The sequence below is a fragment of the Amblyomma americanum genome, chromosome 4 (genome assembly GCF_052857255.1).
Source record: "Amblyomma americanum isolate KBUSLIRL-KWMA chromosome 4, ASM5285725v1, whole genome shotgun sequence".
Classification (NCBI taxonomy): domain Eukaryota; kingdom Metazoa; phylum Arthropoda; class Arachnida; order Ixodida; family Ixodidae; genus Amblyomma; species Amblyomma americanum.
In genome coordinates this window covers 193,103,891-193,232,484 of record NC_135500.1, presented here as the reverse complement: position 1 = coordinate 193,232,484, position 128,594 = coordinate 193,103,891, and the positions used below count along the sequence as shown (strand labels likewise).

General features: G+C 48.3%; 3 protein-coding genes across 5 annotated transcripts in view; 1 reads left to right on the top strand and 2 right to left on the bottom strand.

Moving 5' to 3' along the window:
• Positions 1-19,879: 19,879 nt before the first annotated feature.
• On the bottom strand, positions 19,880-101,662 carry LOC144128923 (scavenger receptor class B member 1-like). Of its 3 annotated transcripts, none has more exons than XM_077662727.1 (15): positions 101,588-101,662; positions 47,291-47,408; positions 46,632-46,726; positions 43,455-43,621; positions 42,033-42,174; positions 38,942-39,232; positions 33,464-33,555; positions 33,043-33,092; positions 32,682-32,748; positions 31,669-31,838; positions 29,512-29,630; positions 27,150-27,223; positions 26,202-26,250; positions 23,583-23,719; positions 19,880-21,549 (listed from the first exon to the last, which is right to left on the bottom strand). In XM_077662727.1, exons 2-15 carry the CDS (start codon positions 47,307-47,309, stop codon positions 21,330-21,332), a joined length of 1,692 nt encoding a protein of 563 aa, XP_077518853.1. In that variant the 5' UTR covers positions 47,310-47,408; positions 101,588-101,662; the 3' UTR covers positions 19,880-21,329. The 3 variants fall into 3 exon arrangements, with proteins under 3 accessions (XP_077518853.1, XP_077518852.1, XP_077518851.1); XM_077662726.1 differs by lacking the exon at positions 101,588-101,662 and adding an exon at positions 68,044-68,153; XM_077662725.1 differs by lacking the exon at positions 101,588-101,662 and adding an exon at positions 58,875-59,264.
• Positions 47,669-88,796, top strand: LOC144129941 (uncharacterized). Its single transcript, XM_077663997.1, has 3 exons — positions 47,669-47,768; positions 86,814-87,008; positions 88,195-88,796. The coding sequence occupies exons 1-3, from the start codon at positions 47,669-47,671 to the stop codon at positions 88,668-88,670; spliced, it is 771 nt and encodes a 256-aa protein (XP_077520123.1). The 3' UTR covers positions 88,671-88,796.
• A 17,423-nt stretch (positions 101,663-119,085) lies between the features above and the next one.
• Positions 119,086-128,594, bottom strand: part of Naa15-16 (N-alpha-acetyltransferase 15/16) — a 112,636-nt gene continuing 103,127 nt past the window's right edge. Inside the window, exons 17-21 of the mRNA XM_077662721.1 lie at positions 128,500-128,594; positions 124,740-124,947; positions 121,628-121,771; positions 121,411-121,508; positions 119,086-120,983 (exon numbers count right to left, since the gene is read on the bottom strand). The exon at positions 128,500-128,594 is cut by the window's right edge and continues 117 nt beyond it. Of these exons, the coding sequence (XP_077518847.1) occupies positions 120,825-120,983; positions 121,411-121,508; positions 121,628-121,771; positions 124,740-124,947; positions 128,500-128,594 (704 nt within the window). The 3' untranslated portion in view covers positions 119,086-120,824. The remainder of the gene's footprint in view (positions 120,984-121,410; positions 121,509-121,627; positions 121,772-124,739; positions 124,948-128,499) is intronic.

The window sequence follows — 128,594 nt, the reverse complement described above, 5'->3', positions numbered from 1 at the left end:
GGGGAATCTGCCGTTTTGTTCTTGAGTTGTATCCAACTATAGGAGGTATTTCCTTGGATGAAAAATGTGGATTTATCTAGAGCTACACCCCCCTTCAACTTGCTGGAAGAAAGGCAACGCTCTTTCTTTCTTACCGTCAGTCTGCAAATTCTGGAAAGGTAACTCGCTGTGAAAAACAAGCTGGCACGTAAGCACTGGAAACTGAGCTGAGTACTTAGGCATGTTACAAGCTAAAGTAAATGCAGCTTAGCACCTCACTCTGCCGCAGTATATCTCTTTCCTTCACTGGCATGCGTACGAATTGCATTAGAGGCGTGATATGCAGCACGCTCTTACCAGTCACGTGACACTTGGTGAACTGGCCGCAAGCCTCGTGTTGAGGCAGACTGTGAAGCCTTATTCTAGCAGACTTGGCAGTACGAGCTCTATTTAATTTTCATCGGGGCTGACGGCATCACATTCGCCTACATCTTGATGGCGTGGAGCAAGTCTGAAGTAGCGGGGCTGACATAATTAGACACAACGATGGCGAATGATTGCATTGGTGTCGAGCTTCACACATGTTAGCGTGGCAATGCCCGGCGTGTTACTCATGATCATGCAGCACTTAAAATTATTAATTATTAAATAATTGCAGATGGGGTCTTTTTTAACATATTTATCAAAGCAAACAAAGTCAAAGCATCTAGTGCCAGAGGTGCAACTAGGAGGCTGAAAGATAAACTCGCACATAAGTTTACCCTAACGGCTAAACAGCCTAAATTATCCATGAGCATTTTTTTTAATCTTGCTCCTAATTAACTGTGTGCGCCTTCGTATTTGCGCGAAGTTCTACAGTGATTAGATAATCAAAAATCATAAAAATTGTTCGAATTTTAATTGGTCTGCAGACAGATTTTCTTTTAACAAAATCACCATTTATTTTTTTTTACATTTCTACAGTGAAGGGACGATAAATGATGCAATCCCGGAAGCTCATAAATTTTATCTTCCGTTTCTAGTGCCTGTGCATTACAGGGTTCAATGGCGGTACATTTGAGAAATCACATTCTAGGCAAACATACAGTCCTCAACAAAAGTAACCAGGCTGCATGGTTCGCTTATCAGCCGTGTAGTAGAGCCCTTAGGGCACCCCTCGAGCGCTAAATCACTTTTGTGATAAGGACAACCCTCGAGTTTCGTCTGAAGCCAACACCAAGAGTAGCAATTCGGGAATTTGACTCGAGTTCACTTTAAACGATGCAACTACTCTATCAGTACCGTAGTTAATCAGTCTACATATGCCGCGATAATTTGCTACATACCGTCAGAAAAATTGATTCTTGTTCATGTCTGACTGGGTTTCTCAAAGCTGCTCCGCGAATATGGTAACGTTAGTATTTGTGCACCTAACAAACTAGATTTCTGTTGCATTTACTCTTACTTGGCGAACGCCACGTCAACATATAGCCCTGAAATGAAATCTGATCGTACTATTTCGTGCAGCTAAGACATGATGAACAATATGCATGAAAAAGTGATGCATACAACTGCGTACATTGCGAACTCGCAGCATTTTCTCAGAGTGTGTTTTAGCTAGCATTGATTTCTTCGTTTTAGGCGAGTTTAGCATATTTCACTTCGCAAATATGACGCTTTTTTACGCCAGCTAGCGAATTCAGCAAAAAATGTTTCACTAAACAGTGCTCTGGTAGCATGTCTTCCGCCATTTTCTTGCCGACAGATTTCTGAAACACGCACTACCGTCTCTTTTTTTTTATTTAATGAATATCTTACTTTATGCGCATCTTCGAAAGACGCAATGATTCCACGACCCCTAGGGTGTTGTTTCATAAACCCGGTGTTTTAATACTACAACTTCCAATTATTTCGACAGTTTCTAAGAAATTTCGTTTTGCGCGTGTAAAATATTAACCACTGGTGTTCGTGCGGAAAACTAACAAACTGGTTTTCTTCATGCTAGGATATGCCGTTTATGGCTAAAAATATTTGCTTTGAATCGAAATCATAAATGGCACCTTAAAGGTTAGATACACAAAAGTACCATTTAATCAGCCAATATAACGAATGGAAGCTGAGGTTCAGATCCCGTAGCAGCATTTCAAATCAGTTTTTGCACACTTGGCGTCACCAACAAATCAAGTGCTGAAAAAAAAATAACTAAAAACAATCCGGGACTGTGGGTTTTATAAGGCAGAATAAAGAACGGTGGCGGTATTATGAAGCGAAGAGCTGTCGGAGAAAACTTCCAGGTGTGCCAGAGCTGTGTTTCAAAGGCCTCCCTCGCATTGTTCGCGTCCTTTCTGAACCACTGCGCCAGTCCTTGAGTGCACTACTCGCTGATTTCCAAACAGCTGTCATCAAGGAAGGGAATAGGTTTGTTATTTTGTCACTGATGTCACTTTATTCGAATCCGTTTGACAACCCGGACCACATAACCTGTATTTCTGTAAAGGCGCGTGCCTGAAACTTATTTTACAGGAAAGGAGGACACATTTTTCGATTCATCGCGCAGCTGAAGCACTTGCCTCATCTGCAGTCGCGCCTGGTTTCACCGGCGAAGGTACCGTTCAGAGTAACGAACCGTGCAGGCGGCTGTTAATCGGCATGACTCGGCAGCTTTTGCGCGTGTTTCACGCAGCAGAATGTGGGCTCTGCACTTCGCTACTTACCGCGCTTAAACTGGCAACGCGCGTTTATTGCGACTGTCACCGCACTGCTAATTACCCTTGTAACGAGCTCAAAGCGTTCAATGACCGCCAGAAAACACCGGCCAATCCAACAAACCACCAACCTTGTCAATCAGATGCTCAGCGGGTACGCGTCTCCCGAAGCCGGCTGGTAGTCACTCCCCAATTCGCGACGACCAGCGGGAGGGCGCACTGACAGTCTCGGGCGATGCGCCAACGTGTCGTTCACTTTCGAAGTTTGCTTGCTGGGCAAGGCCTGTCGGTCCTTTCATACGCGACGACTAGTTCCTACCTCACAGGCAGCTCGTCGTTTCGGGCAAGACTGAGGAATCGCCTGCAAGAGTCGGCGGTCGTCTGCCACCGGCACCCAAAACGGTACGGCACAAAGCAGCAGGTCCCCCGGCGTGGGCCAGGAGGCACGGGCTCCCTTCTCCGCGTCCGGACAGGCTTGTCTCCCGTTCGTGGGATTCGAACAGCTCCAGTCGAGCGGCGAGCGCGGACAAAAGAGACGCCGCAGGGGTGGGTTCCAAAGCGCGCCCGGCTCACAAGCACACACACACAAAAACACACAGGCAGCAGAACCCCCCCGGCTGCTCACTCACCCTCCCATCTGTTAAAGGCTGATCCCTTTCCCTCCTTTCCCAACAGCAGCGCGTGCCTTTCGCGCGATGCCGAGGCGTCCCCCGGCCGCTGTGGCGTGATCCGGCAGTTGCGCGAACCAATGGCGGCGGTCATGATTTGCAGCACCCCGTTTTTTAATAACTTGGAACTTCTTTCCACGTCGTCCGCAAATGTCCGATGAGCGGCAGCTCGGAACTTGTTCCACGACGGACTGCGCGGCGTTTAAGCCGCCGGTATTAGGAAATATCATGCTGCGATTTTTTTTCCTGACTGCTTCTTGCATCGTTTGCTGCCCGAAATTGTTTTAAACAACAAAAAGGTGGCGAGGAAAATGTGATTAACTAAGAGGATAGGTATCTCGAGCTCCGAGATTTCAACACCAACCAAGCTTCGCAGCCTCTGTGTTTTCTTGCACGGGGTTTCAAGGGCTCACTGTATTCACTTTCATGTGACGTCACTTGAAGAGGAGTAATATAAACTGTATACTAATTGTAATCAACACGGAGCCGCACCATTTCCTGTTTTCAACGAACACCAAACTGCTTGCTGACGAAGAAGGTGAGGACTTTGGCAAGCGAAATTCGCTGTGTAACGAGGGGCAATTATGTAATATCTTAATCATGGTTAGCGGGAGCGCGTAGTCTCGAGAACTACCAGCCCATTCTAACGTAAAGGGGCCGCGTGGAAGCAGCATACATGACCACTGCGTGCGCATCCCCGTTCCCAACAACCACGATTAAGATAGTATACGCATTCCCTGTTAACAAGCTTGATACGCAAACGAATCAAGATTCAACAGTTCGTTTGTCCCTGTTTTCTTCCCTCGTGCATGCCTTCCGTTTACGCTGTTGCTTGTACAATACAATCTAACCAGCACTACGCTTTTGGGCGATTCTGGTACAGAGCGTACAGAAGTCTAAATTAACATGCATGAGCGCAGGCACCGATAGATGGATGGATACGGCTGAACCCTTTAAATCGGGCGGTGGCTCAAGCCACCTAGCCATGACAGGAAATTTTACTCTTTTCTTGATTTCAGCCACCATTCAGATAACCTTCGCTTGGTCACTTCTACCCGCTTAAAAGCTACTTTCCCTTCACTGTCCTTAAACCCCAATGCCTTAGGTAAATCAGCCCCGCTGCTTTCCACTGTAGGGTGAAGCTCTTTACAGAAAAGTATCAAGTGTTCAGCCGTTTCCTCCTCCTCTCCGCACGCAACGCACAACGTGTATATCTCGTGGTACCCCACTCTACATTTCTTAGTCCGCAAAACTCCCGCCCTGGCCTCAAACAACAAAGAGCTTCCCCTACACTTATCATAGATGTTTTCTTTGGCAATTGCCTGCTTAAAAATCCTGTATGTTCCCAGTGCTGATTTCGTCAGCATCCCTGTTTTCCACAGAGCTCTCTCTGCTTCTTTAACCTTTTTCTTAACCGATAATTGCTGATTTGCCCCCTTACTGCTGTCCAGATATTTGCTTGTAAATTTTCTAGTTCGCTTTCTCCATTTCGTATCAACATTCCTTATATACAGGTATCTGAAACCGTCAGAGTCGCTAGAGCGCGCCAATGGTTCGCAAAGAAAGTAAAATGCGAAGGCTAGGAAACGCATGCGCAAGGCTGCAGACGGTTGACATGCGAGGCACAGAGACACGAGCACAATACTGCAAACGCAACATCTGCAGTTTTCGTTTCCCGTGTTCAGCACCGTAACGGCCGAGCGACAAGTGCATATGTTTCAGCGCACCTGTGGTGCGAAATTTATTATAACATGGCTACGGGTGACGTCACTGCCCAGATGGGGAAATGTTGCGTAACAAGAATGTCGACACTCAATTTTAAAATGCGGTAAATGCAGAGAAACATTAGAGACCTGGCGCCGTCTGCTGCGGCACTGGCGGCTGGCGGCCGTGGTAACCGTTGGCTGTAGACGGTATGCGCTGTGCTAAATGTCTCTATTAACAATTTTCTGCCGTGCTTGAGACGATCTTCGAGAAACGAACGCACTGCTTTTTCATTTTTAATATGTGACAAGAGGTATATCGTGCGTCTGAGTTAACCCTGAACACCCAGTGTTGCGAATTCCCGACCCACCGCTTCCACACCGCGCAGTCATTGCTGACTTCAAGGAGCTTGCATGCATACACTCTGGTGTATACATATTCTCAGTGTTGTGCGAGAGCTGCGTTGCTTGGATTTACACAGAGACTGTTAATGATTAGCGTCACTATGAGCAATATAAGTGGGGAATAATGGGGGTGAGAATGTGCGACTTCAAGCCAGCGTTCAAAAACTTATCGTCTGTCATTTTTTGACAACTATTACTGAAAAAAACAGGAAGACATACTCTCTCTGGGCCTCCCAGCTGGTTCTAGGCCATCGAATTGAATGCTCTTCCTCACAGCACGGACTAGCTGCACCGAATTAACCAAACGCCTATTGTCGCGAATTCTCGACATACGGATTTCCTCCAATTTTAGCGGCGCTAGCAAACTTTATGATATTCGCTTTTGAATGTGGGTACATTTCCAACACAACGAGGAGACAGCGATTGTTTCCTTTGACTACTTCATAATTTGCACATCAAGCGGTTGAATACGAACTTCAGTTTTGATATCTGCCCCTGCGCACTCAGAACGGCAGTCCCAGCTGCTTCGACATTTTGAAATCTGGCGACGCCGGTCTCTAGCATGGCGGAATGAACCTGACGGCCAGTCGCTCAACTCGTGCAGGAGGAGGATAAACTTTATTTTCATCGACCAAGGTAGCAGTTGGTGTGGGGTTATAGCCTCATCAAGTGGCCATGAGCCCGTGGCGTCCGGCGACTTCTAGGGCCCTTGTCACAACCCGGATCTGTGTGTCCGAGTCGGAACTGAGCAATGCGGCCTCCCACTGGTCTGAATTCGAGAGCTGCAAACCTCGCGGAGGGGAGTCCCGAGGGCAAGCCCAGAGTATGTGGGATAGAGTGCCACATAGTTTACAGGAAGGAGAGTAGACCCAAGGGTATAAGCGGGCATATATCGCGGGGTTGGGGAAGGTGTTCGTTCGGAGTTGCCTCCACGCAACCTCTTGCGGTTTGGTGAGAGGAATATGTGCGGGGGGATATAGAAGTCTTGTAACTTCCCTCGCCTAAAGCGGGATCCCACATAATAACAGCCGCATACTGGAGCATATGTGACCTAAAAAATCGCGATAAGCCTTGAGCTTGACCGTTTATCGAAAAAAAAAAAGTATTTATCTGTTTTGTTTTTGTCCTTTTTTGTTGATGGCCAAGGGAAAGATGCCCAGATCTTGCTTACCATCCTGACCGAGCATTCGGTGATTTAAGAACAGGACGATCGAGTCAGTTACCTGTAGTGTAAAGCACGAGACAGTGCGAGGTTTTCAACAGGTAACAAAAGAACAAATATTGAAGAAGGAGACAACGAAATAAATCTGCCGCTTTCAGTTATTCAGTGCAGGCAACATTTTCAGACGCCTTGCATAGCTATCATGACGCTATTATTATCGCTTATTCAGTTTCAACATGGCGTTAATGTGTGTATGGCTACAGTTCGAAGTGTACTGATCTATTGGGGCTGGTCCGATGATTTTCACGATCGATGAGTGGTGATGGCACGATGGCCGGTAATCGTACACGATAGTTAGCGATACGAAGAGCACCTTGTGTCTTAGTCCACTCGACCGGCGACACATTGCCGGTCAGGGCAGTCAACCTCTCACTTGATAACACACACACACACACACACACACACACACACACACACACACACACACACACACACACACACACACACACACACACACACACACACACACACACACACACACACACACACACACACACACACACACACACACACACACACACACACACACACACACACACACACACACACACACACACACACACACACACACACACACACACACACACACACGCGCGCGCACGCACAAAATAGTTTATTAAGGACGGGGGAAGACACAAAGCAGTTTAAGAAAAGGCGGTTTAAAAGCAGCCGAGATCGAGATCGGTGCGGTCTTTCTTCTTCTTTGTTCGCGGTTCCTTTTAAAACCTTCGTTAATTGTGTGGAACTGTGCTGCTCGTGCTCTTGGCCAATTTCATCCCATAACGGCAGATACACGCGGGTGGGTGGAGCCTAAGGCTTGCTAGAGCAAGACCCAGTGGACACCGGGCCTGCGTGGTAATGCGCATTGCGCGATTTCGCGTACACAGCTCACTATGTTTAAAACCCATTCAGGCGCACCCGCGTCGGCTTTTCTTTCTCCGCTCATAGGGGGGGGGGGGGGGGGGGGGGTGAAGGGTCACTTAGTTGGACAGCTAGGTAGGGTGGTTAAGAAGCCTACTTTAATGTCGAGCCTACTTGAGCCATCGTCCGTTTTTTTTTTTTTCGGCAAAAGGTCTTCGGTCCTTTGGGACAGATAACAGCCTTCCTGACGTCGCCTGCTATATCGCGCGAGGGTACTGCTCAAGAAATCACTACAACCATCACTAGTTAGGCCCCATAGCCTCGGGCAGCGTCCGGGTTTAGGTCGGAACGGAGAAACGAGCCAGCGGCGCCGTAGGCTCCTAACCTACAGCTACCGTTAGTGGCACCGTGATTGTTCACTCTTCTGAGCGGACGCGATAACGTTAGCAGCAATGCGGTAGAGCTAAGTTTAAACGTTCTGTGCTTGTTCGTAGTCATCTTGCGTGGCGCTACTGGTATAGTAGCGCGTGTACAGTAGCGGTTCTCTAAAACACTTTTCACTTGAGAGTTATATCATTGCAGCTATAGCACAGCTCGATCCGCTATACGCTATCGTGATCTGGATCCACGGTGACCCATCTTAACCTGCGCAGTGGCGGGTTTGAGATCGTGGCCATTTGCGCATGCGCATCTTGCCCCTCGAGAAACCGTTCGCGCTAGCGGATCATGGATCGCGCTTTGCAATAACCACTATAACTCTCACTACCATGCGCATGTGAAAAAAAAAATGTTGAATGAAGTGGCATATCGCTTTCCTCAGGAAACCCACGTGAGAGCAATGACTATGAAATGATCAGAAGCACGCCAAGTGAACCCCTCCCGAATTCCAGGTGCAGGTCGCATTAATTGTTGACGGTTGGAAGAGGACAAGAGGTCTCGAAGTGGGAAACAAAACCATGTAAGGGACAGAACGACCCGGAGTAGCCGCAGTCGAGTATCTCTCCAGGCGCGAACGCTCAAGCTTATTTCTACCAGTTGTGTTGCAGTCGCTTCCATCGAGTGCTCCCTTCGTAAGAAGCAACTGCAGTAAGGACAGCAGGGACAGGTCCCGGCGTTTAAACTATACAGCAGGTTGGGTAGGGGGGGGGGGGGGGGGGGTGAGGAGAAAGAACTTGTGCGCCCCCTTTTCCTGTTCATTGCGGTTGGTTAGCTCAACTTCGCACCTGCGCTTGTTCCCGCGCTGGCACCGTTAATAATTGGTTTTTTTGGGAAAGGAAATGGCGCAGTATCTGTCTCATACATCGTTGGACACCTGAACCGCGCCGTAAGGGAAGGGATAAAGGAGGGAGTGAAAGAAGAAAGGAATGAAGGTGCCGTAGTGGAGGGCTCCGGAATAATTTCGACCACCTGGGGATCTTTAACGTGCACTGACATCGCACAGTACACGGGCGCCTTGGCGTTTTTCCTCCATAAAAACAGCCGCCGCGGTCGGGCACCGTTGCCGTAACGCTCCCTGCCACACAACTACCTGCCGCGCTTGAAATCCCGCCAGGTGGTGGTGGTTAAAAACATTTATTTACCATTAACTGTTCGCAGAGAGGTGATTTGGCTGGTGCCTTGTTGGCCCCCTCCCCTCACAATACTAGGTGGAGCCCCTATTCCGGGGCCCCATTAGCAAGCAACGCCGCCCGCGCCCGTTGAACCAAGGCTGCCAAGGCCTTTTGGATCCCGCCAGCAGTACGCATACGTGCGATGCATCGCGGAACTAGAGGAAACAAACTTCTGCGCGGACTTGTGTGGCCACCTGCCGGCGAGTGGATGAAACACAGGACATCTATTACTCCCGGCAGCTCCCGGCGCTTGTGGCACAGCTAGGCACAGCTGCAGGAAAAAGCGGAGGGAATTAGTCATCCCATAGCTCGAGCCTCTTCCGTTCACGGCTTGAAGCGCTTCGGTCTGCTTTGGTGCCTCAGTCGCCGCCTCTGGTGCTGTGACGCGTCCCGACATATTAAAGCGAGTGCAACTGGGACCGTCCTCACCCCGGCTTGTGAGAAATGTATAAATGAAGACTTGCCGAATTTGAGCACCTCTCATACCTGCACTCAGCTAATGGTCAGCGCTGAAGGTCACACAGAGGAAAAAGTGATGCTTAAATTTGCGTTAATGCGGCATATTTCCGCACTCTTCTCCGTATTCCCTCGCAAGTTGAATCTCGGAGAAGAAATTCAAGAGTTCTCCCGCTCAGTGCTCGCCATGCTTGCGTAATAGAGAGACGCTTGGTTAGAAAAAAAATTTATTTACACATGTACACATGCCAAGGTTACAGGACACATTGACATTCACAAGAAAATAACGTTTGGTATTTGTTGCCATGCAAGGCACTGTGTACGACCATTACAAGTTAGCTGTTTTGCTTAGCGTAAGCTTTACTTAGTAGCAAGGTACTGAACACCACTGGCGACGTCCGATATACAACGGGCATATTGCTCTTCCTATCACGCTTATGTACATATGCATGGTTTTCTGCTAGCATGCGGATGCGGTTTTATTGTCTCAAGGCGAAAAATATTACCGCATTGCACTCAAGTCTGCTTGACCTCCATTTTTCTCTTTTTTATTTTTATTATTTGGAATTATTGTTTATGACCTATTAACTTTTTTATTCGTATTTTTATTTCTGTACTCTTTATGTATTTTGTTTTATTCCGTATTTTATTTCTGTTTCATTTCATTTTTTATACTGAGTAAACCTTCTCACGCATTTACATCGTTTTCATCGAATCACTCACACAAAACGCGCTTCACACGCAGCGATTATTTATATAAATCAATTTAATTAATTAAAATTCGTCAACCAAATTTCTCCCATTTCAAGATGTACTCACACACTACCTAAAGCAATTGAAAATTTTCACATCTATCTGTACAGGATGACAGGATCGTGAGGGCGAAATTTTCGGTCACTTTTTGCTGACACGACATAACCATATGATTTCGCATTAATAATGAATTCAAGCAAGAAAATAAGACGGAATACAGAAGCCTTGACCCTCACTGCGTGGGAACTCTGCTGCAGGTCGTACGTTATATTCTCGTCTGGCTTTCGCCATACCGCGTACAATGTCCAGCATTATGCATGAACAATGAGCCTGTCAGCGTCTGGAGGTTTCCGCTGGGTTTCTGCGCCTCCTAGCCTTTGACCTATTGAATTTGTTGTCATGCATGCTCCGCTGCCTTATTAATAGGCTTCGGTATTATAACGTATAACCTCAGGATTCGGTGTGCGGCCGGCAGTGAGGACCAGAAAGACGATGACCAGACGCCTTTCCTTTGGCTTACTGCATCTTCGAGGTTGGGAGGCAACTCTGTGCTCACGGCGAGAAGCGACCGCCGTTTTATCGCCTTCCTCCCACCCAACCACACTACTCGGAAAAAAAAAGAAGTAATAATCGATAACTTCGGCTTTTTTTCCAGGTGCTTGTGCGTGGGTGATTGTTTTCCTGCCCCTCAGACATTCCGAGGGGATTTCCACAGTCCCTGCTTTGGCGAAGGTCGCCTCCCCCACCGGGAAAGTAAATAGTAGGGAACGCATCGGTCGTAGCTGTCAGCCCATTGGTCCTTGAATGAGGGTCAGCGCTCTTGTATGCACGTGCGGTGCCTCTGGGGGAGAGGTCAATGCCCTTGCGGGGGCGACATCACCGGTTGTCTCAGGGACTTCTCCTGCGGCGCCTTCTTGAGTTACGATGGAGATGCCTATTTCAGTTTAGTCGAAAGAAACACTATAGTCGGATACAACTCAAGAACAAAGCGGCCTTCCTCCGTCAAAGGATCTCCTTCCAGCCAATGGCGTTGGCTGATTATCATGGCCCTGCTAGCGTGACAGTGCAGGGAGGCGACTATTCCCGACCACTGCCTGTATTGTAACGCTAGTAGGGTCGTGAGAATTGGCCGACTCAATTGGTTGGAATGGTGACCTTTGACGGGAAAAGCCGCTTCGTTCTTGAGTGGTAGTTATTATACTATAGTATAATATGTATAGCAGTTATTATACTATAGTATAATATGTATAGTAGTTATTACAGCGATATCTGTTGAGAATCTTCAAATTCCGGATTCGCTATTCTACGATAATAATCAAATTACGCCACACTTTTTTTAAATGGGAAAACAACAACAATGGAGCTCAGTACAAAGAAGGTTAGAGAACGGTCTTACAACTGCGTCTGCTTTTGACTTCCGCTATCGCCAATAGGCGGCCTTCGTGGAAGAGGAGGAAAAAGGAGTCATCTGTCTTTGGACCCCTCCACTTGTCTCGGGTTGCTAGGCATTTTAGACCGAAGACTAGATTAGACTCGAAATAAGACTGGACTTGCTTCGTGCAAGCGGCCGCTGGTCACGGCGACCACGTTTCAATGGAGGCGAAACGCAAAAGGTGCCCGTGTTATGTGCGATGCCAGAGCACGTTCAAGATTCCCAAGTGGCAGTAATTACTACGGAGCACCCCACTACATTGGGGGACTCTAATGCGCAGCTCAGGCTCTGAGACTCAGAATCATCCGACTGGCCGAACACGCCGCCCGAGTCTATGGAGATCAGGCCGTCGTCTAGGTGGTTGAGCTCAAGCCCATCCTCTATCCATCGGAAAATAAAGTTATGTATTACTACTGTACTGCACCTCTTTCTCTCTGCCGTCCTTTCACTCCCTCCTTGCTCCTTCCCTCACGGCGCAGTTGAGGTGTCCACCGAGAAGTGAGATTAATTACTATGCCATTTCCTTTCTTCAAACCAAAATTTTAATTTTATTTTTAGCGTCGGTATCAGCCACTTACGGTGCGGTTCAGGTGTCCGCCGAAATGTGAGCCAGATACTGTGCCATTTCCTTTCTCCAAAAACCAATTTTCCAATTTTTGGTCGGAACCCTCCGCGATGGCTCAGTGGTTAGTTAGGGCGCTCGGCTACTGATCCGGAGTTCTCGGGTTCGAACCCGACCGCGGCTGCTGCGTTTTTATGGAGGAAAAACGCTAACGCGCCCGTGTGCTGTGCGATGTCAGTGCACGTTAAAGATACCCAGGTGGTCGAAATTATTCAGGAGCCCTCAACTACGGAACGTCTTACTTCCTTTCTTCTTTCAGTCCCTCCTTTATCCCTTCCCTTACGGCGCGGTTCAGGTGCCCAACAATATATGAGACCGATACTGCGTCATTTCCTTTCCCCCAGAAAGCAATTATTATTATCTTTACTATTTTGGGTCGGCTACTGATCCCGTGTTCCCGGGTTCGAACCCGACCGCGGCGGGTGCGTTTTTATGGAGGCAGAACGCTAATGCGCCCGTGTGCTGTGCGATGTCAGTGCACGTTAAAGATCCCCAGGTGGTCGAAGTTATTCCGGAGTCCTCCACCACGGCACCTCTTTCTTCCTTTCTTCTTTCACTCCCTTCTTTACCCCTTCCCTTACAGCGCGGTTCAGGTGTCCAACGATATATGAGACAGATACTGCGCCATTTCCTTTCCCCCAAAACCAATTATTATTATTATTATTATTATTATTATTATTATTATTATTATTATTATTATTAATATTAATATTATTATTATTACCACTGCAAGAAGCTTCCCAGACTTTTAGCTCTTGAGAACTATAGGCATATATCATAGACATCACTCTGCGCTACGATACTGAAGAGGCAGTCAAATGTCGGGGACACATGCAAATATTGGCGCATTCTTGCAGACCTTTAGAAATGTAACGATAACGAGGGTATAGCGCATGGTATTGGCAGGAATTTATACTTTGAATTGGCAAAGAATGTCAGACCAGAGCAGACTGTGGTGTCATGTTGGCTGAACCAACTTTATTGTAGTCTGATACAACTGAAGAACGAAGCGGCTGACGCGCTTCTAAAGAGGCCCTCCAGCCACTGGCGTCGACCGATTTTCATGACGCTGCGGTTAATCCGATTCAGCCGTCTGGCCCGTGGTACATAGTGCCAATGGCCGAAAGTCCGCGGATGCCGCCGTTACGGCCTCCACCGAACATCACGTTGAACAGCAGCAAATCAGACCTGGTTACTGGCCGTGCTTATAGATGGCGCCACGGGACCTGTGTTTTAAAGATCGCGTGTATTATGTAATTACGGCAACTCGCGCGGCACTGTCGCCTAGCTGCATGGAGGAAGGAAAGAACTCTGCCTAGCTGTCCCGCCGCGGTGGCTCAGTGGTTAGAGCGCTCGGCTACTGGTCCGGAGTTCCCGGGTTCGAACCCGACTGCGGCGGCTGCGTTTTTATGGAGGCAAAACGCTAAGGCGCCTGTGTACTGTGCGATGTCAGTGCACGTTAAAGATCCCCAGGTGGTCGAAATTATTCCGGAGCCCTCCACTATGGCACCCCTTCCTTCCTTTCTTCTTTCACTCCCTCCTTTATCCCTTCCCTTACGGCGCGGTTCAGGTGTCCGCCGATATATGAGACAGATACTGCGTCATTTCATTTCCACAAAAAACAATTATTATTATTATTATTATTATTATTATTATTATTATTATTATTGTTATTATTATTATTATTAGCTGTCAAGTGCCACCAGGACTGCGCTTTCGCCTCTCGGACTGTAAAGCCCCAACTCGATGGACACATCCTACGCGTACCGGCGGAGCGCCTACGCGCACGGGCGTACGCTGGATCCTGTCTGCGCATGCGCAAAGCGCGACGCGCGCGCAGGCGCGAGCAGGGGCAGATATCTGTCCATGTCAGATATCCGCGCCTGAGCGCGCGCGCTTGTGCGCGCGTCGGAAGCGGGGTCCGGTTTACAACAATAGGAGGACGGCGGGGGCTCTCGGGGACTCTTTTCTTTATGGCTTGAACCTATCCCAGGTTCCTGGAACTTTTCTTCGCGGTTTAAGTTGTCCTTTCAGCGCCCCCCAAATCCCCTTACTTCACGCTTGAAATTCCTTCGGTCGGCTCGAGAGGGAGAACGCTCCAGCACAGGGAGCATGGAGGTGTATGACTTTTTTCGACGCTTGGCACGGCGCGGCGCTGGGCGCGTAGGCGCTCCGCCGTACGCCTAGGATGTGTGCATCGAGTTGGGGCTTAAGGGTAACTGAACTTACCCATTTTGGTCCGCCCGGGCGGATGCGACCATCCGCCCCACTGTTCGGCCCATGCGCGCGGTCGCAAGGACGCGTCCGCATGCGGCTCAAAAACAATCGTACAGAGGCCTTAAAACAGGCCCCTTCGCTCACCACAGGATCACGAAACGGTATAGTTGACGCATGCGCAGCTCCGGCGGCAACGCACCACGTAGCGTTAGGCGGACTGAAAGCTTCGCCTAAGTTCGTTTAGGTTCGCCTCCGTGTTCTCATCCGTTCTGGCTCCAAGGTCGTCCGCATCGCTCCGACAACGGCAGCTAAAAGCATTTCACGCTTAAAAAATTCCCTACTCTTGTTAACCGCAGATAGCTAGTTTTCTTTCCAAACGCTCACAATCGATACATTTCAATTCGATTATATCATCGACCACTGACGCCTCATCGGGTGTCCCACAGGGTTTCGTTACGGGGCCAATTATTTTCTTGTTGTTCATCAGTGATCTGCTCCGGTACGTACATTGGCATACATATGCCTGTACGCGGACGACTGAGTTCTTTATAATGCAATTAAATTGTCCCTGGATATTGACCTTCTCAACTATAGTCTTTCTCTAATTACTGTAAGTGGTGCGCAACATGTCAAATGATTCTAAATGAACATTAGTTTCTCCAAAAATGTTTTCACGCCGTCCCCCAGGAACACATCTAATTCTTTCTTTATGTATTTTTTTCGAAGACAATGATTGAGAGTTCTGGAATACAGAAACTTCGGCGTTGCATTCGGGCAGGTTATGTCATGGCGTGAACGTACTGGTCTGATTTCCAACAATGCTCTCTAGAGGCTCGGATACTTGCTCCTCACTTTGCATATTGCTTCACTATTGATACCAAGCTACATACAAAACCCTTATCAACCTCACCCTATAGAAAACGAGTGAGTCGTTTGGAGCATTCATAAGCTAGTGGACTTACGCAAACAAGTCGGAATCGGTTCAAAAGGCCGTTCGTGTTGTACTCTACAGGCATGGCATATTTTTCGCCTTCTTCTCATCTGTCTGACCCCTGACTTATTACACTTTGCTACCATCGTCGCACTGAAGATTTCATGTTCTTGCATACATTAATTAACTTTCCACGAGTCACTTGGAAACTACTTAAAATTTTCTAGCCATATATCATCAGTAAGAAGTACGCGTCACTAAACTAAACACTTCAGCCTTTAATCCTCGCACTGGTTCATACAGTTTCTTTTCCGCGCACTGTAGAAATTTTGAACTCTATTCTTGGCCCCGCTCGTGTTCAAGTTTTGAAAAAATATTTGGATTCTGGCGATATGTAACTGAAGCGTCCTGTGTTCCATTGTGCTTTCATAGCATACCACATGTTTTTTTACGATTTGGTCGCGAGTTTTTTTGTTATCTCCACCTACTTTAGCCTTAGGCGAAGTTGCAATAAGTAAAAAAAAATCTCAGACGACCCTCGGTGAATCGTCTGGGCGCGTTTTCTGCCAAACGTTCGTTATATCCGAGTTTGTGCACTTCAGTTCGTTATATATTATTCGTTATAAAGCTCGTTTTATATAAGGTCCGTTCTATCTGAGGTAGTATATATACTACGTTCGTATAGACAACGCGTTACTGTTTGCGCAAATGGCTTTCGATTGCTGCAAAGAAAATATGCTCAATAAAAACCATGGGACCGTCCCCTTAAACAATAATTTTGGTGAGCTCAGAGGACAGCTTGTATTGTGCATAAAAAGAAAAAAAAATGTATGTTGTTTTTTCACATTAGGGACCCGCCGCAGTGGCTTTGGCGTTCAGCTGCTGATATCAAGGTTGCGTGTGAGTGCAAAGGGGATGATGTATTCCTTAAAGCGGGATTGGAATTCGGGAGTGCGTGGGAGTGCAGAGAGGATGACGTAATCCTTAAAGCGGGATTGGAATTCGGGAGTGCGCGTCAGTGCAAAGAGGATGATGTAATCCTTAAAGCGGGATTGGAATTCGGGAGTGCGTGTGAGTGCAGAGAGGATGACGTAATCCTTAAAGTGGCATTGGAATTCGGGAGTGCGTGTGAGTGCAGATAGGACGATGTAATCCTTAGAGCGGGATTGGAATTCTGGAGTGCGTGTGAGTGCAGAGAGGATGATGTAACCCTTAAAGAAGGATTGGAATTCGGGAGTGCGCGTTAGTGCAGAGAGGATGACCTAATCCTTAAAGCGGGATTGGAATTCAGGAGTGCGTGTGAGTGCAGAGAGAATGATGTAATCCTTAAATCGGGATTGGAATTCGGGAATGCGTGTGAGTGCAGAGAGGATGACGTAATCCATAAAGCGGGCTTGGAATTCGGGAATGCGTGTGAGTGCAGAGAGCGTAATGAATCCTTAAAGGGGTATTGGAATTCGGGAGTGCGTGTGAGTGCAGAGCGAGGATGTAATTCTTAAAGCGGGATTGAAATTCGGGAGTGCATGTGAGTGCCGAGAGGATGATGTAATCCTTAAAGCGGGGTGGAATTCGGGAATGCGTGAGAGTGCAGAGAGGGTGATGAATCCTTAAAGGGGTATTGGAATTCGGGAGTGCGTGTGAGTGCAGAGAGGGTAACGTAATCCTTAAAGCGGGATTGGAATTCGTGAGTGCGTGTCAGTGCAGAGAGTGTAACGTAATCCTTAAATCGGGATTGGAATTCGTGAGTGCGTGTGAGTGCAGAGAGGGTGACGTAATTCATAAAGCGGGATTGAAATTCGGGAGTGCGTGTGAGTGCAGAGAGTGTAACGTAATCCTTAAATCGGGATTGGAATTCGGGAGTGCATGTGAGTGCAGAGAGGGTGACGTAATTCTTAAAGCGGGATTGAAATTCGAGAGTGCGTGTGAGTGCAGAGAGGGTAACGTAATCCTTAAAGCGGGATTGGAATTCGGGAGTGCGTGCGAGTGCAGAGAGGGTGACGTAATTCTTAAAGCGGGATTGAAATTCGAGAGTGCGTGTGAGTGCAGAGAGGGTAACGTAATCCTTAAAGCGGGATTGGAATTCATGAGTGCGTGTGAGTGCAGAGAGGGTGACGTAATTCATAAAGCGGGATTGAAATTCGGGAGTGCGTGTGAGTGCAGAGAGGATGATGTAATCCTTAAAGCGGGGTGGAATTCGGGAATGCGTGAGAGTGCAGAGAGGGTGATGAATCCTTAAAGGGGTATTGGAATTCGGGAGTGCGTGTGAGTGCAGAGAGTGTAACGTAATCCTTAAATCGGGATTGGAATTCGTGAGTGCGTGTGAGTGCAGAGAGGGTGACGTAATTCATAAAGCGGGATTGAAATTCGGGAGTGCGTGTGAGTGCAGAGAGTGTAACGTAATCCTTAAATCGGGATTGGAATTCGGGAGTGCGTGTGAGTGCAGAGAGGGTGACGTAATTCTTAAAGCGGGAGTGCGTGTGAGTGCAGAGAGTGTAACGTAATCCTTAAATCGGGATTGGAATTCGGGAGTGCGTGTGAGTGCAGAGAGGGTGACGTAATTCTTAAAGCGGGATTGAAATTCGAGAGTGCGTGTGAGTGCAGAGAGTGTAACGTAATCCTTAAAGCGGGATTGGAATTCGGGAGTGCGTGTGAGTGCAGAGAGTGTAACGTAATCCTTAAATCGGGATTGGAATTCGTGAGTGCGTGTGAGTGCAGAGAGTGTAACGTAATCCTTAAATCGGGATTGGAATTCGGGAGTGCGTGTGAGTGCAGAGAGGGTGACGTAATTCTTAAAGCGGGATTGAAATTCGAGAGTGCGTGTGAGTGCAGAGAGGGTAACGTAATCCTTAAAGCGGGATTGGAATTCGTGAGTGCGTGTCAGTGCAGAGAGGGTAACGTAATCCTTAAAGCGGGATTGGAATTCGTGAGTGCGTGTGAGTGCAGAGAGGGTGACGTAATTCTTAAAGCGGGATTGAAATTCGGGAGTGCGTGTGAGTGCAGAGAGTGTAACGTAATCCTTAAATCGGGATTGGAATTCGGGAGTGCGTGTGAGTGCAGAGAGGATGACGTAATTCTTAAAGCGGGATTGAAATTCGAGAGTGCGTGTGAGTGCAGAGAGGGTAACGTAATCCTTAAAGCGGGATTGGAATTCGTGAGTGCGTGTCAGTGCAGAGAGGGTAACGTAATCCTTAAAGCGGGATTGGAATTCGTGAGTGCGTGTCAGGGCAGACAGGGTAGCGTAATCCTTAAATCGGGATTGGAATTCGTGAGTGCGTGTGAGTGAAGAGAGGGTGACGTAATTCTTAAAGTGGGATTGAAATTCGGGAGTGCGTGTGAGTGCAGAGAGGGTAACGTAATCCTTGAATCGGGATTGAAATTCGAGAGTGCGTGTGAGTGCAGAGAGGGTAACGTAATCCTTAAATCGGGATTGGAATTCGTGAGTGCGTGTCAGTGCAGAGAGGGTAACGTAATCCTTAAAGCGGGATTGGAATTCGTGAGTGTGTCAGTGCAGAGAGGGTAACATAATCCTTAAATCGGGATTGGAATTCGGGAGTGCGTGTGAGTGCAGAGAGGATGATGTAATCCTAAAAGCGGGATTGGAATTCGGGACTGCGTGTGAGTGCAGAGAGGATGACGTAATCCTTAAAGCGGGATTAAAATTCGGGAGTGCGTGAGAGTGCAAAGAGGATGATGTAAACCTTAAAGCGGGATTGGAATTCGGGAGTGTGCGTGAGTGCAAAGAGGATGATGTAATCCTTAAAGCAGGATGGAATTCGGGAATGCGTGTGAGTGCAGTGAGGATGACGTAATCCTTAAAGCGGGATTGGAATTCGGGAGTGCGTGTGAGTGCAGTGAGGATGACGTAATCCTTAAAGCGGGATTAAAATTCGGGAGTGGGTGAGAGTGCAGAGACGATGCTGTAAACCTTAAAGCGGGATTGGAAATCGGGAGTGCATGTGAGTGCAGGGAGGGTGAGGTAATCCTTAAAGCGGGATTGGAATTCGGGAGTGCGTGTGAGTACAGAGAGGATGAGGTAATCCTTAAAGCGGGATTGGAAATCGGGAGTGCATGTGAGTGCCGAGAGGGTGACGCAATCCTTAAAGCGGGATTGGAATTCAGGAGTGCGTGTGAGTGCAGAGAGGGTGACGTAATCCTTAAAGAGGAATTGGAATTCGGGAGTGCGTGCGAGTGCAGAGAGGATGATGTAATACTTAAAGCGGGATTGGAATTCGGGAGTGCGTGTGAGTGCAGAGAGGGAGATGTACATCGTACAACTATCGCCCTCAAGTTTTGGAAGACTTTTTTTTCCTTCTGGGAGTAAGAAATCAAAAGCCAATGAATACAAAAAGAAGTTTATTTACAATGCCCATAATTTATCACTCCAGGAATTGCAGCAAGTGCACGAAGTGGCTGTGCCGTACGACGACGAAGCAGTGTAAAGCTGCTCCGTCTATTGCGAGGTTCAGAACGCGGCGTTTACCGCACGTCGCTCTCAGGCACGAACGCGAAGGCACCAAAGTTTCAGTGTTGCTTCGTCTTCCGCGCAACTCAGCACAAGGTTAAGGTCCGCGTCAGAAATGGAGGTTCAACTTTCCGCGTGGTTGTCAGTAGCTGTGAACGCAACGAAACGCAAGGAAGCAGAAGAAAAAAACCGCGCATATTTACACTGAACAAGCTGAATGCGTATTTGAATACACAAGCACAAAAGGACAGCGTCAGCTTAACGATTTGTCTTCGACTTTTTCTTTTCGTTTTCTCGATACTGCGAACTGAGTTCACAAGTCCCTGCATTAGATTACGAAACAGCAAGTAGAAAAGCATTTAAGGATATGGCGCGATATGACACTCTCCATTATTTTAATTTGGTGTAAAATGTCAGGCAGTATTGGCTGGATGACCTCGTATAAACAGCGCGAGGAATGAGTAATGGGAATGATCGGTGGCGTTGCTCGTTGCGTTGCATGATTTGCAAGAGCGAGCATTCGCCCAAAAGCCTTGCATATTTAGAATGAAGTATTGGCAGGTGATGTAAAGGTCAAGGCACATCATGGTAACTACCGAGACATTGTACACCATTCGATAGTTTTGGCTTAAATTTTCGCCATGCAGCGGTTGCATTCTGATTATTCGCTGCTACGTGGCGTCTGCCATCACCAAACAAGCCATGCAGCTATAGTGTAATGCCCAAGTTTAACTCCCACGTATGTCCGCACTCACTTCATAGCCCCCAGTTGAAGCCACAGGCTCGTGATCGCTCATGAACGTACACACATCAGTTACTATAGAAAACCCGAAAATACTCAGAGGTGCACGTTCCACAGCTTCCAATCTCCGTATATGCTCGCCGCATGGGTAGCACTGGTGAGATGTTAGAAACGAAAACTAGATCGAATGGGCCGTATCAAAAATCACCCGCGACTACACAAACACACAAAAACGCGAGAACACGGACAAAGGGGTCGAACCAGCGACCCTAAGGCACGACCCTGCGCAAACGCTGGCGTCAGTGCACAACGCATCTGCATATACAGAGGTATTTATCGATTATGACCCTGTATGAACCGTTGAGTTGAAGGAGCGGTGCAAAACCAGTAACTGAAGCAATTGGTTATTTTGTCCACCTAAAAAGAGACTGTCCAAGGCACAAGTGTGTCTTCGGCAGGATCCATCACTCACGGCAGCGAGATTCACGCGGTTTGAGCTGCCCGACGCAACAAACTTCGTGGCGCAGTTGCATGGAAAGAGTGTAAACCGACGAGTGATCTGCTTGTGGTTTGCGCCGCTCTCTAGACGGCGGTGGACTTCAAGAGGGCATCGGCCTCGGGTACTTCAGGTGCCACCAGCGCTGCCGCCAGCGTTGCTGGTGCCGCCAGAGAGGAACCGTCCTTCACGAGGTCGTTGTTATCCCGGGTGCCGAGAAAGCTTCCACCGTTGAGGTAGATGGCCAGCTTGTCCCTGAGCATCCTGGAGGGATCAGAGACATCGCGCCGCCTTCGCCGGCGGGACCTGCACCGATGAGCAAGATAATAATAATTGGCTTTTGGGGAAAGGAAATGGCGCAGTATCTGTCTCATATATCGTTGGACACCTGAACCGCGCCGTAAGGGAAGGGATAAAGGAGGGAGTGAAATGAGAATGGAAGAAAGAGGTGCCGCAGTGGAGGACTCTGAAATAATTTCGACCACCTGGGGATCTTTAACGTGCACTGACATCGCACAGAACATGGGCGCCTTAGCGTTTTGCCTCCATAAAAAAAGACACGATTTGTTTAAACGACTCAGCCCCGATTCAACTTTCGGAGTTGAACGCAAAAGTGTTTTGTGAATTTCGAATAGCACTGAGCGTTTTGTGCTGGAGAAGGCATACGCGCCGCAAGGCAAGTGTCAGCATGGACGATTGGATGGTATGGGATCTCTCTCTAACAAGAGCTTGTCGTAAGTTTTTTCTAATCGTTATTCTCACAACTGGAGGTTCAAAGAATCTACCCAGGTTGCAGTTGTCAGTGTGCGATTCAAAGGCACCTTAAAGCAACGCCTCTGCCACTGTGCTTGATAAGTTCTCGGTGAAGAAATTGAAAACGGTGAGACCAAGGGTAGATTTATGGGCAGCTCTTGGACGGGGGCGGCGGGTCCTATTTCCGCAAATCATTTATAGAGCTTTGTCTACAAAAAATTAGATTTTTCACAATTTTTCCGAAGAAAATTTCTTGCTTTAGAGGGAAAGCCGCCCCGCCCGTTTCCCTCCCCTTAAATCCGCTACTGGGCGCAGCACTTTTTGATGCGTTAGCATTAGAACGTTTCGGAAAAAACCTGCCCGTCCGTGTAGGCCTCGGTTTGCCGGTGGCAGAGTGGAGAGAGGGGGGAAAGTGAGACAGGGAAGACGAAGAGAGGGTGGGAGGAGAAGGGGCGGCAGGCGGGGGGAAGTGGAGAGGGGCATGGCGCGTCACACGATGATTGACGGACTTGATCAAGCCACCCGTTCGTACGGTCTGAACCAGTCAGCGGCATAACCTGCTCCGTCCGGGGGGGGGGGGGGGGGGGGGGGAGGGGCACTGTGCGAACCGCGGCCTGAATTGGATTCATCGTCTATAGTTTTCAATATTGACGGAATGCGATAACCACCTGCGCGCGACGCAAGCGGACATACCCCCCCCCCCCTCACATCCCCTCTCCCCATCCCCGCTCCAAGCTGTGCCCCCGCGATATGGGTGGCAGAAAACGAGCACATTCCTCCCACGTAGCCACAAGAAGAGAAGAAGCGATAGAAAGAGAACCCGGGAGCGTACAACTGCAACGTTCTCCATCAAAGGAATGCAAAATCTCACGCTCGTTTTCATTCTGTTGAAGCAGCGATGCATGATCACCAGCTACAATCATCGACAGCGGTAACGTGCTCAGCGCCAAACGAAAGCCGCTGCCGGTTCTTTCTACATGCTCCTCTGTCTCGCCGGCCAAACCCTGCCGAAATAACTTTGCTTGGTCTCAAGAAGAAAGTAACCACTCGGACTGTTTCGTCTGCTGTTTCACTCCTTTTGCCTGCTCTGTTTCCTTAGTGGTGTGCCGAATTGGACACCAAGCTTGTGCAATGGGGTCAAGTCATACACATCGGGTCACTTAATTGTTTTCCTACCTCTCCTTTTCTGGCGCACGTTAAAAAAAAAGAAACAGATACTCCGGCGACAGAAATTGATCTGGAGCGCTCCACTACAGCGTAACCCCAGACATTGAAGAAGACCAGCAGGGCCACTAGGGTATTACAGGGGGGGTTCAACACTTCGTAAAACAGCTCCACAGTGTTTCAGCCAACCACATCCACTGGTAACAAGTTCCAGTCGATAATAACACGTTAAATGCAAATGCAAACACTCATCTACTTTCCACTTTTAATTACACTTCCTCTCCTGGAGGCAAAAGGTTAAGACAAGCCTTTGGAAACTATAGGACTGGCATACGGCTTTTGACGTAATGTCAAGTGACGCGAAGTGATGTGTCCTTTGATGTGACGGGGATAAACCCGACGCTTCCTTAGACAGCACTCGCCTGAAGAGGGAGACGACCGCGACTATGGCGAGGATGGCGGAGGCCACCAGGAGGAATATGGCGGTGCAGCGGACCAGGATGGGAGCGAGCACAGCCAACCGGATCCTGGCCAGGGTGTGCGCCTGGGCGTCGGCCACCTGCAATAAAGGATGTTGCTGCTCCATCGATCGGCTCCCGGACGCTCGCGTTTGAATCTTTGCCTCGCATTTAGCAGAATATGCTTTAAAAAGTCTTCTTCCCGGATACAAAAATACGTACCGAAGAAGAGGGACGCGAAAACGTCGGAAATAAATAAATGTAAGCTGGTTAACTAATTTATGATAACGAACTTTCTAACTATCATTTGCAATTAGAGATTTTCAGCCGGTAGTTAGTACTAGCCACATCAGCTTTTAGAATTTCGAAAACGGGTTTACTGTCGCCGCTGTGGCTCGACAAAATTTGCCTGCATCGTGGGAAAATACATGCGCTTTCGAAAGCATGCAGGCAAAGGAACACCTCCAGTGAACGTAAGTAGTCGAAAACAAAACAGTCCCATGAAACAGTCCGATGAAATATTCGAGAAAGAAAACAGTCCCATGAAACAAATAAAACATTAAGAACATATTTTATGAGCCTTATTTGACCTCTGTGGAAGCCGTTTTCGGTTTGTATTTCTTGTACAGTGTTGTTCTTGATAGATCTTTACTCATTCTGCTGTAAAATGCACATTATTTTGTTTTCTTCTCATTGTATGCGATATTTCGGTCTTTCGCAGTTGATTTTGTGCTTTTCATTTTACACTAGTGCTGTGTCATTGCCATTATGTATTTTGTTTCTGAACCCCACACTAGTCTCTGGCTATGGGTTCAGTCAGTGTTTTGATAATTTGTACGGCAAGATTATTAATAAATGAAATGAAATGAAAAAAAAAGCTAAACTATGCCGAACCACAGCACCAAGGGTAACTGCATTTTCGAAATTTTAAAAACTGATACGGCTATTACTAACGACCGGCTACAAATCTAATTGCAACTAGCCGCGTGACTCTGCTAGTTAAAAAGTTTATTATTAAAAACTAGTTAACCAGCTGACTACTTAAGACAATTAACCGGTTCTCTGGTGTCCGCCAACAGTAGTAATACGCTGCCGCAAAAGCTCTATTTTTACCGCAAAACCCCTATTTTTTTTAATTTTTGAAAGTGTTCACTAAAACACACACGCGCACACGCACGCACGCACGCACGCGCGCGCGCGTGAGAGAGGGGGGGGGGAGGGGGAGAGAGGGGGAGAGAGAGTTCTTAAGTCTGTCGCTATTGTGCACGTACCTTGCTCATCCTTTCCGTTTTTTTTTTTATGCCTTTGGCATCAGTAATGAGCTTTGAGTTTTCCGAAATTGCAGCACAGTGTTATCTCCATTTAATTTCTAATCGCTCACAAAACCGAATAGCATTCCAGTGTGTAATGGTAAAGCTCATATTATCGTAAACAAAAAAAAGGAGTCTTAACAGTGGCGTAGCCAGAATTTTTTTTTTTGGAGGGGGGGGGGGGGGGCTCATGTTGCAGCGCGGCCTCCTCATAAAATTTCTAGATCAAACGCAACAATAATAACTGCATTGCCATTGCCATGTATTTTTTAAAATAAAAGAATATATTCGTATGTCTACGAAACCTAAACTGAGCAGGGGACAAGACACGGGAGAGAAGAAAACAGGACGAGCTCGTCCTGTTTGCTTCTCTTCTATGTCTTGTCCCCTGCTGAGTTTTGTCTTGTAATCATGTCATACCGACCATCCCTTTATCGTTCACTCGTAGCAGACATAACTGATACCAATGCTTCAATGTTTTTGCGTATTTAATAAGCAAAGAAAATATCACACGAAGTCTCGAACTATATCGGTCCGGAACCAGCAAAGCAGGGCATGCCACTGCTATGAAACACGTAAAGGCCATGAAATTAGCATGTAGAGGAGAAATATTTGAATGGATGTTCGTCGTTGAAGAACCTTTACATTTTTGTACATATGCAGCGGCCAGGGAAAAATCTGAATTACGCTGTCCTTCGTTCCAATGTATTGTTCAGTAGAATTAGATGTTACCGGTCACGTACTGCCAGTAATTGCATCGAAATTTTAGTCGCAACAGCGAGCCATCGTTAGGCCCTTGAAAGTTTGTGCTCGGATGGGGCCCCTTGCCTTACATGACTCCAGGTGCATGGGCGTTGCCACGAAATCCAACGCGAGTTCGCAATGTTCGCGCCAAAATGTATTTTCTAGTCTGAAAAAGACACTGTATGTGACAAAATCCAAAATGACTTCCGGCGCCGGTGGTTGTTTCGGTCAGCGGTGCACGACAGTTCGAAAAAATTTCGGGGGGGGGGGGGGGGGGGGGTCTTTTCCTCTGTATACGCCCCTGACACCTTATGAAGGCTTGTTGATCTAGTTGGTGCACGCACAGTAAGAGTATGACACAAAGAGGCGCGATAATGCGCTTTTCCTACATGTCTTCCTTTCTCACGTGCATTTTCTAAAAAGAGAAAAAAAAAACTATAAACTGCGAGACGCCACCGACCCCCGAGCATGCCTCGTGCATTTTCAACGGGGACCTGAATGACCGAAAACGTCGCTCATTAGCACTCACCACTTCTTGCCAGAAAAGTGGCATGACCGTGTAGCCCAATTCGGAGGTCCTGAAGGCAGAGAGAGAAAAGGCAACATCTTATATACACAACAGGAAATATGAGGGCTGGTATCCGACAAATATAAAAGCCGTAAGTTCCGGTAATTTTATACCAATCAATCGTAACTCACGCAAATTACCATGATACGATTTTTTTTACGCAGCCCCCGATTATTTCCAGCACGCGGTGCCGACTACTACGCCGACGGCTTTTAGACAGAACGAGCTGTATACACTGTTGCATAATATGTGTGTATGTGTTCACAACATAGTAAGACAACTGCTCTTTTCATGAATCAATACTTCATCCCCGCTTCGGTCCACTGGAAACTTTCCTGCGGTAATTTCAACCTCCCTCCCATCCGTAGTGCATATGGCGAACATTTAGAACAGTTTTCTTGGGCAAAAATCTGGAACACGCTACCGATTTCTCGGAAAGAGTCACGCAATTTTGGTGGTGCACTTAGACATCTGACAGAATAAAATTGAGGTACCCTGACATTCCATTTTATTTTTGTGTTTATGCCTATTAGTATTATTCAGGTAGCACAAAAGTTTGTAATTGTACTCGATATCCAAGTGTGCTCAGTGTGTTTTTCATTGCTATATTTGTGTTGTTTCTGTGTGCTATACTAGTGCTGTTTACGGCAGTTCTGTTTTTAATGTATACTTCAGCTAATAGGATAACACATTTCTTCTAAGTTCTGCCTGCCTTTCGGAATTTGTCATTATGTATTCTTTAACGTTTGGACACGAACAAGCCGCCGGCTACAGGGACAAAAAGTGTTTGCGAATTTTGTATTTTAGAAATGCGAAATGAATTAAAATTCAATTGAAGCCCTCGCAGGCAGAGAGCAAGTTTCGGTATCTATAAGAGGCAGTGATACAAGGAAGTATACCAGCACTTACATCAAGTAACCGACGTCCTTTAACAGCACATTCAGCTGCAGTCGTACTCTGCCGGAAACGGATGCCCCCGTAGTCTGAAATTAAATATGGCGCACGAGTAAACATCGGCAGAGTAGAAAGGGCAGTTAAAAAGAACAAAATAAAATTGCCCGGCCCACAGCGCCAGGAGTAAACATCGACTAGAGACAATAAAGCAATAAAAGCTTGTGGCATGTCCACAGATTCCGTGAACGATGGCATGACTGTGGCTGAAGACATTGGCTACAGCAGGCAATAAAAAAAAATGGCAGTGGCTTAACTTGGCTAACCCTGGAAATCAGCGAAAAGCCAGGACGCTTGCTAAGCGTCTCAGGCTCGTCCATGGCAGCTCCGCTACACGCTTGCGACAGCTGTTCTATAGATACCCCCACGACCACGTGGCTATGAAGTGGTATCACATGGTCTTACGACACCCCCATTGGATGTCATCACGTGGTTTCACATCACCCTATCGGATGTTCTTAAGGTCAAAGGTTAACGAAAAGGTAACCCAATGTCAAAAGTCAACTTAAGTCATGGGTAAAGGGATCGGCACCATAACTAACACATATGGTCATACAGGGCTAACGTGATTGGGCTGAAGGTCGTTCAAGGTCATTCTCCGGCCTACGAGGCGGCTGCTTTACCTAGCGTAGTGAAGTTTCTCGCTTCAAAACTGTCCAGTGCTGCGCGATTTTTCACTGCAGTTAATTCAGCCAGTATCATAAGCCAACTCCTTAATTAAACGGCATTGCAGGGGTGCATTTTCATGGCTGGATATAGTTCAGCCCTCTTGCTCTGCGTGGAAAAATCGTCTTTCGTTGTTTAAGTGTCGCAGTCGTACCGTTGAGTCGTTTCTTCAGAAATGAAGAAGGCATGAAATGGCTCTCCTCTCCTGGCTGAAAGTGGTGCTTCAGCGTGTTTTTATTTTCCCTGCCAGTCGTGTTTCCCACGTCGAAGTGTTGCAATAGCTGATATGATGATCCATGCCGTCGCGCTACCAGACAGGTGCGTCGGGATTGTACATTGCGAATACCAAGCATGCTTGCAAGAATGGTAGTGACAGGCGTTTTAACCTAACGAGGGTTCACTAAAAAAAATTCTCGTGCAGCAAATGTATGATATTCGAGTAATATTATCGCATGTTTAGTATCCGCGCAATTTTACGATACTTCTATGGCTTCGCCTATCACCAGTAGCAATAAAACGTTATAACAGCGTCATTTTTATTTGTCGGCCGAACGTTAATATGTTGTCCTTATTTTCTTTTTCTTCTAATGCTTCTGAAACATTACAAAAAAAAAAAACGTTGCAATAATGTCTTAGTAATCTTGCATATCTGTCTTGCATATGTATCTTGCATAGATCTTGCAGTAATGCCTTGCATATATGTTGTTTGAACGTTTAAGTAACTGCACGACCAGACGTGCCAATTGTGGGAGTGCACAGCTGCAATGAAGAGTTTTCAAGGCGCAAGGAACAGCGTGGGCGATGTTTGAACAGTACAGTACAGCACAGCTGGATATTATGACATCGCCATCTGTGATAGGTGTCCCTAAGTGATAGTAGCGAATGGTTAACATGCAAAATTTTCTTATGAAACTTTTGGGGATTTGCATGCGGCATATTTCACGTAAAATGAGCTATTTAAGTGGAAAGCTTTGCTGGGTGAAAAACATAATTACTGCACAAATAGTAGGAAAAGTTACAGTGCACAAAGTATTTAATATTTCAAAGTTGCGATTTGAACGTACTAATAATAACAGAGCATTACTGCAGTTTTCAGTTTGAACGTTATACAAATGTTTACAATAATACATATTGCGTTGGTTGTTGGTTTTTAATATCAGCATCGCGTTCCGATGCGTCCCGTAACGTTACTGCAAAGTGCACAACTATAGCAACATTCTATAGTTCGCTGATACCTGGGATGTTCATATTTATTGTCAACATTGGATCTTCTTGGTTCGTATCAGTAGTCTATAGTAAACTATAGCACATCACATAGGACTGTCAGCTCAACTTAGAATGCGGGCAAGAGGTGAGAATTCGCCAGCGAAGTGGACTGAACAACTCAACAACTGGACAATAACTCGACAATAACTAGATAACTCGACAACAACTCGACAATAACTACATAACTTGACAACAACTCGACAATAACTAGATAACTTGACAACAACTCGACAACATTTACACATGTTTACGAAAGCCAGTTTTTATTTTCATTGCGCTGTAAATCCTAAGCGTTGGACATTAACATTTGTGCTTTCTAGATAATTCCGCCGACTGGTCAGTTAGTAGTTGTACCAAAACTGGAACTAGACTATCAAGAGACTTTTACCGGTTCGCTGTCGATGTAGAAGAGGTGCTGCTCCTTTTCGGGGTGCAAGCCATCGACGCCGGTGAAGAGGGCGGAGCTTCCATACAGGAAGTGAGGGAGCGACAGGACGATCGGCACACCTGCGAAAAGCGTTCAAGGAGTTCAAGGAGGATCGGCGCGCGCGAATCCACGTCGTTTCCCCCGTTGGCAATGCTTCGCCGACACACTGAGACGTCGTCACATTGTTCTTGTAAAAATATATCTTAAGAGCGCTGTTATACGGACATCTGCACGCCAACGAGATTCACTGAGAGTCATTTTGCGTGATTGTCCTGGTGCCGGCAATATGGAGAGAGCGCACGGGGAACAGGAAGTTTTCCCGACGTAGTGGAACGCTTGCAGGTTCGTGACAGTGCAGTTATTACCAGGCCCAGAGCCTAGCATGCCGCTACAGACGTGGCAGGATGCCGGCAGGGGTTTTAATTAAGACTCGGACGTCAACGGTAACCGTCGATCTGGAACAGTCGCAGCTGCAGCAGCCCAATGCACGCGATCGCGCACAGAACACGAGCTCGCTCATGCGCGGCCACAGTCTTGTTCGTCGTCTGCACGTCGAAGACAAAACTATATAAGGAGTTGATTGGCCAAGACCAGAAGGGCCTATACGGTAATGCGGGGCTTATTCTTTACGAAACATCACTGAACTCATACGATTAATGGTGCTGGGATGTAAAGGTAGCGTGGTGGGGCCGCAGAAGAGACGAGGAAGTCGCAGACGTGGTTGCGAGGAAGACATTGAAAACTTTATACAACTATGTACATTATGTACAGGTGAAGAGCAACTGAGAGATTCTCTCAGTAACAGGGAGAGTCTGAGCAGTAGGGAGTCTCGGTGAGAGGGAGATTCTCGGCCGCACTCGCCGGCCGAGTTTTATAGGCTTTTCCTTCCCTGAAATCCCTAGATGGAGGCCGGATCTGCCGAGGAAGGCGCGTCCTGAAAAGTTCTTTGGCACTCGCCACACGCTCATTATGGAACACGCCTCCGTCATGTGATGAGCTTAATAGTATAAGGAGGAGGCCATCTATATTGCATAGAGAGCGGAAGGTCAGTGAGTGGCGTTCATAGGGTCTGCAAATGGTCGCACTTGTGACCCGCACTTGTCATCAGTGTAGGGCCACAAGGCCGAGGCTAAGGCCACAGGCAGCGATTTCATTCAAATTGAATTTCATTGTGATCTTTTTTTGCGCTTGGTTATTGCCCCCATGCCGTCGCTGTGACTGGAATCAGTCAGTCAGACTGGCGGATAATGCGAGTAGAATAGAATAGAATCGAACAAGAATAATCGTACCACAGGAGCCTAGCATCGATTACACGCCTTCCATTCGCTGCTTACAAACAAACTGCGAGCACAAGGCGCTGTTAATTGGTCCGAGAAAACAGGCGCGGAAAAGACGACCTCACTGTTCTTGCTTTCCACCGCCTACACGCGCGATTAGTCATCTATATTCATAATGAGAGCAGCGCGTGGTTAACAAAATTTTCCAGCGCGAAATAACGTACAAGGGAGCATCTTTATTAGATAAAACTCTAGCGACAGTGACTGGCAAACTCTTCTAGTTTGTTTTCTGCGAATTAACGAGCCAAGCTGACATTCGCTGGACATTGCATAGCTGTAGTTCATAATGCAAAATACAGAACAACACTGAGCCCCTACTTCTGTCATTCATCCGTTGTACAAGACTGTGCAATAGCTTTCATCGTCTATCGTCATAAGTTCTCTCCAAAGGACGCGCCGATGGTCCACCGCTCCGTTTTCACAGCGGCCATTTTCAAGCGCCAAACAGCGGTCTGTTACTTGTCTCTCACATATTCCTTTACATCCTTCAGAAAAGAAAGACCTGCTCGCACAAGTGTGTCACCACTGAACGCGAGTTTAGTGTGACAGTTTGAAACAAGGGCGAGTTCGCTATAGGCTGATCGCGTAAGCGGTCCTCCATAACGCCGCCATATTGGATGGGCTGAGGCGACGTTTCTGGGGCATGAAAATCGCCAATTGTTGGCAGTTTTAGTCGCAAGGCTGGTCCCGCTATAACAACCGAAGTCTCAGAATGTCCTGAGGAGGAAAGTGGCGGCTGAAAGTGGGAGAACCACGTAGCACATCACTGGTGTGCACTCACCATCTTGGAGGGGTCCGAAGTCGGAGACTCCCGACGGCAAGTAGTTTCGGGCCGCGTTGTAGCAGGCGTTCTCGGGTGATTTTTTGTCGAAAAGGTCGCGCGTGACGGCGAATCGGCGCGTCTTCAGGCTGCCAACCTTGCTGTCAGCCACATGATGCAGGTCGAAGGTGCTGCAACGGAATAGGCGAATGAACGGAATTGTTGGCGACTGGGGAGCGGAAAGTCGGCAGCGAATGAGACAGAAGCTTAGTGACCAACCTAATGGGATTCCTTGAGCCACCAATCTATAGTAGGACAACAATCGAAAGGAGAAGAAATTAAAGGGGAGGCAAGACAACAATCGAAAGAAGAAATTAAAGGGGAGGCAAGCAGTATTGGTGGTTAGGTTTTATCTATGGAAATTCTGATGACCGGAGGGAGCGCTGGCATACGCTACTGAAAGCTAGCCTAGATGACTAACAAAATGTGGAGACACATAGGCGAGAACAGAAAAAAAACAATACGTTTCGCGCGAGCTCTGCATATATTTTAAATTTTCCGTCCAACCATTGTTAGAGCGCTCAAAAGAATGTCAAGCCCCCTCACCATAAACTTCACTTCGTTCACAGCTTCCTTTCTTTCGAAGCACAGTGCAACTTGTATCAGCTGATTTTCGAATTAGTAGTAGAAAAATTTGTCCAAATTCGTCCCTGAATTCCCTTGGCTGACGCCGCAGTTTCCGTCTCTTCAAGACTTTTCCCCTTCGGGAATCACCGTATAATAGCATGCACGGACTAGGAGGCTTATCAAGACCAAGATACGCAATCATCTGCAAATGTGACGCGTCTTGCCTTTCTTCTTCGAGATACGCTCATAAATATGCGCGCCTCTAGTGCCGCATACAAGGAAGCTGGCCTATTATGGATTCCTACGTTCAGTGAAGATCCTTAAGTCAAGACAGGTGGCTATCGACTGAAGGAAACGCATGAATGCACCAAGAAGAGTTTAAAGCTGAACGCGAGCTAGGGTCTCACCGTTTCAGGTCCGGGATGAAGACAGTTTCGGAGTTGGAGGTCGACAACGGAGGGCGCACATTGCCAACTGAAAGAAAAGCGCAGATGGTGGCTGGTTGCAGTTTCGTTCTGCGACAGGACACGTGCAAGAAAGAGTGGAAAACGTAAGGCCGCCACAGGGCAGATGAAAATATTGGAAACGAGCCACGTCTACTGATGCACAGCATGCGTCTTCCAGAAATCTGCTATCGCGGAGGACGACAGTATTCGCCCTGTCGTTGAGAGGTCGATATCATCGACCGCCCTGGGCGGCAGAAAAATTACAAGACAAGCCGTGAAGCTATGAGATGTTTTTTTTTTTTGCGGCACCAATTATACTCACAGGATCCTCGAACTTGGTCGCACAGTTCATCAGCCCAGATGTTGAGCCTCCTGTTTTGTGAGAACAGATGCTTGTGTTAATTTACGTAACTTCGATCACATGCCTAGATTTTGTATTTTTTTAGCGATGCAATTTATCTTCAGCACTGTCAAGCAAAGAACGCAACAGCGTCGCGAACAAAGTTCTAAATTGGAGCTACAGAGCAATGGACCAAGCAACATATATCGAGGACCTACAAGTCTGATTTACGCTTGTTGGTCACACGTGGCGGAGTGAAGGAAAAGTAACCGGAAAAGGGCCAACGGTGAGTGACAACCGATCGCCCATCCCGTAGGAACTGTCTCCATTTGCCCTTGCCTAAAGTCCACGGTGCCCAGCTCCGCTAACACTGGAGGGTAAGTACGATTCTGTTCAAACTTGCCTTTTTCCGTCCACAGAGTCCAGATAATTTATTCGTGAAATGTTTCCCTCTCCAGTGAACATCGTTAGGCGCTCGTGAAACGTGTCGTTGCGCTGCAAATAAAAAAATAAAAATACAGCACGGAGTTACGAACGAGCGTTCACGCACTTCTAGATGATGTCAGGACGGCGCGAAAAGAACAAGGACGAAAGAGGCACGAGAACACAACAGGACAGGCGCCAACTTACAACTGAGGTTTATTCGCCCAAACCCTTACATTTTATGAAGCACCCGAGCCGTATCATAGAAGCCAATCACACAAGAATAAGAGATTGTGAACAACAATCGGAATTCAGGAAGTAAGTGCTACTTCTAACAGACCGGAAGATACATTCATGCATTCAGCACAACACTCCTGATAAAAGCAAACTTTTTTTTGACTAGGTCCCAAGACTAACCAAGGGCAAAACCAACAGGAAAGCAATTCATCCTCACAACAAAGACGCACGCTTCGCCAACGCAAACAGATTGCAATATCAAAATTCCTGCTTTAACAAATCGTGTGATAATGAAAGAATGACTAGTTGTGTTAAGTAACGTTAATTCCAGTGACTTCTCCTCGGGTGAGGAGAGGTCAATAAAACTGATCGGTCATTAACGCTATCGCGCAAGGCGAGATATCAGAGACCGTTTTTAGATATGACCTCCGTCGATTTCGGTAAAGAACGACCGATTCAATGAATTTCATACGTTTTGCTTAGCAGCTGAATTAAAGCCTGTCGGACTGAATGTGACCCGCCGCGGTGGCTCTGCAGTCGTGGCGTTCGGCTACAGAGCACGAGGAAGCGGGATCGAATCTCGACACCTGCTGCATTTAAATAGTAGAGGCGAAACGCACCATCCACTACGGCGCCTCTTTCCTTCATGCCTTCTTTCACGGGGAGCGGTTCAGGAGTCCGCCGGGAGTGGGACAATTACAGCACTTTTTAACGGCTTTGAAGCCTTATAATACTAGTCCCATTACGAGAAAAGCCGGCGGTGTGCGTGTATGTGCGCGTGTGTGCGCGCGTGTGCGCGAGTGTGCGTGTGTGCGCGTGTGTGCGCGCGTGTGCGCGTGCGCGTGCGCGTGCGTGTACTCGCCAACTGTACAGAAAATCCCAGCGATGCCAAGCGGCCGTATAGGACGAACACAGCAAGCCGAGCACAGCCACTGAAGACAATCAATAGATGTCGTTTCGTCTATGTATACCCCATTTGCTGACCTCAATGTGGCGCCAGTTTTGCCGAATACATTCGTACCAAAATTGTGAGCAACAGTTTTTCGTACAGCGTTCGGGTGGTGTCATACGATTTCTTGTTGCATTTAGCTTACATTACAGCATACGTCCCTTAGTCAGGATGAAGGCAAGCTCACGAGAGGGATTCGAACCGACTGCGCGAGTGTTTAACTCGGACTTTTGTGGATTCACGTCTTCGTTTCATTGCTCAGTGCACAACCTGTGTCGAGGTCGAACGTAAACGATCACGCACTAATGGTTTCGCCTTCACAGCACGTAAGCACTATGAAGTGCCCTCTGAATTTTTCTTTTTTCCTAGATGGAAAAAACTCTATTGCTCTATTTACAGCTTTCAGCGGCTAACAGAGGTCTTCATGTTTTACTCAAGTCTCTGTCGTCTTGAGTGGTCGGCGCCCCTATTCCAGAGCACCGCTGAGCCTGGCCACTTTGAGAGCGTGCTGCACAATCTTTTTTGGACTGTGAGCACGCCGCTGGTGAGCAGACCCTCCCACTGTTCCGCACTGGGTTTTTCTTCTTTGTTGAAAGAGAAGTTATTTCTGCACTCCCATGTGATATGTGATATGGTGTTGGGATGGCCCCACACCATGGGCATGTGTCCCTGTATTGACTGGGAAACATTTTATGTAGAATGTGTAGATTTGAGAATGTTCCTGTCTGCAGGTTGTACATTTGTATTTCTCGCGGAAGAGTTCCATGTTCAGGTGATATCACGCGAAAGGTCACCAAGCAGTAGTGAAAATTTCTCGTTGCCGAGGGGAACGCGTTCTGCATGAAATAAGCGGTGCGCGGAGGCCGCTTCGGCAGCTATGAGGACGCCATGGTGCATGTGAGGTTTCAAATGACACCTGAAACGGACTCGCGGAATAAGCCCAAAAAACTAACGTTCGCTTACCTTCAAAGGAAGTGTGCCAAAAAGGAATTTACACAGCTGCTAGCTAAGCACATTTCTTACGAAAATCTAGAGGACGAATACACCCATATTCAAGTGGCATTGTACCTCGCATTTACGGCTAGTACATGTAAGCACTGCGTGATTACAAAACTCATAAAAAAGGTAGCCAGAAGTCATCCCGAAGACGAGCGCTAATGACAACGTCCATCTGACGTCTTACTAAACTTAAATTTTAAACTGTGGGGTTGAACGTTTCCAAGCGACGCGTGGGCTATGAGTGACGGCACAATGTAGGGCGCCGGATTAATTTAGCCAGCGTTCTTTAGCTCGCACTAACATCGGACAGCACACGGCCGTTTTTGTATTTCGCTTACATTGAAATGCGGACGGGCCGCGGCCGAGATCGAACCAGCGACCTTGTGGTCAGAGACCACTAAGCCAGCCCCGGCAAGTATTTGACGTCTTACTTATTAATGGACTGATGGTAAATGTGCGTTACCGCCAACGTGAACATGCTAACAGGCACGTTTTGTCAACACGACGCTTGTATTGATACTGAAATTGGCCACAGGTCCTCAATGGTACCGGAAACTAATTCCTGGCGGACGAGTGGAGTGTCAGACATATGGAAAGCACGAAACTTTTTCTTAACACCGATGCAGTGGAACCCTACAGGCTATATGAGGAGCGCAGCAGTGGAGCGTCCGCGATCAACCTCTACAGCGTGCACGCTTCACTGTGTATAGATGCAAGTCAGAGCTTCATTACGCGGACATCTACGCACCTCTGAGGATCGCACCCACGACCTTGCTCAAGGCCGCAGAACGTGTTGGCCGTTGCGTAGACCACTCGGCACCAGTTCACGGAAAGAAATGCACGCGTGACTCATTTCACTCTGCAGAGCGTGTTCGCGCCCTTGCCGGAAAAGAAGAGACGCGAAGAGGGCATCCGGACTCGCGCACACTTGCCGATCCTCCGCTCTATTTCGGAGAAACCAACAGCCTGCTGCCATCAAAGTCACCTTCTTCGAATTTTTTCGAAAGACGTCACCGACTCCTGTCGTTCTCAGGCAACTAGAGGTCGTTAGACGACATCGCAAGATGACTTAAAAAGCTGACAGCGCAATAAGCTCGAAACAAGAGGCTTTTCAAGGTACAATCATCTACAGCAAGATTACAAGGTGCGACGACAAGACAACTCCGACTGCATTATGGAAACATATATAAACATATACACTTGCCAAGTTTGGGACGCGCAAGCGTATGCGTCAAACGCGTGTCAACGTGCGTGAAGTCAAATAAAAAAAAAATGTGCACAGTTCAAAGGAAACAGATGGCAGCGCGCGAACTTAATGACGTCGTCGAGTGATTGTTGGCCCACGTCCAGCAAGCGCACGTGCTCCGAAATAGCGTGTTCTTGGAGCTTTAAAGCTTTTACGAGGAACCAGAAGCATGAAGTGCACAGTAAGATGCATAGCCACGCCCGTATTCACAGCTCATTTTGCGTAACGGCGTTCTCGACGTACAAGGATGTTAACGAAATCTTCGACAGTGGACGTCACCTGACCTTACAACCAAATGTCGCTAGCAAGACCCCTTAGACGTGCTTAGAAAGGGCTGTCACGCATGTACTGCCGTCACAAGCTCGTAATTTCGGGCGCATAGCGTTTATGGTGTGCGAGGTGATGCAATTACCACTACGTGCGCGGCGTTTCGAAAAAAAGACGGTACTTTTCCTATTCCTTTGTGCAAAGTACACCGCAACCAAAATCAATGCCAAAAAGATATTAAAGGTTCTCTGCACCGTGTTTTCCATCAAAGACCGTGTGTTCGGCAAGCGAGTTCGCCGACTTCAAATGGCCCCATAAACAACGCGTTGGATGTATACAGCTCATGGTAACTTCAATGCTTTTACTGCCGCCACATTTAAAAACGCACATAACGGCAAAAAAAAAACAAGTAACTGCAACCCTGCCATCCAGTGCTTTGCACATAAATAAAACGCCGTCGAGATTATTGCGTTCTTAAAAGAGACATTTTTAAGTGCGCAGAAAAATAAATAACAAGAAAGGCCACTTCGATTTCTGTCCTACAATGAGCCAAGTTTTAACGATGACGCACTGCGTTTCCATTACAGTCACAAAAATTAGAGATCACTGGGACTACCCGCATTGGAAGAATGCGAAAGCGTTGACGACTCCTCGACACTGGTCGCCTTTAAAATTTGGCAAGATGGTTGTTTTCTCGTTCACTTGATTGACTGGCTATCGATCGACTCTGATTATACCCTCGTTTCATCCCGGCAACCATTTCGAGTTTTCAATATTAATTCACTAATCTCAATAATTATCACTCATAAAACACATTTCAATTCATTTCTAACTTTATTTCCACTCCTTTGCCCATTTTTCCACTATTTTGCCGTCCACTGCTGTTTTCCCATCCACTCACTAAATCGACGTCCGTTCTATTTCGACGTTTTTGACATTTTTGGCTCTGATTAATTAATGATCCATCATCATCCTCAGCAGCAGCCTAACTACACCCACTGCAGGGCCTTTCTCACCCTATGCCTACAAACTTCCTATCTCATCCGCCCACCTAACCTTATGCCGCCCTCTGCTACGCTTTCCTTCTCTTGCCTTCTCTTGGAATCCACTCCTTTGACCTTAAGGATCAGCGGTCATCTTGCCTTCGCATTACATGCCCTGCCCAAGCCCATTTCTATTTCGACTAGGATGTCATTAACCCGCGTTTGTTCCCTCACCCTCTCTGCCCGCTTCCGGTCTCTTAACGTTACCCCTATCATTTTCCTTTGCATGGCTCGCTGCGTTGTCCTTAACTTAAGCTGAACCCTTTTGGTTAGCCTCCACGTTTCTGCCCCGTAGGTGAGTAGCGGTAAGATACAGCTGTTGTGCACTTTTCTCTTGAGGGATACTGGTAACCTGCAATTCATGATCTGAGAGAACCTGCCATATGCGCTCCACCCTATCCTTATCCTTCTAGTTATTTCCCTCTCATGATCCAATTGTCACCAAATTTTTTCGCCCTCTACTTTGACTTCACCCTTTTTCGATCACAATCACTTTTGTGACTTCATCTCTTCCTAGTTCCTCACAATCGCTGCAGACATCGCTGCAGACAGCTCCGGACACGACCCCTCCGGCATAGCCTACTAAAGCTTTCACTTTAATAAACCATAACGCTTGTATCCGCGGTGACTTCATTGCAGTCATACAGTTCGTGTCCCCCTTTTTCCACGAGTCAGATCGGAGTACTCACAACAGCGCAGACAGTGCGAACAACGTACCCCTGCCATGTAGGCGAAGCGGCCGGCCGCGCCCACCGGCTGGCTTTTCATCACGTCGACCAGGGTGCGGTGTCCCGTCCGCAGCACACTGGCGACGTCCGCCTTGCCGCCGCGGGCGTTGTGGCCCTTGCCCACGACGGCGGCCATCATCATCAGCACGTCCGGGTAGCCCTCGAAGCTGAGCTCTCGCACGCTGCGCGTCAGGAACGGCCTCTGCTCCAAGCTCGACAGCAGCCTATTGCCCAAGGCGCGAAGGAACACGTTCTGATTACTCAGGAGGTGCAGAGTAGCCTGCAATGACGGGAAATGAATGAATTAGATTTGGTTTGGTGCATGGGGGTTTAGCGTCCCAAAGCGACTCAGGCTATGAGAGACGCCGTAGTGAAGGGCTCCGGAAATTTCTGCCACCTGGGGTTCTTTAACGTGCACTGGCATATCGCACAGCACACAGGCCTCTAGAATTTCGCCTCCATCGAAATTCGACTGCCGCGGCCGGGATCGAACCCGCGCCTTTCGGGTCAGCAGCCGAGCGCCATAACCGCTGAGCCACCGCGGCGGCTTGAAATGAATGAATTTCGTGGTTTTCGTCGCTGCCAGGGCGACTGATGCCAAAGAGTGCCAAGAACATCGTTATTACATGTGTGCGCACATACAATTTTCTGCATTGATGGGCTAAATAATAGCAATGTTCAATAACAACGGTGGTTTTATGTTTACGTGTTATGGGGTTTAAAGTCCGCCGCGGTCGGGTTGCGTTTTTATGGAGGAAAAACGCCAAGGCGCCCGTGTGCTGTGCGATGTCAGTGCACGTTAAAGATCCCCAGGTGGTCGAAATTATTCCGGAGCCCTCCACTACGGACCTATTTGTTCCTCTCTTCTTTCACTCCCTCCTTTATCCCTTCCCTTACGGCGCGGTTCAGGTGTCCAACGATATACGAGACAGATACTGCGCCATTTCCTTTCCACCAAAAACCAATTATTATTATTATTATTTAAAGTCCGAGGCCGACTCAGTCTATGAGAGACTCTGTAGTGGAGGGCTCCGGATAATTTCGGCAACCTGAGGTTCTCTAACGTGCCGACTCAGTCTATGAGAGACTCTGTAGTGGAGGGCTCCGGATAATTTCGGCAACCTGAGGTTCTCTAACGTGCACTGACATCTCACAGTCAACGGGCCTCAAGCATTTCGCCTCAGTCGGAAATGAGACCGCCGCGGCCGCGATCGAACCCGCATCTTTCGGGTCAGCAGCCGAGCGCCATAACCACTCTGCCTCCGCGGCGGCGTATAGCAGCCTATGAGTATTGCGGAGCATCACGACTGCAAGCGTGGGTTACAGTGAGACACCATTCACATAAACGTCGACCCAAATGTTCTACAGATAAAGACGGATATCTCATGCGTATTATTCAACAAAGTTTATTTAACGTGTTCACGGTTAAAGATGACCACTTCAGTTCCCTCGAGACGCAGTCCCTGCCTCCACAAAAACTGTAAGGCTCGCGTGGTACTCCGGAGGGTAGCGTTCGCAGCTTGAAAACCGAATAACACATTTTATGAGCAGTGCACTAAGAAGCATATCGGTGCTTTTCAAGCGTTACGAGGCCACTTCACTTGTGGCCAGAGATGTTGCGCTACGCAGTCGATGTTATCTCAGTTGACCTGGTGTACTTGCGAGGGCGGGCAGCCGGGGACAGCCGGAACACATCGAGCTCGCGAGGCGCTAGTGAGCAATCTGAAGCTCTTTTCCATGCCGAGACTGCGCTGCGCTTTCAAATAAATTAACTACTCGTTTTTTTTTGTATAACAGCACGGGTGTTTGTCGTCTATTCTCGGCAGTCCTGGCCGAATAATAATAATAATTGGTTTTTGGTGGAAAGGAAATGGCGCAGTATCTGTCTCATATATCGTTGGACACCTGAACCGCGCCGTAAGGGAAGGGATAAAGGAGGGAGTGAAAGAAGAAAGGAAGGAAGAGGTGCCGTAGTGGAGGGCTCCGGAATAATTTCGACCACCTGGGGATCTTTAACGTGCACTGACATCGCACAGCACACGGGCGCCTTAGCGTTTTTCCTCCATAAAAACGCGGCCGCCGCGGTCGGGTTCGAACCCGGGAACTCCGGATCAGTAGTCGAGCGCCCTAACCACTGAGCCACCGCGGCGGGGCATGGCCGAACGCAGTTCACGAAACCGCGGCAAAATTATTGCCCAGAGAAACGCCCAAACTGACGACCGAGGAAGACGCCTTAACTAAAAGGGCAGAAATGTATTCGTATATATATACCGGGGGAAAAAACCCTCGCCGCGTTGGAATGGAACCAATGCAACCAGGCTGGCCTGACGCCGAACCACCACTCTGCTGCAACCGACAACGTAGTGTTTTTAGCTGCTGCAGTAGCAAGCCCAGACCGGCCGAAGAAGATTAGGTGGCCGCCCTGATAACAGATAACGTTCCTTTAGGCTGCTGGTAGCATATAAAGAAACACTAGCCGCTGGCACGGTGTTAGCTTCTTCCTAGAGCTTGTCTTAGCGTTGATACGCAGTGACAGACTGGTGGCGCGCTTACCATGTTGACAGGAAGAGGAAAGTCATAAATCATCCGGTGGCTCAGTGCTTAAGGATCTGGGCTACTGAGCCGGAGTACCTGGGTTCGAACACGACCGCGGCGGCAGCGTTTCGATGAAGGCGAAACGCAAAAGGCACCCGTGTGCTGTGCGATGTCAGTGCACGTTAAAGATCCCCAGGTGGTAGAAATTATTCCGGCGCCCTCCACTACGGCACCTCTTTCTTCCTGTCTTCTTTCAGTCCCTCCTTCATCCCTTCCCTTGCGGCGCGGTTCAGGTGTCCGCCGAGATGCGAGACAGATACTGTGCCATTTCCTATCCCAAAAAAAAAAACAATTATTATTATTATCTGGAGTCTTCCTGCATGTTCTCGTGACCTATACCGAAACTAGCCGCACATTCCGTTACTCACCGTGCCCCCGAATACGACCACGTAATCCGGATTCGCCATTACCAAAAATAGAAGCAGCAGCAGCCACACCCTACGTCAACATGCTACACGACATGCGAGAATAGCGAGACCGCTTACGACGTAGGGCACGTTGACAGTCGTCACAAGGTCGTCCTCCGAGCCCTCGGAATTCTCCGCGTCGAAATGAAATGTGATCTTCTCCAGGAAGGACACTGTTCCGTTGTCGTTGAAGGTAATGTTGTCCTTCACCCACACCATCCTGCCAAGAGACGCGGTAACAAGGTATCGTCATTAATTACGATCCTCGCGTACACGCTGCAGCTCGCGAATGTGTTTATGTATCTTTACAACACGGAAGCTCGATTTCAGTTGAGGGTGAGGCACACGCCATTCACGCAACCGCCCTTGTGTACAAGGCAAAAAGAGTGAACAAGCTTGATAAGAAGTGGGTGTCAGAAAAACATCATTTGCACTTGCCCCAATCTCAGTACGCACGGTCTGTTGGAAAAACAAGAGCGGCTAAAATAGCACAACAAAACCAATGCTCTGTTTCTGTCAGGACCTTGTCAAATGCTGAATACAATTCAACAATGTACCCCACAAAGCAGTAGCAGCAATTTCTTCGGCAAGCAGCAGTAATCATAGGCAATCTATAATTAGTGAAATACACAAGTCGCCGCGGTGGCTCAGTGGTTATGGCGCTCGGCTGCTGACCCGATAGACGCGGGTTCGATTCCGGCCGCGGCGGTCGGATGTCGATGGAGGCGAAATTCTAGAAGCCCGTGTGCTGTGCGATGTCAGTGCACGTTAAGGAACCCCAGGTGATCGAAATTTCCGGAGACCTTCACTACAGCGTCCCTCATAGCCTGAGTCGCTTGGGGACGTTACAACCCCATAAACCTAAATCAAACCTACTTAGTGAAATGAAGGATGTCGACTTAGTCCACTCTGGGTGCTCTAATCGAATGAATTCATCAAATTTGGACTGTTTTAGTTTTCGAGCTTCGAAGTAGTACACGCAAATGCTTGAGATTTGTAATCTTAGGTGTCCAACGATATATGAGACAGATACTTCGCCATTTCCTTTCCACCAAAAACCAATTATTATTATTATTACTATCCTGGACTTGTTGGCACCGTATTAAAAAAAAACAAAAGGAGTGGCTTAATTAACCTCTGCAAATGAACGCTTTGATTGTTTTTTTTAGGTTTACCGTCCCTCGTCTTTAACGACGCCGCAGTGGAGGTCTTTGGGTAATTTCGACCACTTGGGGATCTTTAAATATGCACTGACATCGCACAGTACACAGGTTTCTGTAGCATTTTTCCTCCACCGAAATGCCGCCGCCTTGGCCATACCTTGAAACATTCATTGAGATTTTGTTGTGATTTTGTTTTCCCTGCTGTGCGCGTAAGAGCTTCACAGCAGCTGGAGCTAGCGTCGTTTTAGCACGACTGGAAAGTCGTCGGACACTTCTCGTAAGCGTAAGCATTCACTCACGGGTAGGCGTATACGCACTGGCTTTGTATTGCACTCACCGGTAAGCGTAGGGTCCCATTTGCCGCACCCGCGGCTTGGCTCTTCCTCTATTGGCCTCCTCGGCGTTGGTGATGTTGAAGAAGTACATGTTGACGGACATGTCGTAGCAGGATCCCACATCCTTCCACATGTGGAACGCTGTGGAGCCCTCGGTTATGCTCACTTGCTGCGGAAGGAGCATGTGGGCATGGGCAAAAGGGGAACAGTGCGGCACAGTGAAAATATGCGCCTTGTTCTATGCCACAGCACAAAAAAGAAGGCATCGTCAGTACTAAGTTCTACTTCACAGGGAGCCTCATATAACGCAAAGCCCCAGATGAGCCCAGCGCGAAGACGAAGCACGGCTCTTGTAAGATTTGGTGCATGAAAAAAAACGGCTACTATTTTCATGACGGGAGATGCCTGCATAAGACTGCAGTCATTACGAGCGTAGAGCAGTAGCACCGGCGGATAGATTTTCTGTCACGACAGGAACAATATCTTGAAACGAGCTTAATGTTCGTAAACATAATTGGTTTTTGGGGAAAGGAAATGGCGCAGTATCTGTCTCACATATCGTTGGACACCTGAACCGCGCCGTAAGGGAAGGGATAAAGGAGGGAGTGAAAGAAGCAAGGAAGAAAGAGGTGCCGTAGTGGAGGGCTCCGGAATAATTTCGACCACATGGGGATCTTTAACGTGCACTGACATCGCACAGCACACGGGCGCCTTAGCGTTTTTCCTCCATAAAGACGCAGCCGCCGCGGTCGGGTTCGAACCCGGGAACTCCGGATCAGTAGTCGAGCGCCCTAACCACTGAGCCACCGCGGCGGGTATTCGTAAACACCAAAACATGTTTTTTTTTGTTTGTGTGATCTGTATACATATGTATATTGCATGATGTACTGTTGCCTGTGTAAATAAGGGGAGTGGGATCTTGTCAAGCTGCTGCTGAGCAGCTTTTTCGTTCACCTCCCATGTTTTGAAGCCGAAACAGTAATAAACCGTATCCGTAATGTGCAAAGCTTTCAGCAAAACTGCATAGTGCTGGAGTATATATCTCGGTTTATACTAAAGAGTGTTGCAGTTTTTTTTTTTCATATTCGTCTAAATCACTTTAGAAGAATCCACCGCATGTCTAGTTTTCTGCAAGAAGTTTAGGCTGTCCGTGGCCGCGATATTTGCGTTTAACTCGTCTTTCAGGCACCCCAGAAATCTGCACGGCATATGAACTAGGATTTTGACGTAAACAGCAAACTATTTGCTTAGCTACGCAACATGCATCTTGGAATTCGCTTGCTTGTCGTGGCATACCGGAAAGGTATCGGTATGTCACTCCATACGAAAGCGATAGCACGTTTACACTTCTCTTCTGCTTCGGATTCTGCTCGGAGTCGCAATCTGCTATTTTTGTTGCAAAAATCCAGAACATGCAACGCCCGCGCTGCAAACCTCCAGGACGTTCGGGCATGCAAATGCACACTCGCTGTGGCTGGGAGTCGACGGCCCAGTTAAAGGTTGCCAACCTTTTAACAAAGGTAGTGTGTCCTAGCTAGCCCTGTGAGACCAACAGGGAATACTGAAAGTCGCGTGGGATAGTCTGCAATATTTTTACCTTTCTCCAAAGTTAATCAGTGAATACTAATAAGCTCATATTTAGTTATTTCGTTCAGGAATAAAGTCTCAATAGAGAAGTAGTAGATAGTCATGAAAAAAGGCTGGCTGAAGCTATTTGGACAACTCAGCGAGCTATGGAAAGAAAAATGATAGGTGTAACGTTAAGAGACCGGAAGCGGTCTGAGTGGGTGAGGGAACAAACACAGATTAATGACATCCTAGTCGAAATCAAGAGAAAGAAATGGGCTTGGGCAGGGCATGTAATGCGAAGGCAAGATAACCGCTGGTCCTTAAGGGTAACGGAGTGGATTCCAAGAGAAAGTAAGCGTAGCAAAGGGCGGCAGAAGGTTAGGTGGGCGGATGAGATTAAGAAGTTTGCAGGCAAAGGGTGGATGCTGCAGCTGGCAAATGATAGGGTTAATTGGAGAGACATGGGAGAGGCCTTTGCCCTGCAGTGGGTGTAGTAAGGCTGATGATGATGATGATGATGATGATGATGATGATGATGATGATGATGATGATGACCAAAGTACACCCGGCTTACGCGCGGTTATGCGATAATTTCTGACAGCCGCAGTTTTTTTTTTTTTTTCACACAGCAACTAAGCGCGCATTTTGGATAAGTCTGACCCGCGCGTCACATCGCTTATAGCACAGGGACCTGTGAAATCAATTGAGTACAGGAAAGGTGACAACGAAAAGGTGAACAATGAAGAACAGTTACATTAAGAAACTTTGCAGCTTTCTGAGCGAAACTCCATGGCTTGCATTCCTAATTTCCTCCTATATCCCGCGTCTCTATTTCTTCACGCTTGTCCGTTTAATAAAAAAAAAATAAGCACATTGACAAAAAGCGGCGTGATGCGAAAGAGAAGAAGGAAAGGCGATTTCACGGCCGTAAATCCTTCACGTAACGCCAGGAGCGCGATATAGTTCCAGCTGTCTCGCATGCCCTCTCGAACGCCGCACTCCCGATGCTGTCCCTCGAGCACACATCGTGAGAACACGTAGAGACACTTAGCAGACGCAGTCACGCGTGCCGGTAAAACCGCACAATTGTTGGAGTTCTGTATTAGTCCTACAATACCGCATTCAGGCTGCTTGCGAGCAGGAGAGAGGCGCGGGTGGGGGAGGGGAGGAAGGCGGGAAGAAAGTGCACAATGCATTGATCGGTTGGTTTTATGGGGTTTCACGTCCAAAGCGACTCAAGGACACCGCAGTGGAGGGCTCCCGATAAGTTCGACCACCTGGGATTCTTTAAAGTGCACTGACATCGCACAGTACACATCGAAATGCAGCCGCCACGGCCGGGATCGAACACGCGTGTTTCGGGTCAGCAGCCGAGCGCCATAACCACTGAGCCGCCGCGGCGGCTCACAAAGCATTGTTCATGTGTCCTTCGAAGACCGTTATTGATCCTTAACGGTTACGCCGGCATAGTAACGTAGTAAGATGGCTTGAACGAGCATGACGCACGAGAATATCGCGCAAGTGTTAATAAGGCAGCGCGGGATGTATCATGGAAAAGCTGGACTCGTTGCTGCGCGCGTCGAAGAGACTGCGAAGGAGCTGTGCCTGACCTTGTTCAGCAGGTCCCTGTAGAAGTCGTCAAACTCGAGCAGCACGAATATCGCCAGGGCGGCCACGATGAGCGAGAACGCGCCGCAGCATGTCCCTGCGTCAGATGGGAGACTCCTAGTCCGCTTAGCAGGCCACTCGTTCCAATGACATTGTTCCGCATGTGCGCCTGGCATCAGCGTCTTTTAAGACTCCTCGTATTATCACACCTTATAATAGCAAGCTTCACTAAGAGACTGTCTTTCAAGCATGAAATAGTTTAAAAGCTTTTATTAGTTTAATCCAACATTAAAAAAAAACACAAAACGATATGGTCACGGGTGTTGCCTCACACTTCCTCAGGAACGAAATGTCATGTGTTGCGACGTGTCGTTGAGAAGCCTGCCGTACACTCGCTAAAAGCACATCAGTGCACATGACGCACTGAAAGCTATAATGTCTGCTGATATGAAACACAAAGCTGCCAGTCTGCGTGAGAAATTGTAGGATAGGTGCAAAAAAAAGGGGGGAACACACTGCAACAGCACTTCGAACTGTGAATAAAATTCGGAGCTGCGCGGATTGTGAGGACACCCACACATACGTGCACAAAAACCGGCAAGGTGGTCTGAACGTCGTGCTTTTGTAGGTCCAATTTTCGAGTATTCAGCGATAAACGTACCTGTTTTCTTGCTCCACATCGCTAGCCTCGTTTCAGGTGTTATCTATGGTCCACACTCCAGAAGACGGCTGCACGCTCCGACTTTCATTGTGTCCTGCACAGGGACGCCATCCTCATTCTGCAAACACAGAGAGAAACAAAAAATGAGGTAGCAGCGACAAGTGGCTGAAATTATATTTGCGTAAGTCCAGAAACATTTAAATGCACTGCAGTAGAAGAAACTGCAAAAAAAGTTGGAACGTCCGCACTAAACCGGTCTAACAAGATTCACACCCGAGAAGTGAACCTAATCACAAGTTTTATTTTCTCATTTTCTCGACCTGGCTACCCAGACGCGTTCTCGTGGCTTCTGATACTGATCAATGTGCGTCATGTATCATGCGTCAGGAAGTGAAGCAGGGAAAGGAAAGGAAACTTGCGCCAAAATGGGGCCGATTTGCCGAGCTCTACCGCGAGCAGCTGCGGACCATCAGAGAACGTACTACATTGCTTTTAGCTCGACTAGAGTCACAAGTGGCGCCACGTCATGCCAAATATGGAGAACCGCGTAAGATGTGAAGAAACACGGAACGCCACGTTGAAGCGCGCCCACTGCCTGCGAAACATGACGCCCTGTTATCGAACGCCCGGGGGATGAAAATCTTAATTGCGGAAACCACAGACGCTGGAACTCCGCCCATTGTGGCTTCAGAAAAAGCAGAAAAAAAAAACCGTCTCCCAAGCTAGCGCCCTCTGGCCACACATAAATTCCTTACGCGTCAGGGCATTTGAATGAATAAGAAAATTGAGTCTCGCCCGCACAACTGCCTTGTCTCGGGTATAATCCCAATTATAATATAAAAGATGAGGCTCAAGGGCAACGGTTATTTTGCCACCCGAAAGTGGAAAGAAGTCAGTTAAAGGTGACGCGAAATCACTTAAAGCATTTAATCTAAACAGCCTTTATGATGCAATCAAATCATACGCGGCCCTGAAATTCGCCGAAACTAAAGCGAATTTATGCGACGGAAGAAGGCCCCGCAAATGAAAAATGACACTGCAGCTGAGAGACTCCACCCGCCCACGCAAATTCCGTAATATCTGATATACAGTCCACGGACTATACATATGTGTAAAAGTTGAATTTAGCGCTTTTCAGACTGTGTCTACTATTCAATACTACATTCAATATTTTCTTTTAAAATCGCAGAATATGGAATGAAGTGCCCATCATTTGTTCTGTTGCGTGGTTTCGTCGTACTGTTCGACATGAACCAACCAGCCCCACTCAGCCCTCTCCAAAACTTCGTGATATACTTGTGACCTGCGAGCACATTCATTTGAATATGATCGAGGAGGAGGAGGAGGAGAGAGATTTTAATGAAACAGGAGAGGTACCGGCGTGGCCAAAATCTTACGGAGCATGCTTTAGCGTTTGAAATATTCTTACGCGTTCTGCAGAGAAGGTATATTTCGTGGGTTCATACGTAAGCGTACCACCGGCGTATGCCATAACTTATGTTGTATAATGGACTTCCTAACTATTGCTTGGCAAGGAGTGACAAGAGTTTGATCGCCGAAACAATCTTACGGCTGGGACTGTACCCGGTGCGGGCGGCTGCGTTTTTATGGAGGAAAAACGGCAAGGCGCCCGTGTGCTGTGCGATGTCAGTGCACGTTAAAGATCCCCAGGTGGTCGAAATTATTCCGGAGACCTCCACTAAGGCACTTATTCCTTTCTTCTTTCACTCCCTCCTTTATTCCTTCCCTTACGGGGCGGTTCAGGTGTCCAACGATATATGAGACAGATACTGCGCTATTTCCTTTCCCTCAAAAACCAATTATTATTATTATTATTATTATTATTATTATTATTATTATTATTATTATTATTATTATTATTATTATTATTATTATTATTATTATTATCTAGTTAAGGAAAAAGTCCTGCAAGAATTGAGCCCAGCGGACTATATACCGGGTACGTGGATTACATACCGGAAAGTACAGTATTTACGGCAGTCAGAGCGCAAAACAGGACACGACAATCTTTGCACTGTGGGCTTCTTGCATCCCTTCACCTAGGAAACGTAGTTTTGCTGACATGATACAAAGATGTTTCGTTAATAGCTCGCGCAAATAAAAAGGCTGAAATAGAAATGAAATAAAAAGGAAAGCCCCCACAGCAACATATATTCCCAATGCAACTAGCTTATCCATACCCCTTTCAGGAACTGCAAAAAGCGCAGACAAGTATAGAATTTAAGCAGTTTTGTTTCTGCAGCACACGTGCGCATGGTGTTAGGCAAGTGATTCAAATATATGTTCGCTGGCAACAACTGGTCAAATACGTGTCAAATACTCAGCTGAATTTCCCCTTGTGCAACAACAGCAGCCCCACTAGCGCTCCATAAGAATTCACTCTTTCGAACAACCAGTTATAGGCAAAACCCAGCTTCGCTCGAGAAGGCGCATTTCCCCAACGCACGATGCCACGGACTATAGAATAAGTGCACTTTCGCGTTCACTTGCAAGCGGCGATCAACGTGCCGTGAGGAAGATTTCGCCTTGAGGCAATATCGCAAACCGACCGGCTCCTCTCCTTCGCGCACGGAAGAAGTCAGACAGGTGTCTGCGACCGAAGAGAACCGCGCTTTTAAGGCGAAAGCCTTTAATGGCTCATACTCGCGGCCACGAGCCTGTCCGTCCGATGTCACGCTCGCCAGCGACTCGATAAGAAAAAAAAATCTCTTTGTGCTCGATGGGACGCGAACCACAATCCTTCCGGTCCGCAGCCCAGCGTGCTAACGACTACGCTACTTCCTGCCAACGCGTATGTAGTTCTCCTTGTCTAGGACGCTGGAGAGTGTTTGCGGAAAGGCGTCGAATCAGACGGATGCCTCCCACACGCCCTCCGGTGTCTCCAGCATTTAGGATTCACAAATAATTGTGTACTTAATCAACACCTTAACCACACACCAGTGACACAAGCAGCAACACCGCGCTAAAGGCTTTCCCTCCCCGCACTTAAGGTCAACAAAGTGCCCCCCCCCCTGAATTTTTACTTACGTCTTTCGCCGTGTGAAAATAAAAATCGCCTAACAGCGCCGATTTTACCGACACACTTTAGAAACAGCCGTTTGGCTATTATGGCACCAACAAAACACGCACGAAACTGCGACCTCGGATAAATCGCTCACTTAAAGACTGCAGCAAATCGCGTCGTTATAGCCACCCGAGTTCTGAAACACGCAATTTCCGTAAACTAGCTCACGATAGCGAAGACCAGACTTCGATGCATCGTACTCACTCGAGCTCCTTTAAAGTGCTCTGCCCTGTCCGCACGCTGTCAAGACCTTTCAAACCCAGCATTCCACTCGCAGCGCCACCTAGTTAGTCGACTGACAATCAGCCAGAAGCGTGACACGCAGTTGCGCGTACTCGAGCATGTGCACTCCATGTTGCGTCATCGCGAACGCCTTTTAGATTGCTAAAGAGCCCTGGAACTCCCGTGACGTCACGACGAGAGCCAGGTGATCGAGGCGGGAAAGAGAGGGGGAGAAGCTCCGCGGCGTGACTTCATTGGATATCCGAGCTCCAGACATGGAACAACGAGCAGAAAAATTGGACGCGTGCCGCTGCGTTCTTCCCACTCTAGATTACGCATACACTAGCAGACAACACTTTAGTACGTCGCTACCGTCATCACTCTATGCACATTTATAGCAAGGACGACAACTTTGATTGCGAATCCATGTTAATGCCGAAAGTAACTTCCTTTGGAGGAAACAGAACACGACTTTTTTCTCATTTTTAAAAACCATAAGCGGATAAAATGGAAAGAATTTCAGACACCTTCTAGGGAAGAGTTAAAAAAGACTATCAGTGATCGTAGAGATTAGAACAGTGCACAGTGTCGCTGGGTACCCACCGGCAACACAATGGGTGCAAGCTTTCCCCTGATCTGGTGCTCGGCTAGTTTAGGGTGAAATGCTTGGGAAATGGGTCTTTGATCCGACATAGAGAAGTCGAAAAATACCTTGTGCCATGGCGCTCTTTCGCCATAGATGCCCTTGCGCCATAAAGATCCATAACTGTTAATTCTAAGTGTTCGTCGTAAACGCGCTGACATCCGTATTAATTACCGTGATTGTGACTGCACCCATTCTGAGTGATTTCGACTGAGCAGGAGCGCCAAGACGTATAACCTTGAATGCAACCAAACCAATTGGTCGTTAGGCAGGCTGGTTTAATTGCGCTTATCAACCTAGCTGAGAGTTGAACTCATTTGCGCAATGCGAGCATTTGTAGCATCGTACAGACACTAGGTGGACGCGAAAAAAAGAAGTAAAAACAATCGGAATAGGGCACGCTGTCGTATATTCAATTCCTGGAAAAACATGCGGCGATTACACAACCTAGCTGTCAAGGTAACTTCAATAACACTTCTGTTGGGCCTAGTTGGTGCATGATAATACAGATGATCCAATAAATCCGATGATGTGCTGTTTTTGCAGGACAATGAAAATATTGGTTATGTTTTTTAAGTATATGTCGAATATTTGTTCTATTCAGTGCCACAGCGTGAACTTTTGAGTACGGTAAAATGATGCATTGAAGAAAACGATGTAACTGCGTTCCAGAATGCTGCCTGTCTTTCCGTGGGCAATTTTTTAAATCCTCTGGAATACTACCTTAAGGTCACTTTCATTATTTTTAATGACGAGCCATTTCTGCAGCGGAATGACATTTGTATTGGTTCGTGTGTTGCTCCTGTTCTCTGCGATATATTTTTAGCTTGTACTGACCGTTCTTTAGACCACGTTTTCAAAGCAGGGAAGATTTTAAGGAGTTTAGGTACTTTGACTTTTTAGTGGTTTTAAAGACTGACTCTTCCTACCAGGATACGATTAATGAAGTTTTACGTGATTTTAAGCAACACGGACAAGGTCTTGTTCTTACGCATGAACTACCCCACAGGATTGTTTTGCAGTTTTTGGACCTCCAGCTTGAGGTCTGTGAACGCCATGTATGCTGGGAATAATACCCACGAGCAAAGAAGAAACCCTTGCCTTTTAATACCCCTGTCACACGGGCACTCTAAAGGCACTTTGAACTAATGCTCCTTTATGCTCCCAAAGGAGCACTACTTCAAGGGAGTTCGTCCGTGCTACACGGTCGCGGAACGACCTTCGCAAGAAGTTTTTAGCGCCCTCATCGGCGAAAAGCGTTATTAAAATTGCAAACCTCACTGCACATGTAAATACAGAAATGTCACATTTTTTTAGTAAATTAGTTTTGTAACCGTATTATGTTAAAGCAACGCAATTTCAACTGCAATAATGACATGATTTTCCAAGTACAGAGCATAACATCACAGTGCTGGCCACACTGAGCCCAACTCGCTCGTATATCTGGAACGTTAGTATGGCGTGGTGAGACTGCCACAAAACAAATGATCTTATATTTTAAAACACCACTAATCTTAAGAAGTGAATTTGTGAAATTAAAATTGAACGTTTCTTTTCTCAATTTATTTATGCTGTTAACTCGCTGGGAGAGAGAGTACTCCCTTGAAGCCTCAAACGACGAATTCGAGCTGCCTTGTTCCGAAGCTCCTTTGAGCTAGGTGTCCTTTGGCGCGTCCATGTGGCAGCGCGCGTTCGTCCTTAGAGTAATGGAGCATTAGTTCAAAGTACCTTTACAGTGTCCGTGTGACAGGGGTATAAGTCTGCTCAGTCAAAGATCGTGAAAAGGAGCATATCATCTTCGTGTATGGAATCGGCCCCCCGAAAATCGTGTTTGCATAAATTGCAAGCAAGTTTTGACAATCAGGTGCGCCGGCTTTTGGCAGCAGGCTACCCTGCGTCGCTTTTGACAGTTGTGGCTGAGGCCCTCATCCGGAAGCAAAAAACCAGAGCGCCAGAAAAGAGGGAGGCCGAATATAAAACGTACAGGCCAGCGGTGATGCCTTACGTACATAAGGTCTCCCACCAACTCAAGAGAGTGGCTGCAGGCATGGAGTCCCTCTGGCGTTTTCTGCGCCCAACAAGCTCTCCAAGCTGTGCTCTCGCACGTGCGGTGATGGAAGGTTGCCAAATCAGGCATGCGACGACATTCGTCCCTTGCACCACCTGAGTAGTGCATGCTTTCCCACTCTCGTGTGGAAAGACCTACATCGGGCAAACAGGGCGCTGCATAAATGAGCGACTCAGAGAGCATGCGCTAAATGTGAGGAATAAAATTGACAAAGGTGCACATCTTGTGTCGCACATTATTGACTGCAGCCATTCTGCACCACAATTCGAAGGGACGGCGATTCTGGGCAGGCGCAGAAATGAACACGCGCGACTGGCTCTCGAAGCATTTCATATCAGGAAAAAAGCTGAAGGATGCATCAGCGATACCTTCATACCCCTTTACTCAGCCGAGTTGAAGTTTCCTGCTCGCGTCGTTGCCAGTAATCTCATGTGACTTGAGTTTTTTTTTTTGTTCGCTTGCGCAGGTGTGGCTAAAGGTATATATATGCGTTGGTTTGAGAAGAATAAAATAGTAGTTAGTGTTGCGCCAGTTCTTGTGCTTCTCTCATGCACGTGGTTTGTCTAATGGTTAGCGCACATCTATCATCTGTATTATTAGCTGTCAAGGTATACCTGCGAATAATGTTTTTCAAGCTCAGGCGACTCGCTGTGCCGTGTAGGGACCAATTAAAACGAGACCGTGGGCAATAGATTATGTCACATTCATATAAGTCGCACCTTATGACAGCAATCTGACGTTGAAATAGGCTACCCTCTGCTACCCTCTGTGTTGGTGGTGTTGTTGTCTCATTTCGTAAAAAGTTAACCGCGTTGGACCATCATGTGAACTACATATTAGGCCCAATTCTCGCCATTTTACGCTTGCCTTCTCCTGGTATCCAGTCTGTTACGCTTAAGGACCAGCGGTTATTCTGCCTCCGCATTACATGCCCTGCCCAAGCCCATTTCTTCGTCTTCATTACGATTAAGATGTCATTAACACGCGTTTGTTCCCTCACCCACATAACCAATTGTCATTGTCATCCGGACGGATTCCTAATGATTGACGCACAGCCAAGGTCATACCAATTTTTAAAGCTGGCGATCGCACATCTCCTCTTAAATACCGACCCATTTCATTAACTAGTACCGTCTGCAAACTACTGGAGCACATCATCCATTCGCAAATCGTAACATACCTAGAAAAGCATAGCAAATCTTCAAATACCAGCACGGCTTTCGCAACGGATATTCATGCGATGGGCAGTTAGCGGCATTTACTAATGACTTGCTATCCTGTATTGACGTCGGGAACCTGGTGGATGCCATATTCCCGGATTTTTCTAAAGCCTTTGACCACTTTCCTAACCACAGGCTACCAACGAAACTAAAACATCTTTTTATCTACACATTAAGTTCTTGTTCATTCATTTCATTGAAGCAGACTTCGTTCACATTGCAGGAATGCCCGCTAAATCCGGCGTGCCCTTCTCGCAAGCAGTAAGTGAGGAGAGTCCGGGGAAAAGCCGCCTTTCAAACCTGGCACCTGTCCAGCATACGTCCGCGGTGAGCTCAATTTATTCGGTTCGTGATTGCATGCCAGTTTCGACACATGCAACGCTACCCGGCAAAAAATGAGCTTAACGATCGTCGAGCGAACCGTTACTCTGGCCAACAGTTCCGCTAATTGGATCAATTTTGGCCTCCGATTTGAGCTAAATCCTGGCAGTGCTAACGTGCGGGACCGAAACGGGGAGGCTAACAGAAAAGGGTTGAAGTTTAAGGACAACGCAGTGAGATATGCAAAGGAAAATGTGTGGTGCAACGGTAAGAGAAAGGAAGTGGGTCTGGGAACAAATTCCACTGGACGTCCTCGAAATCAAGACGAGAAATGGGCACTGGCAGGGCACACCCAGCGCATGTCCAGGGCAGCCTAGCAGGGGCCGGCAGAAAGCTAGGTAGGCGGATGAGATTATAAAGTTTGCGGGGATAGGGTGGCCGCAGCTGGCAAAGGACAGGGTTAATTCGAGGCATGCATATGGGAGAAGACTGTCCCGCAGTAGGCGTATACGCTTTACTGTCTCAGTAGTCGAGCTTTACTGGCCCCAGGAGTGAGGTTATATTAAATGTTATAGGATGCCGAAATTGGCGCAGGAGACATTGTCATGGTCTGCTGCCCAGAGACTGCTAAAGTTACACCATACGCATGCCTTCGACGCACACACCTGCAGTGCTCGGACAAATGCCAAGCGCGGGTCATAGGAAACGATCGTGTTGCGCTCGACGTTTGCCGGACACACACACACACACGCGCGCGCGCGCACACACACACGCGCACATGCACGCACACGCACACGCACGCACACGCGCACACGCGCACACGCACACACACGCACGCACGCACACACGCACGCACACACACGCACGCACACACACACACACGCGCGCGCGCGCGCGCACACACACACACACACGCACGCACGCACGCACGCACGCACGCACGCGCACGCGCACGCACACACGCACGCGCACACACACACACACACACACACACACACACACACACACACACACACACACACACACACACACACACACACACACACACACACACACACACAAAGCAATGACGGTCGATCTGCGTAGTTAGGCAAAATTGGAATTAAATGCGCTATAGCACCTCCGTTTTCACTTCGGTTCCGGTGTTCGGATTCATTGTTCGTGGATGTAAGTGTTTCGAATAGGGAGAACGGGTGAATGCCCATATATACGGAATTTATCATTTTCTACTTTACATTAATAAACTCCTGGGAAGGCGCAGTGGTACAGTGGTTACGCGACACGCCACTGCGCTCCGATGGCATGTGCTGCCACCGCGGTGAGGCAATTGTGCGACCCAAGTTGCTCTTCGCGAACGACCTCTCGCGGCAAATCATTAATTGAACTGTCGCCTGCCATGGTGGGAAGTGTGTTATATGTTATGCTTGTCAGGTTGCCTGCATCCCGATGGACAGGTGAGCAGCCTGCGGTTGCGGCTACAAGGGAGGAACAACTTTCCTTTGTGGCTAACCGACAACGCTAAGAGCAGTAGCCTGCTCAGGTTTCTGGAAGATAACAACCTCCATGACCTACTTCAGCTTATCGGCAGCCCCTGTTAATGACACATGGCAAGTCTACGAACTAAAAGCAAACAAACCAACAGACAAACACACAATGGCTAAATGCGGGGAAAGTCCACTAGAAGCAATGGAGTGCCCCGCCTTTGCCTGTTACATCCACTTGAAGCGCTATCGCACTAAACGAATGGAAGAAAGCAACGAAAGAAGAGACCGAAAACGCTTGATAATTGAGTACGATGATCATAATCATAATATGTGCCGTTTCTTGTGTGCTCATTACATGAGCGTCACTTAGACAAAGACGCGTTATGCTACTTCCATTACACAGTTGTCATGGGTTCGTATACGACCTGCTCCAAGTAGTTTTATCAAAAATGGCGCAGAGAAACGAGATTATGCTGGAGGTTGCAAGAACTATGACGGCCTGAGCGCGCTCATCTATGGGAGCGATCGACGGTGTTTGATCCGAAGCATTCACTTACGCCCAGCAGCAACGGTAACGGCATGCTCACGCACGAATGCCGTGCAGATCATGAGGACGGTTCAGGAACGTTTATAATCCAATGCAGCTCAATGGTTAAGAATAGGTACGCATAGACCTTTTTTTTACGTGAAAGCCTTTACTGGCTCATACTCCCGGTCGAGGTCCTGTCCGTCCGTTACATCGCCAACCGGAAGTCATGACAACGGAAGTGACGTCATACCATCCGTCCGTCAGTTACGCTCTTCGACTCGATAAGGAAAAAATCTTTGTGCGCGGTGGGATTCGAGCCGCCATCCTTCCGGTCCGCAGCCCAGCGTGCTAACGACTACGCTACTTCCTGCCAACGCATATGTAGTTCTTGTCTAGGACGCTGGAGAGTGTTTGCGGAAAGGCGTCGAATCAGACGGATGCCTCCCAAATGCCCTCCAGTGTCCTCAGTATTTAAGATTCACAAACGATTCTGTACTTAATTAACATCATAACCACACATCAGTTTCACAAGCAGCAACGTCGCGCTAAAGGCTTTCGCCTGATCGCATTTTAGGTGAACAAAGTGCCGCCCCCTGAATTTTTTCTCTTTCTTTGTAGATCTTCAAGTAAAAGCATAATCTGCTGCTTACTGTCTTCGGGCATAGTAGTCAAGGGCCTGTCTGACGAGGGAGAAGCATGTAGTGGTTGAAAAAAAAAGCACACTCGGCAAAAAAAAAGGAAAAGGTTTTAAAACATGACGTTTCAGGGTCCTGAAATTGAACTGAATGGGCTGTTTATTATATGTGTATTTGACAGCGCAGTGAGTAAGCGTAGCTATCGGGGATATTGCCCTTCGTACTAGGCATGCGCAGTTGAATTTTAGGGCCCGATTTCCATGTAACTCCGCTCACTTCATTGCTGAAGACGTTGATTGGCGATTGCAACTCGAAGTCGCCATTCTCCTTGGCACGAGGCGGCCATTTTTGCCCGCTTTTATCTGCGCGCCGTTCGGCCTTGGGACAAGTGGAGTGTTGTCGCATTCTGCCACTCCTATACCTTGTGCCCAAACGCTACTATGTACTAAGGCACTCAGAACAATTAAGAGCGGAAGTGGGCTTGCAATGCATGTTCTCGCAGGTGCTTAGAACCAAGAGAAGATACTACAGTTGGAAAGTTTCTTTTCTTACATGTTCACATGCATCTTAAGAATAAAGAACCACTTTAAGAAAGTGATCATTGCCTTTTCATGCCATTACATTTTCTTTTTTGCGTGATTGAAAAAAACTACGAAGGCAAGTGGGTATCGTAATTTTTATGTAGTACAAGACTCGTCGAACCGAATAAAAGAAGCGGCAAGTTTTTTGCGCGCATACACAAAAAACGCGCAGTTAATTATCGTTAATTGTGCTGCATGCAGGCGCATGAAGAAGTGGAAGGCCTCTGCGACAGATAACGGTGAATTCGTTATCGCGAAATGTTAACACCAACTCAGCTGGTTTGCAGTTTGCTTCAAAACAAGAGGCGTTATCTGCAATCGCGCCCCGCCAGCATACTGAACCGCATAGCGCAGTTTGCCTGTCTCGTTTCTGCGGATAATAAATCATGAAGAGGGCTCGAGGCACCAAGCCGCATACTGTAAATAATAGTGCGCAAAGAAAGAAAATATCCGTATCCGCAGATTCGATTTACGCGTTCGCTCTTGGACAGCTTAGGTTCAATAAATTCGTTCTCGCCCGAGGAAAAACAAAAAGGAAAGGCGTTTCCGTCGACACACCCGCCGTGCTTACAAAACACCGGGCGCTATGTCTACGCAATGCCGTGCCGCAGGTACGGCACCGCGCAATACCTTCGCTATGCACGGATCTTCAGACGGCCATTGGACGAACGCCATACTCCCGAACCAACACGACAAAAACAAAAAAAAGGCCTTCCGTCCCGTTTCATCGACACCAACACAACAGCGCCTTGTCATCGCGTCGAAGTGAACGTAAGGGCCGATACAAGCAGCTCACCTTTCTGTCGCGCTTTCCGAGCGAGACTGCCAGCTACGGGCGCGTCCCAACGGTTGACGGCGTACAGAGCAGGCCCCTCCTCCCTCAGCCCGAAAAAAGAAATCCGGGGTTCTCGTGCGGGTCGTCCGGACTGCGGGCTAGCTCTCCGAAAAGGAAGGGCACCGCTTTTCTCTTGTCACAGTCTTCTTCCCTCTCTCTCGGGATACGGCCTCAAACACGCCAGGCAGGCAGGCAGGGGCTGTTCCTGTCCGAGGGACCCCGTGTCCTGGCCACTGCACCACAGGCGCCAGTGGAGAGCGCGGGTGCTCGTAGATGGTCGGCGGCCAGCGGGCGCTTCCCGAGCCTTCTGTTTTCTCCGGAGCTCGCGGGGAGACGAAACAGCGCGGTCCGCTGTCAAGACGAAGAGGGGAGGGAGGGGCCCTTGAGCTCATCTGCGGCTGCGGCTACGCCTCCTCGCCCACATGGCGTGGTGAAGCTAGCGTGGCGGAAAGCGCTGTAACGCGACACTTCCGTCGCCTGTTCGAGTCCGCCGCCGCCGCCGCTGTTGCTGTACGCGTTCGATGCCGATCAGTGGCCAGCGCTGTGACGGCACATTTGCTGCCTCTTATCCCCCTCCTCCTCACCCTTTTATTTTTCGCTCAGACGTATTTGACTTTTAACAGTCTAGGTGGGGCTGCTTTGAACCGCAGCAATGCGCGATCATTTCTCTTTCTCCTCCCTGCAGCCTTCTTGAGCGCGACGGTTTTGATGCTCGCTCTCTGCCTCGCAGTCATTCCCGCCCCCCTCTTCCATCCACAATGCTCGTGTGCGTTCCAATGCGAGCGGCCTGGTCGTGTGGGTACACTACGAAGCGGAGGAGTATCACGTGTCATCTCTCCGGAGGTTTGCTTTTCTCGAAGCATTTCTCGCGACGCGTCGAAGGACTCCATAGAGAGAGAGAGAGGGGGGGGGGGGGGGGGGGCGCGGGGTTAACAGTGTCACTGACACCACCACCACGGCGGTCCGACCGAGCGCGAGACCGCGGCTGCATCGAGTGCCACGATACAAGAAGTTTGTCTTGTCCTCTGTGCCCATCGCTCTTTGTCGTTCGCCGGAAGGGCAGTGATCTTGCAAAGCTCGGCGTCTGCCACGCCATTCGCGCCGTCTGCGAGCGTGCGAAGCAACGTCTTGCGACATAACTGCCTGCGCTTCGATGTCTCGGATGTGCGTCAGATTTTCGGTCACGGTCATGGAGCTCCACTGCTGGCTTTGGTGAATGTTGAGCGTACCAATCATTATGCGCACTTTCTGTGAACTATCCGAGCGAGACTGCAGAGGAAGAGGGTGAGCAGGGACTATAAATGACGTGCAGTACTTCTAGGGCGTTTTATTTAATAAAGCCGCCGGTCCGATAATAACAGGCACGTCTTAATGCGGATCGTAATCGAGGAGAGGCCACAAAGAAAAGCGAACTGACGGTTCGTGGCGACTGTAACACACCCTTCCTTGGCGGTGTAGTCACTGCAGCTTCTCTGTCTCAAAAACACTTCCTTTCTTCTCGGGCCTCCATCCTTGTCGGAAGGTGCTGGGCCAGCGCAGGCAGTGCACGAAGTAATCGATTGATTATCATCGACGCAGCACATATGCCGCGATGTACAAACGCAAGGAGAATGGCGCGCGATTGAAACAGATAGGAGTGGGGGCAAAAAGTCTCGTCCTGTGCATTTCTTCGAGTTTACCGAAAATAACCAATTCCTATGGACGTGTTTCGTTTGCACAGCGAACCCCCTTTCCTTCTCTCTTTCACTTCTTTTATTTTCCTCACCACGTGCAGGCTTAGCCTCTAGCCAACCGGGTATCATCATCATCACCATCATCACCATCCTGACTACGCCCACTGCAGGCCAAATGCCTCTCCCATGTCCCTCCAATTAGCCATGTCCTTTGCCTACTGCGGCCACCGTATTCCCGCAAACTTCTTAATCTCATCCGCCCACCTAACTTTCTGCCACCTCCAGCTACGCTTGCCTTCTCTTGGAATCCACTCCGTTACCCTTAAGGACCAACCGGGCATTGACTCCCGGGCTTTGCCCTTCCTATCTCTATCCGGCCTGGTCCCTCGTGTAGATCAGTGTTGCAAGTCAGGGAACCTCACCAACTCACTTATTTTATCTAAGGGAGAATGTTCATTTGATACTACAGTCATTGTCTTCAAGGGACAAAACAGAGAAAGGGGGAAAGTTGGGCGACATACAAGGAGGGATCGAAAGGGTTACTACTCCATCCCGCGGAAGCATATACAGGCACCTCTCGCGCCGCCACGCCATTCGTCCATCTAAATTTACGAGCATTTTTTTTTTTACGACCCGTCTCTCTCGGCCTCGTGCACAGCGCACGAAGACCGGCTGCATATACGTTGGCTTAGCGGCGACGGCTGCCCACAAGGCAGGTCGACCATTGCGGGCCGATAAGGCGATGAGGTCGCGGTATTCAATTTCTGGAAGCTCAGAGAAAGATAGCACCGTCGGCAGCCTCTCAGTCAACACCACCTAGATAACGGGCACCATGCGCTATGCTCTCGTGTACTCGCCGGCAGCGGCCACATCGTCGGCTGCGCTCTCTGGCCGGTTTCGGATGCCGCAGTCGTTGGACTAGCCATCCCAGCACAGCCAGTGGTGAAATGGGCAGCACAAACCTACTAGAACGTGTGACATCTTGTTTACGATTTCCCGCGCTCTGAGTCGACGTATGTGCGACGTAGTTACCTGCATTTCACGCTCAGTTGAGGGTTCGACAGAAACGCGCTTGGGTCCCGAAACGTCACCGTCTGGTTTCAGTACGTTTGCACCTTTGGCGAGGGTAAACACATTCCGTAAGAGATTTCACTCCCGGCGCGCGTGCAGTTGATGTCATCATTGCATACATGCATAGGCTACCAACTGAGCCACAGACGGGTTTAATGAGGATGCATGTAACCGGTTCCTGCGAGTCACTTCTAAAACGCGCGTTTTAATAGTGACCGTCTTAGAACAACCACCGCAGTCTAGTGCCGTATACGGTCATCCAAAGACCTCTTGTGAAGCCCGGGATAAAGAAGGTACAGCTCAAACTCTACTCCTTAAACTCGGACTCCGACATCTGCGGGCTGCCTCCTTTAAAGGAGTATTGAACCTAAATTTCGGGTGCGCGTTTTCTTGTTTGTAATGATGTTTGAGGCATTATTATACATGGATTACCACCTGGTATTCTCCTACGACGACTAAAGAATTTATAATCGCATTTCTCACTTAGCCGCCGCGGTGGCTGAGTGGTTATGGCGCTCGGCAGCTGGCCCGAAAGACGCGGGTTCGATCCCGGCCGCGGCGGTAGAATTTCGATGGAGGCGAAATTATAGAGGCCCGTGTACTGTGCGATGTCAGTGCACGTTATAGAACCCCAGGTGGTCGAAATTTCCAGAGCCCTTCACTATGGTGTCTCTCATAGCCTGAGTCGCTTTGGGACGTTAAACCCCCATAAACCAAGCCAAACCATTTCTCTTTCGTGCTGTTTCGGTTTCAACAGCCAAATTAGGACTGTGACGTCAAAGTGTACTTACAGGTCACGTGATACATGAAAAACTGCAATATAATCGCTGCTTCCTCATTCGTTGTCATTCCGGCTCTTGAGGAAGGCTGGCTTCAGCACTGCAGTAAATTAAAACGATGAAGCGGCGATTTATGGACGTTTTTTCATGCCTCACGTGACACAAAAGCACTCTCTGACGTCACAGCCATCATACGGCTGTTGAAACCGAAACCGAAAGAGCGTGACAGAAAAAAATTCGATTATAAATTATTTAGCGGTCGTAGGCGAATATCACATGGTGATTCATGCGTAGTAGTGTCTTCCGCATGATTATAAACAAGAAAACATACCGCCAAAATCAGGAGTCTATACTCCTTTAAGATCTTCGTAGTTGAATGCAACGCACAAATACAAATTGTTTCCTTAGTTTCATTGTCGTCCGTTAGATTATCACGTATCTTTACATAATGGATACACGCCAGTATTGCGAGAAGAGCATCTTTAATTTCGTTAGACTGTCAGGGACATTTTGCATCGAATAAACACAAGGGGCATCAAGCTTTTGTCAATCAACTGCTGTCAGTGCTAGAAAAGAAAAGTTTAATATGTCACTTCTTTGAGCGCGGGTAACAAAGTTGGTACCAGTGTCTCAAGGTGCTATGTGCGGAACATTCGGTATAGTGCAATTAAACTGGCACCCGGTACAATATAACAACAATAAAACTCTACACAAAGCAAATTCCTAGCGAAGCACTCTGATTCGGTACTGAACCGCCAGGCCAAGCGGGAGTCCCTCAGTGGGCAGGTATGGGCATGTTGTGCGCAGTGATGCTGAGCGTGTGGGGCCGGGGTCGCTCGATTGCTCGCGTGACTAGGTCCCATCTCTGCATGAGTCGCTCGCATCCACACTTCCTCCACTCAGTGTGTCGCGGACTCTCGACGCGCGCCGGTCCAGCGCTTCCGGCCATGGCCACCACGCTCTCGAAGCTTAGCTCAGCAGTTAACGACACACAAACAAAAATTAACTTCTGCTGGCTGGCACGTGCCCGCGGAATTAAAGACCAGGCCTCCGCACCGCAAGCCGACAAGGCTGCTGCGTGCCTGTGTTCGAAACGATCATGTGCCACGGTCGTTTCGCAGGAAATCCCGCTTCTCGAACGCGTCGATGACGATTGGGAGTCGAACACGCAACCTTTAAATCAGCGCTAGAAGCCCCTATTACGTGGCGCGTTTATATACGGTGTCACCAAAGACACCGCTTCGCGCATGGTTGCCGAATGAAAGGAACTATTCGCACACAGACGGGACAATAAACGCAGTTGAGTGGCAGTAAGACATTACGGGAGACAGAAATGAAGAGTTTGGCGGCATTTGACGTCACATTTCAATATGCGCCTTATTTGGTGACAGAAGCGACAAGTGCAGTTCTTTTCTCGAAACGGCATCGATTGTCTGAAAGTTTTCTGCTTCACACAACTATCGGCGAGCTAGTAGGAAGCGAAACCTGGCGTGATACTGACACACTCAGAATAGGTTCGTTACGAGGTCAATGGCAGACACCTTCGTGCTGCAGCGGACCTGTTTAGGCAGACGACGATGATGATAATTAACTCGTCCCTACTGAACAGTCTCAGCTAAACAGTCAAAACTAACTAGAGAGAGAAAGGGAAGTATAGAAACGCGGCGACTAGGTTCGTTACGAGGTAAATTGCAAAGATCTCCGTGCTGCAGCGGACGTGTTTCGGCAGATGGCGATGATGAAGTAGTAGTCCCTACTAAACAGTCTCAGCTAAAAAGTCAAAACTAACTACACAAATAAAGGGAACCAGAGAAACGCAGCAACAAGATTAATCAAGCATAAAGGCCGGTTGCGGTATACCCAACATGTAGGTAGGAGGGTGAAGCGAGCGAAAGAAGTTTGAGTAGGCAATCGATAAAACCAAATAAAAAAAGAAGAAACGACAAGGCCGCAAAAGAAAAATAATTTCCTCGCCACCTAAGCATGTACCAGGATCTAGTTGGCAGGTGCAGGCGACAGCTGTGTGCGCGAAAAACGCAGCACCTCTCCCAGTCATTTCTGCGCTGCCGCAAGCCTCGAGATTTTTTTTTTTCCGCGAATCGTAAATTTTTGTGGCTTACAGTTTATGACGTAATAAACGTGTCTGAACTGCAAGCGCATTTGTAGTTGCCCTTCATTCGTTAATTCCGAAAAGATTTATCCTTGTCGTTGACGATAGAGGTTTGCGGCTCCCCGAGACGGCATGTCTTCGTAATACGTGTTCCAACTGGACTTTTACAGCACCATTTTGCGCACAGGCATGTGTCGCTGACCGCTTGCTACGTACACCCACCGTCAAGAGTTAATGGAAGGCCACTCTATTGAAAAAATTTTTCTGTCAAAGCGCAGTGGCCGATAGTTATTGCAGCACTGTATAATTCGCGCAATCACAATTAGGCTGCGTATATCTATTTAAAGACGTGAAAAAAAGAGGGCGATGAAAATAATTTTTTTTTGCTAATATTGCCTTCCATTTACTTTTGACAGCAACTGCAGAAACGTTACAACTTTAGCCGCTCTTTTATGGCAGACAAGGTCGCCCCGGATGCCGTTTGCTTCGAGATGCACACTATAATTGGACACAAGTCAAGTAAAAGCGGCTTTTCACAGTCCAATAACCTCCTTCCAGCCAATGACGAGGGCAGATTCTCGTGAATTTGCTAGCGTGGGTAGTAAGACTATGCAGGAAGTTGCTTGATAATACAGAGAAATGACTGTCCCCGACCATGGAGGGAGCGAATTATTCAATTTCATCTGCTATAGTCACTGCGTTGTCACGGTAGCCGGATCACGAGAATCGGCCGTCGCCATTGGCTGGAAGAGGGTCCTTTGACGGGGAAGAGACGCTTTTTACTTGACTTGTATCCTGCTGTAGACAGCTGTGAAAACTATGGCAGCCATCGAAAATAGGCGACTGAAAACAATTTATTATTTTTGCATTGAGAAGGGCCAGTGTCAGCACTTGTGAGAGGAGGGAAGATGGAAATGGACGCGTAATGTGTCCGCTGTGGTGTTCGTCATTTCTTCGTCCCTTTCTGAAAGTTGAGCTCAGTTTTTTAGCTGTCATGAATTTCCAACCAGCCCGGTAAGCTACGCCTGCGTTAATGAACGGTTTGTTTGTTTGTTTGTTTGTTATTTGCAACACGCTCCTCGTGCGATCTGCAAGAAACCCCCAAACCAGAGGCATGCTGCAGCAAGCGGCAACGCGTTTCAATCCCAGAGAAACGCCTGTTCCTCATATAGCCTCACACCGAAACACGACCAGCGGCATGGAAGGGCACGTATAGACGACGCTTGCTGGATTTCAGGATTACAGCCACTTCGCTAAAGCGCGCAACTCGCAGTAAGTCTCGGTTTGATATATATATATATATATATATATATATATATATATATATATATATATATATATATATATATATATATATATATATATATATATATATATATATATATATATATATATATATATATATATATATATATATATTTGTTAGCTTCTGTTCATTCGGTGACAGCTCTATTCCTCCCCCCCCCTTTTTTAATTTTGGCTTCTGTGCTCTAATTATTTTGCGGCTATAAATGCATAGCGTGCACCAATTTGCTCCGACCCGAGCTCCGCGCAGAGTTTTGAATGCGCAGTTCCTAATCCACCGGCGTGCACGGGATTCGGTCAGCACCACAGGCGACGGCTGCAATATAGCTCAAGGCCTTCCTTCTTCCCCGGAACTTCAAGAGCGCGGGCGGGAAAGATCGCAAAGGCTGCCGGAAACAGAAACAGACTCGACGAACGAGTTCCGTCAGCAGAGATCGAGCCGCGGGCAAATGGGGATTTGCAGGGCTTAAATCCCCGAAGTCGAGGAGAAGGCGCGGGCTTTGAGTCGAGCGGCCCGTCGGGGACTTGTAGCGGGGCTGACACGAACCCTCCTCCTCGGCGTGTTTTTCCGACGCCGCGCCGCCAGGGCCCCGAGACCCAAGACAGACGACGCTTATACACTATATAGGGCACGCTGCATGCGGCGGGCATCTGATCCGGCGGGCCTTCGGAGACGAAATATACGCCACTCTTGCTTACTCTGACAACAGCCCCAGAGTGCGGGCGGGCTGTGATACGAACTCTGTCGGCATTTGGCGGCTTGTTTTTGTCGTGCGAAAATGCTGAGCTGGGTGTCTAAGACTGGCCGTGTTGCATCCTTGGTGGCCGGTCTGAATTCTAGCTGTAAAAAAAAGAAAAGAAAGCTAGCTATGTATAGAAGAAATACCGTGTTCCGTGTATACACACTTGAGTTAAAAGCTAGCTCACAAACAGCTTGTCTTGAAGAGTGGTTACATTCGCGATACACGTGTATCTAAACCCGCGCGAATGACTAACGATTTAGCACCGGATAACTGTGTCCTGTAGTTGAAACGATACGCGTACTCTTATCAGAGTATGTAGCCTTGTTTCTTCGAACCCGAAAAGCATACCCATAATGCCTTATTTTTGCAGCAGACCTTCGTAACAAGAACTTGACACTCGTAATGTCCCTGTGTTTGGAGCATATAGAAATTCATTTGTTATTAACCGCGCTACGTGTAGCGGCCGCACCTTCAACGGAGTACTATGTCGAAATTCACCGCCTTCGTTTCGTCAGAAGGCATGTCTACTGTCTCGCCGCTGGCTCAATGGCTACGGATATGGCCCTCTTTCGGTGGCGGCGAAATGCAAAAAAAAAAAAGCGTTCCCGTGCTGTGCGATGTCAGTGCACGTTAAAGAGCCCCAGGTGGTCGAAATTATTCCGGAGCCCTCCACTATAGGGCTTCTCTCATAGCACACGCGCAGCTTTGGGGTTTTTGAACCAAGCACCACATAACTTAGGTCTATACACACATTTCCAGAATACTTGAGTCTATTTAGTTTGCTCCTTAGCGTTATATTACCGTGGACAGCTTCGACTGAGTGCATGGGAAGCGTCGTGCTTCCATCGGCGAAAATCCCAAATGCTTGCTAGTCAAGACGCTCTTTGCTTCTCATAGCTTTTGAAGCGAAAAGCTTCACTACGCTAGTCAACATCGCGCTTCGCGCGAGCCGGCGTATGTCGGAGCACGAGTGACGTCACGCACGGCGCAGGTGGCCGCCGCCGCGCGCTATGCGTAATCGTTTGACGTTCGCCGCAAGCGCGTGTTTATCGCGGAGGCCGACTATATAACCGCTTGCCAGAGAATAGGCGTGCGCATTCAACATGGAAGGAGAAGAGAGTGATACTACCGATTCAGAAGTGCTACCACGGGAGTTGGCTGAAAACGAGCGAAGAAATGAAAGGCTGAAAGCTCAACGAGCGTCCGAGACATCCGAACAACGAGAAGAACGTCTCGCTAAACGACGCAGCAAGGCATAACCATAAGCCAAACCATAAGCATCACCGAACCTTTTCGCTTCGAGATATCCAGGCTTAACCTGAGCTAAGCCCCAGCCAATTTTTTGAAAGCTTAGGGCAAGAAGCTACACAAGGCTTAACGGGCGTAGCGTACGCAGTAAGCACGTGAGCACAGACAAAGTTAACAAAGCAAGAAAATCCTATTACTCACCCAAAATAATAACATAAACTGGAATATCCGTCCCGAAGAGTCATGGTCCGGAGTGTCGCGACGTCTCGGTCTTCCGTCCGCCTCATCAACTGCACGAGTCGTAGCTACCAACACATTACGCCGCTCCGAGAAGATATCGGCAGGAAATCCCGTGATGGGGGCAACACTTCCGCGGCAAGACGTCGGCCTCCGCACAACACCACCCTCCGGGCTTTGCCGCCAATCGTCCCATTCGTTGCACACGGACTGTTGCGCTTTTGCAAAAGAGGCCCCTTCTTTTATTCCGGCTTGTTCAAATGCCTGAGATGAAACTGAAATTCGGTGTGGCTTTTCCAAACCTTTTATGCAAAAACTGAAGTTTCTCGGGACATGTAAAACAATGGTTGCTATTAAGGAAATTGGAAAAAAAATGGTTAAACAGGCCACGTGAGTTTAACGGTGTTTGTGAATTGTCCGCACAGCACTGTCTCGCATCGGCTACGCAAGGATAAGCGGATGTTTTGTCGGGCTGTACTCGGCTTGTGACGAAGTAAAAATCGTGTCTCGACACGGTTGCAACAAAGCTCCGCCTACTTTTTACTGTCTTACGTTTGTACAACAGCGCATTTCTGTGCACAGGACAACACGAAAAGTAGAGGAAACATCTGTCGCTGCCCTTTGTCGTTGCGTTAGGACCCCCCCCCCCCTCTCTCTCTCTCTATGAACCGGACCCCCACCCGCTGTTCCAGGCTCTGTTCTTTTCATACTTCAAAACCAACCTGCGGGCACGTGCCTAAGAACACCATCGTTTTCTGTTTTTGTTGTCCTTTTTTCACTTCGTGTGGCGCGACTTAAGTGTTTTGTGCTTGCAGTTACATAACGTTATTTCGTAACGCATTATAAACTGCGTGTATGACGCTTGTGGCCTGTCATAGCCACAACTTTCATGGGCCCCCTTTTCGTTGGCACTTTGCGCAACCGCCTCCTATTCGCTTATTCTCTGCCTGTCAGACATCTGACCCGGATGGCAAATGTGCGAACTAAATGCTTCTCATCACGGCAGATATGGCCCCGGCTCTTAGACGCTGCCTTGAGTAAAATAGCCTAGGTGCATTTTAAGTGGGATCTGTCCTGGAGAACTTCAAGGAACCCTAGAGAACAGCCTATAGGCAATACAAATCCTCTAGACAGTCAATAGAGAATCTGTAGATATATGGTCATACGCTTTTAGTAGACTTTTGTCTATAGACAGCCTATGAGCAGGCAAAATGAAATATATATAGAAAGGCGATAGAGCCTATAAGGAGTCTATAGACTGTCTATAGACCATTTTTATAAGGAAGCCACGCCAGATCGTCCGTAATCTTTTCTTTTTTTTTCAATACCGAAGTGGTCGCGCTTCTTTAAAGGGACACTGAGGAGAACTCTATCATTTTTTTTTTTGTTATTAAAATCTGATAGTTCGGCATTTCATGGCTTTGTTGCCGCTTGTCCGGGCGCGAAAGATGCATTTATTTCAAAGAAATTTGGATTCGAAGTTGAGAAAGTTTTTCCCGCCGCTCGGATTCAAACTCGAGAACTCTTATGACGACACGGAGAACTCTTATGCCGTCACAGAACGGAGTGAGGTGATGCGTGACGTAAACGCAGACTCCGTGATTTCTGACGGCTAGCGGTGCGGTGCGCAACCTTCCTTTGCCAGCCTCAGAGATTCGTGGCTTCCATGAAGTAAGGAAAATTCCTCCAAGGTGGTGCCTCTTGCCCTAGGAAGTCATCACGCTTGTACTTGCGAGATTGGCCTGTGGCGGCGACACCTGTATTTTGGTTCTTGCTATTTTCTACATTACAAGAGCTTTGTTTTCAGTAAGAGGGGCGTTTTTGTGATCAGGAGCTGCTATTCTATCGATACAAGCCAACTTCAATTTCTCCTCAGTGTCTCTTTAAGCTATGGGGCAGGTCCGTGTCTGCCTCTGCAGATATGCGCCCTGACAGCGTGGCGCCGGGGGTTATGGAACGCCTCCCAGCTCAGCGACGGAAACTAAAATTAGCATCGGGGTGGCTCTAGGCTCACTCTTAGACGCGAACACAGCAATTAAGCGCGGCGACTAAGCATCGAAAACGAAACAGACAGGTACGCACCCAATAGCCGATATCGTCCTGGCTTATATCGTCCCAGGGCAGGTTTTCGGTGTGAAACCGAGCCTGTTCAGAAAACAGGCGTGGTCACTGATGTCGCAGTGACTTACGTGGTTGTGGGTCAAAGACAGCAGCAACATATTTACGAGAAGCCGTGCGTACAGAAATGAGCGATATGAAAGAGAGCACGTAGATTTAAAATAATAATAATAATAATTGGTTTTTTGGGGGAAAGGAAATGGCGCAGTATCTGTCTCGTATATCGTTGGACACCTGAACCGCGCCGTAAGGGAAGGGTAAAGGAGGGAGTGAAAGAAGAAAGGAAGAGAGAGGTGCCGTAGTGGAGGGCTCCGGAATAATTTCGACCACCTGGGGATCTTTAACGTGCACTGACATCGCACAGCACACGGGCGCCTTAGCGTTTTTCCTCCATAAAAACGCAGCCGCCGCGGTCGGGTTCGAACCCGGGAACTCCGGATCAGTAGCCGAGCGCCCTAACTACTGAGCCACCGCGGCGGGGCGGATTTAAAAGCCCCAATTTCTATTTAGTTACACGTAGAAGTTTGATAGACACAGGGGGCCCTGCGTCTACAGGAAAGCTTCTTCGAAAAGAAAAAAAAAAGGGGCCATGCTTATCACTAGTAGTTTGACAGTACTTGTTGACTGAACGCTAATAATATGAAGTTTTGGCCGACTTACCAAATTTTAATGTCTTTTCGGAAGGATCACAAGGAATCCCGATGCGGAGGAGTTCTTATTGCCACTAACCGTCGGTAGCCGAGTTCTGTCACAAACATCAATTCGGAGCTTGAAATATTGCGGGTAATCTGCCGTTCCGCACTTCAAATAATCATATGTCTGTTATTCACCCCTGACAACAACCCAGCTTTTTCTCATATCCTTAGTAATTGCTCAGTATTTACCAGAAGAACTTAACATCAACAGGCAGCGCAGAGACTTTATCTACGTGTGTCTGAGATTCAACCTCACTCAATGAGTATCAGAAACGATACGCGACATACATGAATGTCATAACATTCTGGACTTGATACTAGCTAATTACCCAGACAGACTATAACCTCTTACTTCTATCCGAGAAATTAGCGTTCATAAAGCTTTCGTGGCACGTTCACCTTTTCCTCAGAGTCATTTTAAACTTACCATAAAACGATTCGCTAGCACGACAGAGGTATAATTACGAAGCTATCAGTAACCAACTGCAGCCTTTATCCAAATTTTCGAACCGTGCCTTCAGGACTGACCTGTTCAAGATAACTGGCTAATTTTCAAAGCTAGAACGACCGAGCAATAGTTACCGAATTTATTCTACAATAACATTATGTGCCAGTCGCCATAAGCGATGCTTTTCTAGGTTTTTACAAACTCTCGAAAACCAGAAAAAAAAAAGAACGGCTATATCGCGCAGCAAATCCCAACCCTAGCGCATGCGCATTAAACAAGTATTATGCGGCTAAGGACGCGTATTTGCTATTCATTCGAAACACTAAACGCACATTTTTTTTTTTTGGAACAGACCTGCCGAAGATCTTTGCAACCCGAGAAAATTCTGGCAAGTACTAAACCCTCAACAAACGCGCGCTATCACTCTTATTAATGCACTTGGAACGGAGACTACAGCGACGTTGAATGTGCGGACATAATTAACACTACATTCTTGTCTATTTTCACTACAAAAACTGATACGGCACTGTCTGCCGCAACTACCTATCCGATATTTCTAATGCCTTCAACCGCATTTTCTGCGCATGGAATAGCTGTTTTATAGAAAATATGAAGCTGTCATCTTCAGCGGGTACTGACGAAATCACATCCAAGCTCTTAAAGGTACTCGGACCGTCTCCGCCGCATATTTAGTGTTTGCACAATCACTTCACAACACTAACATACTCATCGATTGGAACAGAGGAAAGGTCGTTCCGATCTTCAAATCAGGTAACAAAGAAACACCTCTTAACTACAGCCCCATTTATTTGGCTAGTGGACCATGCAAAATCATGGAACACGTCATTTATTTTCAGGTAATTAATTTTCTTGACTCGAACCACTTTTTCTATGCATCAGCCGCCGCGGTGGCTCAGTGGTTATGGCGCTCGGCTGCTGACCCGAAAGACGCTGGTTCGATCCCGGCCGCGGCGATCGAATTTCAGTGGAGGCGAAATTCCAGAGGCCCGTGTACTGTGCGATGTCAATGCACGTGAAAGAACCCCACGAGGTCGAAATTTCCGGAGCCCTTCACTACGGCGTCCCTCATAGCTTCAGTCACTTTGGGACGTTAAACCCCCATAAACCAAACCTTTTTCTATGCCTCTCAGCACGGATTTCTTAAGAGCTTGTCCTGCGAAACACAATTAGCCATTTTTGTTCATGATCTGCGTATCAATCTTGATTCTAGCGTCAAAACTGACGTAGTCTTTCTGGACATCGCTTAAGTTTTTGAAAAAAGTACTTCAAACACGCTTACTACTTAATAAAATTTTTACCACACTGCTCCCAGTTTATCTATGTTAATAACCAATCCTCTAATTCCCTCCCAGTAGCATCTGGCCTCCCTCAAGGGTCAGTGCTCGTTGATTTTTATTTATGTCAATGACTTACCGACGCATTCTTCCTCTAATATCCGCATGTTTGCCGGTGACTGCGTTGTCTACCGCGCAGTTACTAAGCCATTCGATCTGCTAGCTTTCCGAAACGACCTAACCAGCGTGCAAAACTGGTGTAGCCAATAGTTGATGGAGCTTAAATTGACCCCAGTAAACGCAAACAGGAGTCATTTCACAACAAGCGCAACCCGTTTTTGTTCCTAGACGCAATATTAGGCGTCGCAGTAGAATTAATCATATCTTATACATATTTGGGCGTAACCTCGTACAAAGACAACATGAAATGAGTATGTCACTAATATCCATTAAGGTAGTAAAGTTAGGTGATGTGATGAAAAACGTAATATCGGGTTTATAGAAGATCGATCGGCTCGGTGATGATTAGCATCGATCGGCTTCAGAGTAACGCTCGCTACACGAACGAAGCCATTAAACATGGGGACTGAAGCAGCAAGATCGTAACAGACACGTGCGAACCCAATAGCCGATATCGTGCGGGCGTTTTTGAACGCACGGCACGTTTTCGATTGAAGGCCAAGCCTGTGCACAAAACACGTTCGATTACTGATGTCGCATTGACGTACCTAATTGCGCATCTGAGCCAACAGCAACTGTATTACGAGCAACCGCGCGCACAGGATCTGCTGACGTACCAAAGCCAGGCAGTTTTAGCGACCCGCCTTGCGAATACAAACTCATCCCCGCCTCGGCTCCTTCATTTGGACAATTTTACCCTCCTTTCATCAAGAAAGGAACTCCTCCGGCGCCGCACACGTGCTCTCATCCCTCCGTGTGCGGTAACCCTCCCCCGCGGTCTTACCCGTGCAGAGGAGGTTGCGCTTAGGAGGATCCGGATCGGGGTTGCCCTCACACCAGCCATCACTCGGAAGTGGCCTCAGTACCGAGAATTGTTTCCTCGGCCAGGGTGTCCGATATGTAAACACGAGGACATTGAGGCCGACATTGATCACTTACTGTGGGACTGCCCAGCTCCAAAGCCTACAAGGATCCGGCACCTGATGGTAGCAGGTCTTTCACCAAGCAACCCTGCTTCATACATTGCCTGGACGCAGAGACCGCACCATCGTTCTCTGCTGGACTTCAACAAATCAGCTAAACTTTTTCCATTCATTTAATCTCTACTACATCATTCATCCCACCTTCACCCATCATTGATGCCCTGGGGCAATAACTTTCGCTTTAAAAAAAAAAAGAGGAGCACTTAGATGAAAAAGTCGAAATTTCTGTTTTGTTAAGATAGACATAAGGTTGAGATCATGCGTCTACGGGAAAGCTACCTAAAAAAAAAGAAATATGTTTATCACTTGTACCTTGAAGGTAATCAGAGACTGCATGCTGCTTCCACCGGTACGTGTCAGTACATTGCATTTGTTGATCACGAAAAAATGACAAACGAATAAAGATCCAGCCCACTGAAAATACGTTGCCACTGAGTGCAACTGAATTAAGAAATGAAATGTTGTTATGCTTGCCACGAACAAAATAAGTCAACTGTCAGGGACGTACGTTTGTTAGGACTAATTTGGAGCATTCAAAAAAAAAGAAAAAGGATCCATACGCGGATCACAAGATTCGAATTCATTACTGCAATCTTTTATTAAGCATGGTTCCTATTAAGTGAAAGGATGACACATGAACACTAACTATACGCAGAGAAACTGCACAAAGGCAGCCACCCTAATAATTACAAAATATATCGCAGCACAGGGAAAATCTCTTATGTTTCTCTCGCCGCTGGGTTTTAAACATATTGTTAATACCTCTGGCAAGCCAATTAGAAAAATCGAGCTGCTCCTATGCTCTGAGTCTTGCCTATCAGCAGAACTTAGTATGTAGACTCTATTCAAACATAAGGGATTTCAATCATATGCAGTAGCGAAGGTTTAAGCGCACAGCCCTTCGAAAGTATTCCCATCTTTACACGCGTAATGAACGCATTCCCATAATGAACGCACCCCCTATACTCAGCCTGTCAAAAAGTACAATTTACTTTTCCCTCGCCTAATAAACTCACGCCATATTTTTGCGAGGTCCGCTGCTGCTGATAGTGAATGCTAGCAGGCTCTCTTTTTTGAACGCCAAAACGACTCCGCAGTAATAGGAAGTAACACATGTCGATAGCCAAGACTACTTTGCCTCAAAAGTCAACAAGAATGTTTGCGAGGAATCTGAGAACTAGTAGAAACGACGTCTGGTGTCTACGGGTTTCTCTGTTCGGTCTGCGCGTTAAGAATCGCAGCAATTTCTTGCGGCTAGGATTAGCGCTGAATGCTGTGAACTTTGCTAGAGTGAACGCTAATTGTGCTATCTTTGAACAGCACTACGTGGGCCGCTACTGCAGTCGGATACAAGCCAAGAAAAAAGCGGCTTTTCCCCGTCTAAGGACCTCCTTCCAGCCAATGGCGTCGGGCGATTCTCACGAACATGCTAGCGTGAGTACTATGGCAATGCACGGAGTGGCGTGACCATGCATGGAGGAGACAATACCCGACAACGCAGAGTGGTAACTACGTCCTCTCATCTGACACTCCCTGCTTTGTCACACTAGCAGGCTCATGAGAATCGGCCGACGCCATTGGCTGGAAGGGGGTCCTTTGACGGGGAAAATCCCCTTCCTTCTTGAGTTGTATTTGACTATAGAGTTATATGTGCGGGTTTAAGACAAAGGTTGTTGACAATGCTCTCGAGCACACGGAAACAGTGCGTTTTGTTTTATTTTGAAGGTGACTCGTACTGGCTAAAGATTTCTTCCACTAGTCTGCTTTTTGTACAGTTTTTGCCGCTTCAAGTTTTCATTTTCTTAACATGTCACTCCATGAAATGAACGTACCTCCCGAATTTTCAGAAATGTTCAGAATTTTCAGAAGAAAGTTTGCAGGGATAAGGTGGCCGCAGCTAGTGCAGGACAGGGTTAATTGGAAATATATGGGAGAGGTCTTTGTCCACTGAGCGTAGTCAGGATGATCATGATGATGATGATATTTTCCTTATGGATGCACTTCGTAAATGTCATCTCAGACTTCCTAGGGGAACTGTTAGGGTGCTCGGGGTTTTCTCAACAGCTAATGCAATCTCATGTAGTGCGATACGGCAAATGCAAGACGGAGAAGGAGGCGAAGGACATGTGAAGAAATGAAAGGCGCGGTAACTGAGTCGCCTACGCTTGTTTACGAGTTAAGTCGGCCCGGATGCTCTCCATACTAAATTCACCGGTCTCAGACAAGTCTAACTCTTTTTGGTGCGGCTTTACTGCTGTGATTTTTGTTCGGAGTGGCTTAGTGAAGTTTACGATCGTGGACGTGTAGAACTTTCAAGTTTCTACCACAGCGAAAAAAAAAGTATGTGACGCCTTTTTATTATAAGTGCATGATGACAAGAATAACGAGCACCCTTCAGCTCCTATGATGACGTTAATGTGTTTAATGAGCGTAACTGCAACAAAAACTCCCACTATAAAAGTATTTTGTTATGGATAAATCCATCTTCCTAGGTGTGTAAGAATGTGAGTTATAAATCCCTAAAATCATCTTTAAGGGCGCAAAGAGATGTACAGTAGATGTAAATATATTTTAGTGCGTGGTTTTCGTAACTGAATTGAAAACGTGCTCGACTACTGATCCGGAGTTCCCGGGTTCGAACCCGACCGCGGCGGCTGCGTTTTTATGGAGGAAAAACGCTAAGGCGCCCGTGTGCTGTGCGATGTCAGTGCACGTTAAAGATCCCCAGGTGGTCGAAATTATTCCGGAGCCCTCCACTACGGCACCTCTTCCTTCCTTTCTTCTTTCATTCCCTCCTTTATCCCTTCCCTTACGGCGCGGTTCAGGTGTCCAACGATGTATGAGACAGATACTGCGCCATTTCCTTTCCCCAGAAACCAATTATTATTATTATTATTTAGTAGCTGCTCTTTTCAATTGGAATGCAAGAGCTGTATAACCTAGGCTGAGAGAAACGGAAAAAAAGCACACCGTATCATCTTGTGAAATGCTCGCCACTGAGATCAGAAAGAAATCCCAAAAGGAACCGAGACCTAAAATGTATGTGGCATTCGAAGCCATGTGAGAACGACTGCAGAATATTTGAGCAGAGGTACTTCGATTTCTTTAGCGTTCCAAGGTATTTCAAAATGTTTGAACTGTTCTGTAACCAGCTTTTCCGGCCGTATTCCTGCTTTTTGTTTTGGGCATAATCTAACAATTTTGTTTAGATTGAATTAGGTCAGTATGCCCCACTTCCCCACTTGAGGCATTGCCTCGAAGGATTCATGAAATTAAATGACAACTGGATTTAAATGAATCGATACAAATGTTTAACGCAGTTTCGTTTGTTTATTTTTTATGCCGCTAGTGTTTCTGCATATTGAGCAAACTTGTGTCGACAATTCTTCCCGAACTCCAGTACAAAGGCGCCTCTCTTTCCTTCTTTCCAGCATTAGGCTCAGCAGGTGCAACAGAAGGATGCAAAGTTATCTCAGCGACACGAAAATACGCTTATTGGCGTAATCAATAAATATGCCCTTTTAACTAAGGGCTACAATTTGTATACTCTAAAAGGCAAGCAACAAAGCCTGACGATATGGAGTAACATGACCCGTGTTAGAGACAGCGATCTTATCCTTGCAACTCGCAATGTTCTGGGACTGAATAATCCCATTCAGCGGGCTCCCGTAAGCGCAATAAAGACGTCTGCACAGCTGCATTCAGACGCCTGGCATGTCTGTACACGCCTCTCCTCAGGCAGTCCAGAAGCACGGCTTCTCACGTCACCTCGAGTGGCTACGTGCTACGACAGACCCCTTTTCCGCGTTAATATTGCATGCTGGTGGCGGCAGCAGCCGGAGGCGTATCGTATACCTGGCAAGATAGAGATCGGAAATCGCCGCCGCTTCTCACTCGTCGATGCTCTCAACCGGGACGGATTGCTAAGGAAAGCAGGTAAACCCTCAATTTACGTCACGGCTCATCAAATCCCCCGGTACTCGCGCGCCAGCCGGGATTAATTAAGATAACGGGCGACACATATTACGTAGTGCGGAAAAAACACTGGTACAGAAACCAACGCGGGAACAAAAAAGCTTGGGCGGGCGCGCGCGCGCACACGCAGGCACACGCACGCACATGCACGCACAAGCACGCACACGCACGCACATGCACACGCACGCACATGCACACGCACACACACGCACATGCACACGCACGCACACACGCACACACGCACACGCGCGCGAGCACATACACTCTAACACAAACGCGCGCGCGCGCGCGCATACGCACATATACACGCACACGCACGCACACATGCACACACGTGCACACACACACACACATACACACACGCTCGCGCGCGCACGCACATGTGATGACCCCCATAATGCGCAGGTCCACACGGGACGGAGAGGCAAAGAGACACCGTATGGCTCAGTTTAAACAAACAGGTATATTCAATAATTACACATGGTTAAGGTTATACATCAGAGGCTGGGGCGTCCGAGCTTACGTGCCGACGACTTCATGGGGGCGATGGAGTGGCTCCGGAGTTGGGCTCGAGCGGTTGCTGGCAGAAGCTGCACGCTGACGGGTTTCGGCGCTGAAGGCCCTCTTGGCAAACGATGTCGTCCTGAGCGTGCTTGCAGTAGAATTTCAATAGTCGTCCGTTTCTTCGAGGATGGTTCACAAACCCTTCCTCTAGTGTCGTTCGGCTTGGAAGATGAACAGGAGGCGAGCTTGTAGATGATGACAGCAGAGCATAATTTTACAACAGAACAAACTTTGCACTTCTTTACTCATCGACCGGGCAGGTTAGTGCCTAAGTAGCATCACATTACATGCTAAGCATGGAGCCCCAGCTCAGACTGAACTGCATCCGTTTACATGCGCTTTTAAGCACTTGATTAACAAAGGACTAAGGGCGGTCATTTCCAGTGGCCCGCCCAAAGCATCAATTCTCCAATCCAAAATAACATGCGAGATGGGGACCACCCCTTGGGCTGGGCTTAGCCTCGACCCCAGAGTCTGTTAACAATACAAACTAAATAAACAACAAAAACGCCACCACTCTCTCTCAAGTGAGAGTATACACAGGCTCTCTCTTCGGAGCTAATTCACTAGCGCCTGTCTTTCCACATTCTTGGCGAGTACTGCCTGTACGCCATGACAGGTGTCCGTCGCGGCCCTTCTGGGAAGCTGTGGGTGCCTTCCCGGCGATAGCCCACGACAAAGGGGGGGGGGGGGGGGGGGAGGGAAAGAATGTCGTCTTCGCGGTTTCGCATAGCGTCGGCTGTGGTACGGCGCGCTCTGGCCCGCTGACAGCTCCCTTGTCCTGGAATGTAACCGGAAATTGGGGAGGACAAAGCCCGTTTCCCCGGTGCGGCGGCGGGACCGGTTTTTCTGGTCGTCACCCAAAAAGCATGGCTGGGCAATTGATGATGCCGCTGTCACGGGTCTCCGTCTACGCCGCGCCGTCGAACGTGGACCCTCGCAGCACACACGGAATGTCACACTCGCTCACCCTCCAGAAGAATGTTCTCCGAACATTTGAGTCCACGCAGCTCCCCTTGTCTTTCTGAATCGCCTCGCACAGTGCGTCCGACAAAACACTTTTCGCTGCACTCAACACCACTGCACAACACCATATGCCTCCGCTGTCAATACTGGCGTCTCCAGGGGCAGCACTGATCTTCTTTTACAGATAAACATGAAACTCAGCACCCAAGCCTCTCCTTTCTAGTCCAAACTGGACGAAATAAATTTACCACAGTTACAAAGGAGCTCCCACTTCTAGCACGATCACGGCACAGACAAAAATATAGATAACGAAAGGAAGTAGGGCAGGTTCTGCATGCGCTCCGCATGCTCTCCTGTGCAGGTGTTACTTAATGACAGAAAGGTTTAACTACCAACTCCGATAACTTAACACATAAGCACATAGCAATGTTATGAGCTGCGGCATTACACAATTCTAACCAGTTCACAACTCCGCTCTGTTTACGCCATTAGTCCGACTTAGCTTTCCGATTTCGCAGCGGATATCGGCCTTCATGATTCATACTAAGTAAGTCTGTGCCCCTTTTTCTGCTTTGGGACTCGCGAGGGCTCGTGGCAGGAGCCTCTCCTGGCGTTATCTGCGCGGCAACCTCGCGCGCTTCTTCTTCTAGCAATGCATGAAGTAAATCCGGTGGCATTCCGGCCGTCACCTCGGGCGCCTGCCGAACAAATGCAGGAGAGGGCGTTTCTTGCGAACTATCTGCGCGCTCCGCTTCACTTCTGTCCCCATCAAAATCCGCGCTTTCCCTTTCCTCATTTCGCGAATACTGAACCGGTGCCGACTTGAGGCGATTTGCGTGTATCCTTATCAAACGCCGGTTCACGTCTCGGACTCTGAAGTTTACCGGAGAAAGCTTCTCGACAACCTCGCACGGTCCTCTCCACTTCGTCTGGAACTTACGAGCTAGCCCAATCTGCCTTTGGCAGTTTTCAATGTACACGCTGTCCCCCACATCAAACGGCGCGTCTCTAGCACTGCGATCGTGCACCTCCTTCCTGCGCTTCGCCGCTTTCTTTAAGGACTCCTTTGCGATGTCCCTCGCCACTTGCAAGCGCGATTCTAGCTCAACCTTATAGTCGTCCAGTGAAGCGTATGGGACACGACGGGGGCCCTCTGGCACTTCACTAGGCTGGTCCGGGTCTCGGCCGTAGAGAAGAAAGAATGGCGATTCGCCCGTGCTCTCGTGTGCTGCGGAATTGTAGGCAAACATTGCATACGGGAGCCACAAATCCCAGTCCCGCTGGTCGCGCGAAACAAAATGCGACAGGAACCCGGCCACGGTTTGGTTCAGTCGCTCCACCGCGCCGTTGCAAGCCGGATGGTACGGTGTTGTCTGCTTCTTAGCGATCTTAAGCAGCTCGCAAACTCTCCTCATTAGCTGCGACACGAAGTTCGTTCCCCGATCTGTCAAGAGTTGCCTCGGGGGTCCATGTCGGAGCACGATCTGTTCGACAAATGCTCTTGCAACCGTGTCTGCCTTCTGATCTGGGAGTGCTACCGCTTCCGCGTATTTTGAAAGGTGGTCGACAAATACTAAAATGTACTTGTTTCCGGAAGTGGTCGTGGGCAATGGGCCCATTATGTCCATACCTGTCCGCTCGAAGGGAGCCGAAACCTCAGGGAACGGCTGAATTGGAGCTGGTCTTCGTCCCTTGGGTGTTTTTCTTTCGAGACAGGAATGACACTTCGCACAGTAGTCTCTAACATCCCGTCGCATGCCACTCCAAAAGTACAAACGCTCCACACGCCTGCGTGTCTTCGCTACGCCAAAATGACCGGCGCATGGCGCATCGTGAAACGCGCGAAGAACCCTTTCTGTCCACGACCGAGGTATGACGACTCTCTCCCAAGCGGTTTTCTCTGGTCTCCCTTTCCTGGTTGGCCTCGTGCGCCGACACAGGGTGCCGTCTTTGCCAATGAAATAACCTAGCTGTTCGGGGTGAGACGGTGCGCCCTCTAGGCTTTCGATTATTCGCTTCAGGTCAGGATCTTTGCACTGCTCTGTGCGTAATTCGGCGGGGTCGACTACGGGGACAAACTCATCTATAGCTGCCACGGCAGCTGTGCGGCTGAGTGCATCAGCATTCAGATGTGTCTTTCCTGACTTGTGCTCAACTTCAAAGCAGTATTCCTGCAGGTGTAGATTCCATCTAGCGAGTCGCGAGCTAGGGTCCCTGACACTCATCACCCATTTCAGAGGATGGCAGTCTGTGACTAGCTTGAATTTGCGGCCGTAAAGGTAGCATCTGAAGTGCTTTACTGCCCAGACAACGGCGAGGCACTCCCTTTCCGTAGCTCCGTACTTTTGCTCTGTGGGGCTCAGCTGTCGGCTAGCAAAAGCAACGGGATGTTCTTTGCCCTCGATAACCTGAGATAGCACGGCACCAACTGCGAACTTTGACGCATCTGTGGCCATAACGAAGGGCAAATTAAAATCCGGGTGGCGCAACAGCGGTGCACTCATTAGCTTCCTTTTCAGGGCCCCAAAAGAATTCTCCGCGTTTTCGTCCCAGCGAAAGGCGACATTTTTGGCTGTTAAGGCGGTGAGCGGCTTAGCGAGCTTGGCGAACTCCTCTATGTGCCTTCGGTAGTAACCGATCAGGCCGAGAAACTGCCGGACCTGGCGGACGCTAGTCGGGGATGGAAAATCTGAGACACACCTTAGTTTCTCAGGGTCCGGTCGCACGCCGTCAGCTGAAACAACGTGCCCGAGGTATTTCACCTCGTTTTTGAGGAATTGGCACTTAGAGGGCTTCAGCTTGAGACCCGCTGCTCTTAGTCGCACCAAAACCTGCTCAATATCGCGCAAATGGTTATCAAAACTGCCACTGTATATGATAATGTCATCCATATACACGAAGCACAGCCTCCCCAGAAGACCTGCCAGGATAACATCAGCGGTTCTCTGCCAGACAGCAGGGCTGTTGGCCAGACCCATCGGCATTCTTTTCCATTCATAGTGCCCTGAGGGCGTGTTGAATGCCGTTTTCTCGGCATCTGCCGGATCCATTGCTATCTGCCAGAATCCCGCCGCCATGTCCACTACCGTGAAGTACCTGGCAGAGCCCAGCTGAGATAGCGTCTCCTGTATATTGGGGATGGGGTATGGATCGATGCGAGTTACGGCATTTAGTTTGCGGTAGTCCACTACCAATCGATACGAGCCATCTGGCTTTTCCACCAATAGTGCTGGTGCTCCCCAGGGTGACTTTGAGTGTTCGACAATGCCGCGATCAATCAGGTCCTGCACCTGCCGCTCCATCTCCTCACGTTGGGAGTAAGGAATCCTGTACGCACGCTGGTAAACGGGCGATGAAGTGCCGGTTTCTATCCTGTGCTTTATAACGCCACAGCAGCCCAAATCCAGGTTGGACGCGGCGAATACCTCCGAGTAGTCGTTCAGCAAACCAGCCGGAGCCTCCCTCTCCCTGGATTTTACGTGAGAAAGATCGAACGACACCTTTGGAGCAGCCGAAGGACTAGCATGCTCTACAGTTGCGAGTACCGTATCGGTGGGCTCACGTTGCTCTATCGCAGAGGTGAAGAAAGCCAATGTTTTGTTCTTGGGAAGGCTCAGTGGCTGCTGGCTACAGTTAACCACCCGTAGGGGCACTCTGTGGGCGTCATTAACTGTCACGAGGCACGCGGCTGCCTTCAGGCCATTGCTGAGAGAGTCGACCGGCTCAAGCACTCCCACGGCGCCGCTCTCTACATCTGAAGGCACAAACGCGTACAAAATGTGCTCCGACCAAGGAAGGACGACCGCCTCATCGACCAGCCTGACGGCAACCCGCGAATATACCTTCTCCAATGATCCCACTGTTTGACGGGTGTCAATATCGGTAATGCGAATCTCAGCCCCTCTCCTGTTCAAAAACGGAACTTTTGATCCGCCCGCATTAACCTCTTCCTCAGAGAATGAAACTACTACCTTCCCTTTTCTCAAAAAATCCTGCCCTAATATACCTGACACTCCGTTTGGCAGAGACACCGTGTCCGGGCATACGTAGCAGGGGTGCTCCAATGCAATTCCGCCGAGAGAGAAGTGTAACCGGTAGAGTCCACTTATGCCAAGAGGATCCCCCGTTATGCCTACAAATTTGGTTGCCATACCACCAGACGCTTCCAACACCTCGCGGTCCCCCTTCCTTCGAAGCGTGTTAAAACTGCTCTCCTTAAGCAATGTCACCTTTGACCCCGTATCTATCAACAATTCCATACAACAACCATTTAACTTGCAACGCACAACAGGGCATGCCTCGTCGGCCACACAAACTACCACCACCTCATCATCTACTGCTCCCTCCCCACGCTCCTCAGGCTGGGGAGGACTAACTAGTTTTTTGACTCGGTATCTGGAGCCCCGCTGTAGGCTTGCTTAGGGCGTGTCTCGCCTGCTTCTCTTTGTGGCTCCCCACGGCGCACGTTTTGGCAGAACCTGGCGATGTGTCCGCGACCCTGGCAAGCGAAGCATACGATTTCTTCAAAATCTCGCATACCGCGCCTGTAGCTTTGTGGCGGTCTCCGGTTTCCAGCGAATGGGCGCTGTTGAGCGCGCGCTTCAACCTGGCGTTCTACCTGCTGAGTTAGCAGCTGTTCCAAGCGATCTAACCGCTCTGTCAAGAGAGCAACCTCAGGGTTGAGCACCGCTCTCTCTATGACGCGTACTCTCGCTGCGGCTGTCGTTAACGCCTCATTTCGTTCCTCATCCAATGCGGCCTCCACGGCTTGGTCGAAATTGCTCGGCTTGCGCGAGAGCACGAACCGGCGCACGGGGTCTTGCAGACCAGCCACGAACAAAGCGGTCATTTCCTCTTTAAGTATATCCTCCGCGTATTTCTTCCTTAACTGGTCTCCTTCCTCCTCCCTGCTTAACGTATCGCGTGCTAGGCGCTGAAGCCGCGACGCAAATGTTCGCACGTCCTCCCCTACCATCTGTCCGGCGTCACGGAACCTCTGTACCCGCACGTGACGTGGTTCAGTGTCGAAATGCTCAAACGCGAGCTTCTTAAATTCCGCAAATGATTTTGTGGATTTTACTTTTTCGTCTCGCCAGGCAAAATCATGAGCAGCTCCTGCCATCTTACACCTCGCCATTCCCAGCATTTGAGCATCGGACCATCCCCCCATTTTCCCAATCTCTTCTAGCATGGAAAAGAAATCGCAGATTGGAACCCCTGTTTTATCTCCCGTAAACGTCGGAATGACGCTTCCTAATGCCAGCATGCTTGCTCCGAGCGACGGCTGTGGAGTGGGAGCTCCCTCAGATACAGTCATTTTTTTTTTCAAGCCCTCCAGTGCCTCAAGCCTCTCAAATGGGGGTAAAAGTCCCACAATCAGTCCCGTGATTCCCTTTTGATTACAATTTTGAAGTCATGAATGTCACAGCATTCAGAGGACATTTGCTTTTGAGACCCCACTTCTGACACCAGTGTGATGACCCCCATAATGCGCAGGTCCACACGGGACGGAGAAGCAAAGAGACACCGTATGGCTCAGTTTAAACAAACAGGTATATTCAATAATTACACATGGTTAAGGTTATACATCAGAGGCTGGGGCGTCCGAGCTTACGTGCCGACGACTTCATGGGGGCGATGGAGTGGCTCCGGAGTTGGGCTCGAGCGGTTGCTGGCAGAAGCTGCACGCTGACGGGTTTCGGCGCTGAAGGCCCTCTTGGCAAACGATGTCGTCCTGAGCGTGCTTGCAGTAGAATTTCAATAGTCGTCCGTTTCTTCGAGGATGGTTCACAAACCCTTCCTCTAGTGTCGTTCGGCTTGGAAGATGAACAGGAGGCGAGCTTGTAGATGATGACAGCAGAGCATAATTTTACAACAGAACAAACTTTGCACTTCTTTACTCATCGACCGGGCAGGTTAGTGCCTAAGTAGCATCACATTACATGCTAAGCATGGAGCCCCAGCTCAGACTGAACTGCATCCGTTTACATGCGCTTTTAAGCACTTGATTAACAAAGGACTAACCCCCGAATGCAGAAATGTAACTTGGCTCGCGCTTCGACTCAACTTCGGCAAGTCGAGTCGAAGCACCAAGTCGGCTTCAGAACGGCCAAGTTGGGTTTCGTGTTTCATAGATGCTCAACCTGACTTGCTTCGTCAAGTTAAGCGCGTGCTTGAAAGCGAGGGCGCATTGCTCGTCTGCGAACGAGAGTAACGAACAATTTATTACTTTATCGCACATCGCATGGAGAAAAAAGTATATATTTTGCTAAGCGTTCGTAAACGCATACATTTTATGCAAGCTTTTTGGAGAAAGGTGCTAATAGCGGGCGCTAAAAATCAGTGTTCTCCGTCTCTTGACAGGAATCATATTTTCGGCTGGCAACATGCATCACAGCCGCTGTCACGGTTGACGAGAGCAGGAGTCTTTTTTTCCCTGTGCATGCGTTGGGTTTACCGTTTGTAAAAATGTCGCAGACACCTTTGTCTTCCCAAGAAAGCACGCCCCAACACCCCGCTTCACCGTCGAAGAGAAGCAGCTCCTGTCATCGCTTGTGGACAAGTTCAAACACATCATCGAGAACAAGCAGACCGACGTCTCGTCGTTGGCGAAAAAAAATGCAACGTGGTTGGAAATTGCCAAAATATACAATTCCAATCATGGGATTACGCGCCGCGATCATCAACAACTGAAGAAATGTTGGCTGAACTTGAAACAAAAATGGAAAGAAGCAGTCGCTAAAGAAAAGCCGGAGCGCCACAAGACCGGTAAGCGTGCGTTGAAAGTTTTGCGTAACTGGTGCATTTGCGGCATGTTTACATTTCGCTCCCCCGCATGTTTTGTATTCTATGGATGAGTGTGTGTCAGTTCGGTGTACTGAGCGTAACTGCGGTCGTAAGCGCTACGGAGAACATTGTGAGGGGATCTGTGGGACTAGGACACGAAAATAAGCTCGAAGTGATGGTTTTCGCGACCTATATTATTACTTCCTTTATGATTACACGAACAGCGCGGCCGTAATAAAACGCGATAGCATGCGAACAAAATATTTTCCCTGTGTCCTTACTACTGAATGCAGCTAGCATAATACATACTTCTGGCTAAACAGTTTACGGAAGTGCACATTCATCATATGTTCCAAAGGCAGCCAAATAGCAGGTGCTACATATTTGTGTCTGTTTGCGTTTCATTTCCAGCTGTTGGCACGTAGTACGAGTGTACTACGTGCCAACTGTGTTATCAGCGCCAACAGTATTCAAGCAGTGGCATGCACAAAGAGGAGCCGGCCTTTAATGGCTATTGACATGATTTCGAGCAGGTACGAGTAGTAACTCAACGAAAGCGACACCAGCACGGGCTGGCGTATCTGCCGTACTTTTTTTGTTTGTACGGGACTAGTTTAATACAACTAAGAAGATATAGTGGCGGAGCGCGATTTATAGTTGGAACAGTTTGTGAAAAATTGAAAATGGTTTCATCGTCTGATAAAAACACTTCATTGCTGTTTAGGAGGAGGATCACAGCCTGCCTCCATAGACCCCGTGAGCGAGCAGGTTGGGGCCATTGCTAGCCACATCGCCACCAGAATCATCAACGAGTTCGACAGCGATGGGGCATATCAGCCCCCCGTCGAAAGTTTGCCTGTCGTGAGGCTCCTGCAGCCGATGATTGACGGGCCAGATGACATGGAGTTTGACTATGCTGGTAAGGTGTTATGTCTGTGGAATGTGCTGGAATAATAGGGAGGACATTTCCTTCCTTGTTCACATCTTGTGGTGTCGCATGCAGCATGCAATTTCACAATATAACTGCATTTCTGTTACCTGTGAACACCGTCTGCTCGAAACGCTCTGAAAAACCCCAAGCGTCTTGGCTTCCATCTCTTCCTGCCTCGCTTGGATGCACAAAGGGCATGTGTGTGTGTGCAGGGATCCTGAACTGATGCAATAACGAATGCCAATATTCAATGATTACGACTTGTTGTGTAGTGAATGAGGATGCTAAAAGCAAGCACAGTGAGATGAGCTTGAAAACAAAGTGTACAAAAAAGTCAGAAGTGCCTAACGTGGCATGTATGGATAGTGGTGCTGGAGGTGCCCAGGATTTTGCACAACCCAATTTGACGACTACTCGTACGTGTCTTGTACATCTTAGCAAAGAAGTAAACATGCAACCTTAATTTTGTGTCTGTTCTTTAACTGCACCCACTCAGGACATTTTCATGCTGGCACGTCTGCAGTGCTGAAAGTTTTTTTTCACCATGCACCCACTAATTTCTAGCACATTTGTTAACTTTATTTGCAAACGACGTAAACAGTTGGGATTTGTACTTGTACCTCATCTTGATGCTCATTTCTGGCTTTTCTCTTTGCGTTTTACTGTAGTACGCTGCTGTGTACTTTCCTTATCTAGAATGAGCTTTGAAAAATATCTGGGGGTTTAGAAAGTAGCACCATTCATGACAGCATTTTAGCAAACAGGCAGACTGAAACAACTTACATGAAGGCAGCATGAGCACGAACAATGGAACAGAAGTGCTGACAGCGAAGGGGGCATTGCCAGTGCCTTTCTCAAGTCCATTGTGTTGTGATGTAAGCACGTCACAATACTCTCTTGCCAGTTTTACATACTTTATTTCTTTTCAGTGCAAAGCTTGTCGTGAAAAGAAAGGTTCCTGTGCGGGCAGTTGCAGTGCTCATTACAGGAAATGGCATGTCTGTGGTGGTAGAGCACGAGAACACTTGGGCAGTTTTTCATTGTTTTGTAGTGCAGGATAGCAATGTGAAGTCAAACGAAATGACAAGACTGCAAAGTATGTGGAACTAATGAGTTCATTGCATACTAGCAACTTGGATTCATCTTATTTCACATCTCCCTTTGTTTACTACAGATGACTTGCGGGAAGATGCCAGCCACGCAGGCCAATCACAGCCACCAGCTGCTACTGCCAATGAAAGTGGAGCACCTGCAGCAGCTCCAGAAGGAAATGAAGAAATCACCTCGCCAATTGTGCAGCCCTTTTCCTCCACCTGCAACATAGCTCCACTTGCTTCTGGAGTTGCAACGAGGTGCATCCCTGCTGCTGCATTAGCCAGTGGTGACAGCTCCAAGGCTCCAAAGGGGCGGATGGCCCTTTTGGAAAAGACTCTAGATGATGAGAACGAGGTGCGCGCGGGGCTTCTGAGGGAGGAGCACACACTCCGTCTAAAACTCCTCCAGGAAGACCATGACAGCATATTGCATGAACGAGCCACAAAGCACAAGTTTCTTGAGCAAGTTCAAGCGCTTGAGCTCCAGAAGCTAAAAAATGAACTTTTAAAACAAGAAGCAGAGCTAGCAATCCTCCAAATCGAAAAAAAAAATTAAAGAGCAGCAGCTTTGCAAGGCGCTATGCAGCAAGACACCGCAGGGCTGAGTGTATAGCAGGCGTCCTGTATATCCTGCTTGATTCAAATAAACATTACTTATTATTGTTAAATGTGACGAGTCTGAATGTGATGCAATGACACCACTCAATTGCATGTATGCATGCATGAGTTGTTCTAGAAAAAAAAAATTGGAATTGGAAATCTTGGAAATTGAAAAACAAATAAAACTTGAACAGCTTCGTAGGCTGCGACAGGCACCAGAATAAACGGTGCCTATGACTGAATGAAACTGGAATGCTGTGTGAATGCTTGCACAAATATGTGGCAAATCCACATAACTACACTTCATTTGCACATGTAGCGTTTTAAGCACATGACTCGATGGGAACAGACCTACAGCCCCGTCACCACCTTGCATGCAAGTCTGACCAGCTATCGCATAGCAGGAGGCAGGTAGGATGGTTGCGTGGTACTTCTGCTGCTATGGCTATATGGATCTTTGGATGCAAACAGCAATTTATTCATAGAAATACGCATTGCTGTATGCTACAAATATGGCTGCTCTAGGAAGGAAAAACCTCCCCTGGCATTGCTTGCAAAACCAACCAGTAGAGAAAACTGCAGGCCACATTGTTAAAGTTTCCATGTATAAAAAGTCAACAATATTGGCTCACGCAAGTCAACACCACATAAATGCTCAAACGCCAACACCGCTCTCTACTCCTTCCATTATCTTTGCTGTCTCATCTAACCTAAACCCTTGCAGCTAGTGCCTCCTACTCAAGAACCGAAACCCTTAAAAGAATGCGATTCCTCCTATGCCGTCTACAAGGTGGGCCATAGCTTGAGTCAATACAATGCCACAGCCTCCCGCTTTGCTGAAGTAATCTATTGCTTAAAAAATATGGCCACCACATTCCTGGGACAACCCGCACTAGGCATGACAAAAAAAGACTATAAAGAAGCATGCATCAAAAAAACACTTGCTGATGGCACCCACGTTCTGCTATTTCGAACCCCGCCAAACCATGTAACAATTTCAAAACATGCCAGTTCTCGACGAGTGGAATCAGTACAGTTCTAAGAAGGCCGGCTCAAATGCAAAGCCAGATTTAAGCTGTGACAGCCAACCAGTAACTGCAGGTACAAATCAAAAGAACCGCTAGTCCAAGTGTTTGCATGTAAAAGATTTCACTACAACACTTGCGAGCTAGAAGAAGCTACCTAGTCATATCACAAACCATTCATTGAACCCACAAAACAAAACGTTGCAAACACTACTGGGGTCATAAATTATCTTTAAGTGGTCCACCATGACTGCGGCAGCAAGGCGTTCCCAAACATCAGTAGTGCCAGCACACAATGATCTCTACTAACTGTTGGTGTTGCTCATGACGACTCGCTTTATGATCTAGGGTTTGTATTCAGCCATGCAAAGCAAGGCACCTAACAAACACCAGGTGCATTTCGCTCGAGAACAAGGAATATTGAGTGCAACTGCTCGCAGACAGGTTGTGTAGCCTTAGCAACAGTTACAGGAGTTCTATGTACGACCATGACCTTTACACTTGGAAATTAAAAATGCTCACAGGTCACACACTGTAGGTTGGTATGTTTCACCATGACACAACAATGCCTGGAATCCTCTCTGCACATATGCTGCAGTGAACTTCGCTTCTTTCTCTGTGCCAGTTACTGCCCGTTATGCAACTTTGTTGTAAGAGATTGAGCTGGACGAGGCATGTGGATCATGTCAGGAAGCCCATTTCAGACCTAAAGAATCGACCTTTTGCACCATACTATGACAACAACCAACTCCCACTTTGGACAGAGACGAGAGAGAGCGACAATGCACAACAAACCACTCGAGCATCGTTCCTTGAAAAGAAGGCTCCAGTGTGACAGCTGAAGGTTCGACCGTTCAACACCATCTTGAAAGAAAACCAAATGAAAAGAATACACTCATGTTTTTTTTACCTCAATACAGCCAAAAAAAAAAGTGAGAAATTTAATAACTGATTCATAACACACCTCTGTTGGCAAGCCAGAAAACAAAACTTCGCAGTGATCTGGAATTTCATCATTGTAGGCAATCGGGAACGTCTCGTTTTGTTGTAAAAGGGATATTTGAAATTAATGATTGTGCAATGGGTTTTCCGGGCAGAAAGTACAAAGCGCAGAACAGCGTTCACAGACAGTCAACGGTTCCAGCAGCACCAACCCGAAGCACGCGCTTGCCGAGAGCAGTCCCGCTGCCACATGGGCACTTCTTTGTCATTACAATTGTGACATAAAAACAAATTTATACTCAACATATGGAAGACATGCAAGAGCCCAAGCTTGAAGTGCAAGCCGGGTGAAAGTAGGAAAGACGAAGTAGCAGAACTACTTGCTGTGAGGAACCTGAATTCCATGCCGCTACCAAAGCAGCCACACAAATGTTTGCTCTGTGGAAAGGTGCACAAGCCCTGCGACTGCTCCACCTAAGGCCTAACTGTTGTACTTTACCAAATCTGGTAATTTTTCACATGCGTGTAAGCAAAGCCGCCAAGGCAGCAGCTATTAAACAAATGAACTGAGCGCCATTAAGACCCTCAGCACCAGGGTCAACAAGAGCTTTTCTGGTATTCGCCTCCTGCAAGATCAATACAGCGTTCTTGAAAAATAGCATTTGAAATAGAACACTATAGCAAGAAATGCAGAACCTAGAAGTGGAAGAGTAGCAGCTTGTTAATGCAACAAGCTCGCAACTTAAAGCTTCCGAAGCTGAGAAAAAATTCTAGTGTAAAGGGGTGTATTCGCAGTGAAGGTCTGCGGTCGTAGATCAGAGAGCGTCATGATGAGCACACTCTCAGGAGTCACTCAGGATCCCCAGCTGCACTTCGTCGACCTTTTCGTCCCGCCGCTTGAACTGCTGCTAGTCGTTCCCATTGCTCTAACATTTCTTTAGTTCCTGCACAAAAGTTGGGATACGGGTAGCATGAGCAAGTGCGCATTATAAACATGCTTTATTCAAAATGCATGGGACAGTGTTGAGGACTCTGCATTTATTACCTATGTGAAGCTCTTCTGGATGAGCACCCGTCGTGCCTGCATTCCCGACAAGCTGTCGCTGACACCATCAACAGGTGGCAGGTGCTCTGGCCGCCTCGCTGCTATCGTGCTGGTGCGAGCCGGTGGAGCGTCCTGAATGGGAGCGCTTTCAATAGGAGGCTGCGGCTCCTTCATCAAACATGCAAAGTTCTGCACGGCTGCACACGCTGTGATGATCACTGCAGCTTGTTTCGGCTTGTGCTGGAGCCCCATATCCAGACAAGGGAAGCGGCGCTTCCAGACACCGAATGTCCTTTCGACCACATTCCGTGTCTTTATGTGGGCTTTTTGGTACCTGCACGTATAAAGGAATATTGCGTTGATTTAATGCCACAGCTCGAAAGTGTGGTCAAGCTTTGTCACCTTTTTCATGCACTGTCATTGGAAACATATTAACTAACCTTCCTTGCGGTGAATTTGCACAGTGGTTGCGTGGTAATATAGCGCCTAGAATGTAGTGCTACTCTTCAAGGATCATGGAGAACGAAGCTACACTCTTCATGGAGTACAAAGCTACATTATAAAGCAGTACTAAAACAAAATGCTGGGCCTCGATCGCATATTCCGAAGAGACACATTTCGCTATGTGGGACGCCGTAGTGAAAGGCTCCGGAAATTTCTACCACCTGGGGTGCTTCAGCGTGCAACGACGTCGCACAGTACACAGGCCTCCAGCATTTCGCCTCCATCGAAATGTGAACGCCGCGGCCGGGATCGAACCCGCGTCTTTCGGGCAAGTAATCTTGTGACTGTACGTTCGTAGCACCGCGGGGAAATAAATAAAATGACAGCACGTACACGACGCGAACGAATACGAATGAGCTGAACAGTGGTAACTGTTCAGAGAATTTCAATTTTCATTGCTCACCTGCACATTGATGGAGAAATAGCCTTTGCGGTTTCGGTAGACTTCCGCATCTGCGCCACCCCGGCTGTTGATGCGGACATGCGTGCAATCTATGCAGCCGGTCACACCAGGGAATTCACCGATCTCATAAAAGTCCCGCATCAGCTTTCCAAACTGCGAGACGGCTGGAAACTGCACCAGCATCGGGCGCAGGTGCTTGGCAATCAGCAAGGTGACCTTGCCAACTGCGCGGCACACCGTGGGCTGCGAAATCCGCACCAGATCTCCGGTGACGGTTTGGAAAGTACCGGCCCCATAAAACCTCAAAGCCAGGAGTAGCTGCAGCATCCGAGGAACAGGCTGTCCCCTGTTGTCGGGACTTTCACGCAGGGGCACGCACGGCACGCAGGGGCACGCACGGCGTTCTTGGAGAACCGGTAGCGGGCGAGGAACTGCTCGTCGTCGTAGAGCTCCATGGGGTTCCCCCAATCTCGTAACGCTGGCCGTGGGATCTTCGGCAACGAATGGGCCTCAGAAAATACTACGTCCATGGCGTGGCAAGCGAACTCGAACGCAGCTACCCTCCGCGCGACGTCCGATCGGTAGGTGGCCATGTTGGAAAATACAACGAAGTCAGCTTCAAGCAAGCTCCTCAGCCGACTTGAAGTTGGACCGAACTAGGATCGAGCCAAGCCGGTTGCAAGTCGCACTTCAAGCCGAGTTTGGTTTATGAAACACGATGGAGCTCACTTGAGACCGATGGAAGTTAAGTTCGAGCCAAGTTACATTTCTGCATTCGGGGGTAAGGGCGGTCATTTCCAGTGGCCCGCCCAAAGCATCAATTCTCCAATCCAAAATAACATGCGAGATGGGGACCACCCCTTGGGCTGGGCTTAGCCTCGACCCCAGAGTCTGTTAACAATACAAACTAAATAAACAACAAAAACGCCACCACTCTCTCTCAAGTGAGAGTATACACAGGCTCTCTCTTCGGAGCTAATTCACTAGCGCCTGTCTTTCCACATTCTTGGCGAGTACTGCCTGTACGCCATGACAGGTGTCCGTCGCGGCCCTTCTGGGAAGCTGTGGGTGCCTTCCCGGCGATAGCCCACGACAAAGGGGGGGGGGGGGGGGGGAGGGAAAGAATGTCGTCTTCGCGGTTTCGCATAGCGTCGGCTGTGGTACGGCGCGCTCTGGCCCGCTGACAGCTCCCTTGTCCTGGAATGTAACCGGAAATTGGGGAGGACAAAGCCCGTTTCCCCGGTGCGGCGGCGGGACCGGTTTTTCTGGTCGTCACCCAAAGAGCATGGCTGGGCAATTGATGATGCCGCTGTCACGGGTCTCCGTCTACGCCGCGCCGTCGAACGTGGACCCTCGCAGCACACACGGAATGTCACACACATACAAATACACATATGCACACATACAAGCACGCACATGCACATACATAGCCGCCGCGCTGGCTGAGTGGTTATGGCGCTCGGCTGCTGACCCGAAAAACGCGGGCTCGATCCCGGCCACGGTGGTAGAATTTCGATGGAGGCGAAATTGTAGAGGCCCGTGTACTGTGCGATGTCAGTGCGCGTTAAAGAACCCCAGGTGGTCTAAATTTCCGGAGCCCTCCACTACGGCGTCCCTCATAGCCTGAGTTGCTTTGGGACGTTAAACCCAATAAACCAAACCAGACATACACATCCACACACATGCACACATACACGTAAAGACACACATGCACACACATGCAAGCATGCACACGTGCATACTCACACAACGTTTGTGCGACGTTATTCTCAGCGTGTGCAGACTTGCTGTAACGCATGTAGCTGTAGGAAAAGGTTATAGAGTTTAACAAGATCACGCGTGATTCGGCCACATTGATGAAAGCTATTTGCGTCAGCTCCGCCGAATGTTACGCAGAAGGTGGGGCTGACAGTTTGCATTCGTTTGGAATAGAAATCACTTTATTCCGGAGATCGTCGAGACAGACAGGTCTCACCGTATGCCCACATTTCCAATCAGCAGGTGTGTTTTCCCCGCACAGAGGTCTACGGCAGTGCACGTATATAGCCACGCTGGAGACGCATGCGAAGGGTGCAATTACCGTCGTCGCTGACGTGTGCGGACAAATCGATAGACATCCCCGAGAAAGAAAAAGAAAGCTAACGGATTTGAACCGATCTTCAACGAAAACCAGCTGACCGGAGTAGCTCTTAGCCATCGCGGACGCATTCACGTCAGGATGGCTGGGCGGTAGGGCACTTAACACGCACACGGATCGCAAGGGTCCAAGGACGTGCACGGAACACAGTCCACACGGCCCTCGTTACGCTCTCTCCCACCGGTGCTCTTCACAGTTCGAGAAACCGCCGGGCAGATGCAAATGAAGGCCCGCTACTAGCGGTTTCAAAGTATTCCTTCGAGCAGGAGGTAATCGATAAGACATCCTCCTGTATCGAAGCTAACGTCGCTTAATACCCCGTCCCTTCAATTTTTTTTTTTTTGCGACCGGAAGGTCGCAGGTTACGCTCACCTGCCGTACTTTTAGTCTACCAGGACTGGTATATTACTTTCTTGGAGGGAAACTAAAGGGGAATACTAAGTCAGGCTAGACGGATAGGTCTGCGTCACGCGATAGCAAATGTACCATTTTTTTTTTGCCGAAAGCAAGAGTTTTATAAGTCAGAAGATTGCGTAAAAACGAAGTACACATGGCGCCACCGCTTGCGTATTTGTGCAGCTGCTGTTGGTGACGTATTTATGAGCTTCCTCGAGGAACGCTATTCTGCCGTCAATGGGGATTTGCCGTCGAAATAAGAGAAAAGCAGCGCTACGAGAGCAACCAAGAATGCGAACAGTTTAATAATTAAAAGATCGTAGAACAGACGAGGGACACAGGTTAGACACACAAAAAAAAAGAATTCGGCACAGACATATCAGACTGCTTACGTGCGGTAACGCGAAAGCATTACTTCCCGTTGGTGCGTTGTTTAAGCGTAATGTTTGTACATGCATTGAAGTTCTTTTCTACGAGTTTATGTGCATGACACCACCCGAAGCGCTCTGCGAAGAACGGTTGCATCACAATTTTCATGCGAAAGTCGGGGAAGGTGCACAATTGAAGGTGCGTATGTCGTCGCTTCAAATCCCTGTCGCAAGATAGCCTCAAACTTCACTAGGCCGTGTAAGCTATATATGCAACGAGAAATCGTATGACACCACCCGGAACGCTGTAAGACAAACGGTTGCGTGACAAATTTGGTACGAATGTCACCACATGGATGGCGTCACATGGAGGTTGGCCAGTGGCGAGTGGATTGTCACGTGGTGACTGCAGCTCGGGGAGCAGGAAAACATCGAAAAGGGCTTCCAAACGAAACTCCCGATTTGGGCCGACATGCGCCCGCAAAGAACTAAATGACTCGGCAGTGGCGTAGACACAAGCGTGCTCGGCGGTCGTCGAAAAGAAATGTCGGCCCCTCTCGGCTGCGCTCAATTTAGAGCCGACAACGAACTTTCAAGACACGGCGAGCAAAGTATCCACAACTGTCTGGAACAACGTCGAGTCGGCTCCGCCTGGGCGCGATCAATCGAGATAAATCTGGACGCGTCTTGCATCACAAGCGAAGCGATAAGGCCGCATGCCGCCAGCTTTGAAGAATGAAACAAACATCAAACAAAACAAACATCAACATTAGCTTTGCGCATACTAAGGCTTTCGGCGCACATGTACAACTTCTTGCCGTGCGCGGCGCCGCGGAGATGCTGTGACACCGTCGCGGGCTACTTCGTAGTCAAGCTCTCCAAGTCGACTCACGATTTTGTACGGGCCAAAGTATATCGCCGTAAAAGCTTTTCACTCTGTCCGCGGCGGCGAATGGGACTTGTCTCCCGAACCGGACGACTTGATTGCCTCCAGTACTGTACGAAGCCTTTTTGAGGTGCTAATCAAAGTTCGAGGCGAAGACAACGACGGCATCTAAATATACTAGACAAATGTGCCACTGCGGGCCTGCCGGCACCGTATCCATTACTCGCTGAAACGTCGCTGGTGCGGAACAGAGACGATATGGCGTCACCTTGAACTCGAAGAGGCCATCCGGAGTGACGAATACGGTATTCTCACGATGCCTTTCATCAACCTCAATTTGCCAGTAGCCGCTCTTGAGGTCCATCAATGAGAAATGCTTGGCATTGCAGAGCCGGTCCAGTGTGCCGTCGATGCGGGGGAGGAGGTAGACATCCTTCTTCATTATGTCTTTGCTCTCTCTTTAGGATAGCGCTTGATATTCAAAGTGATTTCCACGTCTGGTCACCGAAAAAAAGAAACTGGTCGCGGACTGATCAGAGTGCAGGATTTACCGCTTTACTCATTGCAGTAAGAACGCGAATTGTTTCGATATACCGCGGAGCACATATAGCGAAAATATTTTATAGTTTATGGGGGTTTAACGTCCCAAAGCGATTCATGCTATGAGGGACGCCTTAGTGAAGGGCTCCGGAAATTTCGACCACCTGGGGTTCTTTAACGTGCACTGGCATCGCACAGTACACGGGCCTCTGGAACTTCGCCTTCATCGAAATTCGACCGCCGCGTCCGGAATCGAACCCGCGTATTTCGGGCCAGCAGCCGAGCGCCATAACCACCGAGCCACCGCGGCATAACCACCCACAAAAGTTATGTGCTGGGAACACCGTTTCCACCTGCCTCATTTCGTACGATAACCCTTTTAAACGCCTGCTCTTTACACGAAATGAGCTGCCAGTCTGGAAAGTCTCGGGCAACAGCAGTGTTTCCTTGCTCGCCGACGTTATTGTCGGCACACAAAACGATCCAAGTGACTTCCACACACTGGGGCTGACGAATGAGAAAATAAGGTAATGAACATAGGGAAAAGTCGAACGGGTGTTGGGGAGAGAAGTGATATTCGACAGTACTAACCGCGTTCCTATACTGTGATCTGTTTACGCAAAGAGTCAGCTGCGCGCCCCTCAGGATCATCTTCACATTAGTGTTCCTTTATATTCTTATACTCGTCCGCTGCTCTACCAACGCGTATAAGGTACAGGAACACTAATGTGAAGATAGTCCCGAGGGGCGCGCCCCTGCCGCTGGGCAGGTGCAGGGCAGGGTTAATTGGAGAGACATGGGAGAGGCCTTTGCCCTGCAGTGGGTGTAGTCTGGCTCATAATGATGATGATGATGATGATGAAATGCTTATACAGGAACACTACTTCACATACGCAGATAACGCCCCCTGCGGACGTAGATCACAGCAGTGGATGAAGGATAGCTCTATTCCGAAACTCTCTGTTGTTGGCCGCAGCCTACGGTTTTTATCAACCACAGTCCTCCTCTACAGCCTCTCCTATTCTTTCCAGAGCTTTTGAACGCGAGAGCGTTAGTACCCCCCAGTAGGAAAAAAACTGTCCGACGTCGGCGACCGTTTGAAGCCCCGCAGCCGGAGCCGCTCCAACAACACAGGTGGACCACCTGGGTCACGTGACCTTTTGGCGTCATCAGAACCTGTTCACTTGATTGTGAACAAACTGACCACCATAGCAGGTAACAGTTAAATGAATGGTTGTTCGCTCGGGAAGAGCCATCTGGTTCTCACAAGCCCCACTGGTGGCAGCACCTGCCATCGCAGGGCAGTGGCGCGTCGCTTAACCACTGCGTCTCTGCGCTAGGAGGTATGAAGACTCCCAGGGAATATGACTGTAAAGTCGAGAATTACCGATTCCGCACATATGGGCATTAACCCATTAACGCCGTGGCGTAATACCCTTAAGGCGGAGCTTAAGTGTACCCTCCAGTTTTTTCACTGCAGTTGCTCTGCATATGGTAACGACACAAGCGGGAAATAAGTGTTCACATGAGTTCATCGATTCTGGCACTCAAAAGTTAATAACCAGGGGTCCCGGATGCGCGAAACGTTGTATTGAGAGCTTCGGCACAACTGCGGCCATCTGAGAATTCTTAAACGGGCAGCGAAATCATCACCAGTGTGCGAGTGTTCTTGCGTTCTGCCTCCACTCATACGCGGCCGCAGTGGCCAGGTATCAAACCTGTGATGATGGTGATTAAAAGTTTACTACACCCAAAGAATAGAGCCAACCAATGCGGCCTCCAATGCGTGCTGGACGATCCAGCGCTGTTGGGCTGGATCGGGGGTGCGCACGAGGGACTCCCAAGTGGCAGGTGTTTGCGAGCCGCCTGTATAACTGTGATACAACAACATCTTGTGAAGTAGTGTGGCAGTCTAGTAACAGTCTTTTCAACCGTGGGGAGAGTAAGGTCGTATATGGTTTGGTGTATAGCCAAGGATGGCGTTCTTCTGCTGAGCAGCAGAACGCCACAGCCCTCGTGATACAGGTTCGTGCGTCGCTGTGTTTGCAGGAGGTGGGGAGGGGGGGGGGGGGGTGAATCCAAGTGGCGCCTCTCGAGGTCCCCCTTAAGTTCCGGAGCCATTGAGGCGGTGTTTCCGCTGCCCTCCGCATCCAGTACCAACAATGGCGGTCGGGATGGAATCAGCTTGGACCCATCGTTACTCTGTACTGAAAGCTCTGAGCAGCTGACGCCGCTGAAAGCGACGCTTTCCGTCAATTACCAGTGCGCTACCATTGGTTAAGCACCGATAACAATGACACAACCTGGTGCCTGCCGTCGCTGTTTACGAGCAAGCGCTGTAAACTAGCGTGTTTTATAAAGATACAAAGAAAGAGAGCCAGAACAAGGCAGAAATGACAAGTTGTTCTCAAACAACTTCGCGCTTGAAGAGCTGCTTCGTATCCGAGTGTTGCTGTAGTCGGTTTGCCACAAGCTCAGCTAAAATAGAACGCGAGAGATTATTATCGTTATTTATACCTTATTTGAATTCTTAAGCTTAGCTGCTCCAAAGCATTTACTGCATCTAATATGTTATGACCGGCATGTTTATTGCCTACCTTCCGAAGAAGAACAGCTGTGAATCACTGCAGCGCTTGTGTTGTGTGGTCAACGATCTTGTTACCTGGCTCTATCTTTGGCTGACTCGCTGCTGCATGTGTACAAGTGCTGTAGGTATAGACCAGGACAATTTAGCATAAAATGTGTGTATGGCCAAAGTGACGACAGTCATCTCTTTTTCATCTTTGAGAATTCGCAGTTCAAGGCAAGACTGCCGACTCACGAGGTTGCTTATAATAGTCTAGAAATCCCCGCAGGGTTTTGGCAGGCAAAAGATGCAGCGACGACAGTTTCGCTGGCGTTCCAGGTGCTTGTTAGCACCGTGCTGGTGCCCCTTAATGCACAGACGGTTGTTCGTTTTTGTTGTGAAAAATACGTCGCTGTGGTGGAAAATAATTATACACGAAAACGGATAACAGTGCGTTGGATTACTTGATAAGTAAGCCAGATTTCATGACTATCTAGTGAACATCGAGCATCTGCCTTATCTTTGGGGTCTGCGCCAGACCTTGCGGAAGAAGACAGACTGCTGCAGATGCCACACAGATCACTTCACTCCGAAAACATTCGCATCAGTAAACCGAGATGGGTTGTTTCTTTATTTGTCTTTTTTCTACACGCTCGAAAAATCTTTCACAAGGAACGTGTACCACAGTGACAAGAGATCTAATTTTACCTGGACGTTTCCGATCATTTTAATAAGAAAGCTGTGTGCGTGCTTTGTGCGATGGCGACCTCACCCACTTTTATATCAAGAAAGCATAGACCCTAGCTCCAATGAACGTCACAGAGCTTTTGCTCGAAAAAAAAAATTCCCAACGGTTTTCAACCCACCCTTGAGCTCAGAGTGGGGCCAGGACCCTCCGAATGATGAAAACATTCTTCAAGTGGCACTATTTTGAACAAGGACTTTTGTCTGGGCTAGACGGTGCATAGCTATAATTGACGGAAACCACAGCGTGTTACTTCTTGTCATCGTTCTTTGCGCACTGTGGTTTCCGTCAGTTGACATTATTTCAACCAGTGGTCGTGTCCAAAATCAACGACACAGGCTCTAAATATGCTCATAACTGAAGATTTTTTAGCAAGACTACCAAAATGGTGCAATGAGATGGAACGCGTGCAGACAGTCTGTCGGTATCTTTCTTCAACGTAACAGTTTTTACCCTTAATTCTCATCCCTTTCCGGTCAGACGTTGCATAATCTATCCATCGTCTTGAGAACTACGCTGCATTATCGTTCTCCAAAAACCGGTAGACGTGTTCCGCACGAAATGCGATCACTCGAGCTCTTAAATTTGGCAGCTGGTTACAGTGGATGGCGTAGGCGTTAACTGCCGCGCATTCCGTGAAAACGCTCCGTGGATGCAGATTCGGCCGTGTGGAGCTAGTGGCTTCCAAAGCCCACGTTCAGTTTCAAAGTTTCAAAGTTTATTCAGAAATAATTACAAATGTTACGTTTATAAAGAAGGTTACAAAAAGGAGTCCCAAAGTTTGGCACTGTAGTGGGACCTCTATGCATACGCAAAAAAGGACAAATAGCAACATGAAGCAGCATTGCATATCAATACAAACTTGTTAGCGATATTTAAAGAATACAATATTATGAAGTGTAAACAACAAATGCATTAAAAAGTGAAGTTTCGATGAGAGAGCAAGACCAGATAGATATGGTGTGGATTAAAACAGCTTCCTGATCAAGAGTAAAGAATGAACGAGCGGAGTTTACGCTTAAATGACGATACAGATGACACTGTTTTAATGCTATGAGGCAATGAATTCCATAGTTTTATTAAAGAAAACCCGACAGTCTGCATTCCACAGTTAGTTCGAACTTTTTGTAGGGCGAAATTAATGTGGAATGCAAATCTAGTAGGGTTACGGTTGAGCAGTTCTTGGGTGCGTATGTACCGTAGAAGGTTATGGTTATTTAACAAAAGATAAGGAAATATGTCAAGGCTAAATTTAAAGGCGAACGTATACTGGCCCGTATTTTGCGGCACGAGAACAAGCATCGAAAGTTGCTTACGAACTTGACAAAGGGTCCCGGGCCATGCGACCAGTAGCACCGACATGCGACCAGTAGCACCCGGGCGTAGCGTTTCACGTCCGCATCCGAACACCGGCGCGTGCAGAGTGAGCCAGCAGCATGCGAACGCCGCCGGCATCGGCGCAGCAGCTGCAGCTGTTTCAGCACATGTGCAAACAAATTACGACGCCCTGGCGTGATGCTGCTCGCTCCTCGGCAGCTCTCGAAGCTAGAGACGGAAACAAAATAGGAATGCATCGGGTCTCCGCATGCAAGACTAGGTCCTGCTTAACGAGATAGAGATAGGTAAAGAACATCTGCAGCGAAAGAAAGCTATATCAATAAAGAGTTGGCTGTGGAGATATGACGCTCTACAACTGAGCACAAGGTCATGGGTGCGAGTGCACTCTCACCGGTCGCATTTTGAAGAAGAGGAAGTGCAGAAACGCCTGTGTATTGAGAGTTCCACGCAATCTGACGCTTTTATCGAATTAAATAAACTTTTCCAGGGGTCAATTTTTTACAATCGGTCATTTTGAAGAAACGAGTTGAGCGAAATCGCGAAGAAAAATTTTACGGACAGTGTTTCCGGTCGCAGTACCGCTCAAAACAGAAAAAAAAATGTTCAGGTTTTTTTTTTTCACCGAGTGATACTCCTAATAGAATTTAGTTCCTCGTATGAACACGAGCTATCCTCCTCTGATTCAGACTCGGTAACTGGTATACGTAATCCGAGTCGGAAGAGCTATCGCTCTCACCACCTGAAGAGAAGATGGAGAGCAGTAACACTCCGTTAGTGTCGGTTATAAAAAACCAAGCACAGTGCCAATCAAGATAACATTCAACTTTTGAGCACCTCCACAAGACCGGACAGCACAGGACGATAAACCGAAGCCACACAGGCACGTCATTGTAAACCGCACGAAGAGCTAAAAATCCAGTTTACTTCTCTTTGTCTCTGTAAGAAGGTTGCACTAACAGTTCTTATAACACTTCTTGCAAGTTGTAGGAGCTGGCAGCCCCTCCCGGTGAGTTTTCAGTATAGCGTGAACTTTCAAGTAGAATATCGCCGGCGTACACGTCGCGAAAATCCTGCGGAACGGAAATCCGCTGCCGTATATGTCCGGCAAAAACCCTCAAAAGGATAAAGATCACCGAGGCGGCAGAGAACATCACCGAGGAGGTGTAGGCAAGCTTTTAGCAGGTGTTTTGTACGCAACCTTTATTACTGCTCTAAACTTGCGCACTTCTCTCCGACTTTCCTCCTGTCTTTTTTACGACGCCCCCCTCCCCCTCCTCCACGGCCGACGTTTAGGTGCGGACCACAAGTTAGAAGTTACGCTTACGCTGATACTATATGCGCACCTTTCTTATTCATTTAGATAAAAAAAACCCAACCTAACTTAACTTACGCCCTCCGCTATCCGCCGTGAATCTCGCTGTCGCCGTTATTCGGCGTGGTAGCCTTTCGCCCTCAGGCCAAAGTAAACCTGACACAGGCGATCCAGGAAGGTATATTTCACCGGAGAGAACAAAAAGTCAGCTATTCTTCGTTCATTTTCTTTCATTATTTGAATGGGGGACAAGGTGACCGCGCGAGGTTATAAAGGGTTAACGCTTCATTAATCGTGTGAAGTAACGCCTCGTCCGGGGAGGAGATTGTAGCATGGTGTTACCGTAGCAGCAGCCGTTCCAGCACGTGACGGGATTCTGTGGCTTGCTTCCGATATTTGCATAGCTTCGCAATGGCGGCGCGGACCGCGTAAGGCGGCTATGCGAAATAACTGAGCTTTGGAACGCTTTGACAGCTTTGACAGCAACGTGCGTGCGTGCGTGCGTGCGTGCGTGCGTGCGTGCGTGCGTGTGTGCGTGCGTGTGTGTGTGTGTGTGTGTGTGTGTGTGTGTGTGTGTGTGTGTGTGTGTGTGTGTGTGTGTGTGTGTGTGTGTGTGTGTGTGTGTGTGTGTGTGTGTGTGTGTGTGTGTGTGTGTGTGTGTGTGTGTGTGTGTGTGTGTGTGTGTGTGTGTGTGTGTGTGTGTGTGTGTGTGTGTGTGTGTGTGTGTGTGTGTGTGTGTGTGTGTGTCATCGTCATTATCACTAACTTTATTTCCACACTGTGGGGCTGACACCGCTGCTTTAGACGGCAGCCAGGATATCGTAGGCGCTGGCAGCGTCCTCGGCCAGTTGCATGATATTTGCTTGAGTCTCCGGGTAGGAGCTGACTAGGTAGGTGTCCCGCTGGTCCTTAGACGACTTTATCGATAATGCCTCAGAGGGAGTCCGAGGGCATTCCCATATTATATAGTCGAGCGTGGCCCTATCTTTACATCTTTCACACTTTTCTGAGAATTGTTCTGAGGTGGGAATCCCGAGAGAAAAGGATGTTCCATCATATAGACAGTCAGGAAGGTGTCTCATTTGTAACCGACCTAGACATAAGGCTGAAGATTGTCGCTTTAAGCCATAACAGCTTTACTGCGTCTATTGCTGGAAAACAGGGCATGATGTAAGCTCCTGCTCCAAGAAGCACGAAAACCAGAAGCAATCGTCTTGTTTATTTATTCATTTATTACAGATACCTGCAGCGCCCGAAGGCATTATTGCAGGCATTATTGTTCAGCCACAGAGTGTTGCGCCTGAAACGGTGTCCACAACAGCAGATAAGCTTGAACCAGCTGAGGATAAAGTGGTGGTCGGACTTGTCCGGAAAAAAAGCCTGCAGACGCACAGCACATGCCTGTCCTAGAGGGAGAGCTCCGTGGCCTACCCGTACGTGTTTTACGGGACGCGGAGAGCAATAGTTTCTGACTCTGCTCTCCCCGGATCGAGATCTACGGTGTTCCTTGTTGATGGCAGTAGTCTGGAAGTTCCCGAGGCAGGAGTCTATATCGATTCCCCTTATTTCACTGGCTCGGCCCTGGTAAAGTGCATGGAGACACCACTGTACGATGTCATAATTGGAAATATACCTGAGGCCGGTGAGCCGTCAAATCCTGATATTAATTAGAAGAAGTCGGAGGGCGTTGCTAAATTATTGTCCTGGCATAGTCAATGACGAGGTTGCCAGTGAAAATGGTGAGGGCGAAGGCCCAAAAGTGGTGTTGGCTGGAAAGGAAGTTTCTGGACGAAGGAGGGAAAATACTGCTTTAAGCGTTCGTACCATGAGGTTCACCAAGGAAATGCTAGAAACAGAGCAGAGACGATGAGTCATTGAAGGCGTGTTGGGTGAAAGTAGGAAAGGCGTTCCATGGCGAGCGCGGCACATCGCACTCGTATTCTGTTGAAAAGGGTTTGCTGTGTCGCCTCGTATCATCTCGCCTCTGGCAGAGAGGTTCGACAGGTAGTACTTCCCAAGTCTTGCCGATCACAAGTGTTAAGGCTTGCTTGCCCACGATAGCCCGATGACGGGGCATCAGGGAATTAAGAAGATTACAGATCGAGTTCTGCAAGAATTCTATTGGCCAGGAGTGCAGGAGGAGATTAAGAGATATGTCAAGTCGTGCGACTCCTGCCAAAGGACGCGCCCGAAAGGCAAAGTAGGGAAATCTTCGTTGGGACGCATGCCTCTTATCGACACTCCATTTGATCGGGTCGCTGTCGATATTGTCGGTCCGCTGTCGCCCACATCGGTGAAAGGGAATATATATGTTCTCTCGTCGATTTTGCCGCGCGGTATCCCGACGCCGTGGCTCTGCCAAAGATAAGATTCAGCGACCGTGGCAGAAGGTTTGGTGGAGATGTTTTCACGAATAGGTTTTCCGGGAGAGATCCTTTGTGACCAGGGCTGCTGTTTCACTTCCGAAATGATGAGGGAGCTCAGTAATCTCTTGGCGGTGAAACATCTCAGCACGACCCCTTACCATCCAATGTGCAATGGGATGGTGGAGAAATTTAACGGCACACTCAAGTAGATGCTGCGGAAGCTCAGTCAGGAGCAGCCAAAACGTAGGATCATTATATCGCTCCACTTCTGTTCGCATACAGAAAGGTGCCGCAGGCAAGTCTCGGGTTTTCTCCGTTTGAGTTGATATTTGGACGACATGTGCGAGGAACACTCGCAGTCCTGAGAGAGCTCTGTACAAGGGAAGAGCTGGGAGAAGACACGAAGGCGACATATGGTTACGTTCTCGATCTAAGAGAACGTCTCGAGCAAACTGTGAGAGCGGCGCATCAAAATTCGTTGCGTGCCCAACAGTCTCAGAAGAGATATCATGACAGGAACAGGAAGAAGCGGCATTTAAGGGTCGGAGATCGTGCCCTCATTCTTTTGCCGAGTAGCCACAATAAACTACTAATGCAGTGGAAAGGTCCATTTGTGGTTTGTGGAAAAAAGAACGACGTGGATTATTTAATCGACTTGGGCCACACTAAGAAGCTATTCCACATCAAAATGCTCAAACGGTACGAAGAGCGTGCGTCCCAAGAGACCATGCAGGTGTCTTCTTTTCACGTAATCGAAGAAGTTGACAGGATAAGAAAACGTAGGCGCTGATTACATGAGTGGTTTATGCTCAATGTTCAGTGCTGCTAATAATAATAATAATAATAATAATAATAATAATAATAATAATAATAATAATAATAATAATAATAATAATAATAATAATAATAATAATAATAACAATAATAATAATAGGTTTTTGGGGAAAGGTAGGTAGGTAGGTAGGAAAAACTTTATTGAAAATGCCGGCAACCGACGGTTTGACGCGTCGTGACGTTGGCCAAGCGTCGACCCGGGGTTATGCCCTCCTCTGCACTACCCCCGTTCGGCCCGTTTGTGGTGGGTCGTGAGGCTTGTGCTTTTCGAGCGCACCCCGGGCCTGCTGGACGGCCCATAGTTGAATGTCCTTGTCTGCAGACTGCACTGCACTTTGAAGTTCGGGCGGGTATATCCTGGAGGTAGCCTCGGTCGGGAACCTGGCACAGTCCCACATGATGTACCATTGGTCCGCCGGACCAGCTGCACAAACATTGCACACATCGCTCGGATAGAGTTCTGGGTGAAGTACGTGTAGCACTGCCGGGGCGAGGAGTGGAAATGGCGCAGTATCTGTCTCATATATCTTTGGACACCTGAACCGCGCCGTAAGGGAAGGGATAAAAAAGGGAGTGAAAGAAGAAAGCAAGAATAGGTGCCGTAGTGGAGGGCTCCGGAATAATTTCGACCACCTGGGGATATTTAACGTGCACTGACATCGCACACCACACGGGCGCCTTAGCGTTTTTCCTCCATAAAAACGCAGCCGCCGCAGTCGGGTTCGAACGCGGGAACTCCGGATCAATAGACGAGCGCCCTAACCACAGAGCCACCGCGGCGGGGCTGCTGCTATCTGGTGTGTTTGCAATGGTCGCCTGTGCAAAAGTAGTCCAGGGGCCAGATTACGCAACTGTGGCAAATTCTGTCACAAGTTATTGACAGTGACGTCAAAGTGACGACACGATGAGACGTCACCACGTGACGCAACGAGGAATCAGCCAATTACAGCAGGGCGGCGCCCCGAGAGCATTCGAGGGGCCGTCTGCTAAATTTTTTGTAAAAAGAAATAATAAATAGCAACAATGAAAATAACTAATATTTTATTTTGCCATAACATTGTTAAAGTCCGAAAATATTAAGCAAAACAAAAAGTGTTCGAAGTTGCGCTAATAAATTGGCTGGTGGGTAACTTTTGCTGTCGCGGGGATGCGCTGACGGCGGTAAAACGTCAAGCCGCTTTGCACGAAAGCAGCCGATTCTACGCCGTGTTTATTGTTTGTTACGCGGCGTCTGAAGTCAAGATACTGTGCGGTTGACCTAAGTACGCAGAAAAAATTTCAACGAATGCAGTGAAGGCTACGTGCCTACCGAGCGAACTTGCAAGAAGCGCTTGGTACGAAATCGACGAAGACAACTTGTTGAAGTGTGTTTTTCGCCTCTTCCGATCGATGACAAAAATGCCAAAAGGTGAGGTGTTGCAGTGTGCCCGCTGCCTCGAGAAATCCCGGCTGGGGTCGCCATTTGCCCGGCAAATAAGTCCTCGGGCTATGTTATCGGCGGCCTCATTTCCGGGATTGCCAGAGTGAGCCGGCACCCACACGAGCTCAATACGCCTATCGGGATTTAGGGTGCACATTCTCAATATCTGCCACGCGGGGGGATGGACGCGTCCGCGGGCGAAGTTAAGAACGGCTGTTTTGGAATCGCTAAGTATATAAGCCGCATTGGTTTGGGCAATGGCTATTGCTATAGCTGCTTCCTCTGCTTCTTCCGGGGTACAAGGGGGGTCTATGAAATGGGTAAATGGGGGGGCTGCTGGATGGTAAGCCACAGCTACTGAACGGTCTGGACCACATGCGGCGTCCACCCAGCGCACATCCTCTGAAGTGCCATATTCTTTATGAAGAGCTTTGGCTCGCGCGACGCGGCGGGATTGATTGTATTCAGGGTGGACATTCTTAGGAAGGGGTTTCAGGATAAGCGCGGTGTGTATGGCGCGAGGGAGAGAGATGAAGTCTGTCGTGTGGGCCGGTATGCGAATTCCCAGAGAATCCAGTATATATCGTCCGGTTTCCGTGCCAGCCAGACGAAGGTACTGTGTGTAGCGATGTGCATCTATAAGTTCTTGTATAGTGTTGTGCATTCCTAATTTGAAGAGCCTGTCCGTGCTAGTGCTCTTTGGTAGGTTTAGCGCTGCTTTGGTAGCCATGCGGATTAGAGCATTGATCTTGTCTTTATCCGCACAGGAGAGGTTCAGGTAAGGAGTGGCGTAAAGAATGCGGCTAAGCACAAAGGCATGCAGCACCTTGAGATTGTCTGCTTCGTCTAGACCGGCTCGTGAATGTGAAACCCTTCTAAGAAGATGGATGACGGAGTAAGTGGACTGTTTTAGTGCTTTCAGGGTAAGGTTGTTTTCCCCCGTGTCCTGTAAGTGCAGGCCAAGAATGCGGAGGGTAGGTGTTTGCGGTATGGGAGTGTCATGCAGGTAGATCATGATGGGGGAGGTAGGGACGCGCCGCGGGCGGATTATGAGAAGTGCCGATGAGAGGTGCACAAAGGATCCTCAGAGGATTTGTGAACGCGGTGCGTCGACAGTGGTGCGTCGGACAGCGGAGCGCTGTTTCTAAAATTTCATTGAAAATTGGTTTTCGGGGAAAGTAAATGACGCAGTATACCTGTTTGACATGTCTACCAATACGTCCAGCTATGTACAAAGCGCGTAGTGGGCTAGTGGTAGTAGTGCTATTAGTAGCAGTGTTTATTCGGAAATAAAAAGAAATATATAAATCAAAAGGAAGGAAAAGATTTTTGCTTGCCTCGTCGTCTGCCATCACTACGGTGGCACCTGATCTGGGCAGCGGAAATAAAGGATAGCAGGCAGAATGGAGAAATGAAATAAAAGAGGTGAGGGGACAGGAAGAGACGATAGGGGGGAGGTAGCATATACAAATATACTATTTACACAATAATACATATATACAGGCTGCACGCGTAACCGCGTTTTTTTTTTAATTTGCACTCTACGACGTAAATAATGTACGCTTTGTCGTACCACCTACCTTGTACAGACCGCCCCGGCATATCATTCACAGCTTTTGAAAGACAAAACCTCTATCGAATAATCAGAAACACCTCGTGATTTAGTTACACACCCAGGCCTTCGACTTTTTCTTTTTTTTTAATATTAACAACTGCATTAAAAAAAGAGGCTGGTCAGTTGAGTGCCGCACGCACTGACTGGGTGCACTGTACGTTGGGATTAGCGGACATAGTGAGATATCGGTCACGTTTTTACGACTAATTAGACAAATTTTGTTGTTTCTTGATCTTACTTTCAACTGCAATTTTGAGAAGTGTTTTGATTAGAGATTAATACATGAGAGAAATAGGAAAATATTGTATGAAAGCGTTTGTCATCCATGACGTCTCATCGCAATGTGAAAATATACAGGCTGCCGCACCTGTATACTTAGCAATCCGTACACTTCTCCAAATGGAAACAACGCATCCCGTCAGACAGCCGCGATAAGAAAGCCGCCAACGTCAGCCGCAGATGAGTTTCCCACTGGCGCCCCTGCGGTCACTGAACCCTTAATGTGTGCCCCCCGCGAGGAATCACAAGCTGCTTGGAAATTTTCCCGACGTAACTAACATGTCCGCGGAAAGCTGACATCTCGGCTCTGGAACTGAATTGATAGTCTGAACTCCCCGAACATATCCCAGTGTATACGTTTGTACGACGCTTGACAAGTCTGCTTTCCTGCGCTGATGACATCTTGACAAAAAAAGTCAATAGGATAGTGAGCGCACCGTGGAATTCGAAACCGATCTGTCACTGAAATGCGGCATCTTTTCCGGGTGTGGAGGAAGTAATGAATTCTTTAGGGCATTGGCGTGCCAGAAAAGCAGGGGGCGCCAGTAGACGACCACCGGAAGCCTAGTGCGCGTGGTTGGCCGCTTGGCGCCATAAAGCAACGGACCACAAACGGGACCACAAAAATCCAAATTCCCCCAGCTAGCTATCTCAACAAAGCGTTAAGTAAGGTGTAGAATGGAAAGCTTTTAAGTTTTGGCTCCCGTTCATGGTCGGCACTCGAGTAGACGTTCTCGTCCCGTTCAGATTTAGCAGATAAAGGTTCGAACCGGTTTCTTTTACATCTTATTTATATTTTCTGAGAGGACCAATAAAAGGGTTCGAACCGGTTTACTGCACGGGCACAAGGACACACGGAAGGGAAGAAACTGATAAGACTCCCAGGCGTTCCGCAGTTCCTTGGCGCAGCAGCTATGACTTAGATGCTGCGCAAATAACTGCCTTAAACCCTCTGATGCCCGGCGCATAGCCTATGATAAATACTGTGCAAAAAATGTGCTAACTTTCATTTCTGCTCGCATAACTATACATTAAATGCTAATATACTTGAAGAAACGCCTTTCCAACACATTTATTAAAGCAAGGCCAAAGTGTCAGCTAGCTGCCAGAGATGCAGCAGGCGTGCTGAAACATATACTCATGCAAAAGCTAATCTTAATCGCAAAGCATCCCACAATTTCTGTGTTCGTAATGCTGCACGGGCCGATAATGGCACAGCTTTCAATTTCGTTTTTGATTTACTGTATGCGCCCGCCGCGGGGGCTCAGTTGTTAGGACGCTCGGCTACTGATCCGGAGCTCCCGGATTCGAACCCGACCACGGCCGCTGCGTTTCGATGGAGGCGAAACGCTAAGGCGCCCGTGTGCTGTGCGATGTCAGTGCACGTTAGAGATCCCCAGGTGGTCGAAATTATTCCGGAGCCCTCCACTACGGCACCTCTTTCTTCCTTTCTTCTTTCACTGCCTTCTTTACCCCTTCCCTTACGGCGCGGTTCAGGTGTCCGCCGATATATGAGACAGATACTGCGCTATTTCCTTTCCCTCAAAAACCAATTTCAAACCAATTTACTGTATGCACCTAGTCATCTCATCAAAATTAGCTAAAGCTATTTATGATATAGTTACGTTGTACTTAATATATTCTGATTTTTTTTTACAGTTCTGCAGTGAAGGAGCCAGTAGTGATGAAATCATTAAAGTTCCAAACTTTTATCCCACGTTTACAATGTCTGCATATTTGGAATGAAGCCTTTAACGGAGACACGGTTCTCACCGAGCGCCTACAGCTGGCCACATAAAATGTCCGCGACGTCTGTGCAGAAGTGGTTGTGGCGTTTTTATAAAAATAAAAGGAAAAATATAGCAGCCGGCATCGTTATAACTACCATATATTAATAATAATAATTGGTTTTGGGACACTTGAACCGCGCCGTAAGGGAAGGGATAAAGGAGGGAGTGAAAGAAGAAAGGAAGAAAGAGGTGCCGTAGTGGAGGGCTCCGGAATAATTTCGACCACCTGGGGACCTTTAATGTGCTCTGACCTCGCACAGTACACGGGCGTCTTAGCGTTTTCCCCCCATAAAAACGCAGCCGCCGCGGTCAATATATTTCTCAGAAACCTGATGTGCGGCCAGCGGGGGGTCAAAAACTCCAGGCATAAAAAAAACTGTTTACATCGATGGGAGTCGAACTAGAATCAATTTGTCCAAATAAGACCAATTCGGGCTCATGAATCTCATAGGGTCATTCACTGGGTTGTTCTAGTCCAGCTGGGCGATCCAATCGGGTTCCCAATAAAACAGAAGTTTTCAATCGGTTCTAAATACATATGGAAATTTTCCAATTTTCCAACACAGCTGGACCCACCGATTTTTTCCCCCTCAGAGGAGACAGAAGGATATATGACGACAGAAACGAAAGCAGAGGGGATTGTATTTACAAAAATATCAGCTTATTGCGTGCTCTGATAAAATGAACGGAACTTCTCGCACGCACATGTCCTCCACAGTTGCGTGAGGCATGCGAGAGCAGAAAGTGCCGAAATGCCGTTGTCGCCGCTAGGAAGTTAGGCGGTATATTAGGAACGATTGTTCCTCTGCCACGTTTTTCGTTGCTCGGAAACGTGGGAAGCATTTCTAAAAAAAAAATAACAGAGGGCACTTATAACTGTTCAGGTGCTGTGAAGGCGAAAGCATTAGTGTGTCATCGTGATCGTTCGACATCGACGCAGGTTGCGTGCTAATAATAATAGTTGGTTTTCTGGGGAAAGGAAATGGCGCAGTATCTGTCTCATATATCGTTGGACACCTGAACCGCGCTGTAAGAGAAGGGATAAAGGAGGGAGTGAAAGAAGAAAGGAAGAGAGAGGTTCCGCAGTGGAGGGCTCCGGAATAATTTCGACCACCTGAGGATCTATAAGGTGCACTGACATCGCACAGCACACGGGCGCCTTAGCGTTTTTCCTCCATAAAAACGCAGCCGCCGCGGTCGGGTTCGAACCCGGGAACTCCGGATCAGTAGCCGAAGTTCCCGGGTTCGATCCCGACCGAGGTTGCGTGCTGAGCAATGAAACGAAGCATACGGGAGGTGTGGGGTTCGATCCCCAGTGCTGCCGGATACCCACCGGTGATACAATGAGTACAAGCTTTCCCCTGGCCTGGTGCTCGGCTTACCAGGGGTGAAATGCTTGGAAAATGGGTCTTTGACCCCAATTTGAGTAATCGAAAATGCCTTGTGCCATGGCGCTCTTTGGCTGCCCTTGCGCCATAAAAATTCATTGTCATTATCAGAACTGAAACGAAGATGCGCCTCCGAACGCTGAGACCACAAAAGTCCGATTGAAACAATTGGACACTCGGTTGGAATACCTGTCGCGAGATATAGCCTCCAAACTGACTAAGAGGCGAATGCCAGCCATATACAACGAAAAATATATGACACCACCCGCAACGGTGTACGACGAACGGCTGCGTAACAATTTTGATATGAAAATTGGTTTCGGAGGAAAGGAAATAACGCAGTAACTGCCTCACGTCTTCGTGGACACTTCAACCGCGCCTTAAGGGAAGAGATAAAGATGATGATTATGGATTTTTATGGCGCATGGGCATCTATGGCCAAAGAGCGTCATGGCACAAGGTATTTTCGATTTCTCAAGGTGGGGTCGAAGACCCATTTCCCAAGCATTTCGCCCTAAATAAGCCGAGCACCAGACCAGGGGAAAGCTTGCACCCATTGTATCACCAGTGGGTACCCGGCGGCACTGGAGATCGAACCCCGCACCTCCCGCATGCGAGGCGGATGCTCAACCACTTGGCATACAATTGAAGTTGCGTATGTCGTCGGTTCGAATCCCTGTCGCAAGCTGGCCTCCAACTTGCGCCACATTCAGGTCAGCCAGTGGGGTTGGGGGCGGGATAAATACAGAAGAACGACATTTATATGATTGCCTGAAATGGCGGTGCTCGACTAGCTGTGCACGTCGTACGGCTGCTTGATGACATCACCCTATTTTTATTGCCCTCGCTGGGATTTTTTGTACCATCTGCGAGCACACGGCAATGGCTTTTCTCGTAATGTGATTAGTGGTGCTTTGGCGTCAAAATGGTGGCAGAAGCGCTCAGCTGGAATCTACCGAACAAGCCCAGCCAACCGCAACAGTTCCGACCATCGCTAGCAGCATTACCGCAAGCAGTGCCGTCGCTCCATGCATTATCGAATTGACACCGCGCCGTGAGGGTGGCGGCAGGCTAGCAAGTATTCTGTAATGACCATACGTGGACCTAACTACACCACTGCAATCTACAGGAGCCGGAGAGACCGTACGAAGTTGCGTTAGAGGACGAGATACCGTTCTTCCGTCAACGACGGCCGATCATTACAAATACGGCTCCATTTTGTAGCGCGTAGAGAAAATGACCTTCAAAGAACCGCAGCTAGTTGCTATGCGCCGTACCATGTGACGCGCCGCGCTACCGTGGCTATTCTAGTTCACTGTAACGTGGCTGACGCGGAGAGCTGGCGGCACTCGCATCTAATCACGTGACTCGTCAGTGGCTCGCCGCCGCGCTACAGTAGCCACGCGCTCGCTTCGCCTCACAGCTGAGCCTAACCACGTGACTCACGTTCGCCTAAATATAAATGCGGGCGTTGCTTGGTGTCCTACAGAGCTATGGAAGAGCCACGGGCGGGTCCCAGCCGTGAGACTGTATCGACGACGACAGGTAGAGTCGGACCACCCTGCAGATTCTGGGCGCCGAGAACTGTCTAACCATGCTTAACCAAGCTTTCGCTCCGTATAACTAGGCTCAGCCGAATTGAACCTCAGCCATTTTTTTTCTGGCCACTTTACAGTACACGCATTGCAGCTTTTTCATTCTCACCTGGGTGCCATTCGTGTAAGTGTGGTGTTTCGCTGGGTCTGTTAATCAGCATCATCATCATCAGCCCTACTACACCCACTGCAGGGCAAAGGCCTCTCCCATGTCTCTCCAATTAACCCTATCCTTTGCCAGCTGCATCCACCCTTTGCCTGCAAACTTCTTAATCTCATCCGCCCATCTAACCTTCTGCCGCCCCCTGCTACGCTTACTTTCTCTTGGAACCCACTCCGTTACCCTTAAAGACCAGCGGTTATCTTGCCTTCGCATTACATGCCCTGCCCAAGCCCATTTCTTTCTCTTGATTTCGACTAGGACGTCATTAACCCGTGTTTGTTCCCTCACCCACTCTGCCCGCTTCCGATCTCTTAACGTTACACCTATCATTTTTCTTTCCATGGCTCGCTGCGTTGTCCTTAACTTAAGCTGAACTCTTTTCGTTAGCCTCCATGTTTCTGCCCCGTAGGTGAGTACCGGTAAGATTATGCTGTTGTACACTTTCCTCTTGAGGGAAATTGGTAAACTGCCACTCATGATCTGCGAGAATTTGCCATATACGCTCCACCCCATTTTTATCCTTCTAGTTATCTCCCTCTCATGATCCGGATCAGCTGTCACTACCTGCCCTAAGTAGACGTATTCCGGCACCATTTCTAGGCTCTCGCTGCCAATTGTGAACTGTTGTTCCCTTGCTAGGCTGTTGAACATTACCTTGGTTTTCTGCATGTTAATTTTTAGACCCATCGATCTGCTCTGCCTGTCTAACTCGTTGATCATGATTTGCAGTTCACCTCCTGAGTGACTCAGCAAGGCAATGTCATCGGCAAATCTCAGATTATTTAGGTATTCTCCATTTATTCTTATTCCCAACTCTTCCCAATTCAGGCCTCGAAATACCTCCTGCAATAGGGGGAGATAAATACGTTCTCCCCGCTTAACCGCGGCTGACACAGTTCAAAACCGCCAGAACCCACCGCGTGATCGCGTACGCTATACCGAGTGCACGCCGACCACGGCGGGCCTTGCTCTGAGGGAACAAACGAACGACACATTGGCTGAAACAAACAGGTATTTATTGCTACAACAATAACGCCAGCTAGCAACAAAATACGCTCAGGAATAGAGGCCGTCCGACTCAGTGCGAATGTTCGCCCACGCTAGGGCAAGGGATACTCCGAGGCCAGACGGGACGAGATACGGGAGCAAGTCTCCTCGCCACTTCCCTGCCCCGCTGGCAAAGAGCGGGGCCACGAGCGACACGTCCGCTCGTGCCGACGATCCCAGCCGATGAGGCTCTCTCCAGCGCAAGGCACCTCTCGCGCTGCGAAGCTGGCGCCCTCTCTTGTTAGTTAACTAACAAGGGAATGCGCACCTATCGAGGCGAAGCTTGTGCTGCACGGTGCATCGCGGGAAAACAAACGAAAAGGGAAGGCTGCGGGCCGAGTCCCCACAGGTCGAGTGATTTAGCCTACCGAATACTGTCACCGCGCATATGAGCAGATGGCGCCGACGTTCCGGTTCCTGATCCAGTGATCAAAACTCGAATACAAGTCAGGTTATTCGGCAAGAGGTTCCATTATACGAGTATAGGCATGATGATTTTGCAGGACATGAAATGCCGTTTTTTGCAGATTATTTATTTTGCAGCCAATACTAAAATGGCAGGTTTTTCAGCAAAACTTTTACACAATAATTTTTTTCATAATATATTACAATTCCAGTGCCTCCTATGCAGCACTTTCATGTCCGAGCAAGACCTGCCTGTCTTTGGTTTGCACATTACAACATTCATTAAACGTCACAGCGATTTTAAGCTCGGAATAGCCTTGGAGTGAAAAATCGTTATCGCGGGTAACGGTGGATACACTGATGCTACTAAAACGTCCGGTCGCTACCCGTGTTTTGGCTTCTCGATCGCTTCCGAAATGTACTGGTTGAACTTGGCCTCAAATAGTCGAATCCGGGTATACAAAACTCGGAGAACGCAGAGTAGTTCGATATACAAAAATGGCAATACTCTTCTCTGCATCTTGAAGCAAGAATACATTGCATCCAGACTAATGACACGCTTCTTGCAGCGACATGACACCCGACAGCATGCTAGTAGGACACCGGTCCGTAGGCGTTGCTAGGCCTAACCTTCTTCGCGTCGAACTGACAGCGGACGGTGGTTTCCAACTAGTTACACATAAGAGGTCTAATCCTGTCACTAGTACACGACAAAAAGAACAGTGTCTCATCAAGATAAGGTGCAGTTGGTATCGGTAATGGATTCGTCAACGAAGCTATAGGCTTTAGTCTGGTTAGCTTCACCGCATGACAGCGATGTGGCGTCTAAAACGAGTACAGGAGACCGAAGGCCACCTCCAATCACGCCCCATGTTCATCTCGCCACGCCGTATCAAAGCGCACGAGCTGCCAGCCGGTGCCCAAGGCCGCGCAGCCAGCCCGTCTCCGCGAACAAAATGTGCCCGAAAAGTGCGTTAGAAGGGCCACGGTGGACGTTCGACATATCGAACGGCCGGCGAAACTGGAGTTTTATATACGTGCGTAAGTAAAAAAAAAAAATCTACACATTTCGGTCTGCATTTTATTTACACAAAGGTAGGAGGTGCAAACATAACTTTTTTATACTATTCTGCCTTTTCAACGCATTCAACGACGCGTGCACCATTTGGCCTCGATTGCATTTGCTTTCCAGCTATTGCACCGTAAACATCCGCTCCACTAGCAGTTTGCACCGTGGAAGTACAAGCAGTGATCAGATTTCTCTGGTCAGAAGACATGAAAGGGGCTGAAATTCATGAGTTTGTAAGGTACTAGAGCACCCTGCCCACAGTCCGTATCTCACTCCCTCAGACTTTCATGTTAGGCCACTTAAGGATGCATTGCAAGGTAATCGATTTCCCACAGACCTAGACGCGGGGGTTAACTGTGGCTTCAAACCAACTAAAAATCTTCAAAGGAATATACAGGCTTGTGGCCCAATGGATGATGTGCACTGAAAGGAAGAGGGCACGTGAACGTTTTACACCTACATCTGCATAAACAAACTTACCCTCCAACTATGCAACTACACTATATAACACAGGATTTTCAATGGGAATGTGTGTTTGATACAGGCAGATTGCAGAAATCTCGAACATGCATCCCTGCACAAGTGAACCCCTTCACCATGGGTGCCAGACTGGCTTTGGGGGAAGAAATTATGTGCTGTGCTGAAGAATCCTGCAACGTAATAAATCCTTCACACTCCTGCATTGTGCTGCCGTAGCCATCAAGGTTCTCCCAAGCCACTTCTTTGCGACGGGGGTGTGTGAGAAAAACTTAAGGGGGTGGGGGTACATGTTGCGGGACTGGGAGTGGGGCACTCAGTCCAGGGCCACAACAGCGCCCGTCCTGTGTCCTCCTTCATCTTGTCCTACGCTGTTCGCGCTGTTTTACTAAAGATCCACAACAGCCTTTGACGCTGCTTCAGTCCGGCAAACGAGCAAACACTGGGCCTCCAGATCGGGTGCGCGAAGAGCTCTCGCAGTCCGCTTCAGTTGGCGCTAGTACACGAGGGGCTGCTTGAACAGCTTGGCAGGCCCGGATTGTGTGGTAAAGTTGCTAAAGCCCTACAGAGTGGACATTCAGGACGACAGCGGGCTGGGAAAATATGGAAGAAAGGCAGGGGAAGAGTCAGGAGGATTCGGAGAGAATGAAACAGCTGTGACAAGCTTTCTGTGGTATAGCCAAGGGTAGGCAGAAAAGGGAAGGAGACAGACCTTCGTCCACGGTCGGGGAGTACATGCACATGCAGGGCACAAGGATTACAACAGAAATCTGCAGCACTGCAACCAACTTCTACTCGCAGGAGGAACTGCACCGCCATATCAGCGTTTTTTCTTCGCAGGGAAGCAGACTTCTACACTTCTGCAACCCGCCAAATATTCGGACTCTACTGTAAAGCATCGTCACAAACAAAAAGCTAGAAATTAGTTTAAAAACCCAGCTGCTGGAAAACACTTTTTGCAATAAGCACAAGACATACACTAATTTTTGTTCAGTGCCAGCTTTGCCGAAAGAAAGTGTTTATAAGGCTTATTTATGGAAGAGTTTCATTTAATCAGATTTGTTAGAAATCTGTTCGGGGTGCAAAAATTTGTTGAAATTGGGTTGTAATTAAAAACCCAGGGTTCTTGCATGCTATGCCAAAGCTCTGTTAATGACTGACCTGCTTGAGCTCTCAAGTGACCTTCAAGCTTCTCAAGTGACCCACAGAAGAGTGCACAGACTGCAGTTTAAGTGGAAGGAGTGGCTGTGTTGACATAAATGGCTGCCGCACGCTAGCCATGAAGCAGTTAGCGCTCAAGCACGATTTATACTTGAAAAAAGCAGGTTCCAACTTTGCCATAGCGTTTTCTTCACTATATCTTTAATGTGAACAGCTGCGGCATCCCGATCAGCCCAGCGAGTAGCAAAGGACAACACTCATCCACTGATTTGTTATGATGGCACGATTACAGGCTAAGAGCATCAGCATCATCAGCCTGACTATGTCCACTGCAGGGCAAAGGCTTCTCACGTCTCGCCAATTGACCCTGTCCTTTGCCAGCTGCGTCCACCGTATGCCCGCAAAGTTCATTATCTCATGCACCCACCTGACTTTCTGCCGCCCCCTGCTACGCTTGCCTGAAGGGCAAGTTCCTAATATCCTGCATTTGTTCAGTATGTATGAAGGGCAGTAGTGCACAGGGGTTAGAAATCAAGGAGCGACAAGGGGAGCATGTGCCATTTGCAGCATCTTTTTATTTCAAACAACACGGCACCAATCAATCACTTCGCATAGAAAAAAAAAATTCAAAGGAACAAGGACGAGTGCGAGTCGAACTCAAGGAAATCAACAAGGCGCTCACCGGGGACAAAAAGGTCCCCCCCGCGAAGGCGGCAGCCGATGATGGACCTCACAATTGCGAGGCGACACGTTTCACCCGGACGTCATTAAATACGTTCTTCGTGAGACTGCATGTGTGTGTATGTGTGTGTGAGTGCCTGTGTTCTGTGCGTGCACATGTGAGCGTTGTTGTACAAAAGGCTTCTCAGGCATCACCCGCAGTAAGGCTAGGCCCGACCTTTTGAAAAGAAAGAAAAACACACCGTAAAGTTCATTCGGCACTCTGTTACTCCTGAATTCAGCAAATGTGCCATCGGGTAACCAGTCACGCCCGATGCAATGGCACTGCCTTTACACCAGAGCTCTGCCTACCAAGCACGCCTGAGCGGCTTGTGCTACTTTCCACACAAACCTGGAGCATGCGTCACCACCATTCTGCCTTGCCAATCACTTTTTCTCTACTCACAAGCAACCTACTTCACATTCCTCCTGCTGCCCTGCAATGCACACCACTCTCAAAGCAGTGATGCTTTTGTAGAATGAATGAGATAACTACACTTGGGCTGCTGTCCTTCTCATAAGATAGGAGGATTTCAATCACTGCTCCCACCTGGAAAGTTGAGCTGCTCGCATAATCCCCTGCTGTAAAACAATGCATGCTATTGTAAACGGCAAAAACCAGCAAGCATCTAAGGCCCTGTTCAACAGTTTCCCTTCCTCGAATGCTATGCCTCAACACAAATACCTCAGCCCCAAAAAACCATATTGCTGCAAATGCTCACCTAACACTGCACCCTTCAGATGGGATTTGCAAGAACATTCACAGTCTTAGCACTGAATTCTGCAAGTGTAATATTGCTTTTGCAATAGAATTCTATCCTTAAAACATTCCTAGAGATGTAGCTTTACGTTCCAACTTTTATCCTAGGTGTCAAAGAAACCTCACCGCAAGAAAGAGACAACTAGTTTGCATAAAACGATCTTTGCGGCTCAGCAGCAAGTACTGTCCAGATCTTCGGTTCCAAGGTTAGCCCTAATATAAACAGCAGATGTTGGATGCTGCCTGCTTTGCCTCAGGCTTGTGCTCGCACTACCAAGGGTCAGGCCTCCCAATGTCACAGCACACAAGGCAGACTGTTCAGCACATCTATTCAGTACCAAAAACAAGCATCGCATTGAAGGATGACACAGATTCTGTGCCGGTGGTACCTAAGACATCCCCAAAGAGGGGTCCTTTGTTCTGGCATGCCACAATAGTCTTTTCACTGCCAGGAAAAAAACAAAACGAAATACCGCACATACCCAGTCCCAAACACTCCAACAAACCCACCAGCTGTGTGTGTTCAGAGTCCAAAAAAGGACATACTCCTTGCTTTATTCTGCAGCTTCGGTGCTTTCACCACCATCGTCCGATGGCACCGGTCACACACACGGCCACTACGTGTGGTGCCACGGTCGGGAAGAGCAAGTCTGCAAGATGATTTCTACGACGGTGGTAGTCTCGCCCCGCACGATTGGCAGGGCTGGGCATGCCACACACAGAGAAGAGAGGAAGGGCCACTGCCCGCGAGCCACGCCTAGCGGAGGCACTGGATGAGGAGGGGACTTGCATGGCATGGCCAATGACCCCGGGGTCATTCCTCTGGCCGTACATGGTTGGCTGACGACTGCGGGGGCCGGAAGGCTGTGGCCAGTGGGAAGCGCTCGTGACAAGTGGCGCTAAACTGCGCCAGCTCCGCTTCGCATGGGCCCATGTCTCCTCTGGACAGGCACTCAAGTGTCCGCAAGCAGTTCTGCACAGGTCAGAATGGACAAAGATGCAGCTCAGTTAATGGCACCAAAATGTTCATACACAAAAACAAGTGAGGACACAGCAACACCCTGAATGACTGAGAATGGCTTGCTGCATGAAGTGCCATTTAACATAAGCACATCACAATGTTTGCATGATGACGAAAAACAAGCAGCATAATCTTTCCCATGAAATTCCAATAATTTTTCTTTTACTCATTAAGATGACTTTCAGAAGCTAGGCGAAGATACAGTGCAATTACAGCACTACGGGCCTAAGTGTTTACATGAAAAACATATTTTCAAGTATAAAAGCAACACTGTGATGGATGGCTCTGGATTAATCTTGGCCACCGAGGTTTCTTTTTATATTACACACTGAACAGTGACATAAAGATGAAAAAAATGCAGACTGAAAACAAGTCTCACCTCAATGGTGACACCTTCGAGATCGTTGTTAAGTGATGTCACCATCTGCAGGGCCTGCTTCTGCTTGGATTTATCCAAGAAGTACATCATACGGCAACCTGGGCAAAGCAACAAACAAGGCTCCAATGGCTGCAAACTAGACTGCACTGCGGAATACAAGGCAATGCACAATGCATAGGGCATACTGCTGATGCAGGGAAGAGAATGGTGGACGCACCTTCAAGGAGATGTGGGAACGAGCGTGAATGTTGAGCCAGGAATTCCTCATTCAGCTGCTGTGCATTCTTTGACTGGTAGACTTCAGCCATTTCTTTCTCCAGAACAGTCACAATGGGACCAGGAAGGTCTTTTCTTTGAGAAACTGCATGAACAAGGCAAAAAAGCATGGTGATCAGTCAAGCTCAGTGTGCTGTAAGTCCACAGACAAATATAAAAGCACACTGCTCACACACAAACCAATCTGACACATATACTACAGAGCACCCCAAGAAATAACTCCATCAGCTAACACAATGGGCGAGAAACATTTGCACAACAATGGATGGCCTTAACCCTTCAAATGCCAACCTCCAGCCGTGCTCTCCGTGAAAGATCATACCAATATCTCCAATGACAAGTCATACTTGTCCAGCCCGATGTTGCGCTGCTCCCACTGCCATAAACGAGTTATGATTGGCAATTGTGTTGCTTGCAACTTGCTACACTAGAGGGGAGCAGTTATCCACGAAAAAACGCGTTTTGCACCTTCAAAGCGTGTTTTAAGCCTGACAACAGTAATGTCATTATGGTGTCACACAAGAAGAATGCCGGTGGCCAAGATGTCCAGAGAAAACGAGCTGCTTCTTGGAACAGTTCTAAAAGCAGCTTTGCTGATGATCTAGAGTTTGTTTCCAGCGGTGACTCCGACTTCGTTTGCGAGCTGGAGATGGCTTCAGATGACGAGAGAAATGGTGGAGAGGATGATGAAACCTTGTTTGTGTTGGACAAAGCAACATCTATACACTTTGCAGTGTCACTGTGTTACAGCGTATTGGATCAAATAAATGCGGCACATTTCAGTTTGTTGCAGCCCATTACTATGGCACGCACTGAGAGAAGGCTACCCTCACGAGCAGCTATTTCTTCTTTAAGGTTTTGTGTTAATTAAAATCAGAAACCAATCAAGTAGTACATTTTCAAAATCAGAATTAGATGAAAAAAATTACGGTTACTTGAAAAAACTTCCCAATTTTAGTACGTTTTTGGCAATTTGGTGGTTAAAGCTCCAATCAATGCTTTCAAAAGAAGAGCTAGAGTCATGATGATGTAAGTGGTGATGGAAGTGAGGTAGCTGTTCACGTCTTTGCAACACAAGGCCTGCCTACAATACGGATCACTCTGACACAGACAATACATTGTGAACACCATACAGATGGCACCCACAAATTGTCATTTATTGCAAGAGAGAATGATATTACTGGTGCCATGTGTGGTGTTACGAACGGCGACAGCCCGTCTGGATTAGCAACCGCGACAGAAAGTCTCGCCTTCTGGCAGCCAACACTTATGCTTCTTCAGGGTGGCTCCGAGCAACGCAATGGTGATCGCTCCCACGCTTGCCACCAAGGACCATGCGAAGTGGACACAGGTGTCAGCTGGTTATAATTAGCAGTCGCCCGGTTGGATTATGGGACCCGAGAGAGAGCGGAGGCCTGAAAGACGCCGCCAGCCGCAGCGAACGAGCTGCAGTTATCTTCCCCAATCGTCATGACAATGTTAGGGAACAAAGGGGCCTCATTTCCGGTGGAAAACGGCGTGCCGAGTACAGCGGCGGGCTAGCGGTCACCGTCCGCAATCTTCGCAAGCATCCCAAAGGACGAAACGACCCCTTTCGGCTTCTCGATCCGACCTTGCGATCTAGCCTGGCGCTTCGACTGTCATCTAAAGAAGAACAGGCGTCAGCAGTGCGTGAGAAACTTCGACTGGCCAGATAACGTCCCTTTCCGCGGACAGCCGTGAATCCGACGGCATCCTCCTCTCTCCCAGGATCGACATGTGAGAGGGCCTGTCCCTATGACGGTGCTGTGAGTTTGTGCATGTGAATGGAAGTTTCAGGCCACTCCCACCCCGGCGAGGGTGTCCTCCACCTAGGGAACTTAGGGACTGAGAACGATATAAAACTCGACAGAGAGTGTGGTGAAAAGGATCTTCCCTTAAGATCCTCCATTCGGAGAGATCTCCACTTTTGATTCTCATGCTTGTAAAAATGTAAATAAACCCTACTGTACAGCTTTCCTCCTTAACGGAGTCCGACAACGTCATTCGGAGACGGGACATGCAGGGCTGAACAAGTCAGCCTACTCAAGGGACCCTCCCTCTCGAACTCTGGTGGCACCGATGGTGTTGAAGCACAATCCCCAACACTGGTGGCCTGTGATGGGCTTGGAGCCCCATCCTCGACAGTGGTTAATGCATGGGATAACCAGGCAGTTCTAAAAGCAGCTTTGCTGATGATCTAGAGTTTGTTTCCAACGGTGACTCCGACTTTGTTTGCGAGCTGGAGATGGCTTCAGATGACGAGAGAAACAATGGAGAGGACGGCAGTTACGTGGTGGATAGTGCACATTCACTACAAATGATGAAAGCTTGTTTGTGTTGGACAAAGCAACAACGTCTATACACTTTGTAGTGTCACTGTGTTACAGCGTATTGGATCAAATAAATGCGGCACATTTCAGTTTGTTGAATGAATATGTAACAGTCGCCCAAACTTCAGCTTTACTGAAATAAAAGCACCCTTGGTGTCGCTCAGCTATTCCAATGCATAATGAATTGGTGCCAAGCCCCTCTCTCTATCAACATTAGGTATAGTGAAGTAGTGTGGCAGCATATTTCCATGAAACGATCTGAACCTAGAAGTGCGCTCAACTTTTCCAAGAACTAAATTGTACACTTTTCCCAGTGAAATTTCATGACTAACCATGCCAGCGCCACAATATACTGAAAAAAGAAATGTAGGCAACTTAAATCCTCAACAAACACATTTTGTCCCGATCTAAGCCCCCCCCCTAATCTGGCTGAGTGCTTTCCTAGTAACCTACAGTGCGGTGTCAAACCAACCACGTGCCTGTGAAAATTCAATAGCAGCACACCTGTCTGCAGTGCCACAGCACCAAATTTTGAAAAGATAGAGAGAAAAAAGAACACGAGCCAGCAGAGATGCACAGAACTAAATATGTGCAACCTTCCCCAAGTTCACAGCTCAATGCTACACAAGGCCACAAAGCTGGCTGCCACATGCGAATGATTACCACTACTGGCAAACATTCACTCGCATGTTATATACGTACCAAGGCTGTGGAAGGTGCACATGTGTGCATGCAGCCGTGGACATTGGGGGTCAAGGCGGAATGCGCGCTTGATGGACTGCAACATGAGCAAGGGCCGGTTCTTGCGAAGGTAGATCTCAAAGGCCAGCAAGTGTGTCTCCAGTCGCTGGGCGCCCAACTGCTGCAGTGGCTTCAGGAACTGGATTGCCTGCTCCAGTGGCTCCTCTGTCTGCATTGCATGTGGGCCATCACATTTACACATTTGTTTTTTTTTTCCATGTACATAGTATACCTCTCCCCATCTTCAAGGCGATGTCAAGGGGCATGTCTGCTCCTGCATTTAAGCTTCTGCACATATCTAGCATTTCCACCCTGCCTTTCTTCCAGTGATTAGAGCTCCCTTTGCACATGATGCACCATACACTCAGCAGCAGAACATTACACTCAAACAGGCCAGCCACACCTATGCTGCCGACATAGGCTGAGCCGCATATTCCATACTGCCAATACACACATTTAAACCACAAAAAGAATGATGCTCTGACCCCATAAGCACACAGACACAGCTCTGCAACATGTAATCATTGCGCATCAACAGTGCATCAAAGATGCCGGTTTGTTCCGTCTTTGGTGTGCTGTTGACATACAATGAATATGTAACAACTCGCCCAAACTTCAGCTTTACTCAATGTTTAATGTTTAAATTCTGTGCAGAGAATGAAGCTGCATGTACAGGTATAAGTAATAAGTATAAGTTTTACTAAAGTAATATGAAATGACACATTCAGTTCACATCTACACCTGGCATCAAATTTTTCGCACTCCTGCATCAAACTTCCCATTAAGACTGACAACACATATTGTTTAAATAAGAGGGCAAGCTTTGCATTCCCACCTGGGCTATACCATTGGCCATATTCATACCAATAATGTGTCCCCTTTCTTACTGGTGTGTAATTACTGGTGTAATGCTGCAAAATTTTTTCGGCCCTAAGAAAGCGGCACTTTAAAAAGAATAGAAAAAACCTTGAACCGAAGTAAATTGCAAAAAAAAATAATTAAAACGCAATAGACTGAATCGACTGGAACATGCTAGTAGCGCTGTCGCGGCCGCTGGTGCAAATCGGCACACACCGCCTGTCCGCACCAAACTCCCGATACCTAACGCCGATCTCGGAGGCCGCAACCACTACCGCATATATACACGAGATGGCGACACTTGACCGGCAACTTTGAAGCCGTCAGTCCGCGGTGCGCAGTAGCCAAGCGGACGGCAAATCGGCACGCACCGCCCGCCCATCCGCTCCGAGCTCCCGACAAAATACAACGATCTCGGAGGCCGCGAGCACTACTGCACACAGACACGAGATGGCGACACTTGACCGGTAACTTTGAAGCCGTCAGTTCGCGGTGCGCAGAAGCCAAGCGGAGGGCCGACATAGAAGCCCCAATTTGTTGCAGTACGAATACTCGAAAGTGGACGCTGCACCTAAATACTGGGTCCTTTTTTTTTGCGCTGGACTCGGACGTTTCGATTCGACATGCGGCTTACAACCGGACTGCGAGTCGCGCGCGAAAGCGGGAGAAACGAGAAGAAAAAAAAAAAAAGCGCAGCTTAAAATCGAGACATCATCCTCGTATACATTGTAGCGCATGAAAATGAAAACCAAAGACGACAAAACAAGGCAAGCGTACGACTTATGCAAAACAACTTCGCCCAACTTCCATCCTCCCACGGTGTGGGGATGCCGCAGCACGCCGCTTATGCATACACGCAACACCTACGAAAAATTCCGCACGTTCGCAACTTCATGAGCGCCGGGTGTGGTCGGACACCATGGTTAAGCAGCCTTTCAACAGGGCAACCGTCTGCAGAAAGCTACAAGATGGATTGCCATATCATCACCTCCCGCGCTTTTATTTCGCTTGGGCATGCAGCGGCGTTGCGAAAAACGAAACTTAATAAATGAAGCGGTCGACGCTGTTTCTGGAGATAAGACAAATCAAATTGCGTGGCAACCGGGCAATACAGTTCGAAGTGAACAGGTCGCCGGATCGGTAGACTGCGGAGGCACACGACTGCGCATGATCCAGTTGTCACAAATTCTTAAAACGGACGTCAAAGTGTCTGCCGAGCTTCTCGAGAACGGCGCTGAGTACGGTTGAAGGCCCGATTACAAACAGCACACCTATGCCAAGCAGCCGTGCCAGCTCAGTTGGTAGAGGCGCGCACATGTGGTCCGTAACCAATCCGCTAGCGATGAACGCAGCTAGAGCTCGGGGGCACTCAAACTAGTCTTGCGACGCCGATCGTATTGGCAATCTTGCCTCCAAGAGGTTAAGAGGCGAAAAGAGAAGATAAAAAGGAGGGTTACAAGGCAGGAAAATTAGGTAAGTAAATTTGAGCACTACAAATCAAAGAAAAAAAAAATTGCAGAGGGCACTTAAGCTCCGCCTTCAAGCTGCGATGTGATAGCGTTAATGAATTAATGCCCACATATACGGAAGGTCATTCTCCACTTCACATTCACAGATCCCGGGAGTCCTCATACCCCTCCTGGCGCAGTGGTGCAGCGTTTAAGCGATGCGCCACTGCCCTCTGCGATGGCAGGTGCTCCCAGTGGTGGGCCTTGTGCGACCTAGGTTGCTCTTCCCGAGCGACTGATCATTAATTTAACTGGTATCATTAAGAGCACGGTGGGCAGTTTGCTTACTGTCCGCGGCAGGCAGGTTGTGATGACGCCTAAAAGTCACGTGACCTAATCACCCACCTGCCTCCAAAGTTGCTCTCTGGGCACCAGCTGCCACCAGAGTCAAGCTCGCGACGTTTCGCTCAGAGCGCCGACACTGGATTTTCTGGACAACGAGGCCTTCAGCGCTATCGCGTTAGAAGTGAAAATTGGAGGGGACGTACGACGCGATAGCTTTAATGGGTTACTTCCCATTTATGCGGAACTGGTCATAGCCGACTTAACGTTCACAGATCCCCGGGAGTTCTCATACACCACTCCCGGCGCAGTGGTGCAGCAGTTACGCGATGCGCCCGCAGGCGGTGCCCCCGGTGAGCGTGTGCGACACAGGCTGTTCTTCTCGAACAATCTCTCGCATAAACTGAACCGCCACCTGCCACGGTGGTCAGCGTGCTCATAATCCGGAGCGCAGTTTGTGATGACGTCACAAGACCACGTGCGGTACTCTGAAATGTTATCCAGTGACTCCTGGGGCCACGTGTGCGTTCCCTGGTGCTGATGCCCGCAATTAGCTCACGGGGAAACCAGGCGATTTCAATGACGGCAAGCTACTATTCATACGCTCTTTCAGGTCCCTTTGTCGTCGAAAATACTTTTGTTCGCGCTCGCTAGTGGGCGAAAGGACCGAGGTTCGGGAAATGACATCGCCCCCTACACAAAACGGCTCTACTTTATAACAATTGATTTTTGGGGAAAAGAAGTGGCACAATATCTGTCTTGCATATCGGCGGACACCTGAACCCCGCCATAAGGGAAGGAATAAGGAGGAAGTGAAAGAAGAAAGAGGTGCCATAGTGGAGGGCTCCGGAATAATTTCGGCCACCTGGAGATCTTTAACGTGCACTGACATCGCACAGCACACGGGCGCCTTAGCGTTTTTCCTCCATAAAAACGCAGCCGCCGCGGTCGGGTTCGAACCCGAGAACTCCGGATCAGTAGCCGAGCGCCCTGACCACTGAGCCACCGCGGCAGGTGGCTCAGTGGTTCCTTCAGTGGAACTTCAGGCGAGGTTCCAGCCGGTCTCAACTCACCCTGGCCAGCTTGTCTGGGAGCAGCTCCTCGTCCCGCAGGCCGTCCACTTCCCCGGCGTCCTGCTGCTGCTGGGCCTGCTGCGCCTGCTGGGCCT

Excerpts from the sequence above, each read along its gene's own strand:
- LOC144128923 (XM_077662727.1), bottom strand. Across the intron at positions 27,224-29,511 it reads TCTACATCGACAGCGAACCG|ACTACGGGGGCATCCGTTTC; the intron begins GTAAAAGTCTCT and ends ATTTAATTTCAG. Across the intron at positions 26,251-27,149 it reads AAGGACGTCGGTTACTTGAT|GACCTCCGAATTGGGCTACA; the intron begins GTAAGTGCTGGT and ends CTCTGCCTTCAG.
- LOC144129941 (XM_077663997.1), top strand. The coding sequence starts at position 47,669 with ATGCGTCAGGAAGTGAAGCAGGGAAAGGAAAGGAAACTTGCGCCAAAA. Across the intron at positions 47,769-86,813 it reads GCTGCGGACCATCAGAGAAC|GAGGAGGATCACAGCCTGCC; the intron begins GTACTACATTGC and ends ATTGCTGTTTAG. Across the intron at positions 87,009-88,194 it reads CATGGAGTTTGACTATGCTG|ATGACTTGCGGGAAGATGCC; the intron begins GTAAGGTGTTAT and ends TGTTTACTACAG.